This window comes from Lissotriton helveticus, chromosome 12 (assembly GCF_964261635.1).
Source record: "Lissotriton helveticus chromosome 12, aLisHel1.1, whole genome shotgun sequence".
NCBI classification, from domain to species: Eukaryota; Metazoa; Chordata; class Amphibia; order Caudata; family Salamandridae; genus Lissotriton; species Lissotriton helveticus.
The window spans coordinates 440,773,415-440,917,593 of NC_136073.1; positions in this window are offsets into that span (position 1 = coordinate 440,773,415).

The window sequence follows — 144,179 nt, forward strand, 5'->3', positions numbered from 1 at the left end:
GAAACAGCATCATGTACACTTTGCATTCCCTGAGAAGACACTTAATAGTGGCTGAATTGGCACAAATGCTGGCAGGGAACTGCAATGGGGCTGTCTACTTGGGGGGTCTTACTGTGGGTGGTTGCTAGAGTTCCGTTCAGCCTTAAGGCCAATATGGTGGATCGAGAGGGAAGGTATGGGGTGGTGGAGAGTGAGTTGGAGGGTGGTCCCATTTCGCTAGTGGCTTTATATGAGCCCAACACCGGTATTGCCACATTACTTTCAACCCTAACCCCTGCTTTACTGATTAATGGTCAGGCACCATGCATTTTGAGAGGAGATTTTAATTGTGAGCCTGACATCCTGCGCGATCAACCGACCCCTCCCAGGTCAGATACGCAGGCCATGGAGGCAGCACAAGGCCTCCGACAGTGGACACAGGACATGAGGGTGACCGACCAATGGCACTCATTGTACCCGGAAAATACTCTGTCTACACCATACTACAATCGCTTCATACATGAATTGACCTATTTTATTGCAATTCAGATATGACAGATAAAGTGATAGATGTAGAATGTTGAGGACAGACTCTAGCTGATCCTTGTAAATCTAAGTTGCCCTGTAGCTGGGGCCACACACAACCACGAGTACCCACAAGAAGATTGTGACGGAAAGCTTTGCATGCTCCAGCATACCACACAGTGGTTGGGGAACAAATAGTAAGGTATTTTGAGGAGAATGAGGGTACACTAACAGACAACACTTGAGAATTGGATGCTTTTGAGATGGTACTCCATGGGCTCTGCATCAAAATTAATTATGGGGTTAAACAAATGCTGCATAAGAAGCTAGTAGACATACAATAAAAGACTAGGAAACTCAAATTACAGGCCCTCACACATGACCTGGGTGCACAGCAGAGTATCCACCACATGGAGTTTTGAACTCCATGTGGTGAACCCCGCAGACCAATCTGAGCCAATTGGAATATTGAGATTGGTTTATAAAACAACATGTGGAAGGGGACAAGGAAGGGTGATAGCTGGCCTGGCTTTTGCGTGCTGATTCACCACTCACAACGATCGGGGCAATATCTACCCAAGAAGGGGCTGAGATCAATGCAGTATTTCATTCTTACTACGCTAATCTATATGACTCTTCTCATATAGAGTTCTCCAACAGTGATTGTTTGGAATAGAGTACAGCTCCCTATCATTATTGTATTGCAACAGCAATCCATCAGATGGCAAGGGAAAATACATCAAGTGGAATTTTGTGCCACCTATGTAGTAGAACTGGCATCCAGATTACTGACAATAACTGAGACAGAATACCACAAAGGTAGTCTTCTGCCCTCAATGAGAGATGCACTAATTTGGGTATTCTCAAAACATGGTTGAGACCCCTTGGCAGTGGCACCTTATCACCTACTCTCTCTATTAAATCTAGATTATAAAATACTGGGAAAGGTGTTGACCAAAAGCCTACTGCCTTTAGTGCAAGTGCTGGTCCATCAGGACCCAAACAGTTTCATACCAGGCAGAAACATTTCTGGATCTCTGATGACTGATGTCATAGACTGGGGGAAACATAATAAGGTGGAACTTTGGGTCCCATCTTTCGAAATAGAGAAAGCGTACATTATGCTAGGTAGGGATTATCTAATGGAGATGAAACAAAGGATGGGGATGGGACTGGATTTCGACTATTGGTTCAATTATAATATACATCACCCATGGCAATGGTGCATACAGACAAGACAATATCAAAAGTATTGCGTGTATAGAGAGGGACCAGACAGGGGTGCCCTCTCTCCCCATTTATTTTTGCTCTTGTAATGGAACCTCTTGCTTCCTTATGATCACAAGGCCCAGAAAGGGGGGTATTGATAAACACAGAATGGCATATGGTGTCCCTTTATGCCGATGACACTTTGATTTACCTTAGTGTCTTGACAATCAGGAGCAGGAAGCTTGCTTTTTTTATGGAGATGTTATTAGATTTTGGGATGGTGTCTTGGTTAAAGGTCATTTTGGATACGTTTTGTCTCTTCCCACTAATCCAATTACTACAGGAGATCCTCCAAGATTGTCATGTACAAGGCCTGTGCATGGAATTCGCAACCATTAAATATTTGGCAGTTCATATTTTCCACAATGAACCGTATTTGGTTGATGGTAACTTGGGATGGGCATTGGGCATTGGCCTCCATCAGGCAATCCCTGCTATTTTGGAAGGCATTGTCATTGTCACCAATGGAGCAGGTGGCGATTGTCAAGATGCTGATTTTACCCTGCTTATTACACTTTTTAGCCGCATTAGTGGTAATACTGAGAAACCCTTCTTTAGGGAGACAAGTGCTGGTCACAACTCTAATTTGGGGGGGAGGGTTGCCGTCGAGTGGCACTCAGGAAATGATATGCTCCGCTGGAGAGGGGAGTATTGGACAACATATGCACTGAAATGAGCCCCCCCCCCCTTATATGATGCAGAACTACCATTGTGGTCCCTGCCAGAATCAGTGAGGCTGGTAATGTTGTATGACGTGCACCCATGGAGGGAAATGGAGATACGGTTATGGGGAGATCTCATGACCGATAAGGGCCTGAAAACATTTGTATACCTAAGTACTGAATATGGTTTAAGACTGGGGCAAAATGTGATGTTTATTGCAGTATGTAGAATAGCAGCCTTGAAGTGGGTATTTCGATAGGTGATGTCGATCACATTGCCCTGCCTACAGACATTTATTACACATGGTGCTACAAAGGTGAGCCATCACCAGCCTCTATGATGCACTACTACCGCAGGAGGGAGCAACGGTGGACACACTGAAAGAATAGTGGGAACTGCTAGCGGGCTGCAAGATCTCACCTGGAGATTGGGAATGAGTGCTACTGCCCCACAAGATCTGACACTGAGTTGGCCATTGGGGGAAATGTGTCTGCCTCCCCACAGGCATATGGATGTACCCTAAGTGGTAGAACTAGATAATGGCTAACCATATCCCCCTCTACTACACACACAATTTAGATTGAATATTAGACCTATTATGAACCATAGAGTTGCGGAGCTCAAATGACAAAATACAAAACTTGTTTTAGACTTACTGAGCTCAGATTGAATAGGAGTTAAATGTTAGTGATGGTTGTATTTTTTTTGTGCATTGTAGTACATTATTCAATTGCCAACTGCAGAATGTCATGTGGCGTGTGGATATCATTGATGCTTCATTTGTGTAATGCTATTGTAGTTACTTGTATGAATGGTTTGGGTTTTACGCTGTGGTGATCTTAAAACAAATAAAGAAATACCTCAAAAAAGTAGGAGATTTATGTTCATTTATCACATTTATCAGTATGTGATATTTTATATAGAACATATATGTGTAGATAAGTGTCTAGGATTGTGCTCCTACCAGGATAATATACAGATGTCATCAAAGTATATAAATATGATTAGATGGAGAAGTAAATATAAGTGTAACAACAATAATGTAACATATATATATATAAATATAGATAGATAGACTATGTATGCGCACAACATACATGGGTATGTCTGAGCATGTAGCTATTCCTACTTATATGCACAATGGATGCAAGTGTATAGCAATTAATTCCTTCTACTTCAATATTAAAAAGTATAAAGCTTATGTGTGTACGTTATATATATTTGTATACCCTGTTAAATGTGTGGATCTGTCCATATACATGTTAAGGAAAAGAACATTACCAGAAAAAAACACACACATACCTACATATATATATATATATTACTGAAAAAAACATAGGTTTCACACCAGTTATAGTTAGCTGAACATTTTACTCATACAAAACCATTGAAATTCCCACGTTATAGTTAGTTGGACTCACTATAACTTGCGCGCCCGCAATCCACTGCTGATGATGTCACATATTACATCATTCATGACATGGTCAGTGACATCCCTGATGACATCACTGATGACATCTCAAATGACATCACTGATGACATCTCAAATGACATCACTGATGTCAGATGGTTTCATTGATGAAGAGCCTCCTCAGCCGAAGGTAAAAGAACATTTTATTTGTTCTTTGAAATACCTGAAGGATTAAAAAAGGTGAATGCTCCCAAAGTTGAATGTAAAATCTGCAATACTGTACTTTCCCGAGGAGACCCCAGAAGGAAGTACAGTTTTGGAAATTCAACAATGATTCGCCACGTTCAACGCAGGCATCCTCAGAACTATGCCCGGGAGAGTGTCAGGGCTCTGGCACGAGATGCTCCAAGGGATGGTGCTTCTACTTCGACTGGATGAGCAACTGCATCAACGGTGAGGGGGTGACCAGAACAGCTGATTCCAAATATTCAGCCTGTTTTTGATGGCATCACAATCAAATGTAAAGATTGTGATGAACTACTTTGTTATGGTGAACAAAGTATTATGAACATTGTCCGAACCAGAGAAAATCACCGCTGCCGTCCCCACCCCTAATTTTGATTCTTTTTTTTTTGCTCCTGTTGAGCAGTTTGACATTCCCTGTTTTTGTTTTTCTTGAGAAAAAAACGAAAAAAGAAGAAAAAAAAAGTTCTTTTTAGAACTACCTCCAATTCTCAAAAAAGAGCTGTATTCATAAAAAAAAATCAAAAAGAGTAACTGAAGTGGAGTGCAGTGAGAGAGGAGAGGAAAATGAGTGAGAAAGCAAAGAAAGGGACGAGAGGGGAAGAGAAGGGAAGTAGGGGGACTGAAAAAAGGTGAGTGTGGGAGGTGAGTGAGGAGAAGGAGAGTGAACATGGGGAATGAGGATAAGTGAAGCAAATGTAGTAAAGGAACGGGGGTGTGGAAGGGTAAGAAAAGAGCAGTGATATTGAGAAAAGAGTGGAGATACAGACTGGATAAAGGCAAGTGAGTGTGAGACAAGGTGAGTAAGGGAGTGAAGAAATAAAGAAAGTGAAAGAAAAAGTGAGAGTAGAAGACTGAGTGAGGGAGGAAAGAAACATAAGTGAGGGAGTGTGGCTGTGTCATAGGGAGTGAGTGTGATAGAAGAGGAGTGACAGACTAAGGGGTCAGAGAGAATGAGGCTAACAGAGAGAGAAAGAGGGAAGGGGAGTGTAGAAGTAAGAGGACAGAGGGAGTAAGAGAAGGAGTTAGTGTAGTGGAGTAAGGAGAGTAAGGCAAGGGAAAACAGTGAAGGAGCAAAAGAAGGAAAAAGACAGGAAGGAAAGTAAAGGTTAAGGTCTGAAAGAAGGTGAGTGTGGGAGTATGGCTGAGTTATAGGGAGTAAGCGTGACAGAAGAGGAGTGAGAGACTAAAGGGACAGAGAGAATGAGGCTAACAGAGAGAGAATGAAGGAAGGGGGGTGTAGAAGTAAGAGGACAGGGGGAGTAAGAGAAGGAATTAGTGAAGTGGAGTAAGGAGAGTAAGGGAAGGGAAAACAGTGAAGGAGTAAAGGAAGGGAAGTGAGAGGAAGGAAAGTAAAGGAGAAGGTCTGAAAGAAGGTGAGTGTGGGAGTATGGCTCAGTTATAGGGAGTGAGCGTGATAGAAAAGGAGTGAGAGACTAAGAGGACGGAGAGAATGTGGGTAACAGAGAGAGTGAGAAAAGGGGAGTGAGTAAGTTAGAGGACAGAGGGATTGAGAGAAGGAGTTACTGAAATGGAGTAAGAGGAGTAAGGGAAGGGAAAAGAGTGAAGGAGCAAAGGATGGGAAGAGAGAGGAAGGGAAGTAAAGGAGAAGGTTTCAAAGAAGGTGAGTGTGGGAGTATGGCTGAGTTATAGGGAGTGAGCTTGACAGAAGAGGAGTGAGAGACTAAAGGGACGGAGTGAATGAGGCTAACAGAGAGAGAATGAGGGAAGGGGAGCGTAAAAGTAAGAGGACAGAGGGAGTAAGAGAAGGAATTAGTGAAGTGGAGTAAGGAGAGTAAGGGAAGGGAAAACAGTGAAGGAGTAAAGAAAGGGAAGTGAGAGGAAGGAAAGTAAAGGAGAAGGTCGGAAAGAAGGTGAGTGTGGAAGTATGGCTCAGTTATAGGGAGTGAGCGTGATAGAAAAGGAGTGAGAGACTAAGAGGACGGAGAGAATGTGGGTAACAGAGAGAGAGTGAGAAAAGAGGAGTGAGTAAGTTAGAGGACAGAGGGATTGAGAGAAGGAGTTACTGAAGTGGAGTAACGGGAGTAAGGGAAGGGAAAAGAGTGAAAGAGCGAAGGATCGGAAGAGAGAGGAAGAGAAGTAAAGGAGAAGATTTCAAAGAAGGTGAGTGTGGGAGTATGGCTGAGTTATAGGGAGTGAGTGTGACAGAAGACGAGTGAGAGACTAAAGAGACTGAGGGAATGAGGCTAACAGAGAGAGAATGAGGGAGAATGAGGGAAGGGGGGTGTAGAAGTAAGAGGACAGAGAGAGTAAGAGAAGGAATTAGTGAAGTGGAGTAAGGATATTAAAGGAAGGGAAAACAGTGAAGGAGTGAAGGAAGGGAAAAGAGAGGAAGGAAAGTAAAGGAGAAGGTCTGAAAGAAGGTGAGTGTGGGAGTATGGCTCAGTTAAAGGGAGTGAGCATGATAGAAGAGGAGTGAGAGACTAAGGGGTCAGAGAGAATGAGGCTAACAGAGAGAGAATGAGGGAAGGGGAGTGAGTAAGTTAGAGGACAGAGGGATTGACAGAAGGAGTTAGTGAAGTGGAGTAAGGACAGTAAGGGAACAGAAAAGAGTGAAGGAGTGAAAGAAGAGAAGAGAGAGAAAGGAAAGTGAAGGAGAAAGTCTGAAAGAAGTTGAGTGTGAGAGTATGGCTGAGTTATAGGGAGTGAGCATGACAGAAGAGGAGTGAGAGACTAAGGAGACAGAAAGAATGAGGCTAACAGAGAGAGAATGAGGGAAGGGGAGTGTAGAACTAAGAGGACAGAGGGAGTAAGAGAAGCAGTTAGTAAAGTGGAATAAGAAAGTAAGGGAAGAGAAAAGAGTGAAGGAGCAAAGGAAGGAAAGAGAGAGGAAGGAAAGTAAAGGAGAAGGTCTGAAAGAAGGTGAGTGTGGGAGTATGGCTGAGTTATAGGCAGTGAGCGTGACAGAAGAGGAGTGAGAGACTAAGGGGACGGAGAGAATGAGGCTAACAGAGAGAGAATGAGGGAAGGGGAGTGTAGAAGTAAGAGGACAGAGGGAGTAAGAGAAGGAATTAGTGAAGTGGAGTAAGGAGAGTAAGGGAAGGGAAAACAGTGAAGGAGTAAAGGGAGGGAAGTGAGAGGAAGGAAAGTAAAGGAGAAGGTCTGAAAGAAGGTGAGTGTGGGAGTATGGCTCAGTTATAGGGAGTGATCGTGATAGAAAAGGAGTGAGAGACTAAGGGGACGGAGAGAATGTGGGTAACAGAGAGAGAGTGAGAAAAGTGGAGTGAGTAAGTTAGAGGACAGAGGGATTGAGAGAATGAGTTACTGAAGTGGAGTAAGGGGAGTAAGGGAAGGGAAAAGAGTAAAGGAGCAAAGGATGGGAAGAGAGAGGAAAGGAAGTAAAGGAGAAGGTTTCAAAGAAGGTGAGTGTGGGAGTATGGCTGAGTATAGGCAGTGAGCGTGACAGAAGAGGAGTGAGAGACTAAAGGGACGGAGAGAATGAGGCTAACAGAGAGAGAATGAGGGAAGGGGAGTGTAGAAGTAAGAGGACAGAGGGAGCAAGAGAAGGAATTCGTGAAGTGGAGTAAGGAGAGTAAGGGAAGGGAAAACAGTGAAGGAGTAAAGGATGTGAAGAGAGAGGAAGGGAAGTAAAGGAGAAGGTTTCAAAGAAGGTAAGTTTGGAATTATGGCTGAGTTATAGGGAGTGAGCGTGACAGAAGAGGAGTGAGAGACTAAAGGGACGGAGAGAATGAGGCTAACAGAGACAGAATGAGGGAAGGGGAGTGTAGAAGTAAGAGGACAGAGGGAGTAAGAGAAGGAATTCGTGAAGTGGAGTAAGGAGAGTAAGGGAAGGGAAAACAGTGAAGGAGTAAAGGATGTGAAGAGAGAGGAAGGGAAGTAAAGGAGAAGGTTTCAAAGAAGGTAAGTGTGGGATTATGGCTGAGTTATAGGGAGTGAGCGTGACAGAAGAGGAGTGAGAGACTAAAGTGACGGAGAGAATGAGGCTAACAGAGAGAGAATAAGGGAAGGGGAGTGTAGAAGTAAGAGGACAGAGGGAGTAAGAGAAGGAATTAGTGAAGTGGAGTAAGGAGAGTAAGGGAAGGGAAAACAGTGAAGGAGTGAAGAAGGGAAGAGAGAGGAAGGAAAGTTAAGGAGAAAGTCTGAAAGAAGGTGAGTGTGGGAGTGTGGCTGAGTTATAGGGTGTGAGCGTGACAGAAGAGGAGTGAGAGACTAAGGGGACAGAGAGAATGAGGCTAACAGAAAGAGATTGGGGGAAGGTTAGTGTAGAACTAAGAGGACAGAGGGAGGAAGAGAAGGAGTTAGTGAAGTGGAGTAAGGAGAGTAAGGGAAGGGAAAAGAGTAAACCAATGAAGTAAGAGAAGAGAGAGGAAAGAAAGTAAAGGAGAAGGTCTGAAAGAAGGTGAGTGTAAGAGAGGAGTTTGGAAAAGGGGAGTAAACGTGGGAATTCAGAATAAGTGAGGCAAGCGCAATAAGGGAACAGAGGTTGGGGAGCATCAGAGAAGAGTAGTGAGGTTAAGGAAAAGAGTATAGGGAAAGTACATTTTGTACATCAAACTTACCTTATAAGTAATGTAAACTTAGTTTCATATTTTCATTTAAATTTATATCTGTGAAAGACAAAACAAAATAAGTTACAATATTTATAATATATATTTTACAATACAAGAGACAAAATAGGAGATTAACAAGGGTGAGGGAGGGTGAGTGAAGGGCAGGGAGGTTGATGAAAAAGGGAAAATAAAGAGAGGATAAAAGTAAGTGAGCTTGAGACAAATGAAGTGAAGGAGTGAGAATATAGAGGTAGTGAAGGAGAGAGTGGCAGAAAGGAACTGAGTAAGAGAGCAAAGAAAGGTAAGTAAGGAACTGTGGGTGAGTTTTAGGGAGTAAGCATGACGGAAGAGGAGTGAGACAGTGAGAGGATCCAGAGACTGAAGCTAAGAGATAGGGTGTGAGGGAAAGGGAGTGAGGATGTGAGAGGACAGAGGAAGTGAGAGAAGGAGTGAGTGAAGTGTAATAAGGTGAGTGAGAGAAGGGGAATTATTGAGGGAACAAAGAAAGGAAACAAGGGGAAGGGGAGTGAAGTAGAGTGACTGACAGCTGGAAAGTAGTGGATAGGAGAGAGGGAAAAGGCCGTGAAGGAGTGGTTAATGAGAATAAGTGAGGAACATGGAATAAGGGAAGGGAGGTGAGGGAGAGTGAAAAAAGGCCAGTGAGGGTGAGTTAAGAGGAGTGATAGAGGGTGGAAACAGGTAAGTGAGCATAAGAGAATGGGAAAATAATATATATTTAATAATAGAAAATACAAAATAATTTCAACAACATGTTATATGGTTTATTTTTGCTGTTCTCAGAATATATTAAATTTCACTTAAAACAGTGACTTCAATAGTACTCATCATATAACAGCGGGCAAAAAAAACACAACCAAAATGATTGTGTTTAAAAAACCCATGAAATCTTTTCTTAAATAATGAAACATTTTGAATAAACATATCTAAACTCACTTTTGATCCATCCACTTTTCCACGAGGCCAAATATTATATGGAAAGTTCTTTTCTTTGGAAATTAGTCCAGAGTATTCTTTATTTGTCATTTACCCGACTTCCTGAAAGAAAAGCTTCAACATCTTTTACATTATGAAACAAGAGTTTTATATCCACCTCTAGCTTACTTTTTATAAATAATTTCTATAATACTCACAGCACACACTATATGATATACATATACTATCTCTATGACAACTACATATTTTTTATTATCTTCATCACTCTCATTCAGAAAGTAATTTTGAACACCAAACTAAGTTATATTAACTGCTGCAAGCTTCATAGGCCAATTACCTATCCTAAAATTTTGGTTGTAAGAACACTAGGTAAGAATTTAGTAAGTCAGAAGGCAAACGTTGTTTGAAAGTCAATTGAGTATCATTACAGTGTTTCCAGCCTTTTTGACATTTTAAAATAAGCTGTGTAATGTCCTGATGTTGTTGAAGGACCATCATGGTAAATAATTGCTGCAGTTGTAAAGGTTCTTCCTGAAATTGATAATTGAGAAGCCACAACATTTTTAATTAATGTTGTCAATTTAGTTCCATCAGGTCTACATCGTTGGAACATTAAAATAACATACTGTCCATATCTTCGTAAAAATAAAGTTGATAGCATTGCAGATTTACATTGAGTACAGACCATGTTTTGATTTGCTTCTCTAACTAGATTATTAAAAGACACTGATTTGCAATCTGGTAAAGTCAAATATATAAATCTTTCAGTGTCTACTGTAGTACTACTTGAAAAGGAGCAATTGTCGCAGTCATGTTGCCATTTATAAGAAAGGCCAAAAAGATTTTCTACATCTACAACTTCATCTTGCAATACAACAAGCATATACATTAGAAATTCCTGACAATCTTGCTGAATATTCTGTGAAAATTGATTTAGACCAGAACATATGTCTAAAACCTTTCGAATTTCAGAAACACTTTGTATTTTTGTTCTATCACTGCTACATTTCTCTAATACAGAATTTAATAAACAACAAAATGTTTGATCACGATTTTCAGCAATCTGTTCTTGTACAGTTTGGAGAAAGAAAACAACATTAACCACTACATTAGCATAGCAATTGACACCAGAACTATTTTCAAACTGAAATCCAACAACATCTTTAACTGAATCCATTTAGTTTCTGCTTACAATTACTGGTTCATCTACCTTTTTTCTTTTTGCTACAACTTCACTACAATTTCACTACAATTTTTCTCATTTCTTCTTTTTCGGCCTACCACACGCTTTTCAAATAGAGGATATTGAGGTAAATTTGGAGTATACTCTCTTCTTAACCTATTATATTCGTATACACAATTTAGATCTGCATTAATCTTTGTCTCATCAAAATCAATCAAGTACAATCCTGATAAAGTTCTGACTCGAGATAAAGCAACATATGCCATACCCTCCTTGAACACAGAATTTCCAATATTCACCAAAGCACAATCAACACTTAAACCTTCAGATTTATGAATAGTTACTGCATATGCCAAAGAAACAGGAAACTGTTTTCTGCGGACATATAAATCTTTCACTAGCAAAAAACGGGCAGAACAACGACTGATTTGTTGTACTTCTTCAATACCATCAAATTTAATTTTTATAATTTCAATTCCATCTCTATTTCGGTAATTCACAAAATCCACAACATGACCCATTGCTCCATTTACTAAACCTCTTTCCACATGTAAATTACGTCGTAAAATTATACGACAATTTAAAGATGCATACAGAGTCTTTTCCATACCAGCAGTTTTAGATATTGTCTTCTCTAAAGAATCCAATTTTGATTTCAACTTTTCTGACAAAATAATAGTTGCTCCTTCATGTTCAATTTTATCAATAGCTTCCAGTTTCACAATCTCTTGATTTTCCAACTTTAACATTTTGTTGTTGAAGATTGAACATTCTTGCAGAGTTGGCATCAAGCATATGACAGATTTGTTTTCAGGAATTTTCTTAAAAATATTCTCTGGGAGAATGTTTTCATTTGGAAACAAATTTGAAATTAATCGTCCATGTAAAGCTTCTTTGCCATGCTCAGTTAGTTTTCCAATTCTTACATCTTGTAGAATATTTTTATAATCTTCATCCTTTGCCTATCGCATATTCTGAAGCAGTTCTGCATATTTAAAATATAACCAGATATTCACATTTCCAATGCTTCCTAAGCACTTCCTGGTATCTTCATGTGTAAGCATTTTAAACACTGGCTGTCTTTTCACTGGAGTTAGTTGCAGTAAATCTCCAAAAACAATGATGTGTTTGCCTCCAAATAACACATCATACTCTGTTTTAAGAATTTCTTGCATTCTTAAATGCACAAAAGCAAGCATTACATTTGATACCATGCTTACTTCATCAATGATAAGACGTTTCATTTTCTTTAGGACTCTTGAAACTTCACAACAAGCTTCTCCAGATAGCTTGTGGTATTGTAATTTGTTATCATGCTCCACTGGCAGCATCAATAAGCGATGTAAAGTAATCCCTTTAATGTTGTGTGCTGCCAACCCAGTGGAGCAGTAACAACACAAGAGAGCGATGACTCCGTTGTTTTCTGCAAATATGTTGCAATCGCTTTAATCAGGAAACTTTTCCCAGTTCCTGCTTCTCCACTCACATATAGTCGGACAGGTACAAATGATGTACATGAGCACTCTTTTTTCTTATGAGATAAACTATGCTCAATGTGTTCTGTGACTTCGTCATATATTTGTCTCTGCTCAACGTTTAGTTCTTTTTCCAAATCTTCTAAGTCAACTCCATCCTCCTGAGCTTGTTCCATGGCTCTTTCAACTTCATCCATGGCAGTAGCAGCTTCATTTTGTATAATTGGTCCTCCTAGTGGATCCTGACTCAATGAAGCAGAACTCTGACTATCTTGAGAACTGTCTCTAGCAATCTCTGCTGCAATTGTAGCTTCTTGCTGTATTTCCTCGTTCAACATTTGGAGATAATTTGAAAAAACAGGACATTCTATCGTATCCTTGGTTGCATTGAATGAATCTTCATAAGTAAGAAGATCTCCAAGTAGTTCCTCTTCTGTACGCCAAGGCTTAAAGAGTTGCAAAAGAGTTAAGTAATAAAATTCCCTTTTGTCTGGAGAATCACAACTCAATTTTTGATGATTAATCAAATGGCCTTTTCTTTGTTTCACTAGACAGCCTTCACAACCAATTACAGCATATACACATTTATTGATGTCTTCTGTGACGTTCTTTTTAAAAATATAGGTTTGCAGAACTTCATAGAGACAAACATTCTCAAGGTGAGTACTTCTATTTGGATAGTATGTATCCAACATGTTTGTCTTCAAAATATCTGTACTGTCTGGTTCTTTCTCCGCCAAATACTCAATTTCTTGTACAGATTACAAAACTCGGTTTCGTGTTGCAGCAAGACCTAGACTCACCCAAATGATGGTTCTAGATTTGGCATATAGACTTGCTGATGACAACCGATCAGAACATTCATATGCTCCAATTTCTCGATGCGACAACATCTTCAGACTGTAACTGTATAATTTCTTGCTCAGACTCTTTTCATGTGAAATTTCCTCCCACATTTCCTTCAGTTCCGTCTTTTCTGATTTTGTGATGTAAGACGTCACATATCGAGCCACAGCAATAGAGTTGTCAGCCACATATTAAATATCCATGTTAGCATTCCACATGGACAAAATGACTGGGTTGTAGTCATTTATGAATTTGGATTCCTCATTTCTTCTTAGGTTGTATGTATTTTTGGGAGATTTTCTTGTCACAGTATGTCGCAGAGAAGACATAAAATTGTTGACTCTTCCTTTCGATGTTACTGGACGTGGAAATGCAAAACGACATTTCGTGTAGAACTTGTCCTTGGATTTGTATTTTCGACGACAGTATTTCCCACAACGATGGCTTTGAAAGCATAAAACTTGATGTCTTAAATTGTTTTCTTCCGTACTTTTCGGAACAGCACATGTAGAATACTGCTCAATGAAACTCATCACTTTCTCATCTGAATCTGTTCTAAATGTTGGTGCATCTTTTATCCATAGCAGCATATGTATATGAGGAGCACCTCTTGCTTGATACTCCTTTCTCCAAAAGAAATCCAACACCTCTCCAAGCGGAGGATTTTTTTTGTTTGTAATAAAAGACATCATAGCTTCAAACCTATGATTGAAATACCTGCATACATTAACTGGATCCAAAGTGCACAGTTCTCCAGGTGTCTTGTATTCAATATTTTCAATGTTTTTATTTGCCTCTCGTAGAAATTCAAGTAAGACTTCCCAAGCATACTCAGCACAGCTAAGAGTGAGGAACCATGTAGGAGTTCCTAAGTTTCTTAGCATACATTTCAATTCCCCATGACGACGGTACCAACACTCGTTAGTACCACGCTGACATGCCATGAGATTAATTAGCTGAGATTCCAAAACACTGTCTTGCAGTTTCACTTTATCCATAAAATCCCTTGCCGAAACATTTTGTAGATGTGTTCCACTTTTCAGTATATGGTTTACTGCATAGGAAAGTCCAGACAAGTCACTCTCAAACAGTAGATGGAACAAATATGGAATGCATTGATGAAACCTTGGATCTTCTGCATATAATCTTGAAGTCCGGTATTCAGATGCAGGAATTTGAACAGGTCGGTCGTCATATCATCCACCTTCACCTGTTGGAAATAACTGTGGAAAACAACGAGCTTCCAAACTTTCTTCCCATACACTAATGGGACTTCCTTCGGCTTTTTTCATCTGAAACAAGTCAATAGCATTCCCCATTACTTCTTTGGAATGCAATGGATGAACACTATAATGTTCATAAATTTCTTCACTTCTAGAGACATCAACTTTTTCTATTTGCCCAGCAGAGACATCAGTGTCCTCTTCTACAGTTGTTTCTTCTTCTCCCACATACACATTTCTATAGTACTGATTATTTTTTACCAAATACAACGTTGCCTTCTTGACTTTCCTAACATCCATTAATTCTTGCCAGATGTTCTTACTTTTTGTCTTAACACCATTAACTAGAATAATCAGAGGTTCCTCTTCTACTTTTTCGGCACCAATTGTATCAATATTTTTCTTAAAATCTAGAGGCAAATAAACAACTCTTACCTTTAATCCTCTCTGTAAATCTGAAGGAGGCAATTTCCCTGTCGTAGGCTCTATGCGAACAATAGCATGAAAAGGATGTACACATTAAATCAGAATAGACTCATAGTTATTTAAATCCATCAATTCATCAGGAATGTCTACCAACTCCAGATTATTATGAACAGCTCTAGCAGGCATTCTGTTTTCATTTAATTTATTACAGCAATATTTACAAATACGTTGATCAAAGCCCAAATCAAAACAATTTTCAACCAACAAATAAGTTGCAAAATCCTTCCACTCATTATTATTTATCTTTTCGCTTTTTACATATAAATCAACTAATCTAGTCTGATGCTTATAATGAGTTCGTCGACAACAAACACAAGAAAAATTAGGCCTTTCACTTAAATTGACCTTAAACTTTGTAATTTCATTTTCAAATTTTTCTGTACTTAAAATCTCTACATTCTCTTCTACATTACCTTCTATTACTGTATCAATTTCTGCAATGACCTCTTTTTCACCAAAGTAACAAAACTCAATTTCATCACAAATGTTTTTGACATCTAATTCAGTTCCATGCAAAAGAGCACTGTTTAACTGTTTTAGTTTAAGTGCTGGACTTTTTGCATAATACAACCTTCTCACTAATTTCCTCACTTTATTATGATGCACTGCTAACATCCTAAAATGGTGAAAAACACTCTGACATACTTTTCTTGAAAGACAAGCCAGTGAATGCCCTTGCAAACCAGTTTTTTCTCTCACTCTACAAGGATCTAACTCTTGTAAAATTTTCATTTTTGTTTCACCATTTTCTTAGTATATGTCCGTAAGAAAGTGCGAAACAAATCAATTGATTCCTGTCGGACACTACAAATACTACTACAATTCCATGTATGCACTGGAGCCTTAGGACATCTCCCTAAAACTTCATCAGCTAACACCTCTTCTGTATTTCTAGGCACAATCTCTTCTTTTTCAACCGGACAACCGTCCTTCACCTCATATGCTCGACCACTGGTGTCAACTGCATGCACCAAATCATTATCCTGAAATAACTTTCTTCATTAAAAAATGTCTCATAACTTGAACTATGCTTCCATTCTCCAGAAAAAATATCACAGAAATTAGTTCGATTAATTACTCTCCTCCACTTACATTTTGATTTGAACACATTGATTACCTTATCAAGTGTACGAATTCTATTCATTACTAACTAAACAATTTATTTTTCACTTTAAATGCTTCATCCACAATCTTAACTATGTTTTTTTTTCTTGTAAAAAGCGGTCTTTTTTTATACCTCTTTACATTTTTTTTAATACATTTGATACTATTCTGTTGTAAAACATTCGTCTACGATTTTCTGTAAATTGGTTGCTCCTTCTTTTCTTATACAAAATATTTTCTCCTTGTACAGGTCTAAGATTTTTAGAAGGACATCCTGTCTTCTTTCTAATTACAGGTGTTTCATTCTTGTTTGCAAAAAAACGTTTTTTTTCTTGACATTTCAATAAGTTCCTGAGAAAATTTTTAGTTTGCTTACCAGGAACATTTTTCTTTTTCTCTGAAGATTTTATTTTGGTTGGTTCTTGATTTTCTTTTTCCTTAGACCTTAATTTTCTTTTATTAACTTTTTCACGTCTTGCTTTCGAAGGCATCTTTTTGTTTGTTTGTATAGATGATTCTAATCTGTGGTAAACAAAAAATAACATATTATAGACCACTACAAACATATTACATAGCAATTACAATAAGTAAACGATATAAACACTAGTATACAACAAAAGGCTGATTTACATTACATGTGCTTTGCTTTGTGTCAAAAACGATTTACTAATTAATGTTATGTCTTGCTTATATATAGGTGGCCTGTTTTTGGCCTGTAGATACAGTGAAATAATATGAGCAGAGACACACATACTGCTTGCAGAGACAGAGATGGTAGATTACATGTCATATCGTGGACATTTACCTAAGATCACACTGTGACTGAAGCGTGATTCACCCATCACTGTGATCTTAGGCAGAGTCACACATAATGTTGGCAGAGACAGACATGGTACATTATATCTAACATCCTACTAATCTGCCTAAGATCACACTGTGAGTGAAGCTTGATTCACCCATCAGTGTAACTTAAGCAGAGTCACACATACTGTTGGCAGAGACAGACATGGTACATTATATCTAACATTCTGATCATGTGCCTAAGATCACACAGTGACTGAAGCTTGATTCACCCATCACTGTGATCTTAGGCAGAGTCACACATACTGTTGGCAGAGACAGACATGGTACATTATATCTAACATTCTGATCATGTGCCTAAGATCACACTGTGACTGAAGCTTGATTCACCCATCAGTGTAATCTTAGGCAGAGTCACACATACTATTGGCAGAAACAGACATGGTACATTATATCTAACATTCTGATCATGTGCCTAAGATTACACTATGACTGAAGCTTGATTCACCCATCACTGTGATCTTAGGCAGAGTCACACATACTGTTGGCAGAGACAGACATGGTACATTATATCTAACATTCTGATCATGTGCCTAAAATCACACTGTGACTGAAGCTTAATTCACCCATCAGTGTAATCTTAGGCAGAGTCACACATACTGTTGGCAGAGACAGACATGGTACATTATATGTAACATTCTGATCATGTGCCTAAGATCACACTGCGACTGAAGCTTGATTTGCCCATCACTGTGATCTTAGGCAGAGTCACACATACTGTTGGCAGAGACAGACATGGTACATTATATGTAACATTCTGATCATGTGCCTAAGATCACACTGTGACTGAAGCTTGATTCACCCATCACTGTGATCTTAGGCAGAGTCACACATACTGTTGGCAGAGACAGACATGGTACATTATATGTAACATTCTGATCATGTGCCTAAAATCACACTGTGACTGAAGCTTGATTCACCCATCAGTGTAATCTTAGGCAGAGTCACATATACTGTTGGCAGACAGAGACAGACATGGTACATTATATGTAACATTCTGATCATGTGCCTAAGATCAAACTGTGACTGAAGCTTGATTCACCCATCACTGTGATCTTAGACAGAGTCACACATACATTGTGCAAGGGGCTTGTAAATATGCCAATGAAACCATTACACTATCTCTATACCAGCATTAATGTCAAACATTGCACAAGGGGCTTGTAAATATGCCAATGAAACCATTACACTATCTCTATACCAGCATTAATGTCAAACATTGCGCAAGGGGCTTGTAAATATGCCAATGAAACCATTACACTATCTCTATACCAGCATTAATGGCAAACATTGCGCAAGGGGCTTGTAAATATGCCAATGAAACCATTGCACTATCTCTATACCAGCATTAATGTCAAACATTGCGCAAGCGGCTTGTAAATATGCCAATGAAACCATTACACTATCTCTGCACCAGCATTAATGTCCAACATTGCACAAGGGGCTTGTAAATATGCCAATGAAACCATTAAACTATCTCTATACCAGCATTAAGGTCAAACATTGCGCAAGCGGCTTGTAAATATGCCAATGAAACCATTACACTATCTCTGTACCAGCATTAATGTCAAACATTGCACAAGCGGCTTGTAAATATGCCAATGAAACCATTACACTATCTCTGTACCAGCATTAATGTCAAACATTGCGCAAGCGGCTTGTAAATATGCCAATGAAACCATTACACTATCTCTATACCAGCATCAATGTCAAACATTGCGCAAGCGGCTTGTAAATATGCCAATGAAACCATTACACTATCTCTGCACCAGTATTAATGTCCAACATTGTACAAGGGGCTTGTAAATATGCCAATGAAACCATTACACTATCTCTATACCAGCATTAATGTCAAACATTGCGCAAGCGGCTAGTAAAAATGTCAATGAAACCATTACACTATCTCTGTACCAGCATTAATGTCAAACATTGCACAAGGGGCTTGTAAATATGCCAATGAAACCATTACACTATCTTTATACCAGCATTATTGTCAAACATTGCACAAGGGGATTGTAAATATGCTAATGAAACCATTACACTATCTCTGCACCAGCATTAATGTCCAACATTGTACAAGGGGCTTGTAAATATGCCAATGAAACCATTACACTATCTCTGTACCAGCATTAATGTCAAACATTGCACAAGGGGCTTCTAAATATGCCAATGAAACCATTACACTATCTCTATACCAGCATTAATGTCAAACATTGCGCAAGGGGCTTTAAAATATGCCAATGAATCCATTACACTATCTCTGTACCAGCATTAATGTCAAACATTGCACATGGGGCTTGTAAATATGCCTCTCTTTTTTGTATATTCTATCTCAATTTATGCCATTAGAAAAACCCTTTAAGCATCTCTCACGGCATTTCATATTCTTGTCTGGGCGCCAATTTTATTACTCTGCATGCATTTTCTGCTTGCACCCTTGTCAAACACCACGCAAGGGTCTTGTAAATATGCCCCTCTTTATCTTATATTCCATCTCAATTGATGCCATTACTGAAATGCTTTATGCATCTCCCACACCATTTCATATGGTTTTCTATCTGCTATTCCTATCCCTCTCCATACATTCACTGCTTCCACCCATGTTAAGGTTGCACAAGGCGCTTCTAAAAAAGGAGCGTATTTACAAGTCCAAGGAAACCATTACACTATCTCTATACCAGCATTAAATCCAAGCATAAAAAACAATTTAAAAAGAAGTCTACCTTATAAACTAAAAAATACAAACTGTAAGCACACACAGCTAACATTGTGGAAAAAGGTAAAAATATAATACCTTAATTCACACAGACACTCACTGTGATACTTGTCAAAAAATCTTTAAGCTCTCTATCTTTTTAAAAGAATCATTACTCACCTTTAAAAATGCTTTGGAAGATGTAAAACAGTGTCAGTCACAGTCAACAGATATTCTTAAGCAGAATCTCTGAATAATGCTTCTTTCACTGGAGCCTGAGAATAATGGCACAGATACTTTCACATTTCAGACCCATATTCTTGTACCTAACCAGTCAAAATTGTTCCCACACAAATTCAAAACCAAACTGCACATGTTAATTGGTTGTACATTTCAAGACTTTGAAACTCACATAACATTCACCCATCCCCCCAGTGCTCATTCACCCTGTAACCATGGTAACTTCCTCCTAACCCAGCACACAGTTCACAAGTTCATCATACTATGTTGCAAAAGAATCCATCAAGGGTGTTTGACCTCTCAATGTACTAGCTAATCAACTGCAATGTTTCTTTAAATTACTTTTTCACAACCATTGAAATGACTTTTTACAACAACAAAAAAGCATGCACCCTAATTTTCAGTGGAGATTTTTAAAAAAACACCAATCATTTCTGGTTTTTCAACTGCACTGATTCTCAACCACTTTTTTTCATAATCAAACTGCCATTTCATTTCCACAACTCATCTGACTAGAAGCACATCTACCGTCAAAATGCCAAAAGTCTGGTTTGTGGGTCATAGCTATGTCCACTGGAGTCAAAAATACGTAGCTAACAGAGGTATTTACAACCTTGATTTACCAAATGTGGACATTGTATGGATTGGACAGAGAGGATTGAGAAGTCACCAATTGATACCATTGGTAAAATTCTTTATGCATTTACCACACCCTGACCTTATAATTGTGTTACTGTGGTGGAAATGACCTGGGCACTTTGACTGGGGTAGGTCTGGAAATGCTTTTAAAGGACATCTTTGGGCAATTGATGTCACTTTTTCCAATAACTGCCTTGGTATTTTCTAATATATGCCAAAGGCAAAAATGGAACTGGTCCAACCAATTTTGTCCACAGATTGTTCAGTTCAGTTCAAGAAACTTTATTCGATTGAATTTACAATCATAAAAGTACATTTGTAGAAAAATATTTACAACGATTTATAAAAAAGTTTCCATGAAAGCAAAATTGACTAAGTAGTACAATAAACATTAGATCAATCTTTAAAAGAGTCGACTATACAATGGTACCCTAAATAACAATAGGAAAAAAGTTATATGCACAGAGACGGAAGAAAGATTTACTATGCAGAAGCTGCTAGCTGAGAACGAATTTTCATGCAAGACTGTAAAAAGCAAGCCACTGATTTGGCAACAAAAGGGAAGTCTAGACGCTGTAGTACCAAAAGAGCAGGTCTGCATCTTCTCAGTCCTATTTGTCTTAACAGTGGGACCAACCAACGTTTGCGTGGGGTCTCGTAAAAAGTACAAAATAAAGTTACATGCAAAGTAGACTGAGAGGAACAATTGTCGCAAGGACATTTACTCAATTCGCGGGACCAGTCAGAGGACTCAGGGAACGAGACAAGACGAAAAAATGAGTCGAAACGAAATCTAGTTAAAGCATACCTATCGTAATTTGACAAATAAAAAGACAGATAGGGTTGAATGCCATATGAGGATTGAATCATCACTAAGTGGGTGGTTGTCTGTTTGCCAATTTCAGAACACATGCATAGGTCTCCTAAATGAGACACACATAAATTCTTTAGGGTCTTTCTGGGTATGGCCATTAGTGAAACGGGATCGGTAAAAAACACTGATCTATTCAAATCATTCAAAAAGTTTAAAACATAAAATAGCCAGGGAATTTTTTTCCAGTAGGTCAGTGACAGGCAGTCTGTTATTAGCGACCGAGTGAGGAGACATTGCTCCTTAGTCCATATGCGGTGCCAGAGGAGGATCGGCTGGTACCTAATAGTGTCAGATAGATAGTCCCAGCCGAGCTCTATGTGGCTACCATAGTTGGAGGCGCTACGAGGGAGAGCTAAAACATATTTCAGGAAATCATTTTCGATTACTTGAAGCTCGGTAGTAGGAGTGTAGCCCCATACACCTGCTCCATAGGTCGCCACACTCACACATTTGGCTTGATAGATTTTCAGAATCACAGCCGGCGTGGGCTTGCCCATCTTTCTTGAAAAAGAGGTCAGCGCAGTTGTAGTGCGCTGAAACTGCAGTTTCTTACTGGAAATGGCAGGTTTCCAGGACATTTGGTCATCAATAAGGATTCCTAAATAAGGATAGTTCCTAGCACTTTCCAACCTAGTAGTCTCAATATAAAGGGGTTTGCATTTCTGGGTTTTCTTGCCAATATGCATAACAAAAGTCTTGGATTTGTTTACTTGCAGGCCAAGAGAAAGCATATATTGGCAATACTTGTCCAGTTGTAGCTGGAGCTGATTGGGTGTCCTCGCTAAAATGACAGTCGTCAGCATATAATAATGCAGGGATAGGACGGGTACCTATGCAAGGGAGGTCCTTGTTGCCTGCCAACATTGCTTGTTCCAATCCATTTGTGTAAATATTAAATAAAAATGGAGCAAGGACACACCCCTGCCTGACGCCTTTTGTAATGCTGAATGAGTCCGATAGCTCTCCATTGGTGCCATATCTCACACGTGCTTTGGCATCCGAGTAGAGCTCGCGGAGAAATTTCAGAATTGGAGGATCTACTCCCAAGTTACTCAGAATCTCCCACAGCTTGGAGTGGATTGCGCAGTCAAATGCGGAACTTAAGTCCACATAGACCAGGTAAAGGTTACCACCTTTGGCACGGACATATTTACCCATAAGTAGTGTTAGGTTAAGAGCCTGTTCCACAGTGCCCAATCCCACTTGGAACCCAAACTGGAGGGCGGTAATGATCTTATTCTCCTTTGCCCAGTCCTGGAGACGTTCCAGAATGAGTTTCCCAGCGACCTTGCCCAGCGAGTCCAAGAGGGAAATTGGTCTGTAGCAGGCTGGGTTATCGCGGTCTCCCTTTTTAAAGATAGGGAGAAGCACGGAGGTAGACCAAGAATCGATTAGGCCGACCTGAGAAGCTGCAGACATAACTTGCACGACTACTGGGGACCATAATTCTGGACTGTTCACAAAGATGTCAAGTGGGACTCCATCTGGACCGGGAGCTTTCCCGGTCTTTGAGGAAGTCAGTGCTGCGTTCACCTCACCTAAATTGAAGTGAAGGTCGATAGGATAGATATTGTCATTGATAGGAGCTACCTCCCCAAATCTTGTGACCTCGGTCGTTGGAATAGAGTCCCCGAAGATCTGAGAGTAATGGGTTACCCATTTTTCTGCGGGAACTGCCACATCTAGATGAGAAGGGGCAGTAGCGTCCGCTAAAAAAGGGGACTTGACTGTTCGCCAGAATAATGTACTGTCCTTGGACCTTGTACTCTCGTGAAGTTGGGCCCAGAGGTTGTTTTTTATTTCCCGTTTGCGGGCTTTTAGGGCCAGTTTATATTGCCTTCTTAGTAGGGCAATTAAGGCCGTATCCCTGTCTTGGCTATGAAGAGCTTGTTTTAATGCGCTAAGGGCTTTACGGCAATGGGAATCAAACCACCCCCGGGTTTCTTTATCATGCTTCTTATGTTGGCGGGTAAGCTCCTGCCGTATGATTTCTAGAATCTTAACGAAACTAGACAGGATCAACTGGGGGGATGAAGTCACCTCTAGACAGTTGTATATTAAAGGAAGGGATTGTTGGATAATCCTACCGGTGACCTCGTTGGGGTTGATCTTCGACCATTTTACTGTATAGCCGTTAGTATTACCCATCTCTAGGGATTGCTGAGTTAAAAGGCTAGGCTTAGAATGAGATAAAGGAGCAGTATTAAATATGATGGTGATACTGTTGGGGTAATGATCACTGGAGGGATCTGAACCAGTTATAAAGTTTTTTAGTCTATTGTCTAGAGTTTGCGAGCACAGGATATAGTCAATGGTAGACGACAATCCTCTTCCGTGAAAGGTTGACTTGAAATCGACGGCTGGACGCACTAATTCGTTCGCAAAATCAAGTTCTAGTGAGAATAGACAATTATTTAGAGCAGACCCTATACTGGAGTGTGCAAAGTGGGTGATAGGGAAATCATGCTCATCTTGGAGGCCACAAATACCTTTGTTGTAATTACTACATAGATAAACATTAAAATCACCGCCCCACACAATATAACATGGTAATTGCGAATTTTTGACTTTCTGATCGTGCAGAAATAAAGTAATTTCAGTCAGGGACTTTACACAGTCAGCAGGTGTTAAGTTATTATACATATTAATAAAATAATAAATTGAACTTTTATCGGGGACTAACTTGAGAACATGGAAAGTTGAGGACACTGGGTATACTTCAGTAATAGTAAATGGGATGTGGTTAGAGACATAAATAGCGAGACCACCCTTGGGTCTTCCATGTGCAGATGGACTAGCCGACATATGGAACGTTTTAAAGCCCTGGATGTGAATCGGTTCAGTAGCCGAGGTTTCCTGGAGGCAAACTATATTGTGCCTGATAACCAAGTCGGTCCAAGACTGTAGATGTATCTTGGATCTTAGGCCCGCTACGTTCCAATACATGACTGGGAAATCCCAAGTTGTCGGAGGAGTGAGAGTTGTAGACGATAGATTGACAGAAGGTGGTGGATCACAAGACTGAGGGGATAGGATAAGGGAAGAGGGGGTGATTTTTGCATCACTGGAGGTTAATGTAATATTTTGTTGCCTCATGAGTGTCTCCTTGAAAAGGGTAGAAACGGCAGTGCTGGGATCGTGGTCCCATGGAGTTGGCGATTGCGTGAATAAGTTTTGCAGGGAGGTGAAGGGCTCGGTGGGAGAGCCAGGCGGAGAGGACTGGGTGGGCCCTGCCAGCAAAGTTTTCCTAGGGGAGAAATTGAAGTGAATCTGAGTACTGATAGTGGCTTGGATGTCGACAAAGGGGACTGGTGGTCAGTCGACCATGTCCAAGCATTCGTATCTGTTGGATAGTGGAGGTCCTCTCCAGTTGGTAAAGTGACCAGAGGCAGAGTTGGGGAAACCGTAACCTGCCCAGTGACCTCGGTCTTGGTCTCTATTCCCATCCCACTTGCCCACTCTCGTCCAACTCCAGGGGGGACCAGCGTTATGTCGAAGTACCGGGGGGTAGAAATATGACAGATTAAGGGTAGCTATCCCTTCGGTGGAAGTGTGGTCTCCCCAGGAGCAAATATGCTCAACAGTATTAGGGTCGGCAAAGTTCACAATGACGCAGTCACCCTGAATGCTTTTGGGCTCAGTACCAAGCCATGGCACTCTGCGCACGGTGGTGACTCTGTTGTCCAGGAAAGGTGGTAAGGGTCTATTGTTGGACAACCAGTATATAACTTTGTTTTTTAATGACCAGATTGGTTCATTGTGGTTGGGGGGGAGTTCCGGGACACCTGTCATAATAACTACGTAAGGGGATGCCTCAGGCGGGAGATGAATGGGATGGCCCCTCCTCTTTCGATTTCTCGGGATGGTGTGAAATCCATCTGATTGATTGGGGAGGGTAGGGGCCGGGGTGGGGAGGGCAGGAGGAGGAAAAGATTTTTGTTGGTTAGACAGCTGATCCTTGGAGTTAGTCAGAGGTTGAGTTGATGAAAGATTAGGTGGTTTGAGAGGGGCTTGGGGCTTATTTACAGCTGGTGGTGGCTGTTTTTGAAAAGATTTCTGGGGGGCCTTTTGAATAGAGTTCGTGTTGGAGGAATTCGGTTTGGCCACGCCAGACTTAGTTGTTTTAATGTTGTTAGGAAGGGGCTTCCCTTGGGCTAAATTGGGATCTTTAATAGTACCCTTACTTGAATTCAGGGCTAAAGACAGTTGGGTTAGTTGGGATTGGACCTGAAACAGTGCTTTTTCTATAGGTTTTAAATATGTCTGAAATAGGTCACCAATTTTGCTAAGTAGTAAGCTATCATTACTGCAGGAATTGGTAGTTAGGTTACCATTATCAACCAAACTACCCTCGCTGTCATCGCTACTAGAGCTACTGGAACTAAGATTCAGGTTACCTGCGATAGGGTTCGTTGCAACTGCTATCGCGGGGAAGGGTAGTTGATGTGGAGTTACGGCAAGGTTAATGATTTGAGAGGGAAGATGTGAAGTGGAAGGGGTTATAGGGATAGTTGTGGGAGGGGAATTAGTAGTATATTGTAGATTGGTAGTTTTCCTTTTCTTTTTTTTGGGAATTGCACCTTCGCGTAAGCCCCTTTCTGTAACTGGGGATGGGGCAGCGTCAGTGTGACTAGCAAAAATGACTGGGGTTTTTTCAAGTGACAAGTGGGATGCAGATAAATCTAGAGTTGCTGAAAGGTCCACAGTACGAGGGACAGTATGCACCTCTGCATGCACTGACACTGGCGGCGGTAGCTCTACAGGGCGCAGAGGAGTTTTTGCGATAGCCAGCAAGCCCATGGAAGAGCGTCTCGCAATAGCCAGGTCCTGAGAGACTCGTCGTTCCAGTAGAATGATACCCTGCTCAATGGCAACGTTGGCTTTGGTTATGAATTGGTCTATCGGCCCAATGACCTCAGTAGCTGACTGGGCCTGTTTTTTAACAGTGTTTCTGGTGGTTCTAGGAGACATGATGTACGGTGGCTGGTGATGAAATACAAATAGTAAAAATGTTAAGAACAAATTGAAGAGGTTAATTGCTAATTTATGCAGAAACCGCTATATTGAAGGGGAGAAAAGGAGGCGAGAAATAAGGTGGCCCAGTTCAGTCTTGCCCTGGCTTGAACGGGCTTAAACGGGCCCGCCCTTGGCCCGGGCTTCGCCCCGGGCTTTGTCCCGCGCGCGTCCCGCGTTGCGGTAAAGACTATTCAATTAAAGGGGAGGGTCGTGCAGGGGGGCGTGGCCGCCGGGGGAAGAGGCACCAGCTGGAAGGTGAAAAGGCTGCTGGTCCTCGCAGTCCCCCGGTGAAGGCAGCTGTTGGCTTTGTGGTCAAGCGCTCGCTGGGAGCGTGTAGGCAGGCCGCCGATTGCGGAGAAGCTCCCACCAGCGGCGCGACCTCCCAAATAAATATTGAATTCAAAGAGCACCCTCCGTTAGACAGCGTGAATCCTTTCCTCGTAATGGCAGAAGTCAGAACCAAGTGAGCGGCACCCGCGGAGCGGGTGTCGCGAAAGGTAAATAGGCAGCAGGTGGGGGGCGCGGCCGCCGGGGGAAGAGGCACCAGCTGGAAGGTGAAAATGCTGCTGGTCCTCGCAGTCCCCCGGTGAAGGCAGCTGTTGGCTTTGTGGTCAAGCGCTCGCTGGGAGCGTGTAGGCAGGCCGCCGATTGCGGAGAAGCTCCCACCAGCGGCGCGACCTCCCAAATAAATATTGAATTCAAAGAGCACCCTCCGTTAGACAGCGTGAATCCTTTCCTCGTAATGGCAGAAGTCAGAACCAAGTGAGCGGCACCCGCGGAGCGGGTGTCGCGAAAGGTAAATAGGCAGCAGGTGGGGGGCGCGGCCGCCGGGGGAAGAGGCACCAGCTGGAAGGTGAAAAGGCTGCTGGTCCTCGCAGTCCCCCGGTGAAGGCAGCTGTTGGCTTTGTGGTCAAGCGCTCGCTGGGAGCGTGTAGGCAGGCCGCCGATTGCGGAGAAGCTCCCACCAGCGGCGCGACCTCCCAAATAAATATTGAATTCAAAGAGCACCCTCCGTTAGACAGCGTGAATCCTTTCCTCGTAATGGCAGAAGTCAGAACCAAGTGAGCGGCACCCGCGGAGCGGGTGTCGCGAAAGGTAAATAGGCAGCAGGTGGGGGGCGCGACCGCCGGGGGAAGAGGCACCAGCTGGAAGGTGAAAAGGCTGCTGGTCCTCGCAGTCCCCCGGTGAAGGCAGCTGTTGGCTTTGTGGTCAAGCGCTCGCTGGGAGCGTGTAGGCAGGCCGCCGATTGCGGAGAAGCTCCCACCAGCGGCGCGACCTCCCAAATATATATTGAATTCAAAGAGCACCCTCCGTTAGACAGCGTGAATCCTTTCCTCGTAATGGCAGAAGTCAGAACCAAGTGAGCGGCACCCGCGGAGCGGGTGTCGCGAAAGGTAAATAGGCAGCAGGTGGGGGGCGGGGCCGCCGGGGGAAGAGGCACCAGCTGGAAGGTGAAAAGGCTGCTGGTCCTCGCAGTCCCCCGGTGAAGGCAGCTGTTGGCTTTGTGGTCAAGCGCTCGCTGGGAGCGTGTAGGCAGGCCGCCGATTGCGGAGAAGCTCCCACCAGCGGCGCGACCTCCCAAATAAATATTGAATTCAAAGAGCACCCTCCGTTAGACAGCGTGAATCCTTTCCTCGTAATGGCAGAAGTCAGAACCAAGTGAGCGGCACCCGCGGAGCGGGTGTCGCGAAAGGTAAATAGGCAGCAGGTGGGGGGCGCGGCCACCGGGGGAAGAGGCACCAGCTGGAAGGTGAAAAGGCTGCTGGTCCTCGCAGTCCCCCGGTGAAGGCAGCTGTTGGCTTTGTGGTCAAGCGCTCGCTGGGAGCGTGTAGGCAGGCCGCCGATTGCGGAGAAGCTCCCACCAGCGGTGCGACCTCCCAAATAAATATTGAATTCAAAGAGCACCCTCCGTTAGACAGCGTGAATCCTTTCCTCGTAATGGCAGAAGTCAGAACCAAGTGAGCGGCCACAGATTGAGAAAGCAAGGAAACATGTGAATAAATCTGTTTCTGCTTTCCTCAGAGACTATGGTATGGGTTCCATTTATCACAACAACTTGCGTTACAACATGCAAGGCATGTATAGGAGAGATGGTGTGCATTTTACAGATGAGGGGAATAGAGTTTTCCTCTTGAATATAAGACTCTGCATTGGTACCTACTTGTAGGTACAAAAAACACCCACATAACACAACAGCTCTTTTCAGAGCTAACTTACCTCTAAACACTCTACATTATTTTTTTACTGTTTTTCCCCGTGGTGCGCTCAGGGTGCGCGTACCGGAGAGCGTACCTGGGAACGCACCCAGCGCTTACCCCGCGAAATAAAAAAAAAGTTTTTGGGCCCTGCAGGGTCCTTCTAAGCCTCCCTCAAAAAACCAATGGGGTCAGGGGGTGTCTACCCTGCCCCCTTTTAATCTTTTCCCCCTTTCTTTTTTACCTCAGCTGTCTCGATTTTCCCGAGACACAAGATGGCGGACTGTCCGGACTGTTAAGAATGTTGACAGACATCATACAGCCAATCAGCTTTCCGCTCGCGCACTCCCGTAGCATGCCGGGTGCGCTCCCCGGTACGTGTACCGGTGAGAGCTCGAAGCGCGCCTATTGATATATATGTTTTTTTGAAGTTGCCTTTCATAAAACCCACAGGAGCAATTTCAAAGAAATATAGAAAAGGCCCCACTACATACCAGTACCTATCATTTTGCCAACTTTGGTGTAATTCCATTCATCCGTTCAGGCTGTAGGCGTGTCTAAATGTCCTATGGAAAATTGCATGGGGAAAACACATTTGAAAGTATTGAAATTTAGAACCAATCAATATATTACTTTAGTTTTGAATTTGTGTATGATGAAGTTTGATTGGTTATGTATATATCTCAAATGAGAAAAAAACACGGCCATTTTGTAACACCCCAGTCTGAGGTACTTTTGAGAGAAAATTTGGGTGCTCAATTGCTGGACTTAGAATAACACACTACTAACTCTTCTATTTTCAAAAAGGTGAGTTGTTAATTTGTAAGGGGAACTATGTTGTACACTTTAAGATAATTTGGAAAATGTTTTCCATTAGTTATTTACAGTCCTTCTGTTATAATTATTGTTTAAGATTGGCTTCATCACATGCAGTGCTTTATATTTCTAGTTCCTGTCTGATACTATACACTGCCCAATTAATTTTGAAGAAGTAAATACTTGATTAAGCTACTTTTATGTTATGTATTACGAAAAACGATAATTGAAAGTGATTACTTTTTTCTGCAATTTACAGCAAGAAATTTGAAATTAAAATGGAGGACAGCAAGGAAATTTCTTTTGAAATTACAACAACACATGTTGAACATGAAAATGTCATGGATATTGAAAAAACCATTTCATCACAAACAGAAGATGACTTAAAAGATTTTTTGAATCAATCTCTAGATGAAGAATTAATTGAATGTTTGGATGAAATAGAATGCCAACAAACATCAATGAACAATTTTCATGAGGAGATTAAATATATGAATGAAGATGAAATACCAGATGAGGACATGCTACAAGTTCTATTAAATTATGAGAAATCTGAACAATAAATTATTAATTACAAATTCAAAATTAGTTGACATATTATTCATTTTTATTTCTAATTTATGAGGTAAAATCGAAGTGATTGTAGTATAATGAAATACTTATAGTATAGAGTGCACAATTTTTATGTTACACAGTAAGTTTACTCATATTTACTGCCCTTATCCCACTGTATTTTTACTAATGTATATTTAATATCTCTTCTTCATCTCCTGCATCCTTTCTCTCACTATCTGTCTCTGATACACCCTATCGCTGCCATTTTGTGTAGTTTCAGAAAAGAGTGAAATGTAATACTTCAAAACTTGAACAGAGAGCAGGGTAGAGTTATGTAATGTTATGTTATGTTATCGTAGGTTTTGTTAAGCGCTCAGCTACTCTAACAGAGTGTCCCGGCGCTGACAGATCAAACACAGCATAACTCTTCCAATGAGGGGCAAATTAGAGGCCGAAGAGCCACGTTTTGAGATCTTTCCTGAAAGATACCAAATTCTCGCTCTTTCTCAGAGCAAGAGGCAAATCATTCCAGGCACGTGACGCTAGATGTTGAAAAGAGCGGCCCCCGGTCCGTGCGGGCCTGATTACAGGGATCCTCGCCAATGACAAGGCAGCCGATCGTAAGGCTCTGGTTGGGTTGTGGAAGACAACTCTCTTCTGCAGATACAGAGCCCCAATGCCATGCAAGGCTTTAAACGCCATGGTAAGGGCCTTAAACTTGATGCGTTTCCTGATTGGAAGCCAGTGAAGGGACACCAGAAGGTCAGTGGCATGAGACCAGCACCCAAGGCCGCCGCGTTCTGCACCACCTGCAGCCTAGACAAAAGATATTCAGGCAGGCCGAGGTAGAGTACGTTCACGTAATCCAACCTCGATCCAATCAGGGCTTGCACCGTTGTTTTCCTATGGTCGATCGAGAGAAGAGGGAGGAATTTCCTCAACATTTTGAGTATTCCGAAGCACTGCCCCACCAGGCCAAGAATCTGAGGTTTCAGTGACAGGCAATCGTCCATCTTGATACCCAGGTTCTTGGCTACCTTGGAGTCAGAGGCCGGGGGAAACATTCCTGCAGGCCACCAGGTCTTCCAACCGGGATCAGGGGGACAGCCGAAGAAGAGGAGCTCGGACTTGTCAGAATTGCATTTCAACTGGTTAAGTTGAAACCAAGTGAATATTGCGCCCAAGCAGTTCTTAATGCTCTCGCCATCAAAGTCCATGTTCTTGTCACAGGTGAAGAGCAGCTGGGTATCGTCGGCGTACGATATAATCTGGGCGCCCAACGACTCTGCCAGTGCCGCGAGCGGGGCCATATAGATATTAAAAAGGGTGGGACTCAGAATTGACCCCTGAGGAACTCCCACCTCCAAAGGCGGCACAGCGTGAGTGCCCCTCACCCCAATTCTTTTTTAAAACTATTTTCTTTCACTGTTTTCCCCTTGGTGCGCTCAGGGTGCGCGTACCGGAGAGCGCACCTGGGAACGCACCCAGCGCTTACCGCGCGAAAATTTAAAAAACAAAAAAGTATTTTTGCCCTTCAGGGTCCTTCTAGGCCCCCCTCAGAAAACCTAGGGGGTCAGGGGGTGTCTACTCTGCCCCCTTTTAATTATTTCCCCCTTTCTTTTTCACCTCTTGTGCCTCGATTCTACCGAGACACAAGATGGCGGACTCTCCGGACTGTTTAGAATGTTGACAGACACCCGACAACCAATCAGCTTTCCGCTCGCGCACTCCCGGAGCTCGCCGGGTGCGCTCCCCGGTACGCGTACCGGTGAGCGCTCCGAGCGCGCCTATAGATATATATGTGTTTTTGAAGTTAATTTTCAAAAAAACCATTGGAGCAATTTCCACTAAATATAGCAAAGGCACATCTGCGTACCAGTCCCTACAATTTTGACAAGTTTGGCGTAATTCCATTCAGCGGTTCGGGCTGTAGACTTGTAAGACCGTCCTATGGAAATTAACATGGTGAAAACATTTTTTAGGACCCCCCTTTTTTCTCAGCCCCCACTTCACGAATCCCCCCGAAACTTCCAGGGAAGGAGCGGAGCAGAGCTGGCCAAAATTTTGGAAAATTACACAAATTCCTCAACCAGCCCCAGAGTTATTCCCAATAGAATGTTGCAGATTTCCTAATTTTTAAAACTTGGTTGCTACTCACTTCAGCTGCTGTCTTTAAAATTTCAGGGTGCTCCATCAAGCAGGGACCCAGAAAAAGGAGGGTCCCAAAACTTGTTTTCCACATGTTCATTTCCATAGGAACTTTAGACACAGGTACAGCCCGACTGCTGAACAGAATTACACCAAATTTGGCAGAACTGTAGGTGTTGGCCTAGAAGGTACCTTTTTGGTATATGGTGTAAATCTGTGCACTAGTTGCAGAGTTATTTAAAGACATTTCTAGTTGTATTTATAAGGAGGTGAAGAATCCGCAACCCCTCCCGATCTCGTGCTGAGAGCTGATTAGCTGCTAACACCTCAAACCAGGAAGTGTTGGCAGCCATCTTGTGACTCAGCTTTAAGGACTCACAGAACAAAATGTAAAAAAAAAAAAAAATGGGGGCAGGGTAGAAACTCCCTGACCTCCTAGGCCTCTTGGGGGATCCCCACAGGGACCCCGCTGGGTGCAAAAATGCATTTGTTTTGAAAACGTTTCAGCGTGATCAACGCTTTGTTAATTATTGGCCCCCGGGTGGGCCAGGTCACAGGGGCATTTTACACCCATATTAAGGCCTTGTATGCCTTCCCCCGCTGCTCCTGGGACCACCACGTCACCGGGGCTTATTTGTTTTTACACGGGGATCCTCTCAAACCCACCTAGCCCCAGGGACCGCCACCTCCCTGAGGCCTAATCTGAAAATATTGCCGGGGGCACATGGACCCACTGCAGCCCTGGGGGCCGTCACCTCCCCAGCGCTTTAATTACAAGTAATGCAGGGCCAATATGAACCATACTGCAGGCCCGGGGACCACCACCTCCCCAGGCCAAAATTAAGAAAGGAGTGGGGCTGTGTAGCCCCCCCCTCCTAGAGCCAAAGATGTTCAGGGGACCACCACACCCCTGGGCCGGCTCCTGCCATGTCCCGGGGTCCCCAACCCTGGGACATAGCTGTTTGCTATGGCTTGGCTGAAGCTTTACCACTCCTGCCAAGCAATAGCAAACTGTGCTCCAGTTCTAGCAAGCGAGAGCACAAAAATGGTCTTGCTTGCTGGAAGTGGAGCACAATTGTTTTGACAGAGAGAAAGCTGCATATTCAGCTCCCTCTCTGCCAAAGCAATGGTGGCTCCTGCATGAGGCGGGGAGCCACCAAAGACCGTGGTGGCCTTGAGACTCCTCCAGCGGTCCCCAACACAAGTAACTGGGTACCCTGGGTGGGTCCAGGACACCCACAAGAGGGTCTGGGCCCCGGGAAATAAGTTCACTGGGCCCAAAATCGGCAAGGGAGGGGGCCATCTGGCCCGTCCCCTTATCTATTAACTCAAATCAAAAAGGATGGTCCCTGGGGGATGGGGTGTCCAAGGCCGAAATTGGCTGGGAGGGGTTCCAATCGGCCCCTCTCCCTTTAATCTTAAAAATGTAATATTTAAAAAAGGCTTGGCCTCAGAGTATAGTGTCCCTGGGGCTGAAATCAGCCTGGGGACAGGGGCCACGAGGACCCCTCCGCCATTCAAAAAAGGCCTGGCCCCAGGTGATGGCGTCTCCGGGGTCTAAATCAGCCAAAGAGAGAAGGGAGGCCATGGGGCACCCCTTCCATAATCAAATCAAAAAAATGAATAAATGCTGAACCAGCAAGTCATCGAAGGCCCCACTCACTTTCTCACCCACTCTACAAATGTGCCTCCTGTTGCACTGCTAGTTAGGAGATGAAGTCCCCTTGGCTACAGAGGTCCTTGGGGCCTAACAAGCCATCCTGTTACCTCCTGTAAGTCCCACACAACGGAATTGCTGAGGGGTCTTCAGAGGCTCGACCCCCTTTCTCCATCACTCTGCAAACACATCTCCTGGTGCACTGCTGGTTGGGAGATGAAGTCCCCTTGGATGTTGAGGGTGCTTGGTGGCCAGCAAGCCCTCCTGTTAAAAACAAAGGTTACATGGACATTATAGTTAGGCTCAGATTCCACTTGTACAAAACCAGTGAAATTCAGCAGTTATAGTTACCTGAGTTTATGACCTCACATATTACATCACTCAGGACATGGTCAGTGACATCACTGATGACATCTCAAATTACATCACTGATGACATCATCAAGTGAGTGTAAGTGTTGTTAAGAGTTTATGGGTGTTAAACATATATACTAACCTACTACAGAAGGGAAATTAGTATACTAGGTGCAATACTACTGAGTGATACTACTTCTATCATACATTATGTGAGCGGCAGTGTGACTGTATGTATCATTGTGCATATGGATGTGTGAGGTGCTGTATGGGTGTATAAGTGTGTGTGTGGGTAGCTGTGTGAGTGAGAGATGGTGTGTGAGTAGTGCTATTGGTGAGTGAGTGAGTGGGAGTGTCAGTGGATGTATGAGTGAGTAAATGGAAGTATGAGTGGCTCTATGGGTTGGTAACTGGGTGGTTAGTGACTGTATGGGCGAGTGACTGGGTGTCTGAATGGCTGTATGAGTGAGTGACTGTGTGCACAAGTGGCTATATTGGTGAGTGAGTGGCTCTTTGAGTGGGTGTTTGAGTAAGTGAATTGGTGTGTGAGTGGCTCTATTGGAGAGTGGCTGTGTGATTCCAGCCAGGTATTGTACCCTCATCACCCTTCCACCCTATGCTCATGTCAACACTTGCACCTTGTCTTGCATGATATCACCAGGGCCTTCAACATCTTATTCCATCAGGCCCTGTCATCCATATTTGAGAATTACTTTAGATTCTTAAACACAGTACCTGGGTGGTTTAACCCTTATCTTTGAAATGCTCATAATTTCTTCCAGATAAACACCTCAAGATACAAAAAGTTACCAGTCACCTGCAGAGTGTCCCAATGATCCATCCTCTATCCAGTTATCTTCGCCCTCTATGTTGTACCTCTTAAAATCTAAATTGTGGTTAACAGCATCAAAATCCATTAATGTGCCTATGTCACGGTTCAACCTGAAAGTCTCTACAATCAACACTTAAGACTTGCCCTGTCATTATTATTTAAAACTGGAAACAGCCATCTTCCTGACATTTTTTCTTTCCTATAAGCAAATTCCCCTCTCTGGTGGTCAGCATAAAACTAAAAGCAATAACACTGATGTGTACAAGTTAATTACATTTAAAAAAAAAATCACAAAAACCAAGACTTCTCTGTCCTTGTAATGAGGGTCTCGAACAACATGCTCTCTCTTGTCAGCATAGCATCTTTCAGAAACAAACTTCAGACACACATTTAGGAGCTCCTGGTAGGCCACACGCTGTTAGGTCTAGCCCATTGACAACATCCATCCCCATATTCATAGGATGCACTAGATTCCATGGCCTCCCAGCTAGATTTGCTATATATAATTATCAATACAATACATATTAACAGTGGTAACAGTAGGAGAGGGGCTACCAGACCCAAATGGTATAGACGCATCAACAGAAATGCTAAATCTTTACTTTAATCACCCATACTAAAGCTCCCATTACCAGACAAATCTGTATTGACAGCACCCATAGACTGAGGATCTAGCTGGTGAAACTGGTGCCTCATACAAATTGTATGTCTTTAAAATCATGTATTAGGCAGTTTATGCAAATTTCCATTTAGGAACTGATCCTTAATATGCCTTGGGCATGTATAGGCAACATACTTCCTGTAGCTTAAGGTAGATTTATTGGAAATCCTTTTACTTGAGCATTGGTTTAAAGTGTGAAGAGTTTGTGGAATTGATTTTAATGTTCTCCAAGTGTCGTCTTACGGAAGTTTCTGACAAGATATAAAAACTGTCAACTATTTGTTCCTGAATAATAAATAAAGGTGATTGACTTGAGCGTACAAAAGAATACACAGGCCACAAAGCCCATAGTATTCGTCCTAACACTACCATGGAACTCATAACACGAAATCATATCTAGAGATCGTAGAGAGGGTAGTGCACCTAGGGCCCTGCAATTGTCTGACCTCCATCCTGTCGGGACTGGCTGACAGGGAGTGGGTGGTTTCACTATGCAAATTAGGATCTGACTGCTGTGGAGGCGATTGGAAACATTCCTCTTAGCATTGAGGCTTGTGCTGTTGCTAAGAGGCAAGTTCGTGAACATCCCTGCACCATGTTGCACGCACAATGTGGTGCCTGCCACATGGTGCAGGTATGTTTAAGGGGGCATCTATGGTGCCCACATGGGCCCATGGCAGAGGGCCTGGAGGGAACCAGAGCCTGCTAGGGGCCCCCAAAGTCACTTTCCGCCACCCTTTTCATGGTGGATTAACTGCTATGAAACAGCCGGCAGAAAGGGACATTGTAATCCCTATGGTGGTGCCTGAGCAGACACCGCCACCATCGTAGGGATTTCAGACCATCCGTCGGTTCGGCAGGCTACTTGATCCTGTCAGATGTGTGGCAGACCACCATTCGTCTGTCTTGGCAGTGGGGCAGTCTAGTCACTGAGGTGTCAGTACTTATTTATTAGGGTTCACATCAATTACAAAACCAAAACTTAAACCAAGCTGATAGATTTTTCATTGATGGGAATTCAATCAATTTACTGACCAGTTATCTTTATGTTCCTCATCTGAAAAACATTTTATAGCGAAAGAAATCTCTCGCTTTACACCCCAGAAAATGTAGAAGTCATCAGCACTGATAGTCCAAGAAAAAACTAAAGTGTTTGAAAGCATAACTTGGTGTGTGATCCCACTACCGTAAAGTTTTGTGAATACACAAGGTTATTATTTTTCAGGGGGTCTAATAGCGTCTCACTTCCCACCCATTCAGGGCACAAACATTACCCCCCCCCCCTCCTCGACCCCAAGTTTCAACTTATAACTAAGAAAATATGCCACACGTTAAACTTTTCCATAGTCATACCCTGGGTCTAAATGTATATCTATACAGATTATATTTTTTAGAATCTGGTTGTGCAATTTGCACCCTCAGACAACACTTTTAGTGTGTTTAACAGGGGTGTAGGTGTGGAAAGCGTTCTGAGAGTCAATTCATAGGACAATAAGGAGAAATGCACATAAAAGGTCAAAGGTGGTTGTACAAATTAGGTATTAAAAAGGCAAAACCGAATACACCTAAAATGCATTTAGTGCTTTGTGTTTCCAGTCATGTAGTCTCTAGCCCTCTCTGATAACAGTGCAGGCAGAGATTGAAGATGGAAGCATCTTCAATTAATTCATGTGTGTGGCCATACGTGATAACAACATGCATAAACAATATACATAAATGTCTGAAATGCAAAAACAGTGTGAGACTCCGTTTGAAAATAGTTCAGTAAATATGTTGTAACCATGTACATTGACTGTTCTATTATCACCTGAGGTCACATTGTCTGTGTGGAAAAAAAATAATGACGTTTGACTTGAAAATGTTTATTTTCTTGCCACTTGGTTGAGAGAGCATTGCAATGACAAATGTGCAATACAGGCACGTTTCAGACATTGGAAAGAAATAATAATGTAAAATAGCAATTAATTAAATAATTAACTGCCAGCAAAACGCGATAATTTTATGGACTTCTTGATATCTTAACTGAAGGCAAATTTACAATAGCAATATAACAAGTTACAATTCTAGAATAGTGCTGTCGCAATAATTCCGAGACATGTACACTTTCGTATGAATATATCATGCCTAGCTAATGAGATCGCTCATTTCATAACTTCAGTACCTTTTTTATTATTTCATAAAACTGGAAGTCCTTATCCATTTTATGAAAAACACCAAGCCTTTGTGAAATTCATTAAATAAGCATAAAAAATTCATTAAACAAGTGAATTGCATTCATGGCTGCTTTGATGCAAATGCCCTTTAAGCAATGTAAAACTCCATATTGATTTAACCTTTCATATTCTGATATTTCCATGTAGATATAAAAAAAAGTCTAATTTAAGGACTGAAATGAAGGTCAAATCCTTAGCCCTTTGGAAGAAGCATTTCAGTGGTCACTTTAAGAAGTTAAAAGATATCAGTAAACAACTGAGAGCTGGAATACAAACATATAAGTGTGATACTTTTCTCAAAGAGTATACACGATTGCAACCCAAACTGGATGTGTGTGCGATACAAAGCCTTCACATTTCAACTTAATGGTATATTCTGTCAAAGTAGATTTTTTAGATGTAGAGTCAAAATGAGTCATTAGAATAGCTCATTGAGTTAAGCAGTATCTGCTGACATCCTGGTATGATTTGCAGGTCACAACTTCCAATCTGAGCCTGATTGACTCAGAATTTCATCCTTCTAACAATAACAGAATGAATGCCAGTCTTTAATGGACAGTAATAATTGGGTAGAAAATTTTCAATGTGAACCTTTTTTAGAAAAGGGCTATGTTTGTAGCTGAGTATTGTTATCAAGCAATTCCACCAATTTTATTAATAACTATAGCATGAACATGTCACATGTGTGAATGTATAGTGTATTCATGTAAGTGTGAATGAAAGGGTTAGCGTGTTGAAGCTCATAACACAATATTTCTTGTCATAGTATTGAAAATCTCTCATATTGTATTATGTACTAAGGTTTTAAGATTAAGAAAATGTGAATTCAACGTAATCTCATCAAGAGATAATGTGGACTCATTGCTGCCATTTCAAATGGAAGAAGTTAAAAGGCAGACACTCTTTGCAATCAATTGACCATTCTCCCTAAATAGTTGACTGAAATATTGTGCTAAGAGGAAGTGTAATATGTATGAATACTGCGAAGAATCAAGCTTCACATTTAGCAAGTTTTTACCAAGACCACCGGTGGTTTTTACCAAGACCACCGAAAATCCAGAAAATACATTCCACTTAGGGCCCGATTACTAGTCTGGCGGTCTGAGGAGCACCAGACTCGTGGTGGCGTGGCAGACCCTACCACCGGCGGTCTGACCACTCATAACGAGTTGGCCGGTCGTACCGCCCTGGGACTGTGAGCCCTGGCAGGGCACTGCCGTTCACTGGCATTGGAGCAGCAGTCAGAGGCTGCACTATGCTTTGTGGGACTTCCGCTGTCCTCCCAAGCATATTATGAGCTTTCTCCACTACCGGGTTTACATGGCATTTCTTCCTCCTTGTAAACCTTGGAGGAGAGGAAACACAGGGGGCCCTACAGGGCCCCCTTGTGCCTCAACTTTATGTGGATGCACACAAGGGGGGCATAATATGTGCCCCCCTGTGTGCTTGCACATAGGTTCCTGCAATGCATGAACTTTCGAGTCCAGGCTGTGTAGGAACCTTGTAGTGCAGTCCCATTGTTTTGACTTTTTTAATGGCACAACCACTGCCATGGGACCACCACTCCGCCCACCTGCCAGACTACTTGAAAGTCGTAATCTGGCTAGCACGGTGACCTTCTGTAGAGTGGTGGCGCAGTGGTTTGTACCGCTGCGCCACCCCTCCACCAACAATCTATAATCAGGCCCTTAGTGTGTTTGTTACAGAATTAATATTTTCTAACAAGGGTGAGGGTCTTTAACAACTGATATAGCCCAAGACAGAAGGGCTATAATTCGATTATAAAACAAGGGATTCTCCAATCCCTGTATAAACGCCTGCATCTAATACCTTTATATTCAGCAACTTGTGACACACCAAGTCGCCGATAACAAAGAAAAATTGCAGAATTCAACGTTAATAACTTATTTCAGTCTCAGGTCACGCATGGAGCACCTGTTTAAAGCAACGGAAATAAAACATTGTTTTTCTTTCTTCTGCTCTATTTTTCTAGGTTACAAAGATGAGCAGAAGGAACATGTTTATTTGTTGCTCTCTTTAGAGAGATACCAATAGAGAATCTTTCTACATGTTTTTACAGATTCTGAGCTACTGCAGCTTTTTTTTTATTTTAAACTGACTTGTATTGAACTGATTCTGATATCTTTTTGCAACAAATATCAGGTTTACGATGCGTTTAATTTTGCACTAGATGTTCTATTTTTATTGTTTTTGTTTGCAAATATGCTCTCCCTTTCATATGAAAGAGCTACACATGATGTATTCAAGTGGTTTATGGACAAGGTGATGATGTGACTATGTATTATATGGGAAAAGTACACCCTGCTGGATATAATAAGGATATTGCAAGCCACCTCAGGGTTCGATAACCTTATAAAAGGAACTTGGCTTTCAGCCTCGTTTCTCTATATGGTGATGGAACTCCTTGATGACTTGCAATATCCTTAAAATGTATGGCGCTGGTTCTTTATCCCTTAGATAACGTCCCATCCACTGATGAAGAATGTTCCACATTAAAAAGGAGAAACATAAAAACAAACTTTGGAACATTGGAGCAGAATGTTTGTACCAGCCATTATTGGCCCTAGGTCACATCGTTACATTCAATAAAACTCTCAACATTCCAATGTTCTAAAAGAAAAGAATCACAATCTTTTCTCACATGGACAAGGCATCATCAAAGAAACTCAAACGCGAAAGAATTACATGGGCGCGTTTAATTTTACATCCCACAAAAAGGACGGATTTTGGTTTACTGACTACAGGTGGGGCATAATTACAGTATAATTGCTGAACACAGAGAACTACTTTTACAAACCATGTTTAATTGAAGTACTGTGGAAGATTACAAAAAAGTAATGATTTTGTAGAATACTCACGACTATGCTGTCCAATGTACGTATGTGTACAGATTTTTCTTTTAGACAGGTGTACGTCAGGAATTACTTCTTAATACAGGTACAAAACCAGGTGGGGTAATACTAGACCTGAATAACATTTCAGTCACACTGGCTTAATCCCATATAATTATGCCACATTTTAATGTAGGAGCGGGAGAACAATGTGTAAAACATGAAAGAAGGTGTCAGTTTGTAACAATGGTGTTTTTATTAGTTGTTTAGTGCAAAATGTATCCAAGAGTACAAAATGGATGAGAGGATGTATTTTATGATAAAATATAGTGCTAAGTGCCAATTTCATATGCTATGTAGTTTTGGGTAATTGTACGGTATTTCAGATAATTACACAAAAGCACCTTGAAAATAAACTAACCATGCAAATAGTCAAACCCGAAATTCAAGGGTACCCTGCGATTTTGTGTCACATGACTATTACAGGGCAATAATAACTGTCTTCTTGTGTTGTAACTTGCAGAGGAACCATACTGGACCTAAAAGCTTCAAATGCGTTCCATTTCGCAGGAGAAGGTATGGCAATCACTTAGCACAACATTAATCCCTTAAAATTACCTTGAAAATTGTTTGCCACCAATCAATTATTCAGTTTGGTGTAGTTAGGAGGATGATGAAAATATTACAAGCTAGAGGAAACACCTTGAACAGTTTCCTCTCACTTTTGAGTACTCAAGAAAAAAACATAATCTAACCCAATACAGTGTATACAAGAAAAAGATTAGATCTGCATAGTGGCTGTAGGTATTATAGAATGGGTCACCATAATCGCAATGGTTGGGGTAAAATCTGAAATCATACGCTTTCAGTTGTATGTCATCGCTTAAATGATAATGGTATGCAGCAACTGGGCACATGTCATGAAGAACACTGGGGGAGTTTATCAGATATACTACTAGGTGGGGCTTCTCTACATATAATAAATAATTGCTCATGTATGCTGTAAATTACTGCTATGAAAACATCAGGGGATAACACAGGCCACTGTATTTCCTGTAGGTCAGGGAGGGAACCAACTCATCAGTGGGGCCTATCAGTGAGATGTGGGAGACTCAGGTGCCTCCCTTCACATTTTACAGGGGGTATAATGATATTATGTTATACCAATGGCTGTCATGAACTAACACAACACATGATTATTATATGGAACTAGCAAATATATTACAAAAGTTTGTATTTTGTAGATCGACCTTTAGTGAACCTCTTGGCAAGCAACAGCTGGGATTAGACATACAGACGCAGATGTCAGTGCCCTATTCACAGGTACTCCTGGCAGTACATTACTCTGAAGTGGTACATTTAGTGGACCAAGTAAGGATGATCATCTTGCTCGACACCATTATCATTATTATTATTAAATGAAATGTATATGGCGCTCAGCTACCCGGAGGTTTCCCGGCACCCAGGATACATTGCAAACCGAAAAGAGAGCATTTACTGGTTAAATAGCCAGGTCTTAAGGCCTTTGCGGAAGATTTTGTGGCTTACTTCATGACGGAGTAAAGAGAGTAATGAATTCCACAGCATTGGGACCAGATACGAGAATGAGCGTCTGCCCATACGTGAAAGTTTAAATCTGGGAACTAAAGTTGGCTTGGGAAGAGGAAGGATGTAGATGGGTGAGAAGATATGTCTGGGCTAGGGCACATAGGTAATGAGGTGCTGTGCCTAGTTTAATCTTATGCATATAGCACAAGGCCTTAAATTTCGTCCGATGCTCAATCCTGAGCCAGTGGAGGTCCCGCAAAGGGCCTGTGATGGAGGATGTTTTAGGTACATGACGAAGTAGCCTGGCAGCAGAATTCTGTACCACCTGCAACTTACGTACTAACTCCTTATTCGCTTTTAGGCATAGGATGTTGCCATAATCCAGCCTTGACATGATTAGGGCCTGGATAACCATTCTTTGAGTGGATTCAGGCAGCATCCATAATATCTTGCGGAGCCATTTGAGAATAGTGAAGCAAATAGATGTGGTCTTAGCTACTTGCTGTTTCATAGTCAGCTGGTCATCAATCACTATGCCCAAATTGCATGCAGTCTGCACTGGTTTAGGAAGTTCACCTATTTCTGGTGGCCAATGGTGCGGGCCCCAGAGATCTTTATCTTTCCTCATGATCAAAACCTCCGTCTTTCCTCCATTTAGCTTTAACCAGTTAGTATGTATCCAGCTGGCGATTTTATGCAGCCCTACCGGCAGAGACGAAACGCTGGAGTTTTCATTGGCGGATAGTGAAAAGAGAAGCTGGGAGTCATCCGCATAAGAGAAGATTGACAACCCAGCCTCTTCCGCGATGGTGGCTCACGGGCTGATATAAAGACTAAATAACATAGGACTGAGAATCGAGCACTGTGGTACTCCATAAGGAGATGCATAGGTCTTGGAATATGCCGATGGGGAGAATACCTGAAAAGTCCTGTTGGTAAGAAAGTTTTTAATATAATCCAGAGCTGAGCCAACAGTTCCCAGGAGCTGGAGTGCTTTTAAAAAGGGACAGATGAGACACCGTGTCAAAGGCAGGACTGAGATCTAATAAGATGAGTGCCACCGTTTCCCCTTTATCCAGATGCTAGCGTATTGTTTCTGTAACTCCGAAAGAGAGGAGACGCTATGGAGTATCTGGCTCAAAAGCCAATTTGGGACCCGTCTAAGATGTTATTGGATTCCACAAACCGTGTAAGCTTTTGGTTCACGTGTTTTTCCAGGATCTTAGAAAAGACAGGTAGTAATGAAATCGGACAGAAGGGCTCAGCTGGATCCGCATTTGGTTTCTTCAAAAGAGGAAGAACCATTGCGTGTTCCCATTCTGCTGGTAAGATGGCTTCCCTCAGTGAGGCATTAAGTAGTTCCATGACAACCATTAATACGGAGGAATCTAGTTTTTGAAAAATATTAACTGGAAGAGGGTCATTAGGGGAGCCTGATTTAAGACTGTTTAAAATAGCATTAAAAGACAGAGGGTCTATGGGTTCCCATTTTGTTATTTCCATAGTAGAAGCCAAGTCAGGGGGCCCGACTGGGTTGTTACCGTCAAGAATGGGGGATGGATTCATTATGTGCTGTTACTTATTAACAGTTGCCGTCTCAAGTTCTGCATAGATCTTTTCTACTTTGTTTTATGAAGAACTTCGCCACAACTTCGCAGTGTGCTTCATCAAGTATCGGAGGTATAGGTTGACAGGTTGCTCCTGAGAGATCCCCAACTAATTAGAACAGGACTTTTGCATTATTATGTGCTGATGTGATAGTTTTGTTCACATATTCAGCATGTGCTGCTTTACATAGGGAATTATATTCTCTTTTAGCAGTTTTATAACAATGCTTGGATTCTAAGGCATAATCCTTCCTCCAACATCTTTCCAGAGCCTTACATTTTGTTTTTTCAGTTTTAAATTTTTCGGTGAACCATGGGGCAGGAGGGCGGTGATTATTTAGTTTCTTAAGTGAAGTAGGAAGACAGGTGTTCACAGATGCCATAATCCAAGTGTGGATGGGCGCTGCGTCTGCGATCAGGATGGAAGAAGAATCAGGAATATTGCTTACAAGATTTTGATTTAGGGATTCAATATCTAGGTTCTTCCAATTTCTATATCTGACTTTGGGTAAGAAGATGGCCGGGCTATTCAGCTGTGAAGTGAGAGGCATGTGTTTTAAAGCCTCCAGAGTCAGCTGTCTGCTGACATCAGTGCTCCGCCCCCCCGTCTCCGACCGAGAAGATGGAAGACCGCTGCTCCCTCCACAACAATCGGGCGAATCTGTGGTGGACCGGGGAGCAATCAGCAGAAGGAGGACAGGTAAGGAAGTGTGTAATTTAAGTTAAAAGGCCCAAGAAATAAGAAATTTAAAAAACGCCACAGCTAGCGCCAATGCTTCCGGCAGTCGTGACACTATCTTGTCTATGGCCTTACAGTGGGCTCAATTGAATTGTGAACATGCTTTGCAGATTTAAGGGATGCCTTTGACCTGGTGGAATGAGAAAGTATGACAATTCTATATACTCTTTTTCGGATACTAAAAGTGCACCCTAGTGAAAGTTAGACCAGAGTAAAGTTGGTAGCCTCTCTCAAAAGATCAGCATTATTATTGGGCCACAACAAGGTTGTGTGATGGCCCCAATTATTTTCGCCCTGTACAATGCTGACCTCCCAACAACACTTTTAGGTACTCACTCCTTTTCTCCAAATATTTGGGGTTCCCTCATATCATATATGCTTTATGTGGATGAACTGGTGGTTATGGATCATACACCTGTTACCCTACAAAGGAACCCAGTAGATTTTGAAAAGTACTGTAAGAAAAAAAGGTAAAAATCTATTTAGATAAAACCAAAATTATAATCTTTGGTAAGAAGAATCACCACTTTAAATGGTCTATTGGTCAATCCAGAATTGAGGTAGCCTCTGAATAAGGGTATTTAGAGATGATGCATACTATGCCACTTAGTTGGTAATCTTATAGAGACACCCTAAAGGCAAAAGCATTATCAACCATTTGATGTCTATGGAAATGTAAATTAGATTTTAGTGGGCCTTCCCCTCTATAGCAGCTCAAAACGCACTAGTTCCTCCTAACGTTCAATATGAAGTAGTGCTGGGATCAGATAAAACTTCAGATTTGGATAAGATAGAGGGAGGCTGTTTAAAAAAAACTAGTATGCCTCCTAAAATGTACAATGGTATTGGCTATTAGGATGGAGGCTGAGCTCCAATTGGATCACTGACAGAATATCGATCTACTAAATATCAAAACCCAAAAATATCAGAAATTAAATATTGATAACAAAAATATTGACTCTGTATACTTAACTATTAAAACCGCAAATATCAAGGACACAAATATTGTTGTTAGAAATATCAATTTTTACATATATCAAAAAACAAAAATATCGGAAACACAAATATTGTTTACTTTAAATAAACATATAATATATACCAAAGATATCAATTCATACTATACTGACTAATATTGTCACCAAAATACTTCAATTATCATTAATAAAAAGATACAAAACTTTCAAATAAAAAAATTACTTTAAATAAACCCAGAACTTATAATACACATATTTAAATGTAATAAAAATATAGGGGCAGATTTATGAAGGCCTTGCGCCGCCGGTGCGTCATTTTTAACATGGGAAAAAGTGGCGCACCGGCGGCGCAAGGCCTTCATAAATCTGCCCCATATTACTTTAACAAAATATTTACCATTCACCCCAAACATTTAGCATCAACTACAAACATTCAAACACCACCCTAAACACTACTAAATAAGTATATATATAAACTCAAGTCCAAGGAAGAAACTTTGCACTCTCTGGGGCATTTGGAAAGTTTTTATTACATAGCCAGCAACAAATGTGTTTCGGTGATCTGCCTTCTTCGGTGTTAGTGGACACACCGGAAGAGGCCATGTTTGAAAGGCATTTCTCTAGTGCATTGAAAACAAAAAGGCACTACACTCCTTCAAGAAGACTTCAATCATAAATTTAACAGATATCACTTTAACCCCAAATGAAGAAATGATTCTAGGATTGGGGTTAACTTACTGTCCACCAATGGATTTCAACTACGCAGATGCGAGAATGGACTCTTATCGCTTCATAAGAAAAGTAAAACTCAAAAAGTTTTTTCTCCAACAACCAAAAAGAAAGAAACCAACGGAAACACTGAGCAGCCCCTCATTGTTGGTAGCAGGAGAGCGTGACACATTTGAGGCGATATAGGACTTACAACAAGAAGATATGGTATCCAATGACTTGCCATTAACCACATCATGTGAGGACTGTGCTTTGAGTCAAACCCCATTCAAACCTAAATCAACCTTTTCACCGGTTTCAGTGCACGATAATTTGGAGGTATATCATGAACTTGTTACCAAAGAGTTAAAACAACTTTACATTGCCACAAATAACAAACGTAGGGTTGTAAACAAAAAGAATCAATGTTACCAAACTTTAATTAAAAAACTTGAAAACAAAAAGGATGTGATTGTCCGCCAGGCCGATAAAGGCGGGAACATTGTCTTATGGCCGAGACAAATGTATGTTGCTGAAGCTGAGAAGCAACTGCTAGACATCACTTGCTACAAGAAAAGTAACATTAATTTGGTAAAGGCAGCATGGCAAGAGCAAAATATGAAATTGATGGCCTGGAGAAGTGCCAAATTATTGTCTAATGACAAGTACAAGTTCATGAAAAATGATTATCCTGTGATACCATCATTTTATCTAATACCAAAAGTGCATAAAGACATTAATACTCCTATAAATAGCGCAACTGAGAACATTTCGCGCTATATAGACTTTTTCTTACAGGACTGGGTGAAAGGCTTAGATTCTTATGTTCAAGATACTTCTGATTTTATTAGAAAGTTGAACAATGTGGTTTGGCAGGACAACTGTTTGCTAATGACGTTAGATGTGTCGTCATTGTATACATCGATTAAGCATTCAGATGGACTAAAAGCGGTAGAATTTTTTCTAAACCAGAGACCTATGAATTTTTCGGCACATAACAAAATGTTGTTATCTATGATTGAACCATGCCTTGAACAGAATTTCTTTCTTTTCAATAACCAGCTATATCAGCAGGTCAGAGGGGTCGCAATGGGGGCCTGCTTCTCCCCGAGTCTGGCATGTTTGCACATGGGGCTCTGGGAGGAGCAGGTCCTCAGAGGGGCTTTGAATGAAACAATGCAGAAGCATGTTTTATTATATTTAAGGTACATAGATGACCTATTCTTGATATGGCAAGGTACATTGGGTGAAGCAACTGAGTTTGTGGAAGTAATAAATAATAATGGTCTCAATTTAAGGTTTACTTCACACATAGATGCCAAGTCGGTTGCATTTTTGGACACTGAGGTGTTTGTAATTGAAACAGGTATTGCTACAAGAATGCATAGGAAACCCACGGCAGGGAACTGTTCTACACGCATCTAGCCAACATCCGCAACATCTAATCAGCAGCATTCCCTTCGGGTAGATGCTGCGAATAAGGCGAATTTGCAGTTTAGAAGCAGACTGCAAATTGGCACAGGATGAGAGCAAAGAGAGTTTTTTGTCATGTGGTTACTCGGCAAAAACTGTTCAGCGAGCTATTGACCGAGCTAATTCCATCACCAGACAAGAGGCTTTAGCAGTTAAAATCAAAGCTAAGCCTATGGTATATGAACCAGAAGAGACAGTGATCAAGCCACGGGTTATCATTAAGTACAGCAGACAACACTGAGAAATTCGTAGGATATTCTACAAGAATTGGAATCTGGTAACAGGTGACCCGATCATCGGTAAATACATCCATGATAAACCAAACATTACTTTTAGAAAATCTGGTTCCATAGCAGATAAGTTGGTACACAATTTCCTTGAGAAACAAATCTCGGATACTTGGGGTGCCTTGGGAGGCGGATTTAAAAAGTGTGCAGTCTGTAAAGCTTGTAGGCACGGTTGCAACAAGACACAGTATGTTGTACCTTTCAAAAAAGAACCAGTGAAAATAAGAAAAAGAATGTCCTGCAAAACAGACTTTGCAGTATATGTGCTGCAGTGCCCTTGTGATCTCCGGTATGTGGGGAGTACTCGCCGCCCGGTGCATAAGCGGATACTGCAGCACATTAGGGCTATCGTGGGTAAAGACCAGACATACCCGGTAGCCCGCCATTTTGAGAGCGTGCACAAAAGTGATCCTGCTTCCCTAGTATACTATGCCATTGACTGCGTCCTTCCTCTCAAGAGAGGGGGAGATAGAAATGCCAAGCTTCGATTGTTAGAGACCAGATACATATTAGAATTAGATAGCAAGACTCCACAGGGTATGAATGCGAGTGAAGATCTCTATATTTGCCTCTAGTTCTATATGTATACAGTTTCTATGGACAGCCAGCTAAGTAATTGATATATGATGTATTAATCTCACCTAGATATACAGTTCTCTGATTATGTATTGGTATCGTTAGATGTGATAAGATCTCTAGGTGTGGGTTTCTAGGTGCTCATTAGGCTCGCAGTGGTAATACAAGGTCGAACTAAATCTGGTCCTTCTCCCAGCTTATAAACAGAATATTTTTTCATTTTAACACTATAATTTTGTCTTATATGAAAGGGAATTCGAACATTACTTTTGCACTACAATATTTGTTTGTACACAGAAGGGTTAAAGTTTTTTTGCGAGGGTACATAACTAAAGATAATAGATATATATGAATTAGATTTGTGACAATTTCAATTTAAATATACAACTATGCATTAGTAAAAGAAATGTAAGCCTATTAACAGGCTTAATGTGCAGTTATTGTTCCATATTAAATGTGAGAGGGCTTGGGTTTTTAAATAAGAACCACAGGCCATATCTTGACAAAGTATCACATATGCAGGTTCCAAAAGGAAGAAGTATAGTGCCAAATTAAAAAAGTTTTTCCTTTTTTTTTTCTCTTCAAAAAATGGATTATTAAATAATTTTGTTTCGTTCATATGCTTGGACACTGGTCTTGCATTGTACATAGTATGTATATAGTGGAAAATGAATTGAAATGTACAGATAGACATTCTGTTGTATTTTTGCTATACATATTTAATATTTTTGATAATAACATCATGTGTATATATATGGTATATATTTATTTGGGTACATTATCAAGTTTTATATGACCTGTATATATGTATAATCATGCGTAATTTGCACGGCATATGTATTGTCAAGATAATTTTGACTTTGATACAATAACTATATGGCACCATGCCATAAATTCAGCATCAATTGATTGCAAATGTATTATGCACAGTATTGAACTCTTAGGGGTTAAAAGAAGTGAGGCAGATCCATTGTGGCTCCTCCTAACCCTCTGGTGAAATTGTATAAGTACCCTCTTCGACTTTCGCAACGTTATCATGTGACCAAGCCTCATGTCGGAGGCGAAACGCGTCATGCGGACTTGCTGGGTTTTATTTATTTAAAATAAACCACTAATTGCACTAAGAAAATCTGGGTCTGTTCTGTTTGCCTTTTCCTTGTGAGCTGTCTGGAGGGAAATGGACAGGGATGGGACGGCGGTCTCATCAGGCGGAGTTCAAGAAATATATATATATATATATATATATATATATATATATATATATATATATATATATATATATATATATATATATATATTACCTACTGGCCATCGCCAGTAGGTAGTTCTAGTTAGGACCTATTATCGATAGGAAAAGCTTTTTTTCTTTTCCCAATAACTTTAGCACTGGTTGACGAATCATCGCAAAATTTTCAAAACATATGGCCCGCTCCGGTCAGCTCCTGTCTTGAAAGTTTCAGGGTTACTTGGAATGCGGGGGTGAGAAAAAAGGGGGTCCCAAAACTTGTTTTCTCCATGTTAATTCCCATAGGAAGCTTTAGACACAGCTACAGCCCAACTGATGAACGGAATTACACCAAATTGGCAAAAAGGTAGCCCTTGGTTCAGAAAGAACTATTTTTGTTAAATGGTGTAAATCCATTAAGTAGTTCCTGAGAAATTTAAAAAAAAAGAGGTAAAAAAATGCATTCTCCATAGCAAACTTTAGACACGGCTACAGCTCGAACTGCAGAACGGAATTACACCAAATTTGGCATGAAGGTAGCCGATGCCTCAGAAAGAACTCTTTTTCTGAAATGGTGTAAATCCGTTCAGTAGTTGTTGAGAAAATACAAAAAATAAAAGTTTTGATATATAGAGGCGCAGTGGATCCGCGCACCCTGCCGATCATGAACTGCATTCTAATTGGCTGTCAACACTCCAAACCAGGAAGTGTTGGCAGCCATCTTGTGCCTTGGTAAAAGAGGCACAAGAAAACAGAAAAACAAAGGTGTAAAACAAGAAAAGGGGACAGGGTTAAAACACCCTGACCCCCTTGGCCTGCTCAGCGGGTCCCACAAGGAACATAGGGGCCAAAAAAAGCTTTTTTGTTTTAAAACAGCATAATGCGCGTTGGGTGCGCAGATCCAAACAAAAACGTTGTAAAAAGCACCCGGATGGGCCAGGTCCCGGGGGCAGTGAAAAACATGTGTGGGGGGTCCCAATCCCCCCCACACTGCCCCGGGGACTGCCACCCTCGGGGCTTTGTATAAATATATCATCGTTGATGTCATTTGAGATGTCATCAGTGATGTCATGAGTGATGTCACTGACAATGTCATGAGTGATGTAATATGTGACGTCATCAGCAGTGCATTGCGGGCGCGCAAGTTATAGTTAGCTCAACTAACTATAACGGGGGAATTTCAATGGTTTTGTATGAGTGAAATGTCCAGCTAGCTATAACGTGTGAAACCTATGGTTTTTTCAGTGAATTTCTAAGGTTTTTTTAAATGCTAATTCCTAACTATAACTTGTCTGAAACCTATGGTTTTTTCAGTGAATTTCAAAGGTTTTGTAAATGATATTTTTTAAATGTATTAATTATTATATTTATTTCTTTTTATAGTAATTTGCAACATTTTTATAATAATTATTTAAGTTATTTTATTTTTTAAGTTACATTACACATTTTTAATATAAAATAATACAAAACAAAATTCAAATATATATATATATTTTTTCAATATATTAAAATTTAAATCTATATATTTTCTTTTTGTATTTTTTTTCAGTACTCGTACGCTACGCATACGGTGATCGCACCATCCTTTGTACGGGTAATCGTACTGTGCGCTCAACCGCGCATACATTACAAATACGTTTTCACGTTCCATGCCGCATCAACGCTTCCGCGTGACGTCATGTATGTTTGTACGCGCACTGTACGCAGACCGCGAAAGTTTCCTAATGTTTAAAGAGATATATCTATGTATTTATTGTAAATATTAAGGGAAGACATTATCTAGGATAATTATTAAAATAATATTTATCAACTTTTAGTAAGCGTATGTTACTTTTAAAAGCAATGACGCAAATGGCAGCGTACGTCGTCCATTCACGCACCATAAGCGCACCCTATGCATACACCATGTAACTTTAAAATAAGAGATTTGATTGGGTCATAACACTTCCAATTCCAGCTGTTGAAAGACCCCACCCATTTTGATCATTCTTCTTTAACTTTCTCAGAAGAACCATCTCTTGTCGGAAGCTCCTGTCATTTGACAAAACAATTTTAATATGGCTGCATTTCTGGAATCCACTTCAGAACATTCTTCAGAGGAGGAATTTATACCTGAGGAGTCACAGGGAAAAAGAAAAGAGGCAGTAATCTGGACATTTTTCACCTTTCCAGAAGGACAGAAAAAGGTAAATGCTGCAAAGGTCACCTGCAAAATCTGTGACACCACACTGTCAAGAGAAGATCCGAGCAAGAAGTACTCATTTGGGACAGCAAGCATGGTTCGCCATGTGAAAAACTACCATCCTCGCAATTATGCAAGAGCTTGCTCTGATAGGCTACGGGACAATCCATCACCTGCTGTTCCCAGCACTTCAAGCGCACCAACCACACAGCCATGGACTCCGCATTCAAATATCGAACCGGATTTTGCTGACTTAATCATCCATTGCAAATTATGCAATGAGATGCTCTGCTACGGGGAGCAGTCAATTAATTTAATTAAACCGCGCAAACTGGAGCACCGTTTCTCATGACGGTAATTTTTTTTTTGTTTATTTTTTCCTGTTGGACACTGTTTTGTTTCTGCACCAGTTGTAGTCTGTACGCATGCGCAGCCTAGTTTCCAAGACCACGCTTCTTTCTTTTTCTTCAAGTTACCCAAGCAAACCGCTCCTCGTTTTAGGTATTACATTGCCGCTTTCTTCTCCCGGGCCGTGTGCCTCATCTGCTGCTACACTTTTCTAATATATTAATATTCATATTCTATCTATATTTATTTGAAACGTATTACCGGGGGCACCAAACCTTGATTTCATACTCCGTCCTCCGCCATTTCAGTAGTTTTTCTCCGTTATTTTTATTATACCTGCCACTTTAATTTTTATTTTACCCCCCCGCCTACCTTCTCTGTGAGCCATAGATTTCCTACCACAGACACCAGGGTGTTTGTCCTTGGCCTCCGATCTTATCAGACTTGGTCACACAAATACCTAAAAACCAATTTGAAGCACGTAAGCCACCGCCATTACAACGCATGACCGTCACCACAAAGCCATTACCACGCTTATGCCTTAATCATGCGTGGTAAATGCATACTAGTCATAAAAGCATTCGTGGTAAAGCCATATGTGTGCTAATGGCTTCATGGTGACGGTCACGCGTGGTTATGACCGTGTTGTAATGGCTGTTTCCCCACCAGGACACTGCAGGAACCGGGTCGGAGCGTGGTTGACTCCAGGGCACCAGGTGGAGGGCCACGCAGCCTCCCTAACACAATATAGAAAGCTCCGGGGATCGTTGTTTCTGTGGTTTGAAGGGCGTCATTGAGGCCCACACACTTTTAATTTTGTAGGGGGGTGGCTTTGCACGCGAAAGTGGTGCAAGCGGTTTGTAAATCTGGTACACATTGTTTTGTTTTACTTTGATTTCCTTTCTGTCTTGTAGAGCATCCAGAGTAAATATAACTTATTGTACAGCCAGTACTTTTCAACCCTACTCTCAAACGTCTTACCATAGTACTTCAAATTATAAATATTGTTTCTATTGTGGACCGTCACCCCTCCAAAAAAAAGACGTATATAGTTTTTTTATTAACTTTCATTAAAACAACAATAACTGTAAACGTAACTTAAAGATAACTAGAAAAATAACTTTATTAAAACAATATTATAAACAAATTGTGATGTGGACCCCAAAAGACGTACGATAGGTAATCTGCAAAACAAAAAAGAAAATTAGAGTTTAAAATTATGTACATGTGACTAAATGAGGTGAAACATTACAAGTCAAGGTAACACTACGATTTTACGTGTGCAGTGTGCCTGGTGCATTTCACTTCTGTTATAGTCCCGCGTTCAAGTGGTGTCTATATGGAAGTGCCTACTGTGTTACTGACACAAAAGTGGCACAACGGGATTGTAAATAGGCCAATTTATTTCTAATGCATTAAATTGGAGGCATTATATATCTAGGCCGCTGTGCTTACCTCGTATAAACACTGCGGCCATCAGAGTTCACAACTTGAATTTAACTCTGCTTCTACACGTCAAAGTATATTCAATACGTTGCGGATAATTCCATTGCTGTTGCTTGATATGCCGTGATTGCTTCTGAAGGGTGTTTGGTGAAGCAAACAAAAGGAGATTTGATTAATCACTGTAAACTGAGTTGCGAAACTCCTGACAAAAGTGAATTTTAATGTGAGTTCTTAATATTCCGTACCTAGACTGTTGCACCCCATTGACTCGCACAGTCTGGAGTTGAGAGTTTTTCTTGAAAAGTCAGACGCAGATTTACAAGCTCCTTGCACCACTTTTCCCATGTTAAAAGTGGCACAAAAGTGGTGCAATAAGCTTGTAGATCTGTTCCTCAGACTGTTGTAACCTATCTGTTTTAACTGCTCTGAGGTAATTATACATTTCTACACAGTCAAGCTGCTGCACACTACCCACTCTCTCCTTTCCCAGATAATTTGTTGTTGTTTCGGAAACAAAATTTCCGAAACAAAAAATTCTTTGCTCACCTAGGCCCAGATGTAGGTAGCCAAATACCGGTCGGTAACGGCCGATTTCGGCCGTTACCGACCGGTATTTGGCTTTTGACATGTAGGGGGCAGGAAACAGGCCATTTCGGTAATTTTACCGATTCGGTAATTATACTGGTCGGTAAATTTACCGACCGGTATTTTTACAGAATCGGTAAAATTGAGATGTAGGTGGGACTCTTCTGAGTCCCACAAGCCCTACAAATTCTGTATTTTACCATCAAATTCAATTTGATGGTAAAATACCGATTCAGGTGTGCATGCACATGTGTGCATGCACACCTGTGCCATATGACAGGCAGACCTTCCCTTAGGGCAGGTATGCCTGCCACATGGCCCCCGAACCTTTTTTGGGGGTGCTAGAGGGTGTCAAAGTGACACCCCCTGCACCCTTGTCAAATTCGGTATTTACCGATTCGGTAAATACCGACCGGTATTGCCCCATTCATTCCTATGGGCTTCAAAGCCCATAGGAATGAATGGGGCAATACCGGTCGGTATTTACCGAATCGGTAAATACAGATTTTTACCGATTCGGTAAAAGGAACATCTGGATGTTCCTACATCTCCCCCTTCTTATTTACCGATTCTTATTTACCGAATCGGTAAAATTCGGTAAATAAGAATCGGTAAATTAGTCCTACCTACATCTGGCCCCTAGTGCCATAGGCATGATTAAAAGAGGGTGCTCTACGTCTCAAAACAGGCTTCGCAGTAGCCAACAGAGTTCACCACTTAAACTCAGATAAGGTTCTATATGGCACAGTGGACACAGCTGTGTCCATAACTGTAAAAAATAAAAAAACAATGTGAGAGATAGTAAAAAAGAGAGAGAAAAAATTAAACATTAAAACATGGAAGAGACACACACGATGGGAGGGGGGCTGAAGCACCGTTAGCCTAATGGGTATTGCGCGCCTGCTGCATACTACATATTCTCTCCTTTCACAGATAACTTGTCGTTGTATCGGAAACAAGCTTCTTTGCTCACCTTGAGCCATTGGCATCATTCAAAGAGGATGCATTACGTGTAGAAGCAGGCTTCTCAGTCGTTGTTACAGTGGCCACGCATCATCGCAGAATACACGAACGTAGAGCTTTGTAGGTTTCTTTTGCGGGGGTTTAGTCAATTTGTAAAACACAACCTGTAAAATAACAAGGTAGTTAACATTGTGTGTAATTTTTTTATGAAAGGAGAGAGGAAATAAGAGAGTGACTAAAAACAATATTCGCAGCTCACCTTTCTGTCACCGGTGTTTTTCATCACGTGCCGGACATAATGCTCTACATCTGAAAGATAGTAAAAGGAAGATGTTATGATTGGTAATTGTTACCATCTTAATGTGCAATTAGATAACATTGTGCTTTCATACACGTTCCTTCTCACATTTATACAAACTATTTGTATAGGTAATATTCCGGACGTTTCAGCGATTAAAAAAAGTTCCTGCTGTTGGGAAAAAAATGTATACATGTAAATTGATACCCTACATAGGAGTGCGTTCGTCTAAATCGCTGCGTCGCCTTTTTGTATCTAGTCTGCTACAACCCTTTGACTCCCTCCGATGCGTACCCAGGCCTCACTGCTCACCTTTACGTGGAGAAGACACATTCAGCATCATGTAGTCCCAATCTGCAACAAAGAAGTCTCATATATGGTGCCGAGTCTTGATATCTCTATGGCTAACAACATACTCGTGCTCCAATCATCATCATCGCAGGTTCTTCACCCGCTCAGTGCTTCAGGTACCACTAACTCAGTGCTCAGTGACCAAAGAGGCCACACATGTGGTGGTGGGCCCACTTGTTCAGTAGTTTGGGAACAACTCTAAAATGACGTACGACACGTGCGCTCCGTCTTTTTTATAGATAGGGTCACGTGTGTAGTGACGGATGCGCTGGAGGGTGTGGTGTGGGTGTACCAACCATGAGAGAGTGTGTGTGGGCCGATCTGACAACCAGACCTGGAACTAACAAATCACTACAATGGAAATCTGGGTCATGTAGTGTTGTTGTGTTTTCCTGGTAGCGTAAGCGGAGTGGGCTGAACTAACGTATTCAGTCTCGATTAATTTACTCCTCCCCTGGGGCTTTTAAATGTTGGGAGGGGGGGGCGCCCGGCTCCGAGACACTGCAGGAGCTGGTCTTCGGCGTGGCAATCTCCAGGGCCTTCGAGGGCTCTGGGCATAGGGTCAAGCAGTCTGCCACACACAATACACTAAAAAGAAGAGTAAGTGATGAGAGATGATTTCTGACGTGTTTAGGCTTGAGAGCCTGGATAATCATTAAATGGGGTCTGGCAGTGAAGTGCGTACTTGTTCAGGAAGAAGCCTTTTGGGGTTTTGCGAAAGCAAGTCATCTTTAATAATTCCCTCTCGCTGCGTGTACATGCAAAGATATCTCATTTACTGATATGTTAAAAAAAGAAAATGTCAACACCTCTTTTTGATTGGCTGTGAAGCATTGTAAGAAAACGTATTAGCGACCAATCCCTTTCCATGCGTAGATTTTGAAAAAAAATTGATTGGCTGTTGTGTACTTATGTCTACCTTCCTCATGCTAATTTTGATTGGCTTTCTTTTTTCTATGTGACGTTACGATACAGTCACCATGTATGTAGCCCATTTTGTGACGCACTTTATTTTACTATGCGTTTCAAAAACTAGTTGTGGTAGGGTGCTTTTAACTCAAACTGTGTACTCTGCTTACGAGTTTGTTGACTGTAAAAGTATTTACAAACATTATTCTATTTTCTATTCAATCATAATTGTGCTGACTTTTCTCCTTTAGCGTGCAGTATTATGTTCTTTTATAAGATGTATAACTTTCAAACCATCCTTGAAAGAAAAATGCTCATGTTTTCAAAATATTTTTATTGAGTCTTTTATATTCATCATATGGGTGAAATGCTAACATTATTTTACATTCATTAGTATCACGCGTTCGACCACATTTATTTTATTTTATCATAAGCACTCATTCCTTATGTTTACATTATATAAGTGTTGCCCCATCATCTTTTTATAAATGTTTGGGCTTCTTTTACTTTCAGATAAAGTAGAATAGAAGTGCTACAACAAACACTTCCTCACTACTTCATCTTTCTTTTTTATGTACATTTCATGTCATTAATACATTTAATAATCATGACATATTAAACCACAATCGTATTACTTTTTTCAAAAAAGTGCAGTGCTTCTGAAGATAATCCTAGTATTCTTCACGATTGAAATTTGCAAAAAGAACTACTTAATATAAATACTTTTAGCCCAATTTCACTCTAGAAGATGAAGAGTTTTGGTTTTAGTACATTTTTCAATCATAAAGAAATACTTGCATACTAAAAAAAAACTGTCGGTTGTAAGTCAATCAACTCCAGTTGAAGGATCATATAGTTTAATTTAAATTAAAATATACATAAACAATATGATCCCTCTCTGGAAATGAAAGATAGATTGAAGATTATGACTTTACCCTAATTAATACTTTGCACATACTAATTAATTAAATAACCTATATTTCCATTCATATAATTTACCTCTCTTCAATATTGTTTCCATCCTCCGTAAAAATTCATCCAACTCCTCTGGGAAGTACATACGGTTTTATGTATTTTTAAATATACATTAACAATATGTACTCTCTGAGGAAATGAAAGATAATGTGAAGATGTTTCCGCAGTTCCAAATCATTCCTTTGCTCATAGTTTCTTCGCCCGTATTGATTCTCTGAAACAAAACTAATCATCCCACGGGTGTGGTTTATATATTTTTGGTTACTTAACAGTCTATGGGATCAATTTATTGCCCCTCCCACTATTAAGTCACGTTTTTCAGTTGACACGTGTTCTCATTTCCACTGTTTTAGCGTGTCACGTGTTGATGTAAATGTGCCTCTTTCCATACTTGTTAACTTTCGTATAATTTCTAAAATGCTTTATTCTAATTCGTTTTTATTATTAAAGCATTTCTATAGGTTACTATTTTTTTAATAGGAGTATTAACATTCATTCTCTTTTTTTTTCGACTTATTATTCTCGTAACTTCCCTTTTTTTAAAACTTTTCTTTAATTCTCTTTATTACCGTATATTAATGTAATCATTCACTCAGTAAGCATGTACTCATGAAGTGAGGCAGGCTTTAGGGAATGCACTGATTCAAAGTGCTATGTATTATGCATTTTGTGGTGTAATAACCTTTACATTTATGCTTCAGGACTACAATTCCCCACTCACTATATATACCAGGGGTCTCCAACTACTAGCTCGGGAACTACTGGTAGCTCACTAGCACCCTAAAAGTAGACTTGCAGCCAAACCAAACCAATCTCAGAGATTCTGTGTATATTAAAGAAGGTCGTACTTCTCATTTCACTACCCTTAAGAGTTACAGACAGCGAAAGCAATGGCAGGGCCTGTTCATAACACTCAAATACAAACTGTGGTGGCATATGAATTAATCAATTAGGGATGTATAGACCTCACTGTTCACATGTGAGGATTTCCAAGCACTGGGGGAGTATGTGGGGGGGATTTGTGCAGCTTTCGTCATTCGAAAAGGCTGGTTTTATGGCTCTTCCTGAATGCTTTCAGTGTGGGGGTTCATCTGATGCTAAGGGGAAGTTCTTTCCAGGTCTTGGCCATGATGTGTGAGAAGGGTGTGCCTCTTGTCTGGTTATCACATTACAGAGGATTTCGGCCAAGGCCTGGTCGGAGGAGTGCCCCCCCCTCTGGGCAACCCATTAAAAATAAAAACATTCACCCCGGGATTCGCCCTCCCCGGGGGCTAATTAAAAATGAAGCGGGCTTCGGGATTTTTTCTTCTTTTTCACAGCATACGCGTACCTTACGCGTATACCGTGACTTTTAAAAAAAAATGTTTTTTGCCTAGGGGGTCCTTGTGGCTGAGCAGGCCTACTGAGTCAGGGTGTTTCTACCCTGCCCCCTTTGCGTGTTTTTCGCGTTTCTTTCGCTGCTTTCTTGTGCCTCGGTAGGGTTGCCAACACTTCCTGGTTTGGACAGTCCACAGCCAATGAGCATGCAGCTCGTGCTCGTAATGGTACGCACACTATCCTTGGACAGTACTCGTACGGTACTTCGTCTGTAGATATATCTATGATTTTACTTTTGATTTTCACAGAAACTACTGATCGGATTTACACCATTTAACAACATGTGTAATCTGCAAACCAAACTCTACCTTTTTGCCAAATTTGGTATAATTCCGTTCAGCAGTTCGGGCTGTAGCACGTCTTAAAGGTCCCTATGGAAAATTGCATGGAGAAAACATGTTTTGGGACCCCCTTTTTCTTCGGCCCCTGCTTCACAAATCACCCCGAAACTTTCAGGGAAGGAGCGGAGCGGAGCAGGCCATTTTCTTGGAGAATTTTGCGTGTATTCATCAACCGGCGTCAAGGTTATTCTAAATAGATTGTTGTGGATTTCCTATGGAAACTAGGTCCTATAGATAACTACCTACTGGTGACCGCCAGTAGGTAATATATATATATATATATATATATATATATATATATATATATATATATATATATGTACACACACACACATATATATATATACACAATTATAACCAAAAATATCAGACAATATATAATGCATGCTAAGTAAAACCTAAATTAGTGTTTACTATAGAAGTACTTACTGATAAAAAGGAAAGAAAATCAAACTATACTAAACAAGCAAAAAAAATAAAACTATAAACAACTTTAACCAATAAAATCACACAAACAATTAAGGGGCCGATTAGGATGGCGGACGGACTTGCGTCCGTCCGCCATCCCAGAGGTGGAGGGACCGTCCGCATGGGCTGCGGCGGTCCCTCCGTGCAAATTAGGATGTGACCGCCACCCTGGCGGTCACATCCTTGATATTTAACATTGCGGCGGGTGCTGCTTCAAGTGCATGTTTAACATTTACATGCACAAAGCGGCAGGCACCGCGCGGTGCCTGCCGCTTTGTGCATGTAAATACTGGGGGGTACCATAGGTACCCCCCATGTGCACCCCCCACCCGCCTACACCCTGGGGGCCCGCAACGGGCCCCCAAAATCAAAAGTACACATGCTTTTCCACGGCAGAAAAACCGCCGCGGAAAAGCATGTTTACAAATGCATCCTAATTTGGCTGGCGGTGTCTGATAGACACTGCCAGCCAAATGAGAGCTTTTCCGCCGTGGTTGTAATCCGACCGCGGCGGAAAAGCAGCGGACAGAAACCAAGACCCACCAGTCATCGTAATGCGGCGGTGGGTCTTTGGTGACTCCGCAGAGGATTTTCCGCCTCCTCCGGGCCGGAGGTGGCTTCCGCCGGCCCAGAGGAGGCGTAAAATCCTCCATCCTAATCGGCCCCTATATCCACAATATAAAAGGCACCCTAATTTAAACAACAAAAGATTTCAAAAATGACAAATGATACAAGGCGAGGAAATTCGTCTGGATTTTCTCAACAAACCAAAAGAAAAAAAATATACATCTGAACCAATACATAACCAAGTAAGTGATACTTATATTTAAATTAGAACGTAACTGTTAGGAAACTTAAAAATCTAAAAACAGCAAATAAATATTAGCGTATTCTCCAAGTTTTAACTTTTTACATGCACTTACTAACAGAAGAAATCTACAACTGGAAAACTGATAAACTGCCAGAAAATACCAACTATCACAAACCAGCAAAAAGATGTAAGAAAGTATACAAAGAAATAACAAATTGTAAGCTCACCCACATATCAACCAAAAATAAACCTAATGACCTCAAGTTCTACAAAGTATCAACAAGTACCATTTAAAAAGTATGTTACATTTTTTTTATTTAACAGAAAAGAAACCGCCTTTTCCACATTAAAACACCTCCAACAGAAATGCAAAGCAGTGTGAATCATCTCAATAAGAAATAAATGTAAGTACACAAAATAGCAATTGCATTTTTTTACATATTAATAACAAACTTGCAAAAGTTCGAACATTATATATTTATACTATTACACTACTTACAGACAAAATGACAGAGGCCACCAGATTTATCAATTAACATAAAGGAAAGCAGATACTAAATCACATGGGCTACACGTACAGCCAAGAAAGGGCATCATCAGAAACTGTAAGCTAGAAATCAACTAAATATTATTCTATTGCATGTCATGAGAGGGCAACTACAAAAGATAATGTAATTCATGTAAGAGAGCACAACCATACCCAAATGTGACATAAATAGAAGTAAGAGAAATATTACAAGATATCAGAGAGGCAAGCACTAGCTCCCAGGAATCCAAAAGCAAAATCCTGAAAGATATACTAGTTAGAGTACCGCAATACATAACAGAGAAACTATCATCCATCACCACTTCAAAATGTTTAATTGCACGAACTAAAGAAGGCCCCAGCAAAACCTCACCTACCCCTAAAATATATCAAGACATACCTGAACATTTAACAATTAAACATAATGAGGAAACTTTCCTTTTGAATGACAACATAAATAATGTGCAATACATTCTCATACTCTCTACAGCACACAACTTAATGAAACTTAGCCATTGTCAAACCTGGATGATGGATGGGACCGTCAAAATGTGTCCCAAACCATTCACTCAGATGTAAACCATACTTGGTGAATGTCAAAACAATATATGCCCTACTACCAAATAAACAAAGCAGCACTTACTACGAGCTCCTAAATCATAGAAAACATGATACAAAGAACTACAACCCCCAAAAGATAATCAAAGACTACGAGTAAGCCATAATTCAAAGCATTCTAAAAATATACCCCCACACATCCATGCAAGGCTGTTATTATAATTTCAAAGTATATAGACACCTCCAAATATCTGCATTAAATGCAGAATTACTCCACAAACAACCAATTTTCCTCTGAAATAAAACAAATGATACCATTAGCCTATCACCCTGTCACAGAGCTAGCCAACCACTGCAATTTCCTAATTGAAAGCCCTTTCTACAAACAAAATGAAGGCAAATCTAGTCCCCTAATGGACTATTTTGAGGACACTTTGGTTGGCAGTCTGTATCGCTCTTGACACAGACGCCAACCCAAATATCAAATACCATGGTGAAATGTCTATGACAGCACCTTGGCACATGAAGCCAAAACAAACAATACAGTGGGAGGACAGCACAATGCCTTCCAATTCACACTAGGCAGAACACAACCTACACTATTCAAATATAAAGAAGCATTACAGAAACAGCGAAACTACCAGCAACTACAAATGGAGAAATCTATTGGTCAAATTGACTCTAAACTTACAAACAAGTAAAAGATTGTACGACATGCTACAATTTAAAGTTAAACTCCTCAAAAATAACAAAGGAGTAGATTACATAGAAAGGAAATGATAGCCAAAAGCATATTATAAAATAAATGATAACCTACCAAAGTCCTCAAAAAGTAAGACAAACTTTAAACCAACATAACAAATCTATTTCTTTTTAAATAATAAATGTAATATTTTATTAGGTCAGTCAAACACATATTTAGAACCGCAAGGTTAATAAAGATTGATATAATAAAAATATTAATAAATTTTTTTTCTTAATTTAACTATCGCCAACCAACACAGATAAAATAAAACTCAATCCATCAAATAAAATAATTACAACACATAATCAAAGCAATTCAACCTAACAAATATATACTTTTGACATAAACAATATAATATCACATTTCCTACCCAAAATATATGAAAACATTAAACTAACTGTTTAGTAGCTGCAGATCTTTCTCTGTCTCCAAATTAGAGAAATTAGTAATCAACCAAAAATGAGTTAAATCAATCCAAATAACCCCCACTGCAAAAAATGCTAAAATAGAACGAATCCTTGAAAAAAAACCAGTTTCTAGGTTCCATTAAAACCAAAAAAAAGTGTTTTTAAAAAGAAACTCCCCAGGAACCCCCCCCCCCCCCCAAAAAAAAAAGCATAGCAAAACCATTGGTTTGTTATAAACCAAAATTGATTAGCTTTAAAAAAAAAAAGTAAACTCAAATGGTCACAAAACACGTTTCTAGACAGAACCCTGAAGAGTAATTTAAAAAAGCCCACCTGAAAAACACATTACATTCCAACAAATACAATTACATTACACTTATTCATAAAAATTTACCTAACATCACACAACTTTACATATCATTTTAATAGATCACTAAAACAATATAGAAAACCCAGCCAACTAGCCCTTAGAGCAGAGGTCTTCAAACTTTTTTAGGTTGAGCCCCCCCAGCTGAATTTATTTAGATGTCGGGCCCCCCCACCACTTGACAAAAAATTCTGGAACCTGGTATTCTACATAATCGACTGTCATCCGCATTTCCCAGTCCATATCTGGCTAATAATGTCACAGTAAGAGTGTTTAGAAAACTGTAGGTTTGCGAGTTGGTGTGGTGAAATGACAGAGGCTTACTACACAGTCCAAAACTACATTTTTCAATATAAAATGTGTGCAAATTGTTACGGGTTCTCCACTTAATTCTTGCAAAGCCTCCTCAAAGAAACTTCTGTGGTCAATAAAATGAGTACCATTAAAAGACCATACTCTCCACTGAGAAGCACTGTCCAATGGCATTAAAAAAAACAATTTCAACTCTGGCCATCCTAAGCAGCACTGGGTGTAAAATTTAAACTGCAGTCGGTGAGCAGTGAGCGAATTACGGCAGTGCTTCTGTATCCGATAACACATGAACGAAATAACCTGCAGAAAATCCTGGCACATTTTAAAAGCCCTTCTGGAAGGAGAATGCCATTTATATTCCCAAAAGATTCTAATTTCAACTTTTTCTCAATCCATCTGCAGAAAAGTGCAAATAAGCATATGCTGGGGAAAATGGGTTTCTCATACTTATGCTTTTTCTACCTAAGCGCGCTATGGTGAGCCCAGGCGGTTCATATGTTACTGTAAGTGACAAAAAGACCACTGTTAAACACTTTGCAAAACAATAAATACATAAATAACTTACTCACGTTCTTGTTTTCACTTATTCTCGTTCACTTGCACTCTTTTCCTCTTTCTCTCTCCCTCACACACACTCATCTTCTCTCATTCCCTTTCCCTCCATTTTGTTGCCCAATTTTACGCTTCTTCTTTCCCATTTCGGTTTCTATCTCTTCCTTTCTCTTTTCACTCCCTTCTATTCTACACTCACTTCCTATCTCCCTCTTCCTCCTACTACCACCTATTTTTTTCATACCTCCTAACCTCTCTCTTCCTCTGCACGCCTTCTTTTTCTCACCTTTCAGTATATGCCTCTCCTCACTTCTAAGGCCTCGTTCATCCCCTTCCCCTCCCATGTTTTCTCGTCCTCCATTCTGCTTCTCCCTCTTCCACTCTCCTTCCTCCTCTGCTTCTCCCTCTTCCTCTCATTCTCCTTCCTACACTTTCTTTCACTCTATGCCCCGTTCTAATCCCAGATCCTTTTATGTGTTTCATCTCCTGCCTCCTCCGGCTTGTCTTTAACTGTCCCAGTTCCCTCTGGGTGCCAGCAAAGCGTGGGTGTAAATGCCAGGCCGGGTATGATGCCCCTGCCCTTGCGTTCTCCGGACAGATCTGGATCCTTAATTGTACCCAAATTAATCTATACCGGAAAGGGTGCGGTTTCTACAAGGAGCCCGAAAATCTCTCTAAATTTTTTCATCCTACTGGTTATGCTGTTAGACAAGTATTGCAAGGACTCTGGAGAAGGGGACGCTATTTCCGTGGTGCCTTCACTACCTCTTCATTATTTTTTTTATGCTGCCATTAGCCGGTGAATAATTTCGCAGATATCACGAGCCAAGAACAGGTGCACCATTGGAATTAAAGGGCTTCTCTCGACCCCCCCCCAGGAGTTCAGCAGGCAGCAGGTCAGCACAGCAAAGCAGGAGTCCAGCAGTGTACATTCCAGCAGAGTGGCTGTCCTTCAGCAGCACCACAGTTCTTTTTCCTGGCATGTCCAAGAGTGACGGAAGACTTGGGGCTCGATTACAAATATTGGCAGAGCGTTGGCGCAGCGGCGCAAACCACCATGCCACCGCTCTGCTGACGGATTCTGCCGCCCACCCACCAGATTACTTTTCAGCAGTCTGGCAGGTGGGTGGCGTGGCGGTCCCATGGTGGTGCCTCTTTTAAAGGCTGTGATGCCTTTGAAAAATGCACTACACTGATACTGTACTACAAGGTTCCTGCACAGCATGGACTCGAAAGTCCATGCCATGTAGGAACCTATAGGAATGCACACAGGGGGGCATTTGTTATGCCCCCCTACCTATATCTACATGCAGTTGAGGCACAGGTGGGCCCTTTAGGACCCCCTTTGTTTCTTCTCTTCCAAGGTTTAAATAAAGGAAGAACCTTCATATAACCCTGGAAGAGAGGAAACTCATAAAATGCTTGGCAGGACTGAGGCGGTCCCAACAAGCATATTGTGGCATCTGACCGTCACTCCAATTCCAGGGAAAGGTGGTTCCCTGGCAGAGCTTGCGGTCCCAGGCCGGTCTGACAGGCCAACACCTAATGGGGCGGTCGGACCGTCGGTGTGACGGTGGCTGGTTCTGCCACCACCGCACCATCACCTTGGTTTCTAAGGTTCAGTATATATACCCAGTTGTGCCTTTGAAGTGAGGGATACACTTTTGGAAGTTTCCCTTTGGAGTCCCACGGCATCCTGCCTCCCCCCCCCCCTGGCTCCAGACAAACTATAGGAGGCCTGCAGCCTTTTGTGTGGAGGCAGAATACAACTTATTCAGGTATTAGCGGGGCTCTGCCCATCTCCTCCCTCTCATCCTGCCAGTAATGGCCCATGCAGGCCCACCTAAGATCCCTGTTATGTGTGGCTGTTGGACTTGGCCTTTTCCCCCCAAAATGATTCGCTTTTGACCCCCTTATCTAGATTGTCTCCCCCATGGGATTAAACCTGTATAGGCCATGAGTGGTGTGAGACCCCTTTTGAAAAATGTAATTACCTGACATAATGTGAGCACTTGTAAAATCCCCCATTTTAAAACTGCACCTGATTGAAATGTATTGTATTTAAAATGGATGCCATGGCCCTGGGTTTTGCCACTGGACTGACATAGGTCAGCGGACTAGATAATATTACCCAGCTACCCCTAGTTTTGGAGGGAAAGCCTGGCACCCAGGGTGCTCAACCCCTCCCCTTGAGCCAGTGTGAACCAGTTATCCCCAACATTCCGGAAGGTGCTGGCTCTGTGAGGGAGGAGGGTATAAATAGGGAGAAGTGTCACCAGAGAGTCAGTCAGCGCTGGGACAAGGAGGAGAGGGGACCTGCTGTGAGGTGCTACCGCCACATGGGCCTGTGAGCTGGGCCCTGCACCCCTATAAACCCCCCCCCGCTGCTGTCCCCATGGGCCCCTGACAAGGAAGGGCCCCTACCCAGGTCACTGATGCTGTTTGGACCGGGTACCCCGCCAGCACTGCGTGAAGAAGCACCCAGGAGGTGAGGAGTCTGCCCCTGAGGAGGACTGTGGGACTGTTCACCCCCCTCTGTGAGGTGTGCTGCCAGGTGCTGTGCTGCGTAAACGCTGGGAGTCCAAAGACTGTTACTGCCTGTGGAAGCGCTGGGCCCCTGGGACTGTTATGGCCCCCTAGTGGTGAGAAGCCGCCTGTCCAGCGCTGTGTGGTGAAGCGCTAAATTCCTGCCCCTCAGCGTGGTCAAAGGAAGATGCTGAGATTGTGGCCAGAGGGAGGTGCCGTGTGTTATGAGTAGCGCTGTTTTATGAGGAGACTGTGGCAGCTTGTAAATAGCGCCATTTTCGCTATTTCCTGAGGAGACTGTGGCAGCTTGTAAATAGCGCCATTTTCGCTATTTCCTGAGGAGACTGTGGTAACTTGTAAATAGCGCCGGTTGTGGAAGCGCGCTTTTGCCACTATCTCAAGGTGTAATTAACAGGGAGCCTACCCCTTTATTGTTGCCATCGTCGTGGCGCCGCCAAGGGACCCCCACCGCTGTGGACAGCGTCGCGGCGGCCCCCGGTGCCAGGAGAGGGCCGCCGAAGTGCAGGGAGTGCCGCGCTAGGCCCTGAGGCCGTCAGGTTTCCCCATCACATGACGGGGGCCCGGCCGCGTCATTGGCCCGCCCCCGCCGCGCACTGATTGGCCTGCGCGGCCGTGACCTTTGAAGGCCACGCAGGGATTGGCTATCGGCCGGGAAGGCCAGGAGAAGGGGAATCGAAGCCCCGGGTCCCCGTGAGGTAGGAGGGGGACCCGGGTGAAGCTCCGTTGCGGGGCCCCCGTGCCAAGGAGGGAGCCCCGAGAGAAGCGACCGGAGCGGGAGGCTACCCCGCCGGTCTGAGCCCCAAGCGAGGGGCCGGTGGAGGAGGCAGGGCCAGGGCACACTGTCGGTGCCGGCCCGCCAGCGCGAGAAGAGCGTCACAGAGCCCTGGGTCCCCGTGAGGAAGGGGGACCCAAGTGAAGTGCTGGTGCGGGGCCCCCGTGGTCAAGGGGGAGCCCCGAATTGGAGCGACCGGAGCGGGAGGCTACCCCGCCGGTCTGCGGCCCTGAGTGAGGGGCTGGTGAGAAAGGCGGGGCCGGGGTACATTGTCGGTGCCAGCCCCGCCCCCTCCCACGAAGCCGGCTGAAGGAGCAGAATGCCTGCAGGGCTCCCGCGCGGACGAGGGAACCCCGATTGCGCTGCAGGAGCCGTGTGACGTGGGAGGAAAGCCAGGCAGGCTTCCCCCACGTGTGCCCAGACACCTCGTGTATCCCCTGAGGCCCTCCTGAGGCCGTGTTGAAACCCCAGGCCCCTGTGAGGTAAGGAGGCCCGGGTGAGGCGAGTGTGGCCGTCCAGAGGCCGTTTTGGAACCCCTGGGCCCCCGTGAGGAAGAGGGGCCCCGGGTGACACCGCGGAAAGGGGGGGCCTCGAGGCACATTGTCGGTGCCTGGTTCCCCCCCTGCAGAGGAGACCCCAAAGGACCTACTGAGCCCGGTGAGTGGGGCCTACGCTTAACGGTGTGGGGGACAGAGAGGGCAACGGGGTACATTGCCGGTGCCCGCCCCGGGGACTGTGTTGCCTTATCAGGTGCCCAAATGAATGGGGGCACCTGCGACTTGGGCTCCATATTTATTGAACTGCCCTGACGTTCCTGCAACTAACTGCCCTTCTAGACAACTCAGGAGCAAGCCGGTTGTCCTTATTGCATATTCTGGGGTAGAGAGTTTTATTCTCCCTTAGTGCAAATATAGGTCCCTGCTGTACGGGTTGCCCTGAGGTCCCCCAATTACTAAGGAACCCTGGGGAAGGAAATGTCTAAGGGAGTCCAGAAGTAAGGAGGGTTGACTGCTGTGTACACCCTGATGTTGATACCCCTTAGTTGATGGTAAAGGGAGCCTAGTGGAGTCCTGACAGGTGTTCCTGATCTATGAGGAGGGCTACTACCTGATATCTATGCTGGGCGATGTATGTTCCGCCTAGGTTGTTCAATGGGTTGGCCTGATGTTATTCCAGGCCCTTGTTATGTACCAGATTGATGGGCCAGATAGGCTGATTTATTGCAGGTGTTCCTGCCCATGTTATGCCGTGATGCCCTAATGTTTTCTTCCCTAACAGGGGTGGTTTGGTGTTAATGTGCATGATGTATTTCTATGCTAATGTAGAATTTTGCAATTACAGCCTTCCCTGTAGGATGAGAGTCTGAGTTGGCCCCGCCAGATTGGCCCCAGATCTAATGACATTTTTATTCCATCCTTTTTCCCTTACAGCATGGACTTTGGACTCAACCCTTTCTATCCCATGTAAATAATCCCCCACTGAAGTACTTGGCTCTGGTGCCAGTTGGCGCCGTGTTAGGATGACACTGTTGATGCATTTTTGCCTTGCAGGTTGGAGATACTAAACTGCTTAATTTTCCAACTCAAACTGGTGTCCTGCCTCTTTTGTGGTGTGCCTGGTGTGTTGACTGAGGGTACTGCGTGAGTGCTTCACATGTCCTCGAAGTTTGGCCTGCCCACTTGATGCCATGCTACCCCCTTTGAGACTTGGGCAACCCCCATTTCCAACATTTGGTGGCAGAGCGGTGGGATAGGACTTGTGTTTGCGCAGTACCACAGCGGCCACAGGTTACACCACAAGTAGAGCCTTGTGGTGGGGATTATTGTTTGGAAGATTGTTTGCTAAATTGCTTCCTCCTGAAAGTGTTTGACAATTGTGTCCCCTTGGTCCACTGTGGGTGTGTCCCGGGTGTATCTCGCCACGATGGGGTTGATTTACCAGGAAGTGGAACTGATGGAGTACACCGAACAGGAGGTGATAGACTTCCTCCTGGAGAGAGGGATACCCCCAGTAGGAAACATCAGGAGAAATTTGTTTCTCTATGAGGCCCTCAAGAGGGGAGAGCGCTTAGAGATTAGTGGGGACTTGTCTGACTACCCCCCGAAGTTTTGAAGGGTCAGTGGGTTAGAGACCAGAAAGAGGGCTCCCCATCCAGAACCCTGGGAGGTAATTGCTCCGATGAGGAGGAGGAAGAGTCTAGTAGGGCAGAGACGCCAGTAGCTGTGGAGGACACCGAAGATAGGGAGTCTCGCACTGGGTCCAGTCCCGGGGGCACTGCCCCATCCCTTTCCCTGTCCCCAGAAGAATGGGTAGATAGGAGAGAAGTAAGGGAGCATCAGCTGGCGCTGGCAAAGCTCAGGCATGCCGAGGGCTTAGCGCAGCTGAGGGTAGAAGAGCAGCGACTAGAGACTGAAAAAGTCCTAGCGCTGGAGAGGATGGCAGAGGCGGAGAGGGCCTTCGCCAGGGAGAGATCAGCTCAGGTGGGTAGGTTGTCCCCTGAGAGTGGTTTTAGGAGTCTGGGTTCACCGAAGAGGGTGGGATCCAGTGGTGGCAGCGAGCGTAGGTCCAGTGCAAGGAGTCCCACTCCCGAAGCCCAAGAGACTGTGCCTGATTCCCCGGAAGAGGAGGACGGGTTAGTGTTTAGGGGCAGGGGAAAGCTGTTCCATCAGTCCTGGGGAGAGTTCGAGGAGGAGTGTTGGACTGTACTGGAGGATTGGGTGGTGAGGAGAGCAGTGGAGGATTGGGAAGGGCTGTGCCATGCCGTTATCCGGGAGCACATGCTGAGGAGTTGTTTCCCAAGACTGCGTCACCATCTGTTGCGGTGTGGGTTCTCAGACCCCAGGGAACTTGCACGGGAGGCAGACCTCTGGGTAAGTGCCAGAGCGTCTGGGAAGGCTGAGGGGAGTGATCCTGAAGGGAGTGAGACGGGGAGGTGTCCCGAGGTGCCCCAGCTGTGGTCACTGGGCCTGGAGTGTTCTTTAAGAGAACCCCAGGTTGGGAGACTAGGCTGTCCCGATGTGTCATCCAGAGGAAGGGATCCCCTCGTGTCAGGAGGACCCGGAGCATCAATAATTGGAGCTCCAGTGGTTCGGGGGTCTGACCAGTCACAGGGTTTAGATCCTGGACTGGGGTTCCAGGTTAAGGGGTTGCCTGACCTGGAGGGTGGGGTACCTGTAAATCAGGTCCCTACCAATTTGACTCCCAGGGGTACTACTCCCAGTGGGAGGGTGCGGAACTCTGGGAGGGGGTGCAGAGGGAGGAAGGTCTCTTCTCTGTCACCAGCTCAGCCACAGGGCGCAGATCCTGGGTTGGGTGGCCAGGGACAGGGGTTGCCTGCTCTGGTGGGAGGGATCTCTGTAACCAGAGTCCCCCCGGAAGTGACTCCCAGGGGTACTTCTCCGGAAAGGAGGGTGCGGAATTCTGGGAGGGGTTGCAGGGAGAGGGAGGACTCGCCCCTGTCACCAGTTCAGCCTGTGGGTTTCGACTCCAGGTTGGGGAGAGAGTTGTGTGAGGGTGTCCCCAGGCGTAGGAGATGGAGGAACCCTTGGAGGAGAAGTAGGGGGAGGAGAGCCTCGCCCCTAAGGGCTGGTCAGTCTGAGGGTGTAGACCCCAGATGGGTGGACCAGTGGCAATTTGGAGAGAGAAGAGTGGTCCAAGAGAATTACAAGCCTGAGGCTAGAGCCTCCCACTCTAGGAAGGAAAAACATCCCACTAGGGAACACCAGTGGGGTGGTTTTGTTGGTGAAGGGAGGGTTGCGAAAGAGAACCATTGGGTTCCAGAGTGGAGGAGAGACTGCAGGTGCTCCTGTAGTTGCAGGCCTGCGTCCACCTTTTTCCGCCCCAAGCAGGGAAGCCCATCAAGGCATTGATATGTCTACCCTGGCTTTTGGCTGGGGGGAGTTGTGTTGGACTTGGCCTTTTCCCCCCAAAATGTTTCGCTTTTGACCCCCTTATCTAGATTGTCTCCCCCATGGGATTAAACCTGTATAGGCCATGAGTGGTGTGAGACCCCTTTTGAAAAATGTAATTACCTGACATAATGTGAGCACTTGTAAAATCCCCCATTTTAAAACTGCACCTGATTGAAATGTATTGTATTTAAAATGGATGCCATGGCCCTGGGTTTTGCCACTGGACTGACATAGGTCAGCGGACTAGATAATATTACCCAGCTACCCCTAGTTTTGGAGGGAAAGCCTGGCACCCAGGGTGCTCAACCCCTCCCCTTGAGCCAGTGTGAACCAGTTATCCCCAACATTCCGGAAGGTGCTGGCTCTGTGAGGGAGGAGGGTATAAATAGGGAGAAGTGTCACCAGAGAGTCAGTCAGCGCTGGGACAAGGAGGAGAGGGGACCTGCTGTGAGGTGCTACCGCCACATGGGCCTGTGAGCTGGGCCCTGCACCCCTATAAACCCCCCCCGCTGCTGTCCCCATGGGCCCCTGACAAGGAAGGGCCCCTACCCAGGTCACTGATGCTGTTTGGACCGGGTACCCCGCCAGCACTGCGTGAAGAAGCGCCCAGGAGGTGAGGAGTCTGCCCCTGAGGAGGACTGTGGGACTGTTCACCCCCCTCTGTGAGGTGTGCTGCCAGGTGCTGTGCTGCGTAAACGCTGGGAGTCCAAAGACTGTTACTGCCTGTGGAAGCGCTGGGCCCCTGGGACTGTTATGGCCCCCTAGTGGTGAGAAGCCGCCTGTCCAGCGCTGTGTGGTGAAGCGCTAAATTCCTGCCCCTCAGCGTGGTCAAAGGAAGATGCTGAGAATGTGGCCAGAGGGAGGTGCCGTGTGTTATGAGTAGCGCTGTTTTATGAGGAGACTGTGGCAGCTTGTAAATAGCGCCATTTTCGCTATTTCCTGAGGAGACTGTGGCAGCTTGTAAATAGCGCCATTTTCGCTATTTCCTGAGGAGACTGTGGTAACTTGTAAATAGCGCCGGTTGTGGAAGCGCGCTTTTGCCACTATCTCAAGGCGTAATTAACAGGGAGCCTACCCCTTTATTGTTGCCATCGTCGTGGCGCCGCCAAGGGACCCCCACCGCTGTGGACAGCGTCGCGGCGGCCCCCGGTGCCAGGAGAGGGCCGCCGAAGTGCAGGGAGTGCCGCGCTAGGCCCTGAGGCCGTCAGGTTTCCCCATCACATGACGGGGGCCCGGCCGCGTCATTGGCCCGCCCCCGCCGCGCACTGATTGGCCTGCACGGCCGTGACCTTTGAAGGCCGCGCAGGGATTGGCTATCGGCCGGGAAGGCCAGGAGAAGGGGAATCGAAGCCCCGGGTCCCCGTGAGGTAGGAGGGGGACCCGGGTGAAGCTCCGTTGCGGGGCCCCCGTGCCAAGGAGGGAGCCCCGAGAGAAGCGACCGGAGCGGGAGGCTACCCCGCCGGTCTGAGCCCCACGCGAGGGGCCGGTGGAGGAGGCGGGGCCGGGGCACACTGTCGGTGCCGGCCCGCCAGCGCGAGAAGAGCGTCACAGAGCCCTGGGTCCCCGTGAGGAAGGGGGACCCAAGTGAAGTGCTGGTGCGGGGCCCCCGTGGTCAAGGGGGAGCCCCGAATTGGAGCGACCGGAGCGGGAGGCTACCCCGCCGGTCTGCGGCCCTGAGTGAGGGGCTGGTGAGAAAGGCGGGGCCGGGGTACATTGTCGGTGCCAGCCCCGCCCCCTCCCACGAAGCCGGCTGAAGGAGCAGAATGCCTGCAGGGCTCCCGCGCGGACGAGGGAACCCCGATTGCGCTGCAGGAGCCGTGTGACGTGGGAGGAAAGCCAGGCAGGCTTCCCCCACGTGTGCCCAGACACCTCGTGTATCCCCTGAGGCCCTCCTGAGGCCGTGTTGAAACCCCAGGCCCCTGTAAGGGAAGGAGGCCCGGGTGAGGCGAGTGCGGCCGTCCAGAGGCCGTTTTGGAACCCCTGGGCCCCCGTGAGGAAGAGGGGCCCCGGGTGACACCGCGGAAAGGGGGGGCCTCGAGGCACATTGTCGGTGCCTGGTTCCCCCCCTGCAGAGGAGACCCCAAAGGACCTACTGAGCCCGGTGAGTGGGGCCTACGCATAACGGTGTGGGGGACAGAGAGGGCAACGGGGTACATTGCCGGTGCCCGCCCCGGGGACTGTGTTGCCTTATCAGGTGCCCAAATGAATGGGGGCACCTGCGACTTGGGCTCCAGATTTATTGAACTGCCCTGACGTTCCTGCAACTAACTGCCCTTCTAGACAACTCAGGAGCAAGCCGGTTGTCCTTATTGCATATTCTGGGGTAGAGAGTTTTATTCTCCCTTAGTGCAAATATAGGTCCCTGCTGTACGGGTTGCCCTGAGGTCCCCCAATTACTAAGGAACCCTGGGGAAGGAAATGTCTAAGGGAGTCCAGAAGTAAGGAGGGTTGACTGCTGTGTACACCCTGATGTTGATACCCCTTAGTTGATGGTAAAGGGAGCCTAGTGGAGTCCTGACAGGTGTTCCTGATCTATGAGGAGGGCTCCTACCTGATATCTATGCTGGGCGATGTATGTTCCACCTAGGTTGGTCAATGGGTTGGCCTGATGTTATTCCAGGCCCTTGTTATGTACCAGATTGATGGGCCAGATAGGCTGATTTATTGCAGGTGTTCCTGCCCATGTTATGCCGTGATGCCCTAATGTTTTCTTCCCTAACAGGGGTGGTTTGGTGTTAATGTGCATGATGTATTTCTATGCTAATGTAGAATTTTGCAATTACAGCCTTCCCTGTAGGATGAGAGTCTGAGTTGGCCCCGCCAGATTGGCCCCAGATCTAATGACATTTTTATTCCATCCTTTTTCCCTTACAGCATGGACTTTGGACTCAACCCTTTCTATCCCATGTAAATAATCCCCCACTGAAGTACTTGGCTCTGGTGCCAGTTGGCGCCGTGTTAGGATGACACTGTTGATGCATTTTTGCCTTGCAGGTTGGAGATACTAAACTGCTTAATTTTCCAACTCAAACTGGTGTCCTGCCTCTTTTGTGGTGTGCCTGGTGTGTTGACTGAGGGTACTGCGTGAGTGCTTCACATGTCCTCGAAGTTTGGCCTGCCCGCTTGATGCCATGCTACCCCCTTTGAGACTTGGGCAACCCCCATTTCCAACAGTGGCTATCTAGGAGGAATTCACAAAGCTTAGCTGTCAAATACATCTAGTCGTGTGTCTAAGCTATAGGCACTAAATGGGTAAGGCAAGAAAATGCCATTTTTCGAAAAGTGACAATTTTCTAATTGTGATTTCAAAACTGACTATATTATAAGTTTGGATTTTAAATAAGGTTTTCAGACGCACCAAACATGAACTGGTTACCTTTTCCCATATGGAATTACACATAAAATGTAAAAAGGTAATTCCAATGTTATCCTATTGGAGAGATAGGCATTGCAGTAGTAAAAAAGAATTTAAGAGTGTTTCACTATCAGGTCTTGTTTAAAGTGTTCTTCAGACATGTGGCACAATCAGTGTTGTAGGCCCAATGGTAGCACTTAATTTACAGGCCCTGGGTACCTGTAGTAGCCTTTTACTAAGGACATACAAATACATTAAGTACGCCAATTGGATATCGGCCAATATTACAATGTTTAGAGAAGTGAGCACAAGCACTGTAGCACTGATTAGAAGTGATAAAGTGCACAGAGTCCTGAGGCCAGCAAAAAACAAGATAAAAAAATGGAGAGGGAAGGCAAAAAGCTGAGGGGGGAGACCACCCTAATGCTGACAGGTCTAACAAAAGGTGACTTATGAACATATAAAAAATATGCCTTTCCTACATTGCTATGGAATGGTTCCCTGTCAAGTGTTGCTGTAGTGCTTTTAATCCACAGCCAAGTTTGAGTGGTTTAAATGTACACTGGAGCCCAAATATAACATTTTATTGGCTCCAGGACATAGGCTCACTTTAGACACCATTTACCATTGACATGGTTAACTAGGCGAAATAGGAAATTCCATTATACACACGTGTTATAGGAGAAGCACAACACTTTGCTTCTGTTTAGCATAGTCCTCAAGTCAACAAAAATAGGGTCCAGAAAAAGGCGAAAATATGGGTGACTAGGCAGGAAAGGTGTATTTCTTGCACCAGGTTTTGCTTTGGTCATGAGAATGCCCTTTTCAGGTGAGGTACTTGATACTAAAACTGTGGATAATGCATGTGACATCAAAACTTTGGGGCTGATTATGATGGCGGACTGACCTGAGTCCCTCCGCCACCATAGAGTAGGAGGGACCGTCCGCAGGGGCTGCGGCTGTCCCTCTGTGCAGATTAGGATGTGACCGCCAGGGTGGCGGTCACATCCTCAATCTTTAACATTGCGGCGGGTGCAGCTTCAAGCTGCATCCGCCGCAATGTTAAAAATGCATGCACGGCATTTGCGTGCACAAAGCAGCAGGCACCGCGCGGTGCACCCCCCACTCCCCCTTCACCCAGAGGGTCCGCAACGGGCCCCCGAAGTGAAGCTCCATATGCTTTTCCATGGCGGAAAAGCCGCCGTGGAAAAGCATACTTTGTACTCCATCCTAATATGGATGGCGGTGTCTGAAAGACACCGCCAGCCATGTTAATGCTTTTCCGCCGCGGTCGGAAGGCGACCGCGGCGGAAAAGCGGGGACAAATTGTAAGACCCACCAGCCATCCTAATTTGGCGGTGGGTCTTTCAAGCCTCCGCGGCGGATTTCCCGCATCCTCTGGGCCGGCGGTGGCTTCCGCCGGCCCGGTGGATGCGGAAAATCCGCCATCGTAATAGGCACCTATATCTTTATGTTTAAGTCATTATTCTATGTTGATATTATTGGCCTATATGCATTTTTCATGCTAGAATTCAAAGCCAAGAACTTTAGTATAACAACACAAAATCTAACAAGGCCATACATTTTCATACAAAGCATTAACTATATTTACATCTTCCACTCAATTTCCCTCATCTAAGCCTTTAATGTGCCTATTGCTGGTTTTCTTTCTTTTCTCCCCAGACCTCCTTCTACTCTTTCCTTTCTTTCTGTCACTCTTTAGGGTGTTTTATAAAAAGGAATTACCTGGCTTCCAATTCACAATACTGTTTATTCATTCAGCAGATTTTAAATACAATATCTTCAGTTATTGTATCCTACTTTAACAATTGTACTCTATTTTAAAGGTAAAATAGAGTACAATTGTTAAAGTATGATACAATAACTGAAGATATTGTGTTTATAATCTGCTGAATAAATAAGTAGTATTGTGAATTGGAGGTCAGGTTATTCCTTTTTATAAAATTCTACTACGTCCTACCAGGCCCCCACAATGGACGTGACCCCTAAGGTTCAAAACTCTTTTAGGGTGGGCATTACCTAAGACCTTTTGTTTGTACTGCCATATTATATACTTACTTACAGGGGCTCTCAGTCAGACAACTGTCTTCATCCACTGGACTGTTGCTACATCATTCACAGTTTTCATCTGGTCATTACTGTATACAGCAGGGGGCAATGCGTCAGCACACTACAGCCACTGGTTAACTTCACTGTGAGTGACAGCATTCACCTCTTTCACAAACAGCACGTCCACACAAAGTAGTTCCTTTCAGTACCAGGACTACCATCGAGGCCATAAAAATATTTGAGCTTTTGGCCAATTTTATTTTTTTATATTGGTATAGTGCCGGCAGCTCCTCAGAAACACGTTCTACAAACACAATGACAGAAATAAACAGCCCAGCCAGTGTCAAAGCCAAAAGGCTGGAATTCAACACAACAAGTATTGGCTTTGCCAATGCTTGCTCTTCAGCCCTCCAGTTTCCCTATGTTTCCAATTGTTTTTATTGTATTCTTCCCTCTCACTCTTTCGCTATCTCTCACAGTCTTCCTGCCTCTCCCACCTACACACTGATTGTTTGTCTCAGTATACATGTCTTTTCACTATCAAATATTGCCTTTTGTGATTTTTCAGTATGTGCACGACGTGTCTTTCCTAAATGCTCTCACTCGTCTCAGCCAGAAAGCATGTGAAGAGTTAGGTCATAAAAATACTATGACAAAAAGACGCATGGAACGTAATTGTTTCATATTAAAAAATAATTTACATGACCCAAGGGCTGCTTCGAAATCACTGAGGAGATTTTAATTCCCTTAACTCCTAGTGAATCTCAATGCATGTTACTTTGGATATGAAATTAATAAAATTTGAATTAATGCTTGTCAATAAGCAGGAATCTCTGATGGTTTGGCACATTTTCACTCACTTGCAAAAGCTTTAATGGAAGCGCTTTTGTTCAGTTGGACAAAAAGGCAATTACATTCACAAATCAATTAGCCATCATTATTACAACCTCAAACGAATTAAATGCAGCAGCACTTTGAGTGTTTTTCCAGCGTGGTGATACAATTCGGAATGCCTCCAATGATGGACACCTCGGAATGAACAGGCACCAAACAGCACTTGGAGGCATTTAACTCCTCCATTATTAGATTTCACTGGTGGTCTCCCCTGGTAGTGCGGCCGAGCAATAAACCCTAAAGGAACCAGCGAGAACCATAAGTAGCGGCAGTCTGCGGAGACCCGCGTTTCACCGAAGGCGAGATTCAAAAAGGGAGCTTTGTAATAATTTAAGAAAGAAACTTGGTAGCTTTTCCGCGATTACTAATTTAACAGACAGAAATTCAGCCATGTTTTATTGATAATGTTAAACGAAAAATTTGCCTTTAGTACACATCCCTGCTTATGCCAAAAATAAGATGTGCAGGAGCGCATAATGTGTTGCCCTAGGCGGCAGGAATGTGTACGTGCAAGCAGACTTTGTAGAAGGCCGAGTCCGATACATTTAAAAAATAAAGTGGAATGCCAGAATAAGAGCGCGTGGCTTGGTGTAGTGGATAACCCGCGTTTACCTTTGGCCGAGGAGATATCACTCTCACAACATTAATATTCTATAACAAATTGATTTACTGCATCTGGCTTCATTAGAAGATTGAAATGGACAGACTTTTTTTTTTGAGAATACAGTTTGCACAAATATTAAGCACTCCAAACCGGTCATTTTACTTAGCAGCTGCTCTCTCCCCCTAAACAACACTCTACTAGTAGGTCCAACTATAAAACATGCTCAATTTAGTAAGACAATGGCTTGTCAGGGCAAGAAACTTGGCTTTTCAGGAAATCTGTTTGCCTATCTCATCTATCCAATGTCCAGAGTCCGAAGTGACAATTTGTAAAGGAAGACAGGCACAGCTGTGGCTGTAGCCACGCCCCAAAGACAACATTGATTTGCATCAGGTCAGTGGACTGCAATTTGCCCTTTGGCACATGGGGATTCATTTCCTTGTGTCCGATCTCTGAATTACTGAGTCTCTGTCCTACTCCTAAGAAATGGAATGTTTACTCATATAGATGTGGCCACTGTATTCCAAATACTAAGAACTTCCAAACGGTCTTTCCTTGACGAAGCATTACTGGTGTATAAATATATTTTTCTTTTATATAACGTTGGAAATAATTGCCATATGGACTACTTCTGTCACTTTTTCTGTGGTGCAGTTAGAGTCATTTTGACTTAATCTTTTCTAAACATTTTCACTATCAATCAATATTGGACTAAAGATTTGTAGGGACAGCCACTGTAATATTAGGGATTATCTTTGGCACTATGGACTGTATGTTAAATTCCTGTAAAATGTCTTCTCCCTGACTTTACTCTTTGCAAATCTAATACACGTCCTAGAATATGATTTATTGGTGGACACGAAAATTGTCCAAAAACAAAATGGCCATAGCGGTCATGCCATTAAAGTGTTAATCAGTAGCGGTTGGCAGTAGGTGTTTCTGTAGAGCGGTGACGTGGGCAGGGGGAGGGGCAGGGTGGGGGGTAGTAATGTATGGATTACGGAGTTTTACAGGTAAGTAAACATTTAAATAAATAAAACAAATTTTGTTGCGCGCACTGCATCACCAAATGTGATGCAGTGCGCGCAATGAAATTTGTTTTATTTATTTAAATGTTTACTTACCTGTAAAACTCCGTAATCCATACATTACTACCCCCCAACCTGCCCCTCCCCCTGCCCATGTCACCACTCTACAGAAACACCTACTGCCGACCGCTACTGGTGTTAATACAGTGCGGATGTGCCGTTAGAATAAGGCCGGTGTGAGGCTACATTAGTAAAAGTGATGCAAACTGTAAAACTGTCTTTGTCTTCCCAGCATGATTTTCCCATCTGAAATAATAAGTTAGAAAAATAGCTTGCAAGAGTTTGTCTGCTTTTTAGGTCTAGTTCTGTTACTGGTCTCGTGTAGGTACTAACTGCTTGTCTTTTTCGGTCTGTGATACGGTATTATCAGCAGCGTTCAGTGTAGGTAAGCAAGGTCGGGCGAGGCAGGGCTGGGGGATGTCGACAGATGAAGAATTAGGAATTATTTATTTAATTTTCCGTATTCCGACACATGTCGACTCCCCCTCCGAGCAATTGCGCTACATTAATACTTTATCTAAATGTATCGAGCATTTACAATATGATAGAGAGCGGATGGCAAATACATTGGATCTACCAAGCAAAGAGAGGCACTGCAAAGCCCCAGTGCAGTTACATGCAATGATCACTGAAATACAACACAGTCCAAGCAATGCAAGTACAAAGACACTCTGAAGTCTTGCACACTTACAAAGGAATTCACGCTAGCCTATTGTGACCCCAGACAGGCTAGGACCAGGGCAGGGAGGCAGGACATTTCTGACACCTCTGTAGGAGAAAAACTGCTGAAGCTTCTCCCTTTTCACAGGGTGTGCCATGTACAACAAGCATTAAAAATGCAAAAGGCCTTACCTTTTATTAAGTTAAAGCCATTTGCTTTGCTCTACAATACCATTAGCAAAGCAAATGGCTTTAACTTAATCAAAGAATCAAAGGCGAGACCTATTGCATTTTCAATAATTGTTTTAAATATCCCACTTGCCTGTTCTAAAATGTTGGTTTGTATGTACACAGTATCTTCATATTAAGTGATTTTCCTCAGATGTGGTACGACTGATTGGAAGGATATCCTTATCACTTAATTTTGCTGGTCACTTGTGAAATCAATCACATTTTCCCTTATTAAATTGTTGAAAAAACAGATATGCTTTCATCGGAGATACATTGTACGGAAATTGTGCATTTTGCTGAGACCACAAACTAGGAACAATTAAGTGTGACCTAATTAAAACTTGGTTTCACTATCTATTACTGGCCGAGTACAAGTGATACACCGATGTTACAAACATATGTTCATGCTTTCGAGACTTACGGATTCGTGTATGACTAGAAGTGCAGTGATCTATAGGGCGAACGTGAACTTTAGAAACCTCATTTTCTACAGCATCACAGTACCCATACTGTGTTCAATGCACTTCGACTGCTGCCCACATGTAAATTCCGTCAATATGATGGACATTTTGCGTCTGGAAATCAATTCAGTGTGGCGGCACCTATAGGTGTTCATGGACACTGAAACTTGCAAGTTTACAGATTATCGCCAAACAATTCCCTACCTGGAAATTGTTCACGAATGTATCTGGTCAACGGGAAGTAATTTAGGGTGGAAATAGGGAGGTGCTACTACCCCAAAAAGTGAGGGAGGTGTACGGCAAGGGGATTTCTATGAGAAGTATTTTTTTCTTGAAGAATTAGAAAAAAATACGAAAGCCATAATTCATTCTTCCCGCCATCATAATGAAGGGAAAAAAGTGTTTATTTTTATGTCTGATGCTACGGTGTACCCACGTTTATGAATCGGTTATACACAGAAGATGAGACGACTAACTGCGGCACTGTGGAGGACAAAAACTGCAGAGTAGGCGGAAATCATCATGAATTTAGGAGCAAAGAGGACTACATACTGCCAAGTACTTGCCATACAAGAGGCACTGTCAAACCATGTTTTTACTTACCTTTTAATTGTCGTGGCAGTACTTCCGGCCTATGGGCAACTAGAGAGAGCTATTCAAACTGTGCGCGAGTCCAGCAGCGCTCAAGGCGAAGGTGGCAACGCTTGAGGCAGGGCGCATGCTTAATGACGCTGGAAGCGCTTGTGGCTGCATGGATTCTTGAGGCTTGTGCGGAGGCAGTTGTTTCCTCATCGCGTCTACGCGCCTTCTACTGAGGCCATATTGCGGGAAGTCAATATAGTTTGTCAGCAATAGGCACGCTTTAGTCATGCCTGTCTGCTATGATTTATACAGCGACGGGAATGCTTCTCAAAGTGTTTAAATTAAATTGAATACTACGTACCCTTCAGCGATAGGCACATTTTACTCAAGCCTGTCAACTAATAATTATACAGTCACGCTTTTAGAAAGAACAAGCGCGTTCCTCGCACCAAAAAGGAGGCAGCAGGTGGGGGCCGAGAGGAGGGGCGAGTGCTGGATAAACAAGCACTCGCCATGATGCCGACTTTTCTCTTTTTGAGCCGTCCCACTTGGACGGCCTGGCCTGCTTTCCTTCTTAAGTAAAAGGTTTGTTATCTTTATGGGGCCATGTGTTTGGCCCCATAAAGATAAGAAACCTTTTACGGCAGAAGGAAGGCAGACGAGCCCTTCCAAGTGGGACGGCTCAAAAAGAGAAAAGAAGGCGTCACAAAGAGCTCTTTCCCAATGGCTGGCCACTGTTTAGCATAAACGGTGATGCCAGCCAATGGGAAAGAGGGGTGGGGCTTAAAGCCCGCTAGTGAAAGCTCCTGAAAAAACATAAAATCTCGCCAGCGAGACTGCGCATGTGCGCAGCCCACGCAGGCGAAACCTAAAAATGGGACCCTCAGAGCCTCTCGTCAGCACAGTCCTGGCCCTGTGGATACTACAGAAGAAGTACGTCCTCCTGCCCTGTTGTTGGAGGCCTGACCTGCTTGTTGAGAACTGCACTCTTCATGTCAGCTGACTGACCTCCTGCTCTGAGCTGCAGGGACACAACAACCTCCAGACACCTTTCTGCAACTGCCCAGCTGACCCACTGCAACTGGACCTGTCTGCACCTACAACTTGAACTGCCTGAGACCTGCTGGCCTCTGCAAGATTGAGTACCTGATCCCCAAGAGGTGCCTCCCCAGGCCCTGGTCCCTTGGCTGGCATCAGCACGCACTCCTCTGACTCAAAAAGGAGAAATCCTAAAGTTCTGGGCTTCTTGTGACAGTAAATGGGCCAGCTCGAACCAAGATCTTTTCACCTGTGCTGACCATAAATGCAAAGGTCCTGTAAGACCAACTCTTGATGTTATAGTGATCACCAGGGACAACTGGCAATGTGAGATCTTCACTTCGCGCTACAGCATCAACACCCGGCAGTGACCTCCAATGTGAATCTCCAGTAACGACCACCAGCTACTCCCAAAAGCATCTTCATGCTACAGCGATGGCTGTCCACACCACCCAGCCTGCTCTTCGCGCTAGACTGACTACCATCTGTGACAGTCTTCCTGCTCCAAGGGGCCTCATCCACTGCGAGCAGAACACTTCGTGCTAGACTTTGGAAGGTAACTCTTCTTCCTAAATTGGTGTTCGATGTTTTTTTATTGTGTGTTCACTTTATTACTGTTTAGGTGCAGCATCAATACTTTACACATTGTCTTCAGGTAAAGCCTGACTGATTTTGTACCAACGTACCAGAGGGTTAAGCATAGGTTAATTAAGTGCCTTTTGTGGGTCACCCTGACAAGGATTGTGGCTTTGCTTGAAAAGTGTTCACACCCGCCCCCAACCAACAACCCAATGTCTGACAAAGATTACTTTTTTTAAAGAAGTATTTACATCAAAGATTACAAAAGGACTAGTAAGTACAATTTCATTCAGATAACTCTATTGCTTTCAGGAGAATCAGACCTCCTTATTTACTTTGATTCAGAGTATGGCATATTCTAATGAATCCTTTTAGGAGCTCCCAAACCCCCAGAGTAAGTGGTATTTTGTATTCTAGTAGCATGATGCCATTAAAAAAGTGGCATTGTTTCCTATTATCACTAAAACAAGTATCTAAATTGTGGGCATCATATAATCCTGAATGACTTTATGCAGCACAGGAATAGACCTCATGGGCAAGTCATTCCAACAGTGGGTATACTGCTTGCTCCAGCTTCCACAATTGTTATATAGTCTGGACAAAAAAAGAATGCTAGTACTATTTGCAAAACAGACTGTACAAAGAAGGTATAATCCTTGTGCTGAGAGACAAAAAGCTAATTTACTCTTAGATAAATGTATTTGACAATTCGGAACAATGTGAATGTTTTGTGAATGTGAATGTTTTGGATCTCCGTCTTTTTTACATCAAACTGAGGTTACTGTGACAAATCTAAAAGGGAAATTCTGGAAGGAAACTATATTGAGTCAAAGGTAAAACTCTGGAGTAACTGTGGAGGGAGGGGGTGTGAGATACATTTTCCATGGAATGCAAAACATCTGGGCTTACTGGAAAATGGTATTTGCATATGTTTCATGAGTAATAGGATGGACTTTGCAAAATTATGTGGATATGATCTCCATGGTTTTGACAGTCAAGGATAATGTTTTTTTTTGTCTGACCTGGATTAGGGGGTGGGGTTACAGGGCAGAAAAGGACTAGTGGGAAAGAACAGTGGTGGTTCAGGTTGTTTTTGTCGGGTGTCCTAGGGCCCACTCTACTATAACTCGGCAAACCAGGCCAAGTGCGCCCCCTCCACATGTGACTGTAAGGATAGCTAGGTGAACAGGCAAAGGTTTCTTAGGGAGGTATTGTAGGGGTCAAAGATTCATATCACAAATAGAGAAACAACTGACACGATAACTCACTGTCTAGATTAGTGATTATAATTTTGAAAGAATAAAGTTATTTAATATCACAGCAAAAATTAATACTGAGATAATTAGATAATGGGTCCAATTACAAGCCAAGCACTAAACCCTCCATGGTACACCCCCCCCCCTCATGTCTAAGATGACCTCCTTCATATTTAGGCTGCAGGCAGGTTTAGGATCAATTGAAATTCAATTTAGCTGTCACTATATCGGTAAATTGTAGATCAGTTTGAATTAATTATAAGCCCAGAGAATTTTCATTGGCAGAGGTAACTTCCTATGAAAGGATAATCATTTGCATCTGCATCACAGTCTTTTGAGGCCAGGACTCATGTTACCTCTTCAGCAGAGACATGGCTTGGCGGATGCTGGATGGATTGTGCTTGTTGGATTTGCACCATCAGTGTCTTCTACAGTATCACTCTACCGCTGAGGCAGCCTAGGTCCTCATTTGGGTTGCTGAGAATAACAGCCCGGCTGATCAACGGGGCCTCACTTTTGTTACTTGTAGCCTCCTGATCAGTGGTGACAATGGTTCAACTGGTGAATGTGCTATATATGAGTAATAGCAATGCTGGTCCCTTGGGCATGTTGCAGAGGTGCTGGACAGCATGCTTTTATGTAACTTGCATTTCGTTTCAGTTTGCCACAGATGACCCTCTTTACTTAGAGGAGTACCAGTGAGGTTCTCACTTAGCAGCGAGCTTTTCCTGGGTGCACCTCATGCAGGGAACAGGGCTGTGCTTCTCCTCCTGGACAGACTCTCCTCTTGCAGGTCCCTGCACTCTGCTTCTCTCTCTGAGCAGGCATACTTCCTTCTGTGCACAAGCCAGTTTTGCAGCTTCTCCAGCAAGTCATGCTGAGTTTTTCCAGCAGATCGATGAGGTTGAGTATTCACATTGTCTTTTTCTCCTGCCATTATCGAGGCATCCGTGAGTAACACTATGTGGAGCAGACACTCTGGTCCATGAGGGTTCCTGTGTATGCGAATAGACGGATTCTAGTTATCACTTTTCATTGACAAACCGTGATGCCCATTGACGTCACCTGAAATTTCTGTGTAAAATCCCATTGCCAGTATTGCCAAGGTGAACACAAGAAGACTCTACATATGTGGGGTTTCTATTCTTTCCTGTGCATCTAGCCGCAGCAGCCCCCTGACTTGATAAGTTTTATCTACCAGATAGTACCCATCTACTACCAAGGCCCTCTGATCAGGTAACGCTTTTAGAACCCTGAAGAAGGTGCAAACTGAATACTGGGGTCATCACCGAAACACGCATCTGCGCAAGTTCTGTAGACGAATGCAAAAAGAACAATTGATGGACAGAATGCTGAACAATGTCATACATTCACCACAATACAGAGATCTTGGCCTAAATCCATTGTTTTTTTGCTCACCATGCCATGCATATCAGTCTTGACCCTGCCCTCAAGGGGAACAGTCCACTCGAACTGCCAGGCTAGGTCCTCCCTGGACTGGAAACAAGCATCCTAGGACCAGTTTCGGGTTTTTAGCCCTCATCAGCCAGGATAGGTTGACTCCAGTGGCATGGAGAGCACGGATCCCACGTCTGGGCATACCCGTCCCACTCAGGGTGACAAATGTAACAAGAACAATTGATGGACAGAATGCAGAATAATGTCATAAATTCACCTCAGTACAGAGATCTGGGCCTAAATCCATCGTTGTTTTGCTCACCATGCCATTCCAGTTTGGAACCAGCCAAATGCAAATCAGCCTTGACCCTGCGCCCAATGGGAAACCTGAAACCAGTCCTAGGATGCTTGTTTCCAGTCCAGGGAGGACCTGGCCTGGCAATTCGGGCTGGACTCTTCCCATTGGGTGCAGGGTCAATACTTATTTGTTTATGGCTGGGTCCAAACTGAAATGGCAGGGTGAGCAAAAAAACAATGGATTTAGGCCCAGATCTCTGTACTGGGGTGAATGTTTGACATTCTTCTGCATTCTGTCCATCAATTGTTCTTTTGCAAGTTCTGTAGACCATCATGATAGGTCCTTTGTACATAATCATTGTTTTGAAATATTCCAACAAGTCATTGGAGAGAGCACTAACTCAGGACATTGAGACAAAATTAAAATATAACTACCCTAATGGAGGTCATTATAATCTCTCGCCCTCCTGAAAATTGTACAGGTCCCTGTTCTCCAGACTTTTACATTTTTTTTGTTTTTATAATGTGTCCACTAGATGTTGTATGAGTGGTATATGTGGATGTTTTGACCAGAGTAGTTTTGACATTTTTTCTCTTGGTGTCTGTTTACTTTTTCTATTTAGTTACTTATAAGCATATATATATGTGACTATAGAGTAAAATTATTTTTGTATTTAATATTGACAATAAAAATGATAATATGTATTTAGTTTTTTTAATTTTTGTATCTTTGTCCAATATATGTGCATGTACCTCAGTTGCATCGATAGTTATTGTTTCTTGGTCTACCTAGGACTCCTAGTGAGCGTTATCAGGATGGTGGTAGATTCCGCCAACTAAATACAAATACAGGTAGGACATTTCTGTATTGTGTATTGTACTTCTCCTTCTGGGCAGACTCTCCTCTTGCAGGTCCCGGCACTCTGCTTCTCTCTCTGAGCAGGCATACTTTTTTCTGTGCACAAGCCAATCTTCCAGCTTCTCCAGCAAGTTATGTAGATTGTTTTTGATGTGCCCTTACCTGAGAGACTAGTTGTAATGCAAACATCAGCCATAGCCTCACAGCAGTTCTTTTCAATACTCTGTGGAACACTTCCTTCCATGGTCAAGAAGGACTTTGAATTGAAATAAGATGAGGTGATTTTGATCTTTTACCTTTATATTAATTTTCTAGCTAAGGGATGTGGATCCACTGTCTGAAGTCTTAGGATCAGTTTGAGGTGGTTCCCCTTTTGAATGTCCTAGACAGTAGTTCCAACCCAGCCTTTGTGCAAGGTGATGTCTCTCACAACAGATAGTATGATGCTGGTTCCAAGCAGGAATATTCAAAACATTGGCTCAATGAAGTGTGACGTCTCTGCCTTTGGCTATTATCGGTCTTCTTGATGTACCCGTCAAGAACAGGTGAAAGGGCCAGACCTGCCTGGAAACATGTTCGCCTTTAACAACAAGAGCTAATGACTCACCCTATCCACTCACTCTTGTTTCATACACCAAATCACAATTCTCTTGAAAATCTAATCAGAAATCCCTTACTAAAAAGTTCTAACAAAATTTCTCAGAGTAGCCCTGTCTCCACCCGCCCTCACTTCAGTGTCTGAGCCACTATCCTTTTGCCACAGGAATGCGAGCTATACACTTCCACTGTTGGGGGAGGCTGTATCCAGTCTTTATCTTCTGCCGTTCTAAACCAGAGGCCATCACCATCCAAAATGGATCTCACTCATCCCCACAAACATACTAGCACTGCACACATACTCTTGCTGTCATGTATGTGTCACATCCACACAATGGACACACGCACTCAACATGAACATGCGTATGGGATGTCAATGCAAGGGTCTGGGTATGACCTTAAAGTGAACAAAGTACCTCATTTGGAATGAAAGGCGCATTCTGCATGACACAGAAAAATGGTCTGTACAGTACTTAGTCACAAAGTTCAGTTGTTCCTACCGCTGCTTTCTGTCAACAACCCAGAATACAGAAAGTAGTCACATGCCGACTAAAGCGTGCAGGCTCGGTGTATCCTTCATGGTCAGAGAACCAGTCCTGAAGATTGGCATTATCATGGTCAGGCCTAGACCACAGCAGGCAAGTTAGATTAGCGTGCTTGCTGGGCATGTAAAAAGTCAAGTAACCAGTTTCGCATGGAGTTGGATCACACAGAGCAGGGATGCACGTTTGTTTACCGTGCAGGGGGCATTTCTGTTTCAATATTTATAATTAAGGCTCTCTGTTTTCCGTTTTTAAGGATTTGTACAGATAAATACAGACAGAAAACAATGTGTTTTCTGTCTGTATTTATTTTTAAAAGTGGATAAATACAGAAAATGGTGCTTTTTTTTAAGTGACTCTACGTGCTGTCTTTGATGAATTATAGGCCAGCAGCTGAACAGCATGGTTAATGAAAAAACAGGATGACATTTCTTTAAATAATACATTTATCGTATAATGCTAGTATTTACCAATGGATGTATTGTTATATAGTATTTGGGCGCTTCAATAGCTAAAACACGAGAGATATCAAAGTAAGATGTGCGCGTCGCTCAGTTAAATAGATATTGAAATGTACAGTTTTGCAACTTCCTGTATACGCAAAACACAAATAAATATGGATAAATACAGATAAAATAGCCAAAAAATAAACATGGATAAATACAGACCGAAATGGCCAAAAATAAACACCATAAAACCGGGAGCCCTACTTATAATTAAAATGATTGCAGGAACTGCACACTGTGATTATTTTGGACAGTCACCTAAATTAATAATAACGTATCCAGCCTTTCCACAGTGTTAAGCAAATGTAGCTCACAAATGAAGATCCAATGTTTGACTTTCATAAGGGTGGTGTATACACCTCAAGTCCAGTATTTCTGAATTCCACAGACGCTTACAAGGTTGCAGAGAAGAGTATGATTCCCTGCGAGTGAATGATAAAACTGTAATTTATTGCCCTACCACTAAATCTCTATTGCATTTATTAAATAGTGTGAGTTGTACTCCGGTGAATTGGGGAGAAACAATAGATTATCAGATGCAGCAGTGAAGTATGCAATTACGAGCGATAACGGGGAGGGGGGGTCTTTCAGATTCCAACTATTGAAAATTTAAACAATGTAAATTATAGTATCCGATCTTTACACTATCTTAAAAATTAAATTATGAAACAAATTATAAACGAACTTTTGAAAAAAGCATACATTAAAAATAGCATGCTTAAAAATCTGGATTCATTAAAATATTGGATTTCATAAAAAGTTGTTCATTAATGTTGCATGTTCATGTACAACACTACATTTAGACAGTGACTTTTTACATCAGCAGTTTATGTTTGGCTGATCTATGAGCTAAAGATAGTCCATGGCTGCTTGCATTAAAAACTGTGTTTGGGGAGCCATTATTACAAACAGATATTAGCCAGTTGGGTGGCATTACTCCATATATGTATATCATAAACCGGTATCTTCTGTACGTTCGTATGATGCTAATAACACCAAGCCACAAATGCTGACCACAGTGGCTTGTCGCTGCAGCCTGTGTTTGTTGAAAAGGTCTAATAACCAGGGGTGGCTCCTCCTCTAAGGTGGAGGAGCATCGCCCCACTGCCTTTCATCATGGCAACAAAAAAAAACGAAATTATAATAACGCAATGTTATCATTTTATTTTTCCGTGCTGAGGCAGTTTTGTGGGCTGGGGCTGGGCAGCACGGGGGGGGGGAGGAGTGGTGGCACCCTCCTAAGTGCACCTGAATGTTTGTCCGGCCCTCTAGGGCTGGCCAAACATTCATGCGCACTTTGCATGTTCTCCACGAAGACTGCGTTACAGCCTGGGTGGAGAACATGTCCAGGCTCCCATTCCCCATCTGAGCGCTGAACCACGGTGCTCAGAGCAGTCACAGTGCTGCATTGCAGTGTTGTGATTGGCTATGGGGAGCCTGGGTGTTTCCTGCTTCCTGTTCGAACAGAAGCCAGGAAGAGGATGGAAGACAGGCGGCAGAAGGCCAGTTGACTGGTTGGCAGGTAAGTGATCTTTTTTGCATTTATTTTTTAATCCCCTTTCCCACCTCCCTCCCCACTACTGCTTCGCTGGAGCAGCCATGACTGCTAATAACTACAGTCTACAACTGTTTGTGGATGCAATTAGGATTTAGTTCACTTGTTTGACAGTGTAAAAAATGTTTTAACATTTGAAAATATATGGAAAATACATTGGGCAGGTATTCTGCATGAATTTTGTATGCAAGGGCAAACCCAGTGTACTGCTTGCTTGCAGAAGTTCGACAAAGCCTATTTCATGCGGCATGCATAATTCTCATGAAAAACTACACTTATTTCACCTAGAGAAAAATTGCAATTTCACCCACCACTATAAAAGAGGACATCGCTGGTGCCACTGCACATGACATCACTTAAATGCTATTAGTCTAGTAATTAAAACAATTAAAACACTGTAACAAGAAATAAAACCCTGGAATTCCATCAGAGACATTTAAATAGCTGCCCCTGCTCCCAAGGAAGCAGAATAATGTTTAAAGCCTTCAACAGAGTACAGAAAACATCACCTTGTCATCTTTCCTACTCGCATTTTGGGACTGTGAAGAGTAAGGACAAACTAATTAACCTTGCATCATCAATGGGCGCAAGATACTATCAAGGAGGGACCTCCTAAAGTCTTCAGTTTCCTTTAAAATGATATTCTATTCAATGTCTGTCCACACATAGTCTTGGTAATGCCCAACATTATTTAGTTCACTGGCACAGTGTTTAATTTGTAAAAGAATGAGTACTGGTGCCCAAAGCTCTGCTAAGAAACCCGAGGCCGGGGCGATTAAATGTCGGGGCACCAAATCCAAGGACTAGTCTTGAATCCAAACTTCTCTTACCATTGCAGGTTCTTGCTTTCTATCTTTATGACTTTTTCCATCTGTGCCTTCCTTAGTCCTTCCGCTTTGTTTTACCCCTGTCTTGCTCCCAGTAAATGTCTGATGCAGAAAAATAAGTGCCGGTCCCCAAAAATGATGCTGGTTTCCCCTGCTGGCAACTACCAACTACAATTAAGCACTGACTGTGCATGCATTAAAAGTCGTTATTCCATGTACACATTTACAGACTGGCTTCTTAATATCTCGGAAAATAGCACAAACTGAACACCCAAAGTCAGCCAGGTGAGAATCTCTAAATATTAATCTGATATTGTCCATTATTATCTGCTGATATGAGCTCTTTCAACAAATTAGTCACGCGCTGGTTTCAAGGCCTTGGGTAAAGATGAGCAGATCTTCTGGAGGCATTTCTGGTTATGCTTTACATTGTAAGCCAATAAACATAGATTCTGCCTCTTCGATTACATACATTCGCGGTTTGCTTTTCAAAGCAAGAAGGTTAAGCGTACTTCGTTTAAAAAATGTTTAGTAGAACATTAGATTTACTGGCCAGATCACTCCGCGAAACAGAAAGCTGAGACAACACCGCTCTTACAAGTTTATTGCCATTCTCATGTCCTGTGTCATTATCAAAAGCTAATTAATCTCGCCAATAATGTCACATTTATTCTTGAAGGATGTAGAACAAATCTTATCTTGACACAAACAACCATCATGCAGAAGTCTCATTAAATGCAGACTATAAAGCAATATCACTTAATGACATACGTGAGTTCCTTGCCTTAGCTTTACAATATGAGAATGAAAACACTGAATTATTGGAGCCAATATGTTTTTATTAGAATCCTAACTGCAAATACAGACATGATTTCAAAGCTTCAATAAAAAAATGATAATGTCAAACAAAATTTCAAATCAAGCCTGCTGACATGCAAATGTGATGAGTATGGAATATTTCCACACGGTTGCCACCATGTCTAAATCCCATACATTTTGCAGTGCACGTTTCATTATGAAGGCATTGAGTTTTATGTACGGTGTTTCTTTCTTCTGGGTGACAGAATTTTCTCAGTCACGGATTTTTTTTATTATTCCAAATTCTACTATTCCAATAGACACTAGAACAGGCAAAGCCACCATGTCTAGCTTTAAAGTGTTAACTGTTGAATGTGAGATCGCTTATTAAGCACTGTCACGAGATTGCGCTTCTAATAGACACCTATGATCTAGACGCACTCTTCATGACTGAGACCTGGACTACACCGACCAGTGCGGTGGAATTGGGTACAGCCTGCCCCCCGGGTTTTAAAATAATACACAACCCTAGAGTAGGGGCTAGAGGAGGCGGCATTGGATTAATCTTCAGAGAGACACTCAACTTCTCTCAGCTTACCATCAAGGCCATTGATGGATGTGAGGTACTCGGCCTCTCCATCAAGGGTACAGGAGGTGTGTTATACACGGGACAGCTATGCTACAGACCCCCAGCGGGGACGATATCAGCTGTGGCTGAGCTTATAGATTTGATCTATGACTTGTCCCACACCCATACCAGGCTGATGGTGTTAGGGGATTTTAATCTTTGGCCTGACGGACCGACAAACTCCGCTTTCTTAGAGCTGGTCCAAGCCTGCCGCAATATTGAGCTTCCACAGCTAGTACTCTTGCAAACCCACTCTATCCTTGACCTGATTTTTGCTGATGCAGGTCAAGTGTCTTTGCGGGATGTTATATCTCAAGGTTGGACTGACCACTCTCTCGTCCTTTTCTCCCTTTCTTGTCCTGTTGTCAGGGTGGCTAGGGGTAATGTGGGTGGTGCCAGAATGGGTAGACAATGGTCTAGACTTCTTGCGCTGCCCGCACCCCCTAGTTTGCTACCGGAAGGCTTTGTATTGGGAGATACGGTGGACAGGAGCTATGAGACGCTTTGCCAACAAATCTCTGCCTCCCTGGACTCTTTGGCGCCGATGCGTAAAATCAGAGCCAGGACCAATCTGGCAATGCCATGGTATTCAGAGGAACTCCGGCAGCTCAAGCTTCAGTGTAGACAAGCTGAGCGTGCTTGGAGAAAACAGTATCTGGAACCATGCAGAGCCCGTTTTAAACAAGCGCTGGCGACCTATAAAGCCCAGATCAAGCTGGCTAAGGCCAGACACCTGGAAGAACTATTGCTGGCCGCGGCAAATAAGTCTCAGACCCTTTTTACGGTCGTAAAAGATCTGGCCCATCCAGCTTGTACAAAAAAACAATATACCTGCCTCCCAAGCTCTCTGCGACGCGTTGGCACAGGCCTTCGAGGATAAGATTGTCACCATCTTAAATAATCTTGCTTTGCCATCTGGTCAGACGGTGCATCATCCAAACTGTGCTAAGATGGTGGAGGAGGGCGCTAAGCTAGCGGAAATGAACATCTTGCCCTTACCATCGTATGAAGACTTTTGTGCATTGGCCGATGGCATATCTTCGGGCTCACCGTCTGACCCGCTTCCACCAAAATTCAGGAAGCTGTGCCAGGAGAACTTTTTCCACCTCTTTACTCCATCTGCTGCCAGTCCCTCAGCTCGGCGCGGGTCCCAGACAGCTGGAAAGTGGCGGTTGTCTCTCCATTACTCAAGAAGGAAAATTTGGACCCCGCTTGCCCAGCCAATTACAGACCCATCTCTCTGTTGCCGTTTCCTATTAAGATTCTTGAGAAATGGGCCACAAAACATCTCTCCAACTTTCTTGAGGCTAACAACTGCTTGGATGTGGCCCAGTTTGGCTTCAGACCAGCGCATGGGACTGAGGTGGCCCTGGTGACCGTTCTTGACGACCTGCGAACGCGGGCCGACCAGGGTCGGGCAGCCTTTTTAGTGCTGCTCGACATGTCGGCCGCGTTCGACACAGTCAGCCATACAATATTGATCAGGAGATTGGCGGAGGCGGGAGTATCTGGGCTGGCCCTTGAATGACTGATGTCCCACAAAACGCTCACCCACTCACAGCACCCCCAGTCCTCACATCCCTAACCGCACAGCCTCCAATCACAACCCAGCTAACATAGCTCAGCCCCAAAACGACACGCACCTCTCCGCTACCCCCAGCACCTTAATCACCCACCCACCTTCTGTAGCTACCCCACACTCCTTAATCACAGACATAGATCTCTCCCCCTCTACCCCCTGCACCTTAATCACCCACCGACCTATTGTAGCTGCCCCACACCTCTCAATCACAGACATAGACCTCTCCCCCATATACACCAACCGCACCCCATCACAGCTGAGAAACATCTCACAGCTCTCCCCTCCCCAATCCGCGGTAATCAGTCACCCTCCTGATCATACTTCCCATTTCATACCACCCGCTCATATCCCCCAAATTCCTCCATGCACTAGCGAAGATCACCCCCCTTTGCTCACTCCCGTTATCCCCACCCTCCTCACCCCCACCACACAACCTCTGCGAACGTCGCAGATGCTGCTGTAATCGATCACCCATCCAATCTCACTTCCCCACACCCCTCATGCATTGGTGATTATCATCCCCCATCACACATCCCCAATACCCCCACCCTCCTTACTCCCCACCCCACTCCTCACACAACTCGCGCAGAACCCACCTCCACCACCTTGAGCATACCTCCCGCGCCCCGCGACATGACCAACCCTCACCCCCTCTCCCCCCCACTCTCACTCCCCACTACCCCACCCCATCGGCCAGACTCACGGAACACACCACCTCCTTCAACCTAACCCCTTATCCTTTATCCCCTCCCATTCTTAGCCCTCACCCCCCTATTGTCACTCCTTCCTTCTCCAGTCTACATTTATTCCCCAACTCACCCACACCGCCTTCCACAAGCGCCATCACTCACGCTATCAACCGCCCCCTGTCCTCATCCCCGCCCCCTGTTCACAAACTCTCTCTTCCTCCGAACGCTACCCCACCTACTCGGACCGCAGAGCCCTGCTCCATCGCGCGCAAATCCCGTCACATTCGATCCAGTTCCCACCCCATTACCCGACTCAAACACTCACCCACTGCTCTCACTTCCAATTCCATCCCCAATCCAACACTGGACATGATCATCTCCACCCTCCTACAAGTCAAGGAAGAGCTCCACACCATCAAAGAACTTCTTCTCACACACCCCAGGCACCCACTACCCTACACTTCCCCGCCCAACAAGGACTCCATTCGCCCCTCAAACCGTTCCACCCTGCTCTCCCCGCGCTGGCCCTCTATCCCTGATCGCAAGGCCACTGGCCGTCCCCGTCGCACCCTAAACACCCTCTCGGGCCGAGACTTACACAATCTACTCTGCTCTTATGGCCCAGGTCCCACAAAACGCTCACCCACAACACACCTCCCCATACCCACGATTCTCACAAATCCCCTCAGGCCACCCACACTGAGCGACAGAAGTTCTGTCCCCTGTAATCTCAAAAATATCCCCCTCTCCTTAGAACATTCTCCCACCCTCCTCACCCCTAGACTAAAGTGTTTCCTGCTCAACTGCAGATCGGCCCGGAGACACTCCTCTGGCATCGCGGAGCTCATATTATCAAGGGGCATTGATCTAGCCATTCTGACTGAAACGTGGTTAACTGAAACATCCACACCTATAATGGACATACTAGTCCCCCCCAACTATCTCATTATTAGACTCAACAGGAATGGCAAGACGGGCGGGGGAATCGCATGCATCTACAGGAGCAACCTAGCTGTCACTGAAGGCCCCTCCCCCTCCCTCTCCTCCTGCGAACTCATCTGCCTTGATATTACTAGTGAGGGCAAACCTGTGTGCTCCCTTCATGTTATTTACCACCCACCCGGTGACAACTTCATCTTCTCCCAACAACTAATGGACACGATATCCACCAACGCCGGTCGACAGCTCAATCAAATTTACCTGGGAGACTTCAACCTCCACTGGAATGACCAGAAAGACACTGTGGTGAAGAGCCTTAAGACTTTCCTCGACGCGCTTGACCTTACCCAAATCTGCAACGGTCCGACACATGAAAAAGGCTCTATCATTGACCTTATCATCGCCAAAGAAGACTCTACCCAACTAGTCGCAATCGAACCATGCGACTGGTCAGACCACCACATCATCACCTTCTTCATCAACGAAAAGGTCAAACTTAACCCGGCGCAACCTGCCAAAACCAAGATTTGGAAGAGGGACCTGAAGAACCTTAACCCAAAGTCCTTGCCTGCCCACACAGGCAGTCTCCTTCTTCCCCCGACGGACGTCTCTGATGTGCATTCATTGACCAACCTCTACCTAGACTCCATGTCTACAATAATCAACGAAGCCGCATCCTTGCAATTGAAGAGAGTCTCCACCAAGAACTCGAACCCATGGTACGATGGCAGACTCAATGAAGACAGACGTGTGATGCGCTTAGCTGAGCGCGCGTGGAGATCTGACCCCTCAGCACTGAACCTTAGAACGCTTAAGAATAAGAGAAACGCTTACTTCAGAAAAATCAAACGCTCGAAATCAATATTCTTTAGCCAACAGCAGGATCAAGCTAAAAACCGACCAAAAAAACTGTTCGAGTTAGTCAAAACCCAAACCAAAACGCAACCTCCACAACCCAACAACTTAACAAAGGCTATCCCAAGTTGCGAAGACTTCTCTGCTTTCTTCAAGCAAAAGAACAACACTATAAGAAGCGATCTCATCAAGGATGTAAGTCGATTCGCCGGCTCCATATGCATAACTAACACTCATGCTAAAAACAACGCTTCATGGACGTCCTTCGACACCTATTCTGAAGAATCAATTCACAAGCTGCTGGTCACCTTGAAACCCGCCAATCATCACACAGACTCCCTACCTGTCAATGCTGTTAAAGTCCTCACCCCCCTGTTCCTCCCACTCTGGACTAAAATCATCAACTGTTCCCTGCAACAAGGGCTCATCCCAGACTCCCTCAAGATTGGGCAAGTCACGCCTATACTCAAGAAACCCACAGCTGACCCGGCCGACCTAAACAACTATCGTCCTATCACCAATATCACCACTCTAGCAAAACTGTTAGAAAAATGCGTACAACTCCAACTGACAAAACACATTGAGCAGTTTGACCTCCTCAACTCACACCAATCCGGATTCAGAGCAAAGCATAGCACGGAAACGGCCATGACACACATAATAGATGATGCCCTCCAAATCCTTGATCACAATGAGTCTTGCCTCCTCATCCTTCTTGACCTCTCTTCAGCATTTGATACGGTCAAACACGAGAATCTACTGGAGCTCCTAAATACCAGAATGGGCATATCCGGGACGGTTCTCAAATGGTTCACGTCCTTTCTGCACAACCGTTCTCAGAGGTTCAAGATCAACAACGCACTGTCCTCGCCTGTGCCAGTAACACTGGGCGTCCCGCAAGGTTCCTCCCTATCCCCCACATTGTTCAACCTCGTCATGGAACCACTCACCACCTTGCTTCAATCTTCTAAGGTACATTTCCATATGTACGCCGATGACACTCAGCTCTACCTCAAGCTTCAATCCCCTGAAGACATCAAACTGTTGAATGCCACACTAAGAAACACCCAAGCTTGGCTGGCCGACAATCACCTCAAACTAAATGCTCTGAAAACTGAGTTCCTTCTGATCTCTCCTCCTGCGAAAAAGGCCATCACCCAAACCTGGCTCAATCATCTAACCGCACTCAATGTCCAACCCACCATCGTGGACTCAGCGAAATCCCTTGGCATCACACTGGACTGCAATCTCGACATGCAGCATATTAGCATAGCAACTAAAGGAGCCAACTTCCAAATCAACACGCTGAGAAAACTCAAACCCTTCCTACCACCCAAGGACTTCCAAACTGTGGTACAAGCCTTAGTCATTCCTCGCATAGACTATGGAATTGTGGCTCTCAGCGGGCTCCCCCTGACAACAACGGCTCCCCTAAGAGCCTCCCTGAACGCGGCCGCGAGACTCATCACTGGCTCAAGAAAACACTCGCATATATCCTCTGACTTAAAAACCCTGAACTGGCTGCCTATTGAAGCCAGAATTCAGTTGAAAATTGCCTGTATGACACACTCGGCCGTACACCACAAGGCACCCAACTACCTCTCTCATAAGCTGACCATATCAGGAGGCTCAAGATCCAACAGAAGCACAAACACTCTCCTCCTGAAACCACGGAGATTCCGGAAGGAAAAAACATACAAACGCTCCTTCTCTGGAATGGCACCTAGGATCTGGAATGCACTTCCACCAGAAACCAGGCTTATCCCGTCCACTATACTCTTCAAGAAAGAGGTGAAGGCCATCCTTATGGCTAAATACACCTGAACACTATTGATACTGGAACAATGACAGTATTTGGCTCCCACATTATCGGCTGTCTGAATACTTATCTATGTCAGTCCATTTTTTGTCTGCTTCTGGATCTAATTCATTGCACGGATGCTATACTATTGATTTCCAACTTGTTTATTGGGTTGTACACTAGGACTGAGTGCCTCAATAACCTGCAACGCACCCACTACTGACTACTACTTTGCTTTCAACATTGTGTTTACTCACCCTCTGGGGTGCTATAATCTTATCCGTTTAGACATTGTACTGCTTCCATATTATTGTTTCTTGATTGTTATTACTCTGTATACTCTTGTATGATTGATACCCTATTTTTGCATCTCACTGTCTACGGAATCTCATATTGATTTAAGAGTCTTGTTTGTCCTACCTACTGTTTCTGTAAAGCGCTCTGATATCTGCAAAGATCTTGTTCGCGCTATATAAAACTTTAAAAATAAATAAAATAAATACCTCGATCATAGACACCAGCAAGTGGCCATCCCACCCTTTAAATCAAACATCAGAAGGGTTGGTCAGGGCGTACCTCAAGGGTCAGCCATTAGCCCCATTCTTTGTAATCTCTAACTCCGCCCCCTGATCATGTTGATCAAATCTTTTGGCATCACGGTCACCAATTACGCTGACGACACCCAGCTCATCTTTTCCCTTGAGGGTAAGGATGGGGTGTCCCAGGAGGCCTTTCATCGCTGTATGAACACCACGGCTGAATGGCTGGGTAATAACTCCCTGCAGTTCAACAGCGCAAAAACTGAGGTGCTGCATTGCTCCCTGGACCGCATCCCCAGACCACTTCCGCCAGATTTCTGGCCTTCTGATTTTCAGGGCGCTAGCTCGCCCGTAGAGTCGGTCCGTAATTTGGGGGTAGTGTTTAGCACTAACCTGCAGCTTGATGCATCAGTGAATCGAACAGTGGCCACTTGTATGGCGCTGCTCTGCTCGCTGCGCAAGATCTTGCCCCTGCTCCCGCCACAGGTAAGACCAGAGGTAGTGCGGAGCATAATCCTAAGTCGTATTGACTACTGCAACGCACTACTCCTGGGAGCTACAGCTAATTTAGTCGGAAAATTGCAGCGGGTGCAGAATTTTGCCGCCAAACTGGCCCTCTCATGCCGCCGCCTGGATTCCTCTACCAAGGCACTTAGGGACCTCCACTGGCTGCCAGTCTCCCAGAGGATTGATTTTAAAGCATTATGCCTGGTGTTTAGGGCCCTACATGGGCAGGGTCCGCCCCCTTTGCGGGACCTCTTTTCCTGGTACACCCCGCCTAGACTGCTACGTTCAGCCTTTTCTCATCTGGTGGTTGTACCTAAGATCTTGAGGTCCCGGACGGGTGGTCGGTCTTTTAGATTTGCGGCTGCAAGATTGTGGAACTCCCTTCCTTTAGGTTTGAGAGGCTTGGAAAATTTTAACTCTTTTAAAAAAACTTTGAAAACTCATCTGTTTCCCAGGGCAATGTAATCGTATCTGCTGTTGTAAAACATCATGTATGTGTAAGTGTCAGGACAGTCTAAGCGCCAGAATGCCCGTTGGGTGACAGAAATCGCGCTATACAAGAATACCTATACATACATACATTAACTCATTTAATCACGGGAATGCACACATGTACATTAAGCCGAATCTTTTGGCTTTATCAATGCTAGGTTAAATAATATCAAAAACAAAAATGATTGAGTTCTATATAGAATACATATAGCAGATAAAAATGGAGTGACAAACAGTAGAGTAATACGGTGTACTTTTCAGTGGTACAACAACCCCTCGTGCATTCCAAAGGAAGCATTTCAAAGAAGGGGGAATGATACATCAAACAGCCATTTGCAGTAGTTGAGGGAGGTATACTTGTCTGGGCATAAACAAACCCCACTGTGTATATTTTTAAAAACTGGCAGCAGATTTTGTAGACAACCAGTCTGCAAAGCCACATAAAAAAAAAACGAATACTGCAGAAATATGGTATGGCAGTTTGTTATGAATGGATTTCAAAATTGTTTAATAATGCAAATAGTTGGGGGCGCCCGAGAGCCAGCCTGCAAGAAGGCCTCAGTGTAGCGAAACTCCGCAGGCCAGGAAACCCAATCAGGTATTTATCCTCAAATATAGGGGGAATCCGACCTGCCTTCACTGACACTGCTGTCCCTGCTGGCCTGCAGACAAGGCCCGGATTGTGGTGGCATAGGCAGCAGGGCCTACCTTGGCGCGTGCCGGGCAAAGACCGGGCCAGGAGCAGCTCACCTTCACCCGTCATCATCTGGAAGAGGATGGACTGCCAGCCCTTTTCGATCTTGCTCCCGGGAATAAACTTTCAAAATCTGGTGAGGGATCATTCACATTTGTTGCTCTATATTGCTGTGAATAACAATTGGAAAAAGGAAAGTAGGGGATTTCAAGTCTTTGCCTCCAGCTAACTCAACCTCTATTGATAAGATGCTACAAACGATGCTACAAAGCAGCCATTAGAAAGACTGCACCCTTCAAAGCCCCAGGAATTGACAAATTCCCAGGAGACTTAATTCTAACTGGTATCAACATCTAGGCCCCATATTGTACAGTAATTTCTAATGACATTTTAAATGGAATGAGCATTCCCGAATCTTGGGCTGGGGTCAAAAACATTCCTATCTTTAAAAAGGGTTAACCTCTAGACTCTGCTAATTATAGGCCAATTAGCCAAATTGACACTACTCAAAAACTCTTTAGTAGGGTAATACTTACAAGGTTGCAGCAAAGGCTGGATGAAAAGGCAATCATGAGCCCCATACAAGCGGGCTTTTGGACAAATACATCTAAGATAGACCAACATTTTAGACTCCAGTTGATTTACTGGAGGACAGTTTTAATCAAGAAGGGCAGGCTCTATGTAGTATCAAAGCAGCATGTGATATGGTCCTAAGATACAAGTTGTGGCAGGTGATTTGAAGCATGGGAGTTTCCAAATATCTATGTAATATCATCGAGAGGCTCCATGAAAGAAATTTTGGCCAGGTATGTTGTAGGAAGTTGGGAGAGATGACTGCCAAATTCCTAGTGGACAAGGGCGTAAGACAGGGATGTATATTGACTCCCACTTTGTTTACATTGTATATAAATGATTTGGTTCTGCCAGTTGATAATGATCCCCTAAGTTGGCAAACATGAGAGTTTTGGCCCTCATGTTAAAAAAAAAAACTCTCCCTTTGGCAGAATCACCAATGGGCATACAAATAAACAAGGATGAGCTTAGCAGATTCTGTACAAAAATAGGCTTGGAAATTAATATCAATAAAACCAAACACATGGATTTTAATCCTTGCCGCTCAATGCAATCAAACCCTATTCTCGATGTCATCCCTCTAGAAAGGGTTCATCTTATTGATTATTTAGGAAGGACACTTGATGACAGTATGGATTGGAGTCACTAAACGAAAATAAAAATTAGGCCATCAGATAGGAGGGTCTATTTAAGTTACACAAAGGGTCCTTTAGCAAAGTTGTATCCCCAGTAATCCATATATATATATATATATATACCAGCCAAGCACTGTTGGTACCTCTTTATGGGTCAGAGATATGGGGACACAAAATGATAAAGAACTTGAGTTGGAGGAAAATCATTTTTTGAGGTCAATAATGAGTCTCCCAATAAGTACCCCATTGATTCTTCTAAGACTAGATACTGGGGTGAGACCAATTTCAGACCAAATAGAATTAAGACTCATATTGTTCTGGAGAAGGATCTGGGCTACCCCAGAGCTGTTCCTATAATTCAGTGATCTAGTGAAAATCCTTAATAACCCGTGTCCTGCTTTATTCCCTTGGATTAAACACATAAGAGAAAATCTCAAGGGGATGGGTCTCGTGGACCTCTGTAGTGTTCCAGGGAGTTCATGCTCATGTATAAGTGCACTGGATCTGAAAATTAAATACAGGTCTTATACAATGTCTAATCTTTTGGCCTCCAACACACATTGCACTTTATCCTGTTCCTTTTTCCAGCGCATATATTCTTTTTTAATAGAAGCATTTCATGATACTGTTGAAGCTAGTGTGGCCAAAAAGCTGTATGTACAATTCAGGTTTGGTATGTTGGCTCTGTGCTACAGCAAACCCAGATCGAAATGGCTCATTTTCATTTGCAGGAGCCTGGGCACTAGAAACTATGAGGCGGCCCTTAGGATTTTACAAACTAAACTAACCCAACCCCCCCCCCTCATCCCTGGTTTTTGCTGTTTCAAGATTTTTCATGAGTTCTTGGTTTTTAAGAAGGCGCAATATCCCTAAATAATAGGGGCTAGCTTAATAAGTGGTGAATTTCTTTTATATAGATTATACTTGTTTTTTAGCTAAAGAATGTTTTAACTTTTGATTGTTGGTATGCAAAATGATTTTTGTATCTGTTTTATGGTATCCAAAATAAAGAGTAATATGATGATGATGAACTGCGGCGCCTCAGGCCTGCTGTGTTTTTGTCTGGTTGGGGCTGTAGTGGAGTTGATATGCTGCTTCTCTTGGCCCCCACTCTGGCCCCCCTATGTGGTGGGGCTGTGGCTGGTCCGACATCCCTTTTGAGTGCCTTGGTCCAGTTTGTGCCCCTCAATCGAGGATATCTTGGGTGTGGTGGAGCCTGGTGGGAACTGGCACTGCACTTGACACTCCTTGCTCAGATATGGGAGCCTCCCGCTTGTGGCATTGGGTGACAACCCCTCCCAGACTGGACTAAGTGAACACTTGGAGCCTACAAAGGACAACTTTGTGCACAGAGTGAGATTGGGTCTGCCTTTGCCCTCCGGATGCTGCTTCCTAGTGTGTGGTGGCATATCGGTCATTACACGGTCTGCCTCTCTGGTGTAGGTGACTTTGGTGCATGTTCAACGATACTGACTCTGCCACGAACCCCCTGACCTGCAACATAGGGAAGAGTGACAATTAAAAAGGACAAATTGTTTTTTGTGTCTAGGCATCTCATGTGCACTGCAGAACTGGATCCTGGGGCCCATGGACAGGGCCTCAGAACTGTGATGAGGCCTCCACTGCACAAGACATCAAATCCATGTTCCTAGACCATAAACACAGCTTAAATGCCATTGACGAAAGGCTAGAGCTCCTCACAGATAGACTTGATCACCTAAAGGAAAAGGTGGACAGGCACAAGGAGCAAATAGGCCAGCTGGAGCACCACACGTCCAATGCTAAAGTTGTGCACTCAACTGCTGGGGAAAAGCTTCTTTGGATGGCAAAAGTTCTGTATGTTATCACAAGTAAGAATTGTGACCTCAAGGCACACTCCAGCCAGAATAACCTGCACATCCTTGATAGCTATGAATCAACAGTGATGAACAGAATGGAGACTTATGTTTAATCTATGCTCAGAGCTGTAATTGGGGACGATCTTTCTCCCATGTTATTGTTATAGCGGATGCATCAATCTTTGTGACCACACCCACTGTCAGGATCCTTAGGAGGATCCTCGCTAAAACAATAGCCAGTATATCATGTGGGAAAACTAATTAGAAACAGAAGCAAGTTACTGTGAGTAATGATTGGAGGACGAGCTGGCAGTGCTGGAAACTCAAGATGGCTGCCAGCGGGGGCGTGGCCAAGCATCGATGCAAGATGGCCGCCTAAGTCTTCGGCTCCGTCGAGACCGCATCCCCGGCACACATCCTGATAAGTGATCCTGCTCTCTGATTCTCAAACCAGATAGCTGAGGGTGAGCGGTGCCCACTTGTGTTTTCCGGAGCTCTGGTGCTGGTACGGGACCGGAGTTATGAGTCCTGTCTTTTAGGGCTTAGGTGAACCTCCAACGCCCGGGACTGGAGTGTCACTGCAGGCTGACGCTGTGCGAACTGGATACGGTCAACTTGGACCAGAAGTCGCCGGTCGGTGAAAAGTCCTGACATTCGCAGCCGCTGCGGTGTTCGGGTGTGGAGAGTCTTGACTGGGGGGCATATCGCAATGCACGTCCCTCCTGACCTGCCGCCGGGGTGCTTGGACTGCTGTGGTTCTGACGACACCCCTAGTGTAGCCCACTGGATTATTCAGCCTTGATTTGTCATAAGACTGCCACACTCCTCTAGCGGCCCGAGCATTGTGTATGGTAAGCACTTCTGGGGACAGATACATGCGCAAGTTCATTGTCTGGAGGCCGCAGGGGAGACGCACGGTCAGCAACAGCGGAGAGAACTGTGGCCCTCCCTGTCATTGCATAGACCTTTGGCGGCTGTGTGCCCTGCGGCTGGGGCCCTGATGGTGGCTTGAGGTAGAAGAAGTGCATCACTGGCATAAGACGCTTTGCCTGCCCTGAGTCCCGGCTGCACTGCCTGGTGTGGGGGTGTGCACCGGTGCAGAGAGACAGCGGTACACTGGCTCTGCACAGTTAAAATATGCCAGGGGCTGTCCTTGCCTCTATGCTTGTAGCCGGATAATATAATAAAAAACTGCACTGCAACAAATACCCTTCGGGATGCCCTCCCGTGGCTGCACTGACACTGCGATAAGTGAGAAGTCACTAGGGGGGACAGCACACACTGCCATTTGAGGATATTTTCACAGTTACCCAGGGGGCACCCCGCCAGCTATTTCAATTCAAATAATCTTTATTTCGATCATTAGAGATCATAAAAGATGTACAAATAAATGCCACATAAAAGCGTTAAAAAGGAGTTCAATGTTTTAGAATACAAAAGTTCATGATTATAATCAAGGTTAAAATAATACATTTTGGTATAAAAGCTGATGGTTCATGCAGTATTAGAATCCCTTATAATTCTTGCGCGTATTCTCCACATTGCCGTCAGAAATTTTGCCATTACAAACACAGTTGGAGGTGTTAAGTCTGTTTTAAGCACTCTGTAGGCTGGGGCATAAGTTCGGAAGCCCAAGTTCCTTAGATAAGGGACCAGCCAATAACTCCTGATTCTACTGTAGGCTCTGCAAAACAGTACCACATGCAGCTCACTTTCCAGTTTGTAATTGCATGCTGGGCAGTTACCCAAATCCAAATTACCGGCCCAGGATTTAGTAAAGTACCTCAAGGGGAGAGAGCCGTATCTCCATTGCAAGAAGATCTTTCTCACATACACTGGCGTCATAGCATCTAACACATACTCAGGGCTGTAGGAGTCTTTCGCTTTGATAAACGTATCTGTTAGGGAACCTTCCCGGATTGAGCTCAGAGTTCTCTGGGACATAAAGCTGTAAAACAGTTTAGAAAGTTCTTTCCTCGAGAGCCTTACGGACGTTGCTTGTGGGTTACTCCATAGCTCTGGGACTCCAAGGGTTGTGCACATGTCCCTGATGTACTTCAGCCATGGGATTTTAGCCACGTGAATTGACCTGAGAAGCTCCTGCAATTCTCTTCTATAATGGGCCAAATCCTGGCTACTCCACAAACGTCTCCAGTGGGTCAAAGGTTTGAGGCCCAGTTCCTCGGTGATTGGGCGTAATGCCAAGTCCATTCTCAAAGGGAGAAGAGGAGTACTCGGTGGGAGAGCCGCCAGTTGTCTAATAAAGTTGTTCTCTGCGACCTGTATTGTCTGTAGCGGTGTATGTCCCCATAACTCGGCCCCGTAGGTAATGCCTCCCCTAGCTTGGGCTTTATAGATATGTATGGCGGGGGCCAGTGGGCGAAGAGGAGATTTTTTAGCGATTCTTGTAATTGCACCCGCCCTCTGAATTAGTTTGGTGGTTGCCTTTGTTTTATGTGGCAGCCAAGATAAATTCTGATTAAGGGTTATCCCAAGGTACTCAATTACGTGGACTCTTTCTAGGGATGTGGACCCCAAGCGGGGATTTGGGCAGCTTTTGGGTTTATGATTGAGAATCATGAATTTAGTCTTGGAGGGGTTTATTTCCAGTCCCCTTTTATTGCAAAACTCCAAGAATCCATTCAGGACTCTCTGTAGCCCCATTGGTGTTTTTTGACAACATCAGGGTGTCATCCGCGAACATTATCGCTGGCACCCTGCTGCTGTTCAATTGCGGCGCATCGATATTAGGGATCCTGCACAGATGCTCTATCACCCCGTTCGTGAATAGACAGAACAGGGTCGGCGCCAACACGCAACCCTGCCTTACACCTCTTTGGACAGGGAACCTATCTGTCAGCCTACCGCCCTTGCCGTATCTTACTCGGGCGTAGTTGTCTGTGTGTAGCCTGATTATGATCTGGAGGATATCTCCAGGGACGCCCAGATCAGCCAGTACCGCCCACAATTTGGCCCTAGGGACCAAATCGAAGGCGGCACGGAGGTCCACGAAGACCGCATAGAGTGACCCTCCTTCTAGATGAACCGTCTTCCAGTACAGGATATTCAGTCTAAGTATTTGATCAACTGTTGAGACTCCCTTCCTAAATCCCGCCTGGAGGGGGCTTAAAATATCTGTCTCCTCCATCCAGCTTTGCAGCCTATCTAGGATTAGTCTGCCAAACAACTTCTGGGATACATCAATGAGGCTGATTGGGCGATAGTTGGCGGGGAGCAGGGGCGACCCCTTTTTGAATATCGGGACCACCTCCGCTCCCAGCCAAGTATCCGGTATTTTCATTCCTCCCAGCACTGCATTGAATAAAACCATCAAGTAGGGTGCCCAAATCCCAGGTTCCTGCCTGAAGAGGTCACTCGGCACCCCATCCAAGCCCGGCGCCTTTCCAGCGGAAAGCCCCGCTATTGCTGCCCTGATCTCTTTTATGGTAAAGGGAACAGAGGTATGTGTGGCAAGAGTAATAGGTGTTGTTATTTCTAAGTCCTCGATTTCGGGTGAATATAGCTGCTGGAAGTGGTTTTGCCAGACGTTTGCTGCAATGTTGGGTTCGATAGCCGAGGGAAGATCCCCACTCCCATGGTTTATTATTCTCCAGAATCTACGGGAGTCCCTTTTGGATAGCGACTCCGATAGATTCTCCCAGTACTGTACGTCCCACTCTATTTTGGCGTTAGCTATGAGTGAATTGTAAACACTCCTTTTGGAGCGAATCTCTTCCCTAGGGCCTCCTTCTTTTATAGTGGATAGGAGGTCTCGTTTTGCCAATCGACATGTGCTATTATACCAAGTATTCCTGGTTATTCCCTGGCTTCTTGGTCGCCTTGTGCTAAAAAGATCGACTTCGAGCTTCTTAGTTAGATGATTGTGTACTTGTGCTAAGTCCTCGCTGTTTTCTTGTATGGGGTCTAAATTCCATAGGTCAAATGCCTCCTCGAGGATAGGGATAATTCCAGCATAGAGAGAGGCTAGCTTAACTTCGCTAGAGGCAAGCTTTTCCCATCTTATACGCCTCCTGTTATTATCCAGCAGGTGTCCCCCTTTCAATTCCTGTTCGCTTGATGCAGTCACCCACGGGGAGGGGATGGCGTACTCTAACTCCAAGGCATTGTGGTCACTGTCATGCCTGGGTATTATTTTAAAATCCACTACCCTTTTCCATGTCTGAATTTGTACCATAAAATAATCTAATCTGGATTCTCTCCCTACTTTGTTAAATGTACATTTGCACGGGATGTCAGACCTAGTGCGGCCGTTACAGGCTCTCAAGCCATAGGTGAGATTTAATGTATTTATTTGGACGGCCAATGGTGTCCATGCTCTAGGAGGGGGCGCTTCTGTCTGGGGAACCTGCCAACTTGAATCCTCCTCTAGGGAGGGTCCGTCAAGTAGTCTAGGTAGTGGTTCAAAATGAGAATTGAAGTCCCCTCCTATTAGGTAAGAGATATCCCCAGGGATGGTGTCTAGAAGGAGCGACAGTGCCTCTATGGTTTTGGAAGTAGACGCTATTTGTACTGGCCTGGAATAGATATTTATGACTAGTAGTTTAAAAGGACCCGGCCATTCGAGAAGGACGGCCAGGATGTCCTCCGAGTCTACTGTATATCTTGACGCTTGGCATCCTAAATCGGAAGCCACCCAGGTTGCCAAGCCTCCAGATGGTCGGCCCTTCCCACCCCAGGTAGCTGGAATTGAGAATATCTGGAAGCCCCTGAAGGAAATCTCATCCCTTGTCCAAGTCTCTTGAAGGAGACAAACACTTTTTGGGAGTATTAATTCTAGCCATAAGTCCGAGTCTATTTTGTTGGCCAGGCCTGCCACATTCCAAGAGAGTAATTTTAAAGTTTGTGGGGCAATCTGCGTACCAGATTGGTTAGCCGTGTGACTTGTGAGGTCTAACCATAATGCACTATCTATATGCCCTTCAACCATGGGTAGTGCTTCCGGGGAAATTTCCCTATTATTTGTCTCATGGGATAGGTCTGGATTCCCAGTAGTGGGCCTCTCCTCCCTGTGGTTTGGGGAGTCATGGTTGCCTTGTTCCGCCCCTGGTGGTTGCTCATGTGCCCCTTCTACAGAGGCCAGCTGTCAGTCCACCATTTCAAGGCAGTCGTAACGGTTAGACAGCGATAGAAATGGTGGCTGGTAAAATCTTGGGGGCCATGACACCTCTCTATCATATCCATCCCTTCCCAATCCTCTTCTCTGTACAGATTCCCATCCCCTTCGGTTGTTATATATGATCTGATGCTCAGGGGGAATTCGCATTTGATTTAAGGGGAGTCTCCTCCTTCCCTGGCTACCCTCCCAATTTCCCTGTGAGTTCTGGTGGTATCCTCTTCTCTGGTCACTAGTTGTGTGATCATTTGCTGGGTAAAAGAACGAAAGAGGGACTGGATGAATGGAACTTCCTTCGTCCTCCAGAAAGGAACTACAGATGAATGAAACTGTTCCTGGTTCTTTAAAACTCACCAGTATGCAGTCACCGCTGATTGTTTTAGGTCTCTTGCCTACCCACGAGACTCTCCTGACCATGCGAATGTCGCTGGTCATACCTCTGGGAAGAGGTCTATGTATTGAGAGCCAATTGAGTACTTTGTTTTTTAATGACTCCCCTGTCTCGTTTGTATCTGATTTTAATTCGGGTACCCCAACTAGAGTGACAGTATATGGAGCTACCTCAGGTGGGAGGCTGACAGTGACTGTTCTAGGTGGTTTTACCGCTGGATTGGCCAGGTATGGTACATTTTGATTGTTAGTCAAGGGGAGTTTGGGGGGACTTTTATGTTGGGGATTGAACTGCGTGTTATCATTAGCTAAAGATGGTTGTTGTTGTGGGGTGGGAAGTTGCTTTTTGGGGCCGCCTTCAGAAGTCACTAACATAAACGGTTTAGCTATTGGGTTTGCTGGTTGTTTACTGAGTGCTTTAGTATTTTTAACGCCCGATGCAGTTGTTGCTGCCTCGCTAGTTTTTACAGGTTTAGGAAGATCCAAGTTGCTTTTGTATTTTGGATCGCTGTTGGAAACTGTGGGGCGGGGGGCCCCCGATTTCCAACAGTCCATAAACTGTGAGGCAGTTTTCTCAATTTTAATTAATCTTGCCTCCATTTTCATCAGGCGTGCTTCTAGGGGGCTTAAGATTGATTTGAGGAGATGACCTATATCTGCCAGTGTTATGTCCTCTTCTGCTGCCTCGGAATTGCGTTCAGTGGTGGAAGGTGGCAGATCAGTGAGGGTATCACTGGGGAGTTCCTGAGAGGGGTCAATCGATATGACAGGTGCAATTCTTTCCTGGATAATATGGTCTGAGCTAGATGTGTTGTGTGTTGACCCTGCCTTTTGCCTAGTTTTTTTCTTTTCCTTGTTGCACTGTTTCCCCATTTTCCTCTTTTGTATGGCACCCTCCCTTAAGCCCCTGTCTGCACTCAAAGTCCTTACTAAATTTGGGATGTCAGTTGTTAAGGGAAGTTCTTCCCTCGCTAGTGTGGGGCTTTGGGTGATTAGGTCAGTTTCCTCCCCCGTGTTTGCTGTATTTGGTGGTTGGGTGATTTGCGTCAATGGCAGTGAAAGAAGACTCATGTCCTCTAGGTCGCTTAATGTTCCCTCAGAGAGGTCTATACTAGTGGTTCGCTGTGCTCCACCGTGAGCACCGAGCTGTGAACTATCTATGATCCTCCTATCCTCAGGGGTTTTTGCCAGCGCTATAGCGCCCATCGATGACCTCCCGACCCACTCTATTTCCTGTGAAATTCGCCTTTCTAGAAGAGTGATGTCATCTATCAAGAGGGAACCTGCCTTCAGAAAATAGTTGTCGATTTTACCTTGATTAGGGGCAGTTGTTGTGGGGCCATTAGCTGCCAAACTGGCTTTACTCCGCATCTCCATTTTGCTCATAATGAGCAATGAGCAATATGGCTCAAGGACACCTGGGGAAAGGGTGGTGACTTAGTGAAATCAAAGGTGGATGCTTGGGGAAATCCTAGTATAGTGAAGTGGCACAGTCCAGTCTCTAACGTTCTCGAACGGCCTCAAACGGCCCGCTCTTTGCCCCGCGCTTTGTCCCGCGCGCGTCCCGCTGCGCGAGACGAGTTGACTGTTTATATCCTCCCGGGTGGGGGGCGGGGCCGCTGCGGGAAGAGGCTACAGGTGTAGAAACTGCCTCGCAGTCCCGCAGCGGTATGGGCGGTGAGGGCGGGTCCTGGAGTCAGCAGCAGCAGCTCTCGGAGGAGAGCCGCGTCCAAAGGGAAAAGTGTTTGATTCCAACGACGAGTAGGTCAATCAGGAGCAACAAGAGCGCCCAGCCAGGTCAGCCCCACGACTCCGCTTCTGAGTAGCACCCGCGCAGCGGGTGCTGTGAAAGTTTATGGAGCACCAGGTGGGGGGCGGGGCCGCTGCGGGAAAAGGCTACAGGTGTAGAAACTGCCTCGCAGTCCCGCAGTGGTATGGGCGGTGAGGGCGGGTCCTGGAGTCAGCAGCAGCAGCTCTCGGAGGAGAGCCGCGTCCAAAGGGAAAAGTGTTTGATTCCAACGACGAGTAGGTCAATCAGGAGCAACAAGAGCGCCCAGCCAGGTCAGCCCCACGACTCCGCTTCTGAGTAGCCAGCTATTTCTACAGCAAGCATCATCTGTCCTGGGGGGACTTAGCAGCAATAATCAGTGTACAACCCTTTCTTCCCCTCCCTTCTGGCTCCTCTCTCGTGGGATAGCGGCGGTTCGGGCACGACCAAAGAGCCTAGCTATTTGAAGACGCAATGGCAGGGAGAAACAAATTGGAGAAGGGCCCATCCCGGGGTCCTAGGACCACTAAACAGGTTCAGTCAAATAAGCTTGATTACTATACCCTTCCTAAGGGTTCGCCTGCAGACACGTGTAGCACACCTAAGGCAGTGGAAGACCTTGGGGGTGTCACCTCAGAGCTGATGCTTCAGGACATCCTGGCAGCCATCAACGGAGTCAAAGATTCCTTAGAACACAAAATGGATACTAACCCCATTGATGTGAATCTAATCCGAGCCGGCCTCACGAAAATGAATGAGAATAGTCAAAAACTTGGATATCAAGACAGCCAGTCTAACGGACGATGTCTCCCTACTTCAAAGAGAAGTGCAAGATCTTAAATCTTTCCGCAAGATGGCCGAGCGCAAACTGGACGATTGCGAAGGCCGTACGAGATGCAACAATGTCGGCATCCTTGGTGTATCGGAAAAAGCGGAGGGCCTAGCACCAAACTTATTTGTGGAATACCTCATACTTAATTACCTTAAGCCCAAAGGCTTGGGGAAATTCTTTACTGTTGAGAGGGCGCATAGAATTCCGGGTGGGCGGCCCAAACCTGGGGCACCTCTATGCCCGTTGACAGCACGTGTCCTTAACTTTCGGGACAGAGATGCAATCCTTCAGCATGCTCGGACCGTAGCCCCCCTCCGCTATGAAAATGCAGATGCCACATTTTGTCCGGAACTGGTTCAAAGACAATTCCGAACCTTCATGACCATCAAGAAGAGGCTCAGGGAGAGGGGACTTAAATACGCAAGTATGTTCCTGGCCCGACTCCGTGTGGAGGTGGAGGGACAAGCTTGGTTCTTTGACAATACTGCGGTGGCTTCTGACTGGCTCGATAGCCGAATAGACAATGGATTCAGAGACAGAGATGTTGATCCGTACTTGCAGGCTCGGGGTGAGACTCACGGGGTACTGTTAGCCTTCTTACAGTTTACTCAGGATGCGGGGTGCAAATGGCCCAATTGTCAGATTCAGATTACTATGTTGAGCCTCGCGCCTGGGGTGTTCAGTGGATACCTTTGTTAGAGAAATACTATTCAGAGAGTTGTTGTGGCGTTGGGGGGACGGAGCGATGATATCACCCCCTTCTTTTTCTGCTTTTAGTTAAATCATGGGAGGACAGGCACTCTGCAAGTTCGGACTGGGCAGTTCTACGCCTAGGGGCCAGGGTAGCAGGGTGGTGGGCATTGGGAATTGGGTGAGGGTGGGTAACCGGTGAAGGGGTAGATGTGAAGGGGGTTTATGTATGATTTGTGTTAGAGTTGTTACATCGGCAAATTCTGTAATTCGCATGACTGAGGCGATGGATGCCATTAACAGTTGCAATGCATACGCAGTGGGATAAGAGTGCTAAGATCCTGAGCTGGAATTTCAACGGGCTCGGGGACAAGGTTAAAAGCAGTATAGTTCGTCAATATATCAGGAAACAAACCCCAGACTTCGTTCTGCTTCAGGAGACGCATTTGATAGGTAGTTCATGTAAAGCTCTGTATAGGTTGGGATATAAGCTGGTGGCACACGCTGGGTTCACTACAAGCTCAAGAGGAGTGGGTAGAGTGCTCAAAAACACTTTCCCCTCAATGTGGATTGTACCTGGATGGATGACAGGGGCCGTTACGTAGGTTTCACTGGGTCCTGGGAGGGACAAACTATCACACTAGTTTCTGTCTATGTTCCGCCTGGCCTCCAAACTACCACATTACAGGACTTGCGTACCACTCTCTTCTCATTACCTGAAGGACTGTTATTGCTGGGAGGTGATTTTAATTCTGTGGGGTCGGGTACACTAGATCGCCACCCACCGCGTGAACTAGGGCCTTCGCACAGATGGATGCCAGACTTTCTGGAGACCATGGGATTGGTGGACAGCTGGCGCACCTACAACCCTGAGAGTATACAGCACACTTTCCACTCGGGGGCTCACGGCAGTCTATCCAGATTAGATTATATTTTGATCCCCAGCCCCCAAATCTCACTCATTCATGATATCAGACACCTGGTTAGGGGCATTTCTGATCACTCACCGCTATGGGTACATATACTCCTTGACAGACTAGGGTGGGTAGAGTAGTCCCCATTAATCCTTGGCATCTTCGCAACCCCAAAATTCGTCAAGAAATCACTAAGACAATAGACACTTATTTTTCTGAAAACTCAGGTACGGTAGACTCCTCCCGGACACTCTGGGAAGCATTCAAAACAGTGATTAGGGGGGAAGCTCTGTTTTTGATAGCAGGACAGAAGAAAGAACGACAAAAGGAAATAGCTAACGTAGAAGACGAGATCTATCATTCAGAGAAAGTGATAGAAACGACGATCACAACTGACTCAACTCACCTATTATGACTTAAACAGGAAGAATACAAGGCACTAATGACAGAAAGAGCTAGAACGGTGGGTAGAGAGAAACTCGGTAGGATTTAGGATCTCGGGGATAAAGCAGAGAAATGAATAGCCTGGCTTGATAAACGCGAATGGGCAAGCAGATTGGTCTCAGTCTTACAAGACGTTAATGTTTGCATGACTGATCCCCAAGAGATAGCGAACCGCTTTGCTAGACATTTCGACCTAGTATACACCGCTGTGGCATCCTGCACCGAGGAAGAATCTACTGAATTGTTACAGGACATCAAACTCCCCACTCTTTCCTTAGCGGATTAGCGCCTATTAGAAAGCCCTCTGACGGCAGATGAGATAGTGCAAGCGATCCAATCACTAAAACCGGGAAAAGCTCTTGGCCCCAATGGCATCCCAACCGAATTATATAAACTCAGTCCCGATAAACTGTTTCCTTATTTTAAAAGTATGTTTTAGGAAAGAGAAATAGGTGAGCTGCCAATTGATCAACGAATAGCCATTATAGTAACCATACACATGGAAGGCAAGCCCAAACTAGACAGCACTTCCTACAGGCCGATCTCCCTCCTCAATGCTGAGCCAAAGATCCTGGCCAAAGTCCTATCCAACCACCTACTTAACATAATTTTGGAACTGGTACACCCAGACCAATCTGGTTTTGTACCACACAGGAACACAGCATTAAACTTGTGTCGTGCCCACAGAGTTCTAGGCAGAGTTGACACGATCCTAGAGCCTGCTGTCCTTGTTTCCCTGGATGCCACCATGGCATTCGATACTATTGAATGGCCTTACCTCATAGCGGTCCTCCGAAAGCTGGGATTTGGCCAGGAATTTATTTGATGGGTTTGTCTTCTATATTCAAAACCAATCGCACAGGTCGTGGTAAATAACATAAAGTCGGACACCTTTGTCTTGAGCTAGGGCACCCGCCAAGGATGGCCTCTCTCTCCCCTCCTCTTTGATTTGGCACTGGAACCCTTGGCTGCATGGATCCGCCAAGATCCAGTTATTAGGGGTATGCGGTGGTCACCTGAATGAGAGCACCGCATTTTGCTCTATGCAGACGGCATTTTACTTTATTTAACAGAGCCCAAAAAGTCTTTAATTACAGTCCTGGACATATTAGCCGTGTTCGGTAGATATTCTGGTTTTAGGATTAACTGGGATAAATTCCACCTTTATGTCCTCCGGGGAGGTCCCCCTGGCCTGCCCTGCAACTGTCCAATTCAGATCAGTGCCACAGGTTTCAAGTACTAGGGATATTCCTCTCCCTAAACCCTACACTTCGATGTGAAAAAAATCTCCTCCCTCCGATGCTCCGCTTAAAGCTAGGCATTGCCAGTTGGAAGTCCCTTCCCCTCTCTCTTCTGGGCAAGGCATCTCTTTTTAAAATGATGTCCCTACCCCGTTTTCTATATGTTTTGCAGAATTCACTTGACCCAGCCCCCTCGAAATATTTTAAAGAAATTGAACACCTTCAGAGAGACGTACTATGGAGCGGATCGCCACGTATAGCCTTGGGTAAACTTTAAAATGGTACGATGGTGGCATCAGTCTGCCTGACATAAAGAAGTATTACTGGGCTGCGCACCTAGCAGCTATCAACCATAGCACATATGGAGACCTTAACAACCAAGGCTACAAGATGGATAAGTGGCTCCTCCCCGGAAAAAATGATAACAGATCTTTTTATTCGAGACCAAGCCGATCCAGACTAACATGGCCCACTGGACATGCTGCAAATAAATCCCTTAGATTGGAACGTAAATTGACACTACCTACCCCCTTATGGGACTCTGCACAACTTGGTAATCTGTGGACCTCGAAAGGGTTTGATATATGGGATGTGATTGGCATATCACAAATCAAGGATATGTGGGAGAAAGGAGGAGTGAAACCCTTTGCTGCCCCCCAGACTCAACACGAACTCGCTGATACTGAGAACTTTCGATACAATCAGGTTAGCCATGCACTGCATTCCCTCATCCCAAGAGGCATGTCCCTTCCCGATCATCCCCGTTAGAGGACAGAATACTGGATGGTCATGTCCCTCATAAGAGAATTTCATTAATTTACAATAAATTACTAAATCACATGGACAATCCTCTCTCAGCTTTGAGGCAGAGGTGGGTGGCAGATGGGATAGAAATGGATGATGAGGATTGGCAAGAGGCAATTTCTTCTCCTCGAGTGGTGGCCATTTCGACTCGACTTCGGCTAGTCCAGCTTAAAATCCTACACAGGGTATATATGACCGGCCCCCGGCTAGTACTGATGGGGAGGCCGACACAGGAGACTGTCACAGAAAATGTGGCCTAACCGGCACGTTTATGCACACTATGTGGGAATGCACACTAATCCAAAAGTATTGGAGGTAGGTACACGAAGTGATGAGGACTGTCCTCACTGTCGCTATTTACCCTGAAGCACGTAGATGCCTACTAAACGTATGGGAGCCGACCGATCTTAACACCTACCAAACACAATGGGCCACTTTGGTCTTCATGCTGGCAAAAAGAAACATTACACAGGCCTGGGGAGCAATAGCCCCTCCTACTCTGGAAAATTGGGAGAATAATATGGACTGGTGTATGTTCAGAGAAAAGACGGTGTTTACGGCCCAAGTCTGTCCCAAAAAGTGGGCCTGCATCTGATCGCAGTGGAACTCCTATCGTGGAGATATTTGCTTTCCCCACAGAGTATTGAACATGATGATTTGCTTCCTCCTTTAAAGGTCTTCACTGCATGTGATTTGCTGTAGTATTGCCTCGTATTGTCATACATGTATTTATACTGCACTGATTTTAAATGTCGATATGCAGATGTTTGTTTAATAAAAAGTTATATAAAAAAAAGATGTCTGCCAGCCCGATCTCACCTGAAGCAGTCTAGTCCTTTTGTAACCACAATGGAATGTGAAACTTGTGCTGTCATTCAACCGTGCACTTCACCTGAAGTAAATCCTGTGGTAGCAGCCTTTTCCAACACGCTAGCTAGTTAGGGTAGTGGCGTCTGGTATCATTTCGTTTCTTCGGATAGCCTTGGTAAGCGTTCTTCTGATAACTAATTACTGCAATTTGAGCAGGCGCAACCCTTTTTGGTACTGTCTCTCCTGTGAGACGGCCGACCGCGAGTTCTATTAAATTAGCGTCTCCTCAGACAGTCAATCGTCAGAAACCTCCATTCCAGTTGCGCATGAGTATAGTATCTCTTCTCACGCCTTCTGCACATCCTCATGGAAAGCGCCTTTCCCGTAGGTGTCATATTGAATAACTAGACAAACTCAAGATTTCCTAGGTATAATGAACACCAAGTTCCTGATTCAGTTGTAGTAATCCAATATTATATCAACTGAATTACAAATCTGATTCCAAAGTTAATTCATCTTCCCGCTAGAAGAAGTCACTCGAACAATCTGAGAATATGACCCAAATATTGTTATCTTACCTGAGTCCATCAACGATCCAGAGACAATTCGTCGTCGTTCCTGACACGCTAGTAGACTATAAGAAACAAAGAAAAGAAAATACAATTATTAATCTTGTTATAAGGAATGTACAAACAACTAAGCAAATTCTTCAATAGAAAGTTGAATTAATTGAAGAAGACATACATACATACATAAGAAATAGAAGAGGAGGCATAGCCATAGTAGTTTTGGGTAGGATTAAGATAATTAAGAAGTAATAATAATAATGTGCTTGCATGTAACCATATAATAGATTACATTGTTTCTTTCTCCCTGCAGTTATTCCACTATCACAGAAAGGGACTGAGAGTGAGAAAAGGTAGAAGTGAAGTGGAAGTAACCTTTCTGGAGAAGAAACAAGACTATCATGCTGTCTCTTCTTATCTCCCCTCCCCTTTCCCCCGGAGAATTCAGCTAACCCAAGCATAGAGTAAGGTGGAGGGGTTTCCAGAGGGGCATTGGGAACTGGCATCATTCTGCTCCCGAGCAAGTTTGTCCAAGTAAGTTCCTGACATCTGCCCCCTGGAGCTCCAGCAGATGTGATTATTGCAAGTCTATTGAAATACAGGGAAACTACATTGTGCCTGGCCAGGAGGTGCCAGCCCCCTCCTTACCAAGGCAACACTTTCTGGCTATTCCATGACTTTACATTGGCATTGCAGGCTGCGTGCTGTGAATTCCTACTGGTTAAATGTAAATTGCAGAAAGTTGGTGCCAGGTATTTATTGATCGACTTGGCCAAGCTTCAGGTCATCCATAATGAGAAATTCTATCATTTCACAGACCACAAAGCAGCAACTAAGTTTTTTTGTGGTCTGAACCCTCCTGCCGCCAAGTCTACCCTCTCCCCTGGAGGTATGATTTGTGGCCGCTTATGTCACAATTCCTATTCAGTACTTGATATTTACACTATTCATCCTTACCTATGGCTGTGGACTGATGGGGCAGTAGTCGCTGGCCCGGAACAGGTCAAATGCCGGGAGGCCCACCAACTGAGCAGTGAGGATCTGCTGGATTACAACAGACCATCCTCTGTGCCATGGGGAAAGCATTTAAGTCATTCCAAAATGTCACCTTACCCACCTTTCCAGGCCAGCCAGCAAATGTTTGGCTGGAGAGTAAGCTGGGACTTCCTGGGGGGTGATTACCTCCATCATTTTGGTCTTATTGTATGGGGGAAGGGGTGGCACAATTCTGCTTGATTGGGGAACTGAAGTTAGAGGGGTGGAGCTCTGATAAGTTGTTTGCTGCCTTTTGTACTGTACTTTTCTTTACTTTGTGAGCCGTGCAGGCACTCATTGCTATCAATACATGTGCTCTATGTGCGAACTACGTCATGTACAATAATACGCCCCCTGATCACTGGTGACTACTATTAAATGTTTGATCTGGAATGTATGGGGTTAAATGATCAGCACAAGATGCGGCTTGTGCTGGCATACATAAAAAGACACCAAATAGATATTTGCCTGCTACATGAACTGCACTTAAGTGAATCAAACCAGTCCAGTCTATGAGCAGGGTGAATTACTGAGTCACATATCACCCATTATTCCAACTATGCGCTGGGCATGGCTATACTTCTTCAAAAGGTGTTGCCATGGAGACCTGCCAGGTGTTGTGCGATGTGCAGGGCAGGCTTGTCATTTTAGCAGGCATGCTGCGGGGGCCCCCTCTGATCCTGATCTTTATATGTGCCCCAAATGTGTATGACGCTCTTTTTTGTGGAGGTCTGTAGACTGGTGGGGACCATGGGCCCAGGTGCAGTGCTGGGGGGGGTTTCAATGTGATTTTAGATGCACACGTAGATAGGTCCAGTAATACTCAACGCCTGCACTCAGGGCTGATGCACAGCTGCATACACTCATCAGACAATGAGCTCAGAGTCATTTGGCACTTCCAGCATTCAGTTAGCACAGAGGGTACATGCATAGCTTCAACTCATAGCACCTGGTCCAGAATAGACAACTGGCTGGTTACCAAAGATGGGGGAACCTGGACCACTAGTGTCATACACCTCCCCAGGATGCTGTCAGATCACGCCTCTGTCCTGTTGGAGATTGCCCAGTCAGAGATTGACTCACAGGCATTCTCCTGGAGTCTCCCCCCTAACGTGCTTAGAGACCAGGCTTTCAGGGCCGAGATTAGAACTGCGATAAAAGACTTCCCTTCTAACAGGGTGAGCCATGCACCCCAGACATGGACCTTTACTTGTACTGTACACAAGCACAGTTTACCCATTACTGGTTACATTCCATTTGATTTCAACCCCACACGGCACGGCTCCCGAACATGATCACATAGCTCCATGCCCTCTGCAGGTCATTTTGCATCTCCATCCAAGATGGCTCCAAACTCAGATTGATATTGTGGCAGCTTTGAGCGGAACCTCTTTGACTGTCAGAGCCACAAATTACGCTGTTTGTGGGCATGAGCTGAGGCATCTATGGAGCAGGCGCTGGGGCACGGGTAGCTTCTTCTATTTTTATTTTCTGAGCTATTTTCAGCCTGTTTTCCCCCACGTTGTATTCTCCTCAAATAGCTTTGGTGGCTTTTGCCATTTTGAATTTTGGCTGGACACGACTTTTCAACGCTGCTTCCCCGGTGCTGCCAGCGGTGAGGCTAATCAGGACGCCGCTGTGGTTCCACCTGGGAGGTGCTGCTTCCTGAAGAGGCACATAAGGTTTCAGCTGCTCTGCCAATGTGGCACCTGTCTCCTCACTGCTCTGGGACTCCTGACAAGCTCTGCCACTAGGAAAATGTGCCGGTTGTGCCTCTCTCCTGAAGATTATTTACTCAGACTTCACTCTTAACTTCCTTATGGTGTGTTTTCTTTAGGTGAACCTGAAGTTAAAACAGCTCAGATTAATGCTGCATTATTGTCCTCACTTGTTTGCTTAAGTCAATAGTTGCTGAGTATATGATTCTTACCTGCATCTCTATGCAAGACATTATCTTGTGACGCATGTTGAAGTGCCATTGGATCTGATTACTTGCGCCCAGTTGGAGTCATATGGCGACGAAACTTGTGAAGTACCTCATAGCTCAAGCTTTGTTCTTCATATCTGTTTCTTCCAGGGTCCATGGACTGAGCATGGCTGTTCATGTTTGGAATGCCTTCTTTAATAGTTCAGTGATACCTTCTAGTACAGGATGGGTACTATAAATTCTAGTGGATGGAAACTGACTTTGTTCTTTGCTGTCTGTACTAGCAGCGTCAGTCAGGTTACTTCAGTTGTGTTTGGGTGAGGATCGAAAATTTGACAGTGGTTTGCAAGACTTATAACCTGTTCATATTTTTTGAAAGCGTCAATATTTCAGTACATTCACATGTATGTAGCCATCTTCTTCTCTTGTCAGAAAATTCTCTCGACAAATATGTCCTCCTCTCTCAAGAAACCCAATCCTGTTGCCCCCCTAAACGTCATAAGAAGGAACCTAACTCGCCTACCAAGTACCCGCTATCCATAACTATGGAAGATCTTATGGAAGAGATAAAGTTGATTAAGCCTTTCTTCATTGAAACTAATGCCACCCTTCAAAAAAGCTAGATGAGAAATGGTCCAGCTTGGACTCAAGAATGTCGGCTGTGGAACAGAGGATCAGTGATGCTGAAGACGTGATACCTCAGGTTGCGACTAAGGGCAAGAGATTGAACTCCAAAAAACGCAAACAGAGGATCTAGAAAATAGTAATAGATGCAATAACCTTCGAATTTATGGTATTCCTGAGGGAGAGGAGGGGTCAGACATGCTTACCTTCCTCAAAATTCATATTCCTAAAATTGTCGGTCTTAAAGATGGCACCACTCTCAATTTACAGCACACTCATTGCATTGGCCCTAAAAAGGAGGTTCATCTTCTTCATCGTAAGTAAATCGGCCCAGATGGATAATTGTTTTATTTTTGAAGTATACTGAATTGTTAATGGTCCTTACAGTGGTAAAGTCAAGAAAACAGATGTGAGGGTCCGGTCAAAAGGTTTTCATCTCTCAAGATGTGGCCCGTGCCACTGCAACTCGTCACAAGGAATTTCTCTCTCATTGCCCAGCTCTACGATCCATTAATGCCAGATACAGCCTAGTTCATCCCTGCTTCTTGAAGGTTACTTATAAAGAGAGGTCCTACTATTTTGATTGTCCTGAAGACCTGAGACAGTTTATTTCTCGCCATAAAGGGGACGAGATGAGCTTTGGAGGGCCCTGAGCAACATTGGTGATCTGCCTTATGTTTTGTCTTCTGAGATTAATGCTTTCTATTTAATTGTTCTGAAGATATCTGTTTTCCTTGCCGTTGTCTTTATGGTCTGTTGTTGTCTTTTTCGATTACTATGGCTCGTTAGCCTTTACAGAGGATATTTCATTATGTGATTTTTCCTTGTTTTTCTCCGCAGATGTTTCTTTCCTGTGTTTACTTATTCCACAGATGCCTCCCTCTTCCTTGCTCTCTCATTCCATTCCCAATGTTCATGGTTACCCCTTACATCTGGTAAGTGTTGAGCATTTCATTGGTTATCATGTCAGTATGTTGTTCTCCTGTTTTAACGTTCATCGTTTTTCTTATTTTTCTTTGATATGAAGTTGGTCTTTCCCGATTTGTTATCATATATTAAGCTCCTTTTCTCTTATTTAGTTATTTTTCTACCTAGAGGTTTTGGTTGTTCTCGGATGTCTTTGCTGGTTTGGCTGTCTGTCTTCTTCTGTGGCTTCCCGCTTCCCCATGTTATTTTCTCTATTCTGGATTCTCATTCTGTCTTTTTAGACTGAAGTCTCTCGGCTTCTAGTCAACTGTTTGTTCCCTATATCTTACTTCTTCTGCTCTTTCCTTTGCTCCTCTTTCCTTTTCCTGCTCGTTTTCTTTTTCTCCCTCCCCTTCGTATTTTCTGAATTTGCTTCTCCTGTTTCTTCTATCATGCACTTTTCTCACTTTTTCTTTTTGTATTCTCGAATTGTTCAGTTTTCCTTTTTTCTCTCTATCTCTATCTCACTTTCTGATTACATATCTTCTTTTTGATTGTGTCTTCATTTTTGCTTACTCTGCTCTCCTTCTTTGTAATAATTATTTTTTATAATTTACATATTCATCGTCATGTTCATTTGCACATTTCTCAATGCATTTATTGTTTTGTTTTTGGCTGCCTTTATATTGACTGTATAACTGTGTTGAATTTTCTAATATTATTACTAGTATCAATGCCTTTTTTGCCTTGTAATGATTGGTAATGTTCGGATTATCTCATGTAATGTAAAGGGATTACGTAATCCAGTTGAAAAACAACGGGTACTTACCCATCTCTCTAAACTCCAATGTAAAATTGCTATGCTACAAGAAACACAACTTAATGAGAGTGATTTTAATTCCCTTAAAAAGCAATGGGTGGGTCATGTTTATAGTTCCCCATCCAAAGACAGAAAAAATGGTGTTGTAATACTCTTTCACAAATCATTATCCCTTACGATAGAAAAAGAAGAGCAGGATGAAGATGGTCGTTGGCTCCTTCTCCATACTATTATTAATGGATCCCAAGTTTCTTTACTTAACATCTATGGCCCCACAGGCATTGACTCACAATTTTGGCAATCCATGTCTCATACTCGCCATGCATGTACTAGCTCTAATCTCATAGTGGGTGGCGACTGTAATCAGGTCATGGATCCCTACACAGCTAGGAAATCCTCTTCTAGGTACATTCCTAGTAAAATGCAAAAAACCTTTGCTAGGACCATCCGTGCAAGGGGCCTAGTGGATGCCTGGAGAATATTCAACCCTGATAGCTTAGAATATACATTTTATTCTCCTACTCATAACTTTACCTCTAGAATCGATAAAAAAAATATAAGTCCGAACCTCCTTTCCAACCTCGTACATGCAGAGATTGTCTGCATTCTTATTCCCGGTCACGCTCCTGTTTTGATTAGTTTAGACCTTCCTTCTTTACCATCTAAATCTTGTTGTTTGCGTTTTAACAATTATCTTCTTAAAGATCCCGCCTTTATAAACCCCTTTAATGATTTTGATTTGGAATTCTTTCTCCTTAATGCTACTCCTGATATGCCCTTTCATACTGTATGGGATTCCTTCAAAGCAACAGCCAGAGGCTTCATTATAGATTATGTAGTTAGCAAAACGAAAAAACTATCGCAAATAATCCACTTCTCTGCTCTCTTCTATTAAAGAATTGGAACATGCATATTTTTCTTCTAAAAATATTGACACTCTCAAGACTCTGGTCCAAGCAAAACTTTACTTTAATAGGAAATACACAGAAGAGGCCTTGGGGACATTGCTAAAAATGAACTCTAAATGTTATGGTGGTCATAATCGAGCTGGTAAGCTGTTGGCGAACTACTTGAAGGTTAATTCTCAAAGATCTAGAGTAGTCAAGATTATTGATGATGATATTCCTCACCTTAAGGATGAAGAAATATTAACGTGTTTTACAGATTTCTATAACACCCTTTATACTCCTAAATCTTCCCTCTCTGATGCAACTCTGGACTCTCTTTTTTGACTCATTACCTCCCCGCTCTTCCACTCTTCCTGACTGTTCTATTTTGGAAAAAGATATATCTCTTTCAGAGATTAAATCTGCTGTGTCCATGTTACCGAAAGATAAGGCTCCAGGTCCTGATAGTCGAACTGCTGAGTTCTATTCTTTCTTTTCTCCTGTTCTTCTGCCCCATCTTTTATCTCTTTTTCAATATGTTATTCTTAATGGTGAGGCTCAAGGCTCTTTTCTTGAAGATATGATTTGTCTTATTCCCAAAAAAGATAAAGACCCGTCCCGATGTGCCAACTACCATCCTATATCTTCGATTAATCTTGATTGCAAGCTATTTGCCAAGGTATTAGCCCTTCGTATCAATCAGGTCCTTCCTGATTTAATTAGTTCAGAACAAACAGGGTTTGTTAAGGGAAGGACTATTTCTGATAATTCCAGAACTTTCTTCAATATTATTCATCTTGCATCTAAGAGCTCTTCCCCTGTAGCCACCATAACCCTAGGCACGGAAAAAGCTTTTGATCGCGTTCATTGGCTTTTCATGATGCACGCCCTTAATTGGCATGGTTTTGGTTCTTCTATTTTGTCCCTTATAAAATTGTGATATTCCTCTCCGACCACTTCAGTTTTTGTTAATGGATCTCGATCCTCCTTTTTCCCTTTACAAAGGGGTACTCGTCAGGGATGTCCTCTCTCCCCGTTACTTTTTCTCTTGAGTCCTTTCTTCACTCTTTACAACACTTCCCCACCTTCCGAGGCTTTACGCACAAATCTGTTGAAATTAAATGTACTGCTTATGCAGATGATATTATGTTATATGTTTCCGATCCTTCTACCTCTATGCCTGCTTTTACCGAACTTCTCTCTTCTTATGCGGCCTTGTCAGGCTATAAATTAAATTTTCCCAAATCTGAAGTGCTTCCTTTAAATAAATACTGTTGAAGGAGTATGTTTGAGGGTATCGGTTTTAAATGGAATACTAATAATATTACTTGCTTGAGGATTAAATATTCTTCTACCCTTACAAAAATGATTCAGTTTAATTTGGAAGAGGTTCTATCAAAAGTAAATAATATGGCAGATAGATAGTCTCCCCTTTTTTTGTCATGGTGGGGTAGATTAGACACCATTAAAATGATATTGCTTCCCGATATTAACTTTTATTTATCCATGTTACCAGTTAAACTACCATTGAAGTTTTTTAAAACCCTTAATGGAACTTTGAGTAAATTTCTTTGGAACGGTCAGAAGGCTCGTATTTCCTTGGCCCTTTTCTCTGCTCCTAAAGATCAGGGTGGTGTTCATTTTCCCAATTTTCGACAGTATCATTCCTATTTTCTAATTCACCAAATGTTACCATATCTATCTACTTTGGGGGGAAATTTCACCTCTGTATGGCACAGGTTGGAGGAATCTCTGATCTCTTCTTTCCCTTTTTCTCTCTTTCCAAGCTTTATCCATCCTCCTTGCTCTTTTAACTACCTGATTTCAAGATTCATGTCAACATTTCATCCTATTAAATGTAAATCTCATAGTCCTTTACAGATATTTTTGGATTCATCTCTTTGCATAACAAAAATATCAAATTGTCTAATCGCACTATTTTTGGGAAAACATGGGCTACCAAAAGGATTTTTCAAGCTAAGCAATTAATACAGGATTCTCGTTGTCTTTCCCTACAAGAGGTTCAGTCCGCATTTGATCTACTTGCATCCTCGTTACTTAGATACCAGCCTCTATGATTGCTCTTGACGGATCAGCTTTCTCTACTTTCTAGACCTTCTCTTCCCTCTCAAGATCCTCTGTTAGAACCTTTATCCACTTCCCCTTTTATTAGAGCCTCTCAAGTTTACAAATCCATTGTTCTTCTCCCAGTCACCCTAAAATTAAAGTTGAGCTCTTCTGGGAATCTGATTCACAACATACCCTTTCTGTTCATACTTGGAAGTCCATTTGGACATGCATACATCACACCTCTTGTAATTCTAGCACCACTCAGACCCTTTATTATTTTTATCATAGAATACTTTTAACTCCACTATCCCTTTCCATATATAGTTCACATTTATCCCCGAATTGTTGGGTATGTCCTACTGTTCCTGGCTCTTTTATGCATTTCTTTTTTTCTTTGCCCTAATATTGCCCGTTTTTGGACTAAGGTATGTGAGTCAATCTCCTGTATTTGCACTACTACATTTCCTTTTGTCATATACTCCATATTTTTGGGAAGCAACTCTGCAGACTGGTTTCATTCTCGCAAGGTGGGCATATTTGTGGACCTGTTAATTGCTATTGCCTTTCAGGTAATTACCTCTAACTGGAAGCATGCCTCTAAGGTTTCTGTCTCTGCCTAGTGGAACCTTCTTTGTTATCACCACAGACTAGACAGAGCTTCTTCCAAAACTTCTCAACAACTTATTCGTAAAGAAGCCCTCTGGTCTCCACTCACCAATTACTTATCTGCATCTGCACTACATAACCAAGATAGCTCCTTCGTTTATCAACCACAATGAGTACTTTTTTCTTTTCTTCTTCTATTTTCTTTTCTTTATATGTCACATAAACAGTTATTATTCTGTTTTTAGGAACCACTATGATTACAATAAAATTAATGTTCCAGTACAATACTAGATGAAGATACTACTATATCTTTAGTTTCTTTTCTCTTTTCCTTCTCTTTTCTTTTTTGTTTCCCCCTTCTCTGTTGTTTCTCTTTCTCCTTTTACTTTTTCTTTTCTCCCTTCCTCCTTCTCTAGACATTCCTTTCTTCTGAAAAAACTAAAAAATGAAAAATGCTATTTATTTCCCAGGTACACATTTTTATTGCTTTTCTTCTTTGGAATATCTTTAGATTCATGACAGATTTCTTGTGTCATTTATTCCACCAAATTATTTGTTACATTTGGTAATCTAATGCTACTCGTTTTATACGCATTGTTCTATATTATACCTATATTTCTAATTACTTCAATAAAGCTCTTTAAACTAAAAAAAAAGGAGTGTGTCAGGGTGGTTATGCATTCAGCCGATGGGGCACTGCTGCCAAATCTTCTGTAACTAGGTGGGAGGGTCATGAGCAAGGGACTTTGCAGAGTTGGGCAGAAAGGACATCTGCCAAAAATAAACATTAAGAATACATTGACTATAATGCCAATCTATATGCGGCAGATTGGATAACTGCCACTTTTTGTCAGTTAACCTGCTAAAGAAAGTCCAAGTTTCTCAGAGGGCAACCTTATTCTCTTGGCTGGGTACGTTTTGTCATGTAAAGTAAGATTATGTTAAATAAGTTAGACCGAAACATTTCAGCATGCCTGTGGGCACCTGCAGGGGGAAGGTGATGGGCATTTCCCTTGGTTTCTGTGTGCCAGGGTCTAGTGACGGTCTCAGTGTTTAGGTCATTTTTCCTTACTGTCTCAGTATAGGATTATACCCTTTTCCAATATGTCTCTAGGGCTTTTTCTAATAGTCTTCTTATTATTGTGTGGAAATCTCTCAGTATCTGGGAAATTATTGTACTGACCGTAACTGAGTATGCTCCCCGTCGTAGCTATGGTGCTTTTCCTGCCACATTGTAAGAAAACTGCACATTTCCGGCTAGGCGTTTCCGTAGCAGTCTATTTTCTGCTGTTGGTGTACTTCTAGAACTCTGGCGAGGAAGCTATAAAGGCAAAACCATGTTGCACCATCACCGGGCCCAGGACAGATTTTTGCCAGGCTCTTCTTAATATCCTAGAGCCCTACTTTGGATCTGCCAATCTGACTGTCCTGGGCGATTTAAATTTTCACCTAGACAATCTTGACTCTAAAGACTCCCTGGCCCTTCTGGACTCACTTTCCGCATGTGATCTTGTGCAATTGGTCAAACATCCCACTCATCAGGCGGGTCCTATATTGGATGCGGTATTCTCTAATGATGACAGGCTTACAATAGAGGTGCCCATGCCATTGGCCTGGTCCGACCATTTTGCCGTCCCCTTGGAGTTGCAGATTGCCCCGTCATCGGCAAAGATTGGGGCCCCCAGTAAATTTACATCTAGGAGGAACTTTAGAAACATTACGAGCGCCTCGTTGACTCCTCTTATGCAAAATTACAAAGCGGACCTCTCTGAAGATGTTAATCTTGCCGCCGCGGAACTATCCAAAGCCATCAGAGCAGCAGTCGACGTGTTGGCTCCCTTGTCCTCTTGCTACTCTGCGAGAAAAAGACCTTCGGCACCCTGGTTCTCGGAGCCTCTTAGGCTCATGAGACAGGGGTGCAGGAAGCAAGAAAGGGTGTGGCGGAAGAGCTGGATCATGAAGGAGAGGGACAAACACAAGAAACTCCTTAAGGAGTATAAGAGGGAGACTATCAGAGTGAAGCAAGAGTACTTTGCTAACCTGACAGTCGCTCTTTCCTCTCCCAGGGATCTTTTCAAAATAGTGGACACGCTCTGTACGTTACAGATGCCGGATCCTGTAGTAAGTTCCCAGGAATTCTGCGATAAAATCGCAGGATTCTTTCATTCAAAGATCGCGGACATCTACTTGGATCTTGATTCACAAAGATCCGCTATTTCTCTCCCGCCCGTCTCCTCTGCTCTGCCCTCGAGGGAGGTTCTACCCACCATTACAATGACTTTGCCTGAGTTTCCGCCCATATCGTATCAAGAGCTTGATCTGCTTCTAAATAAGATAAAGTCGGGGTCCCCACTTGACCCATGCCCCCTTAAAGTCCTGAAGGAGTGCAGAGATTGTCTTCTGCCCTCATTGTTGAATATTATGAATAGGGCTAGGAGAGAGGGCATTTTCCCATCTCAATGGAAGAGCGCGGTGGTCAAGCCTCTTTTAAAGAAGCCCACACTTGATCCCGAGGTGATTAAGAATTATCGCCCCATCTCTTTGCTTCCAGCACCGGCAAAGATGAATGAGACCTATCTCAATCAACATCTGGCAGCTTTTCTGGACTCCTCGGGTCTCCTGGATCAATCTCAGCATGGATTCAGGAGGTACCATAGTACCGAGTCGGCCCTTACGGTTGTTTTGAATAACATCCGTATGGAGGTAGACCAGGGACACACCACCATCCTGGTCCTTTTGGACCTGACAGCCGCCTTCGATACCCTGTCCCCTTCGGTTTTAACATCACGCCTGAGGAAGATAGGGGTGGAAGGGACAGCTCTGAGTCTGCTGGCCTCCTTCTTGGACCAGAGAGAGCAGAGGGTCAAGTTGGGAGAGTTCTTATCTCCATCCCTACCGGTGCAATGCGGGGTCCCACAGGGGTCGGCATTAAGTCCGACCCTGTTTAACATCTACGTGACCCCGCTTGCCTGACTTGTAAGATCTTTTGGGATGGAGGTAGTCTCCTATGCTGACGACACACAGATCTTGGTGTCCCTTTCCCATCTGGGGAACTTGTCGCCGTTCAGCTTTAGGAACTGCATGGAAGCAGTTTCCTTGTGGATGATTCATAATTCACTTAAGCTGAACGGCGAGAAGACTGAGATTCTGGTGTTCGGCCCTAACCAGAACATCTGGTCGCCTGATTGGTGGCCGCCCTCTCTGGGAGCCTGCCCTATGCCTACGGAGTCGGCGCGGAACCTGGGAGTGTTGATTGACCCTGCTCTCTCTATGACCTTGCAGGTAAATAGAACGGTTGCTACCTCCTGGGGTATTATTAAAATACTCCGAAAAATAAAACACTATCTGTCTCCTCAGGCGCGGAAGCAAGTGGTGGTAGCTCTTGTCGCTTCGCGACTTGATTACTGTAATGCTTTATACATTGGCATGAATAAGAGCTTGTTACAGCGTCTTCAGACTGCCCAATTTGTTCTGGACGCTCCTAGATTAGCGTCAGCAACAGCAGCCAGGAAGGCCTTACACTGGCTTCCCATTGAATCAAGGATTACATTCAAAACGCTTTGTCTTACTTATAGTGCCCTCTCTGGTAAGGGTGCTGGGGGTGTTAGGAAGCTGCTGCTACCATACGTATCGGGTAGAGACTTACGCTCCTCTTCAAAGAATTTGCTTGTGGTACCTCGTTTTCGCAGGAATAAGTGGGGTGGTAGGGCTTTTTCATCAATCGCCCCTAAGTTAAGGAATATTCTCCCTTGCGAAATCAAATCTAGGCCCTCCGCTCTGCTTTTTCGTAAAGCCCTGAAAACTTGGCTGTCCACTAGGGCGTACCCGTAGTTACTTTATATTTGCTTTTATGGTTTGTTGTTAGGCGCCTTGATGCCTTTGGGCTTAGCTGCGCATTATAAGATTCCTTTCATTTCATTCATTTCATTTCATTCACTATGCACACCCGTGTTTGAAAGAAGGTTTTGGAAAATGGGAATAAGGGGGCTGACTATTACATACAGCATCATTTGCGTAATAGAGTTGACTTGAGAGGAAAAAGGTATTGGAATTTGATGGAGAAACTTCCCTCCTTAACAACCCTAATTGATTTGCCCGTTAACCCTCAGATGTGAACTTGGTCCTACCTGGACTGCCAATAGTTAGGCTTGCAATATCAAGAAAGGTTTAAGTGATACACTAGCAAGGCTGTAGTGATGCAATAGCAAGGTTCTAGTGAAGCATTAACAAGGATCTAGTGATGCAATAACAAGGCTCTAGTGATGCAATAGCAAGGCTCTAGTGATGCAATAGCAGGGCTCTAGTGATGCAATAGCAAGGTTCTAGTGCTGCAATAGCAAGGTTCTAGTGACGCAATAGCAAGGCTCTAGTGATGATGCAATGGCAAAGATTAGTTATGCAATAACAAGGCTCTAGTGATGCAATAGCAAGGCTCTAGTGATGCAATAGCAAGGCTCTAGTGATGCAATAGAAAGGTTATAGTGATGCAATAGAAAGGCTCTAGTGATGCAATAGGAAGGTTCTAGTGATGCTTCTGTTGCATACCCCTGTGAGGGTTATAGTTCGACAACGGTTGCAGCTGTTTCGAAGGATCTATAGGCATGGTATAGGAGACCATATGCAGGCCTTTCCAGCTTCACTCCGGAATTTCTAAGAACAGCGCTAATAATGCTAGTAAAGAGCCAATCTTGAGCACTAGCCCCTCCCATACACAGTCACACAAATGATCTAGCAACTGTCCCGCTCGACAAAATTACTCTGTCTCTGTCCCAGACATTAAGGAAGAATTGTGTAATTAGATCTGGTAATAGGGCCCACATGTATGTGTTACACACCAGGAGTGATGCATCGTTTCTACTAGAGAAGCCCATGAAAGTAATTAAGTCCTCTGATGTTATTCGTTTCAAACGATTCAGTGTTCCCTGTGTTACACGTTCTTTGAACATTCAAGTCCAATTTGTCTGGTTTAAGTCACCTTAGTGCACAGATATCACAAATGCTGTCCACATTCATCTGAAAACTCAAAAAAGTCATACCTGTATACGTGGAATTAACGCTTTCATAAATTAAGAATAGGCCAAGGAAAATTGTAACTTATTCCAGCATTATTTCGGAAATCTCATGTTATGCTTTTATGTGAAATTCCTAAAATTGCACCATTATGCCATGCCGTGCAATTACTCTGGTGTCTGCAGCAAAATTGAAACGCAAGAGTGTGGGAACAACGCAAACAAGTAGAACGCAAACACATGTTGTTCGCATCTATTATGGTTTTTTTCACCCTATATTTTTTGTGCGAAATGCGTCCGCCTGTTAAATAGCTTGTTTGGAGGATGCATTTCATGCTAAAACACAGCGCTAAATAACTGATTTTCATTCCATGTCATTGTGCATCATTTTCCTGTACTTCATATTGTTGAAATAATATCAACCTCATTTGAATTACTAAGGTCCAAGATGAATGTGTTCAATTCACAGGACAATAACATTGCAACATGTGATTTGCAAACTTATTCCCTGCACAAAAATGGAGCAAATTATTTTATACTGTTTTTAATGCTAACATAATAAGCAACGTAGCAACCAAATTTGACTTAATTCCACATTGTTTTCTTCTAGGGAAATGTGGAACTAATTGCGTTTGCAGTATATTTGCTTATCATTTACAAATAATTGGAGTGAATGGATAGTGTCAAGCTTTAACTTTCATGTTGGACAAGAGGCACCAAATTTTCGTTTTTATTAAAAAAAAATAGTTAAAGAGCAAACAATGCGTCCTCCGTTTAATGCTTCTACAAACATTTTTGTGCAATATTTACTAGAGTAAATCCTATTCGTGCAAACCCTAATAATCATTAAATTTAGACCACGATGCTCTATAACGCAAAGATTTGGGCAAATCTCTCATTCCCAGAGGGTGGCACACAAATGTATTCCAGCAACATTCCCCCTACAAATTGTGAACGTTATAAGCTTGGGCAGAGCTCCTGTCGGGGCAAGAATCATCCAGTCAAGGGACAAAGATGGCCCCAGTCTGCAATTTAAGTTTTGGAACACCAAAGCTCTTGCATGGCAAGAAAACTGTGCAGCACTACAATTCGAGTGATAATTTAGGTGTAGAATGTGGGAATACGTTATTTGCATTTCCCTGCAGTGCCACACGAATGGCCTATGCAATGAAAGTGTGCTTTTTGACCCAAGTGACTGGAGGGCATTGAAGTAAAGTCACCAAAATATCAGGTTTTGTAAAATGTCATCACACGCATTCTGAACAGTGATGACATCACAGAAAAGTGACATGCCACAGTCCAGGAACTGATCAAATGACAGCACAATACATTACATCATGTAAGCTAATAAAAAAGAGCAAACGTAAACAATAACCGAAATAAAACCTTGTTCAAGCTGAATTTAAGCTCATTTCAGTCAGACTGCTATGATGCTATTTCAGGGATGCAGCCATCACATCCACACACCCAGGGACATGACACACAGTTATGCTGCCTGGCCCAATTGCAGCCTCAAATTGCAAGCCCAGCACAAATTCTAAAGCACAACATTAGCGGACTCACCTATTGGGCAGTAAACCAGCAATAGCATAGTCCAGGCAGTGCAGGCTTCCCTTCATGAACGAGCACAGCAGAGGAAACAACAATGCACGCTCCCCGCACAACATACCGACTACATGTTTCCCTTTAACCTGCCCAGTATTCCGCCAGCGTTTGGCTAGGTTCTGCTATAAAAATGCCGGGCACATACATACGTACAAACATACCACCCAAAGGGGATATAGAATGACCACCAGTCATGTAAACACATATGCCGGGGCCTAGGTTCCGCCCGACAATCAAAGGCAAATGATTGAATAGCAACTATTTGAATTAAACGTTTAATGTCAAATGAGAACCAATGGACATGCTGTGATACACAGATCAAGGGCAGCCATTGGCTAGTTTCAAGATAATAGTATTCAACATACATCATTGGTTGCCCTCCCTTTGACCCTTGCGCACTCAAAAGGAAGGAAAGCAAACATGGTGAGCCAGCTACCATGCAGGGGTGCCCACGCCTGTTGTTCTTCAGAAATGAAGCGGCTGAATTGCTTCACCTGTCACCCAGCTCTGGCTTGGCATCGGTTGAGAGTCTCGAAAGGTGGGCTATCCAAGGGATAATACAATGAGCCACCATTTATGTTTAAAGCGTATCATACGGTCTATGATATCAGAGATGACACCTTTCAGATATATTTATTTTCACAGTGTGACAGGAAGTGCGGTCTTAAAGGGTGGGGCCTTGGGAAGGCGTGGTGCCATGCACCCATTGTTTACAAATCAGGGCATGGGGTCATAGAGACAGGGTGGGGCTTCGTGCCAAGAATTTAATTACGGTTCCTTCATTACTTTCTTCAGTGTTGGTCAAGGCTACAGTGGATTCTTTAGCTCACTTATAGTGTAATGAAGGGTGTTGGGTAGAGCCCTGGGATGACTGCGGAGTACCACGCCTCCGCTTAGTCACAGGTGAACACTGCCCCGCCCCCAGCGATGGTGGACTGCCCTGACGGTTAGATTGTTCGGCGTCCTCGCGTTTTCGCGTTCTAACCGACTGTAAGACTGAAAGTGAAAAGACGGCCTGCAGAGCGAGCGGAACCAGGTGGAGCTTGTGAAAAGGAGATGTAACTAACTTGAGGAGCAGAAGGTTTTGGCCGCTCTCTGGACTGCTGCCTGGTGTTTAGCGGTTGGATCTTGATCCCTGACCGCGGAGTGCTGCAGAGCAAAGCAGAGCAGAAATTTGATTTCAGCAGAGGCCCCTGAGGGTAAATTTGACTGGAGCATTTTGACGGAGTCTGGGAGAGGTAGTTAGCGGCAAAGACTGGCATCTCCTGAAAACCCACTGCATTCTGGAAGACTGAGTTCAAGGTAGAGGTACTTCTAAATTGGGGAACATATTAAATACTCACCATCCTAAGGTCAAGACTCGGCGACTTCTAGCCAAGGAGGAGAGTGAGGCAAAAGAGGAAGCTCGCCTGGCTGGGTTGGAAAGCACCCCTCATGTACATTGCCTTGACTCTACATTTGAAAGTTCTGAGGAAGAGGACGGAAATTCCACTGCTGCAGTAACAGTTATACAACAGCCAGTCCAGCTAGGGGGAGTCCCTGCTAAGGTTGGAGTCACTACAAGTCCTCCATTACGCTTTCAAGAAGAAGGCGAACTGGATATGCAAAAGAGAGTGAGCGCCACGAAGGAGCGCAAACAATTTTCACTCTTCCTTAAAAAACGAATGCCGCAGGCTTCCTCTCCTAGTCTCAGTTTCTGCACACAGAACATCAAGGAGAATTCTAGAATCGCCGGAACTGCAGTTAGGATAGATGTACCAGAATTAGGGTCAAAGGTCCCAAGATCAGATTGTGCACAAGTACCTCCAAATGCTCCAAATGCTGACTCTACTATTAATATTGAAACGCCTGACCAGCTTAACTCTTTCCATCACGATGAAGAGACTGCTCTATTCGCTAACCAGAGCTGGATGTCTACAGCAAAATTATCAAACTCTGAAAATGTGCAAGTTTGTGATCAGGTTATAGATACTCCTAAGAGTTTAGGTATTGCACCAATACCCCTGGTTAGAACTTTGGTTCAGTCTATAGCCTCTCAAGAGGAGGAGTTGGGGCAAGGAATTCTATCTACAGCTGTAAATCCGGCCAGCCCCAATACCATCCTTGATTCTAACCTCAATTCTAACTTAATGGTTGAGTCAGGGGGGCATTTTCAAATTAGCATTAAAGACATGTTAAATCTGATCTTAAAGGAGGTCCGCGATTTGAAAAAAACTCAGAAAGCAGGACTGGCCTCCCTCAATCTACGTCTAGAGAAGATTGAAAGTACAATGGGAAGTCTCCCAGTTAAGCTTTAGGAGGCTGAAGAGAGGATATCAGCCTTAGAGGACCAACTATATTCTGTTATGCAGGAGGTTAAAGCAGCCGCCAAAAGCAAACATGCGTTGGAGAACAAAATGGAAGAGTAGGAGAACCACTCTCGAAGATCGAACCTTCGTATAGTAGGTGTTCCAGAGGGAGTGGAAGGGTCCCATACCCTGCAATGGGTGAACACTTTTATCAAGCAAAGAGTCATTCCCGAATTTCAAGGGGACCTTACGATCACGAGAGCTCACCGTTTCCCGGCACATCCATTCCCTAACTCATCACTTCCACATACTATATTGATACATTTTTCCGACTTCCGCATAAAAGAAACAATTTTAACGAAAGCGATTCAGCAGCGGCAATTTGTGGTAAACAAGACAACTAAGTGTCGAATTTTTTCAGACATGACCGACGCAGCGGCCCGTCGTAGGAAGGAGTTTGTCAAAATTCTTCACCTATTCAAGGCGAAGGGGGCACAAGCTTCAATCGCCCAGCAATCTAAGTTGAGAGTCCAGGTGAAGGGGAAATTCTTCATGTTTACTGATGTAGATGGAGCTCAGGAATTTCTAAAAGAGATCTCTCAGGTTCCGAAGGGCTAGAAAGGCTAAAAATAGATTCTGTATGATTTAGTTCTTCTGCTATGTCTTTTGCGGGGGTAGGGGTAATATAGATCTCCTGTAAAAATCTTAGGGTGGAAAGGAATGGAGTGCTGGCTTCTATTGTTATGAGGTCAGAATGGGGAGATTAAACAGCATGTTAGGTTTAATTATTAGGGTCTTATGTAAGGTATTATGGGGGAAAGGTAGCCCAGAGTGCTGGGGAGGTTGGGGCAGGATCACCAGGGTGTAATAACATGACACCTGAGTTGAATAGGGGGAGTGAGAAGTGGAGGGTGTGGTGGAGGGAGGCTGGTCCACTTTTCTGAGGGGGGCACAGTATAAAAAGGGGAAAAATTAAACCGGTTATTTCTCAAGTTTGTGTTGATCATTTGCATCTATTACTAAGCGACTCTAGGTAGATGGTGGGTGGGTTACGTTTATTGGTTTTGTTTTGCATATGGCTAACAGGTCAACGTTGAAAGTTGTTTCATTTAATGTTAATGGTCTGAATAATCAGAGAAAAATGCTTGCACTTGAAATGTGGTTAAAAACTGAAAGTCCGGGGGTGATTCTTTTGCAAGAAACCCACATTCCGATTACAAAACTCCCAGAATTTTCTATGTTTAAATCTTGGGCAGCCTATAGGGGATTTTTGTCGTCCTCCGGCTCTCATAGAGGGACTGCCATATTTTTAAACAAAAACGTACAAGCCGACTATGTTAATTCTGGTAAAGATCAACAGGGGCGGTGGTGTTGGGTTACATGTTCTTTTAGAACAAGATTCAGACCATTGACATTTGTTAGTTTGTATGCACCTTTGGAAGATAATTCTAAAGCATATGAGGAGTTGTGTCAATCGCTGACTCAGGTCCCTGGCGATATAATTGTGGTGGGGGATTTTAATATTTTGATGAACCCCCAATTAGATTCCTCTGTGCATGGGAAAAGACAGACAAAACCTAAGTCTATTAAGGTCTTGCAAAATTATGGAGTAATTTCAGATCTAGGTGACCCCTGGCGAGCAGCGCTTCCTTCAAAAAGTAAATTCACGTGCTGGTCAGGTCGGTTTTGCTCCTCATTTCGTATTGATTTTTTCTGGATTTCTCAGTGTCTAAATTTTTTCAGCAAAAATTATTTTATAATGGTTTTTCTGATCATGCAATGCTGGCACCGGAAATCAACTTGGGGGGAGGTATGAGACACCCCAAGCGTTGGATTTTAAATAAACAATACTTCAATGATGAGGATTGGGTGAAGTTTATGGGGTCGGAGAATAAAGAATTCTTAATTCAGAATATTCAGTCTGCCACAATAAATGTAGTCTGGGACTCACTCAAGGCTTTTGTTAGGGGGTTAATAATAGGAAAGGATGCAACAATTTCAAAAAATGCTAGGTTTGTTAAGAAAAAATTGGAAGATAAGACCCAGGTACTCCATGAGGCATTTTACATAATCCCTCTGCTCCTATTAAAGCCCAGCTTGATCAGGCCAAGTGTGAGCTGTGCTCTTTGTATTATACCCAAAGTTAAACTATTTTTCAACAGTATTGTCAGAAGACGTATGAGGAGAGCAATTTCACTGGCAGACTCTTGGCGTGGCAGGCCAGGGAGCAGACAGCTGCGAACCAAATTAAATCACTAATTTGCCCCTTGACTGCCGTGTGTACAGAGGACCCAGTGAAAATCGGGTACATAATGCTTAATCATTATGCGGCTATTTATGGTAAGCTTCAGACGGTGGATGACCATTTACTAGAAAAATGTCTTCATGATAAAACGCCACCAATACTTTCCGAAACAGAGAAATCATCTATGGTTAATCCCTTTTACTTGAAAGAGCTGGAGGAAGTTGTGAAGAGCCTACCTAGTGGGAAGGCTTGTGGCCCGGATGGGCTTCCTTCTGAATTTGATAAAGTTTTTTTGATTCATTTTCAGAATTTTTTCTTCAATTGATAAATTCTATGTTAGAAGGAGGGGTGGTACCTGAATCCTTTAGACAGGGGAATATAGTGAGTTTTGTGAAGAAGGATAAGAATAGGAGGGATCCCAATTCCTATCGCCCAAACACGCTACTTAACTCTGACTATAAAATCGTCACCAAACTTTTATCACTTAGGTTTAATAAGTATGCGGCAAATTTGATCCATTTGGATCAAAATGGGATTATCACTGGCAGACAATTAGCTACTAATACCCACTTTTTGACAGAGGCATTGGATTATTTCAATACACAGAAGATACCTGCCATAGTTTTACTATTGGATTCCGAGAAGGCTTTTGACCTCGTGGTTTGGGAGACACTGTTCACAATTTTGCAGCATTTTGGTATTCCATCGCAGATTATATTTTTAATCCGTAATCTGTATGCGGATGCCGTAGCCAATGTTGTTATCAATACGGCTGTGGCAGGGTTGTTAAAAATTAAACGAGGCACAAGGCAAGGGTGCCCTCTATCGCCAGTTCTGTTTGCCGTTTTCATCTAACCCTTGCCAATAGCCATTCGGAACTGTGCTGATATCTGCCCCCCAATTCCATCAATGCCAAAATTAAAACTGTATGCAGATGACATCATGCTCATAATTAAAACAACAATTGAGGTTCAAGCAAAAGTCTTCCAGTTGTTTGAAGACTTTGAGGCATTAGGTGGCTACCGTATAAATAAAGGGAAGACTGAAGTATTGCAATGTGGGAGGATAGCTTTAGATCTGCACCCTGACATTGATAATTCTGTAAATATCAGTCCAAAGAGATATCTGGGGGTATTTTTTTCTGAATCTTTCAACGATTTATATCAATTGAATTTTGTTCCTCTTATCAAGAAAGTTCAGGGTTTGTTCTCTCGGTGGAGCATGCTCCCCCTTTCTATTTTGGGACGAGTGGCCTTAATTAAAATGTCTGTCCTTCCGTTATTTAATTTTCTGTTCTCCTCAATACCATGCACTTTATTAGGTTCCTTTTTCACTCAGGTAGAGTCCCTGTTTACAGCATTCCTCTGGGCAAAGAAAACCCCTCAAATAGCACTCAGCACTTTATATGAGGATTTGGATCAGGGAGGGTTAGCCCTTCCAAGCCTTAGGGATTACTACGATGCTTATTTTGCACAATATTTATCTAGATTAAAACTTTCACCGCAACCTCACTTTTATTGTAATAATTTTATGAACCTAATCTGTAGAGACAGTCAAATCCACTCCCCCTAGTTGATTTTTAGATCCCCGAAATTGGTGCGTTATAAGTGCCTTCACTGTTTTTTATAAAAACAACAGGCTTTTTTCAAAAAGTACTCTATTCCTGCAATTAATTCAGCTACCCTGTTAGTAGGAATCCTGCCTTGGGCAGGGGTAAGACAGCCTTTATATTTTGCGTCAAAATGGGCAGTGGCTGGGTTTACCAAAGTTTTGGAATTTTTGAGAAATGGAAAATGGGTGACAGTAGGTGAAATGTCACAATTGATCTCAAATGATTTTATTTTGGTAAATTCACATAGCATTTTATATAAATATTTTGCAGAAATAGATGTTTCTTCTCTAATTGAACAGAGCCAGCTGGTTGATGAACTACTAGTTAGAGCATCAGATAAAAAAACAGGCACCTGGAAGAAATACCTAGCCTCTATCAAGGGAGTGGATCTTGAGCTAAAAGCTATAAAAAAATGGTTGCATCATGAGAATTTTGAGATGTCTTCCCATATCTGGTCAACCATTAATAAACTTAATTTTAACACATTGAGAGGGGCAAATTGGCGTAGGATGCTGTTTTTTAGCAAATGGTTATTGTATCGAACTCCTCATTCTCTTTTGAAAATGTATGCTAACCAGTCCTCTCAATGTTTTCGATGTATAAATCCTCCATTAGCCAATTGGTTGCATATTATGTTGGGCTGTCCAAAAGTTTATAAGTATTGGGTAGATCTATTCAGCTATTTAGAACAGGAAAGTAACATCCAATTGGCAGTGAACGATAAATTAATTTTATTTGGTTTTAATCCCGACCTTTCTTTTATGGACTCAATTACAGCATTTTTGTATATAGCAATGGCAGTAGCAAGGTCGCTGCTATTGCAAAAATGGCGCACAAATTTGATTCCCTCGGCCTTGGAGTGGGGTCATAAGATGAAATTAGTGAAGAAAAGTTAATGCATTTTTGCACTATAGATGGGAAGTACTAAGAAATTTAGCAAGATATGGGGTATGTACTTTGATTAAAACGGGGGGGGAGACTGTTTTTATGTTGTTTCTGTAGGTAGGGTTGTGGTTTCGAATTTTATGAACTTTTGATTGTGTAAATGTTCGTATTGATCCTTGCTGCGTGTATTATTAATGTATTATGAATTTGTCTAAATTGTCCTAGCGGAGATTCCTTTTATGGTGTAATGATGCAATATTTATATGTCTATGTTTTAAATTTCCGGCTTCAATAAAAAATTAAAAAAACAAAACTATAGTTTAATGAAAATGGTTTGTGCGTGCTGAACGAGTGTGGTTTCTATGGGCGAGCAGACACTTGTTAAGCATTTCTTAATGTTTTAGTATGTGCATTCCTAGCGTTTGCTTCAGGACAATAGTCACATTACCCATTACCCTCTCGGCTCTAGGGCGATAACAAAGCACCAGAAAGATAACAAGCTTTGTCAAAGCCAATCGATCCTGCCTTGGCAAGCTAGTGGAATGGTTATTTTTTTATTGCAAATACATGCTTCAAAAAATGAATCACCATTGCAAATATTTTTAGTAAGGCAATACTGGTGGTTCCAAGCAGGCAGGTGGAGTTAGAACAAGCTTAGAAACCTTTTTAGTTTAATGCATAACACATGAAAATTTGATTAGCATTGGAGCACCTGAAAATTAGTATTAGCTTTGAATCACCGTAACCAGAAAATATAGTTTAAATACATAAGGATGACTGAAAAGAAAAAAAAATGATAAAGAATGGAAGGAGAAGTGTATTGGCCTAGTAAAGTATTGTCCCATCATCCCTGGTACTGAAGGGCACTTCTTTTTAGAGAGATGTGCCCTTGTTATTATGTCCGATTCAGTCAGTTGGATTGCAAGAGATCCATTGGCTGATGGGGTCTGACTTGTTGCCCAATGCGGTTTGATATGGTGGGTAGAAGCAAAATGTGAATTTTGGTTGAATAAGCCAATGAATGAAGAGGGCTGACTGAAAGCATGCATGTGCATATCTCACAGTGGTAGTTGCCACTGCGTAGTTATACTTAGGTCAAGGGGCTCTTTAATTAATACCACACGTGTGTGTGTGTGTGAGTGTGTGTGTGTATAAAAATTCATTTTTTTTCTTTGTTACATTAAGGTGGTGAAACAAGCAAAGCTGTGTCAAGGCTGCACCTAAAAAGTGTGTAATTAAGACCTGGGCAGAAACGGAAGATCTATTAATTCCTAGTAAATGTTGTGAAGATTGCATTATGATTGTGGGGTTACTTCTGGGAAACTTTTGCTGGTGGTTAACTTGCTGTAGGTGGATTTAGAACATATGTACAGTACTGCAAGTTTTTAAATCAGATCTACGGTTCAGTCACACACCAGGGTTCCCTCAGTTTCAACTCAAGCACAGTTACAGTTTTGCCTCATGGTCATTTAATTTCAGTGTTCGTCAGATGCTGCAGGTGAAAGCGTTTCTACAAAGAAGTACTGCGGACAATGTTCATTTGGTTAGGACATATCACAATTAAGTAAAATTAGAGGTCATGCTTTGTAAGTAGCTTGCTATTTACTTGACCACATCATAACATATGTTATTAGTTGCTCAGGCACCTAATATTAATGATAAGCTGTCTCTTACGAGAAAGTTGACAGCATATTTTGGTTGCACCTGAGGCATCACAAATTGGTCACGCTACAGGTAAAATATGTGTGAATAATTACAGAATGTTAAGTCCTCAGGCCATAATCTTACAGGGGCCTCAGTGCCAGTGTTGGTTGGCACTTCACAAGAAAATGGCTCACTAGCCTTAAAATGATTTATACAAATACACCATAAAAATGATAACCTATTTAGTAAGCCTGCTGATTTCCACACTTAGAGGCTTGGACTTAACTGCCTCGGAAAACTTATGAATGCCCTGGTCAAACCCCATTTACGGCACGTTGTGAATCACCCCATATCTTTAAATGCACGATCAATACAATATTTCCCATAAAATGTTAGGTTTGAAATCCAATTTTAAGTGCATTAGAGTTTTTGTGCATGAATGAGTGAATGTCATAATAAATTGTCATCTGATTTGAAGGAATTATAGCTAAGATTAATTACTATCCTTATTTATGAGTCTATAAAACGCAGTGTGAATGTCCTGGCACATTTTGGGATACTAGTTTGAACTTTGAAGAAAGTTAAAAGCATTATAGGAAACAGGGTAGATTTATTATTGGAATGTTTTAACTGCAGTTTCACCAGGCACAGGTATGAGAATGGTCATGCCTGCAAAGGCAATTTGTCATGGTATTTTTCTTTAGAAAAGATTTACTTCCCATATTTTTATTGATTTTGCAAAATGTATTGCAGATTAAGGTTGCCTGTGTGTGACTTCACAAGTGGACCCAGCGTCCCTTGGGTAGTTTGAAGTTGAAGCAAGGTAATATACTGCACCCAGACCTCCAGCTGGCAGAAAGTGTAAAGTTGCATTTGAAAGTTGCACCTCAAGCAAAGAGCTAAGAAATTGTTCCAGTGGTAGAAAAGGTTTTCACACATTTCCACACAATTACACAGTGCTTTAACGTAAAACTTTAATAGCTTATTGTTAATTCTACTTGAGCCACCGTAGCTGTTATAATATTTATTTGCCCCAGGTTCGGGTAATAGGGCTACCCCTGTTTGATGTAACCATCTCAGGAATGGGCCGGTCGATTCTGGCGTTTTGTATTTATCTTCTATAGTGCTTTACCAATATGAATGTATGGCTACAACAATCAGCATGCACAGACAGAAATACTAGGAATGCTTAAAGGTATACATACCAGACATTTTGGACAGGAAAATGCCCTTTCAGCCTATGCTTCTAATCCCTATGAATGATTTTAGATGGATATGAATATATTAAGTATAATGGACTGTGTTTGTGAACCATAAAATTAAATTAAAACACTTGCATAGTGCGCTCCGCTCCAACCCACAAACAGTCTACATAGAGTAACGCAGTGGGTCAACTTCTTTCAACCATTGCTTTGTCTGAAGCGCCACTCAAATTTTGGAGCAACCCACAGGAAAGGCACTGAGGGCCTCATTTATAAAAAGTGACGCATCGCTGCGTGAAAACAGCGATGCGACACTTTTCACTGTGCCCTCCTTGCACCACCAATGATGCGTCATATTGACAGTATGACGCATCATTGCGCAAGGAGTTACAGATACGTCAGTATTTCTGACGTATCTGTATGGCGCAAAAGTGGCGCATTGCATTGCTGGAGTGTGTCACAAAAGTGACGCAACTCCAGCAATGTATCCTTTCACATGGGGCAAGCCCCATGTGAAAGGGCCTGAGTCAGTCTTATGCCTGCTGTGAGGCAGGCGTAAGAAATTGACGCATTTGTGTCCTAGAAGTGGCGCAGTGAAATCACATAGATTTCACTGTGTCACTTCTACGACCCTTTCTTGCGTCAATACGCCCCCTTGCATACATTATAGCTGCCACAGGCATAATGTGGCGCAGGGGTTTACAAAGTGACGCATCTACCTAGATGCGTCACTTTGTAAATATGGCGCAACAAAGCGCATTTTTTACGCCACTGGTGCGTCACAAAAAGTGACGCACCAGCGGCATAAAAGTGACGCATAGTCTCATAAATGAGGCCCTGAGTGTCTGCAGTTGCAGGCAGCGCGAGTGACTGCACATTACTGAATTACATTGAAGCCCACATGTGGAAGGACAAGTTCAGACAGTTGAAGTAGCTACTGTTCAGCCATCTCTAGCTGCGCTGCACATCGGCTTTCTTCAGTGCCGGGTCCTGCAGCGTGTAGTAAACATGAGGCTGGAGACTGAGCGCGGCCTTTGTTCACCGAGGTTGCTTCAAGCAGCAGGTATGTTTCTCAGTACCAGTGGGGCATCTCGGATGTTCCTTGGAACCAAGCACCATCCTGGCTACGCTTGCATTACTCCCTACATTGGCATAGTTGTGTAAAGGACCAATCAACTGTCTGGTGTCTTGTTAGGAGCCTTCCTTCCTCAGAACACACCTTGCTTCTCCGCATATCTTTGGCATGGCTCAAAGTTTACAGATTTTGTTAAGAAATGTATTCTTGAAATAAACTATAAATTGCTTGATGGATGGATTGAGGATGTCTTTAGTGTTTGGACGCGTGATGCCCATTCACAAAGAGTGCTTCCCAGCTCATGATGTTAATGACAGTGACGTTTCAGAGGTAGGGAGGGTTGGCCTGAAGGTATACAATGCCTGCTCTGTTGATGTGTGCTTTCCATCAAATTGATTCATCCTTTGTGCAATTGGCTGTTTCCTCTGGCTCCGACTCAGCTGAAGTCCGACCCGTGCAATCACATTACTCCTCTTTAACTTGCTCCACATTAGACTATACGTTTGTGAGCCTATCACTTTTCCCATGCATCCGTGGATTTAGAATGGGGGACAAAGGAGACAGTGATCACCGACCACAAGAAACACTGCTAAGAACAACTGCACCCTTTTCCATCCACAGAGAAGTGGCCATAGGCACTAGTTACACCTCAAACCTTAGGAGGGTCAAATGTGCGGTGTCAAAGGTGGCGTCCCTAGCTACAGCAGCAATAGTCCTCTTTCAGTCACAAACAACAAACACAAAGGGCCACTTAACCAACTGGGAACACTTTACTGCTACACTCCTGAA